Source organism: Phaseolus vulgaris, chromosome 3, assembly GCF_000499845.2.
Source record: "Phaseolus vulgaris cultivar G19833 chromosome 3, P. vulgaris v2.0, whole genome shotgun sequence".
Taxonomy (NCBI): Eukaryota; Viridiplantae; Streptophyta; class Magnoliopsida; order Fabales; family Fabaceae; genus Phaseolus; species Phaseolus vulgaris.
Window position 1 is genome coordinate 52,400,393 of NC_023757.2, and position 144,179 is coordinate 52,544,571.

At 29.0% G+C, this 144,179-nt stretch overlaps 16 protein-coding genes and 1 non-coding gene across 25 annotated transcripts; 10 read left to right on the plus strand and 7 right to left on the minus strand.

Annotated features, from left to right (window-relative positions):
* The first annotated feature begins 3,342 nt into the window (after positions 1-3,342).
* On the plus strand, positions 3,343-4,329 carry LOC137808692 (uncharacterized protein At5g65660-like). Its single transcript, XM_068609943.1, has 2 exons — positions 3,343-3,723; positions 3,810-4,329. Exons 1-2 carry the CDS (start codon positions 3,499-3,501, stop codon positions 3,987-3,989), a joined length of 405 nt encoding a protein of 134 aa, XP_068466044.1. The 5' UTR covers positions 3,343-3,498; the 3' UTR covers positions 3,990-4,329.
* A 12,120-nt stretch (positions 4,330-16,449) lies between these two features.
* On the minus strand, positions 16,450-18,215 carry LOC137808693 (transcription factor bHLH61-like). Of its 2 annotated transcripts, none has more exons than XM_068609945.1 (4): positions 17,558-18,215; positions 17,209-17,364; positions 16,935-17,102; positions 16,450-16,854 (listed from the first exon to the last, which is right to left on the minus strand). In XM_068609945.1, exons 1-4 carry the CDS (start codon positions 18,125-18,127, stop codon positions 16,768-16,770), a joined length of 981 nt encoding a protein of 326 aa, XP_068466046.1. In that variant the 5' UTR covers positions 18,128-18,215; the 3' UTR covers positions 16,450-16,767. The 2 variants fall into 2 exon arrangements, with proteins under 2 accessions (XP_068466046.1, XP_068466045.1); XM_068609944.1 differs by having other exon boundaries at positions 17,191-17,364.
* Positions 18,216-24,382: 6,167 nt separating this feature from the next.
* LOC137808694 (uncharacterized) lies at positions 24,383-31,542 on the minus strand. Of its 5 annotated transcripts, none has more exons than XM_068609946.1 (10): positions 31,338-31,542; positions 30,111-30,198; positions 29,767-29,915; positions 29,555-29,683; positions 29,343-29,458; positions 28,722-28,803; positions 27,899-27,958; positions 27,708-27,815; positions 26,344-26,389; positions 24,383-24,743 (listed from the first exon to the last, which is right to left on the minus strand). In XM_068609946.1, exons 3-10 carry the CDS (start codon positions 29,839-29,841, stop codon positions 24,529-24,531), a joined length of 831 nt encoding a protein of 276 aa, XP_068466047.1. In that variant the 5' UTR covers positions 29,842-29,915; positions 30,111-30,198; positions 31,338-31,542; the 3' UTR covers positions 24,383-24,528. The 5 variants fall into 5 exon arrangements, with proteins under 5 accessions (XP_068466047.1, XP_068466050.1, XP_068466048.1 ...); XM_068609949.1 differs by having other exon boundaries at positions 29,343-29,399; positions 31,338-31,515; XM_068609947.1 differs by lacking the exon at positions 31,338-31,542 and adding an exon at positions 30,892-31,316.
* A 2,380-nt stretch (positions 31,543-33,922) lies between these two features.
* On the minus strand, positions 33,923-39,525 carry LOC137808695 (serine hydroxymethyltransferase, mitochondrial). The gene is made up of 16 exons (XM_068609951.1): positions 39,093-39,525; positions 38,962-39,012; positions 38,787-38,873; positions 38,509-38,630; positions 37,758-37,834; positions 37,272-37,396; positions 36,898-36,990; positions 36,684-36,776; positions 36,354-36,551; positions 36,101-36,205; positions 35,627-35,692; positions 35,421-35,498; positions 35,094-35,205; positions 34,909-35,019; positions 34,594-34,762; positions 33,923-34,179 (listed from the first exon to the last, which is right to left on the minus strand). Exons 1-15 carry the CDS (start codon positions 39,180-39,182, stop codon positions 34,614-34,616), a joined length of 1,557 nt encoding a protein of 518 aa, XP_068466052.1. The 5' UTR covers positions 39,183-39,525; the 3' UTR covers positions 33,923-34,179; positions 34,594-34,613.
* A 361-nt stretch (positions 39,526-39,886) lies between these two features.
* Positions 39,887-39,960, minus strand: TRNAN-GUU (transfer RNA asparagine (anticodon GUU)). The gene has a single exon. It is a non-coding gene; the product is annotated as a tRNA-Asn (tRNA).
* A 1,648-nt stretch (positions 39,961-41,608) lies between these two features.
* LOC137805712 (lectin 7-like) lies at positions 41,609-42,388 on the minus strand. Its single transcript, XM_068605647.1, has one exon. The coding sequence runs from the start codon at positions 42,386-42,388 to the stop codon at positions 41,609-41,611; it is 780 nt and encodes a 259-aa protein (XP_068461748.1).
* Positions 42,389-44,231: 1,843 nt separating this feature from the next.
* LOC137805713 (lectin 10-like) lies at positions 44,232-45,047 on the minus strand. Its single transcript, XM_068605648.1, has one exon. It carries the CDS (start codon positions 45,045-45,047, stop codon positions 44,232-44,234), a length of 816 nt encoding a protein of 271 aa, XP_068461749.1.
* A 4,534-nt stretch (positions 45,048-49,581) lies between these two features.
* Positions 49,582-50,399, minus strand: LOC137805997 (lectin 7-like). Its single transcript, XM_068605870.1, has one exon. The coding sequence runs from the start codon at positions 50,397-50,399 to the stop codon at positions 49,674-49,676; it is 726 nt and encodes a 241-aa protein (XP_068461971.1). The 3' UTR covers positions 49,582-49,673.
* Positions 50,400-51,910: 1,511 nt separating this feature from the next.
* Positions 51,911-52,690, plus strand: LOC137805714 (lectin 7-like). Its single transcript, XM_068605649.1, has one exon. The coding sequence runs from the start codon at positions 51,911-51,913 to the stop codon at positions 52,688-52,690; it is 780 nt and encodes a 259-aa protein (XP_068461750.1).
* Positions 52,691-59,422: 6,732 nt separating this feature from the next.
* Positions 59,423-62,016, plus strand: LOC137808696 (L-type lectin-domain containing receptor kinase IX.1-like). Its single transcript, XM_068609952.1, has one exon. It carries the CDS (start codon positions 59,529-59,531, stop codon positions 61,632-61,634), a length of 2,106 nt encoding a protein of 701 aa, XP_068466053.1. The 5' UTR covers positions 59,423-59,528; the 3' UTR covers positions 61,635-62,016.
* Positions 62,017-70,587: 8,571 nt separating this feature from the next.
* LOC137808697 (uncharacterized) lies at positions 70,588-75,766 on the plus strand. Of its 3 annotated transcripts, none has more exons than XM_068609953.1 (17): positions 70,588-70,748; positions 70,901-71,033; positions 71,789-71,903; positions 72,022-72,143; positions 72,227-72,277; positions 72,362-72,481; positions 72,610-72,729; positions 72,936-73,071; positions 73,533-73,709; positions 73,860-74,015; positions 74,119-74,225; positions 74,319-74,412; positions 74,507-74,648; positions 74,740-74,899; positions 74,988-75,104; positions 75,255-75,381; positions 75,465-75,766. In XM_068609953.1, the coding sequence occupies exons 2-17, from the start codon at positions 70,918-70,920 to the stop codon at positions 75,708-75,710; spliced, it is 2,106 nt and encodes a 701-aa protein (XP_068466054.1). In that variant the 5' UTR covers positions 70,588-70,748; positions 70,901-70,917; the 3' UTR covers positions 75,711-75,766. The 3 variants fall into 3 exon arrangements, with proteins under 3 accessions (XP_068466054.1, XP_068466056.1, XP_068466055.1); XM_068609955.1 differs by having other exon boundaries at positions 70,589-70,748; positions 71,825-71,903; XM_068609954.1 differs by having other exon boundaries at positions 70,592-70,748; positions 71,822-71,903.
* Positions 75,767-77,963: 2,197 nt separating this feature from the next.
* Positions 77,964-83,102, plus strand: LOC137805715 (uncharacterized). Its single transcript, XM_068605650.1, has 16 exons — positions 77,964-78,049; positions 79,127-79,202; positions 79,307-79,428; positions 79,906-79,956; positions 80,072-80,185; positions 80,272-80,391; positions 80,471-80,606; positions 80,724-80,906; positions 81,057-81,215; positions 81,306-81,412; positions 81,492-81,585; positions 81,792-81,933; positions 82,016-82,175; positions 82,271-82,387; positions 82,476-82,599; positions 82,688-83,102. Exons 1-16 carry the CDS (start codon positions 77,964-77,966, stop codon positions 82,922-82,924), a joined length of 2,028 nt encoding a protein of 675 aa, XP_068461751.1. The 3' UTR covers positions 82,925-83,102.
* Positions 83,103-85,653: 2,551 nt separating this feature from the next.
* LOC137808698 (probable mannitol dehydrogenase) lies at positions 85,654-87,653 on the plus strand. The gene is made up of 5 exons (XM_068609956.1): positions 85,654-85,806; positions 85,885-85,998; positions 86,326-86,839; positions 87,024-87,174; positions 87,272-87,653. The coding sequence occupies exons 1-5, from the start codon at positions 85,709-85,711 to the stop codon at positions 87,475-87,477; spliced, it is 1,083 nt and encodes a 360-aa protein (XP_068466057.1). The 5' UTR covers positions 85,654-85,708; the 3' UTR covers positions 87,478-87,653.
* Positions 87,654-93,131: 5,478 nt separating this feature from the next.
* On the plus strand, positions 93,132-95,477 carry LOC137808699 (probable mannitol dehydrogenase). The gene is made up of 5 exons (XM_068609957.1): positions 93,132-93,464; positions 93,543-93,656; positions 93,833-94,346; positions 94,836-94,989; positions 95,092-95,477. The coding sequence occupies exons 1-5, from the start codon at positions 93,367-93,369 to the stop codon at positions 95,283-95,285; spliced, it is 1,074 nt and encodes a 357-aa protein (XP_068466058.1). The 5' UTR covers positions 93,132-93,366; the 3' UTR covers positions 95,286-95,477.
* Positions 95,478-106,536: 11,059 nt separating this feature from the next.
* On the plus strand, positions 106,537-108,177 carry LOC137808700 (dof zinc finger protein DOF5.7-like). Its single transcript, XM_068609958.1, has one exon. It carries the CDS (start codon positions 106,878-106,880, stop codon positions 107,913-107,915), a length of 1,038 nt encoding a protein of 345 aa, XP_068466059.1. The 5' UTR covers positions 106,537-106,877; the 3' UTR covers positions 107,916-108,177.
* A 5,605-nt stretch (positions 108,178-113,782) lies between these two features.
* LOC137808701 (uncharacterized) lies at positions 113,783-118,404 on the plus strand. 2 transcript variants are annotated; one of them, XM_068609959.1, is made up of 4 exons: positions 113,783-114,178; positions 114,888-115,179; positions 115,762-115,812; positions 117,876-118,404. In XM_068609959.1, exons 1-4 carry the CDS (start codon positions 113,937-113,939, stop codon positions 118,266-118,268), a joined length of 978 nt encoding a protein of 325 aa, XP_068466060.1. In that variant the 5' UTR covers positions 113,783-113,936; the 3' UTR covers positions 118,269-118,404. The 2 variants fall into 2 exon arrangements, with proteins under 2 accessions (XP_068466060.1, XP_068466061.1); XM_068609960.1 differs by having other exon boundaries at positions 113,801-114,178; positions 114,900-115,179.
* A 21,935-nt stretch (positions 118,405-140,339) lies between these two features.
* LOC137808703 (probable 1-deoxy-D-xylulose-5-phosphate synthase 2, chloroplastic) lies at positions 140,340-143,945 on the plus strand. Its single transcript, XM_068609961.1, has 10 exons — positions 140,340-140,645; positions 140,776-140,937; positions 141,058-141,222; positions 141,379-141,529; positions 141,628-141,899; positions 142,009-142,282; positions 142,382-142,689; positions 142,806-143,087; positions 143,181-143,468; positions 143,554-143,945. Exons 1-10 carry the CDS (start codon positions 140,559-140,561, stop codon positions 143,698-143,700), a joined length of 2,136 nt encoding a protein of 711 aa, XP_068466062.1. The 5' UTR covers positions 140,340-140,558; the 3' UTR covers positions 143,701-143,945.
* The last annotated feature ends 234 nt before the right edge of the window (positions 143,946-144,179 follow it).

Consider the following 144,179-nt stretch of genomic DNA (forward strand, 5'->3'; position numbering starts at 1 on the left):
AAAGAACAAGAGACATGTCATTGACTTGGAATTTTTACTCATGCACAAAATCACAGGTAAATATATATAACTTTTTTAATAATGGAGTGAATAAATGGGTGGTAACCCATGGTTTTATGTAGCACAATTTATGATTAAATATGTTTTTAGGTTTTATCCTTTATTGTTGTAATATAAAATTATTTTTATTTTAAACTTATAGACAATTTAGGTGTTTGTAACAATATTTTTATTTTAGTCCTCTAACTAGAATATTTAGTTTAGTGTTTTTAATCAAATTGTTTTTTTTCTTGTTTAGTTTTTTTTTCTTAAATAAGTAGTTATTCCTCTTCCTTCATATTTTTAAATTAATTACAATTCCATGTATTCAGTCTCTCTGTAATGAACGTTTTCTTCTTTTTTGTGAGGAGTAGATGAAATATTCTTTTATAATTTATAAAGATCGATATCAGGTATATTTTCACCATATTATTGAGTTTGGTTCATGAACTCACAGTTTAATTCCTCAGACATAAGTTAATGAAGCTGATAAGTTCATAATCATTAACTTTAGATATCGACATTAAAACTATTTCACAACCTGATTAGACTCTGGCCATTATTTCACAATTTCACATATATAAATACTTATTTTAATTATTTTCGTATTATAAATATAAACGTCTAAATGATTTAAAGGTGTTATAGTAAAAACAAAATATATTTAACCTGAAAAATGAATAAAATGAAGTTGAGTAAGTTCATATGTTTGGAAAATGAGATAGCAGGGTTTCAAATGTTGAGTGTATATAAAAATGAAAGGGCATGCAGGTGATAAAATTGGGAAGGGATAGGGCACAGATACAAATGGTGGAAGCCATTTATGGCAATAAGCATGCAGCCTTTCATGCATTCGAATAGCCGCATATTTCTTCTTTCCATTTTATCTTCTACCTTCATCTTCCCTCCATTTTCTTGCCTCCCACTCTCTTTCATCTTTCTTTTTTATTATTTTGGTCAAATTTCCCATTTCAATCTTCCCTCTTCAATTAATAATCTCTTTTTATACTATTTCCCTCCTTGACTTAAGGACCTTTCCATCTTACTCCACGCAAAACATTACTCTTTACTATAATTTCTAATCTATATATTAGTCAAACATTTCAATTCATTATTCTCACTTTTAATATATTCATTCTTTCGAATGTATGTGTTCAATAATTTCAATATTTCCAACTGTCCATAGATACTAATCGAAAACAATATCTTAGATTAGTTTTACTGTCAATATTCAATATTATCTAATCTATGTATTCACTATATTTAATGTATTCAACTGTTCATGCATGGACACTACGCATTAAAGTAAAAAAATGTATAGTTTCCACTGAACAAAACACATTGATGTTTTCTTATCTTACCGTTTTATACTATAAATATATTTTAGTAACTGCGAAATTTTCTGGGAACATATAGTTTTGAAATTATTATAAAGTATTTGTGGTAGTATTGAATCCAAATTACAACTAATTTAATACTTAATTTTTATATATAAATGCATATATCTATAGATAACTATTAATGAGTCACGAGTAAGAGTGTTTTCTACCCTAATTTTCTTGCTAATAAGATGAGGTTAGAATATCACACATATATATTATGAAAGTAGACTTGACATCATACATTCAATGTGATCTTAACACAATATGTTTGAATGATTTTCTTGTTTATATATTATTCATTTCCTATCCATTTGCACTCCAATATTAATATATATATATATATAATTATATTAGGATATAGATGAATGACATGTAGGAACCCTTGAAAAAATAGATGTGTAAGAATGTATTCTTTCTTATATCTTCACTCCCTCACATATTTACTTTCATTTAAATATTTTTTTCTTATAAAGCAGTGGACTTCACTTTCCTAATAAGAATATGTTATACTTTTATTATAATGATGGAAGTAGTCTTGATTTCTCAACTTCATCCTTAAATTCTTTATTTTTGAAGCTTTTTGTTTTAAAAAAAATAGAACTAAAAAACAGTGTTGTTGATAATTAAGTTATTCTGTATCATTTATTCACGTAAATATAATAAATCAAAACAGTTTTAATATTTTTACTTCAAACTTAAATTTCAATATTTGTTAAAATAAATTATTAATATTTACAATAACAATATATCACATTATTACTTATTTATCATAGATATAAATATAGTGAAAATACATATATATTTGATGACAAGATAAATTATTATTTAAAAATATTTATTATTATAAGTTTTAATTATATAAACATGTATTTATAAGTAGGGAATCCGCATTTTGTTTTCTAATAAAGTTGTGGTTTTCATTTGATTAAAATCAACCCTACAAATTGTTGTCAGAAAAAAAAAATGAAAAAAAAAAGATCAAGTGTGTATCTGGAGTATCCATTCAAGTCTAACTCATTCAATACCAATCAAACTCTCTAATTGTTCTGCATTGAAAATATTAAACTTCCATTTAATGCAAATAAAACTCTAATTAAGTCTACAATCAAAACTCTTCTACAATCACTTGAACTAAAAAAATATTTTACTTGCATTCACTTCTACTTAGTTAAACACGATTTCATTAATGTATTTTTAACCAAACGATGAACCCATACTCCTTTATGTAACTTATTATTATTTTTTTCTAAATGAAGAAAATTATTAAATAGAAACCAATTTTTAGAAAGCAAAATAATTAGTTTCTAAATTTGGTAGCAAAAACCTTGGTTGCTAATTAGATAAAACCAACTAATAATAATAGAAACTAATTTAGAAACCAAAAGTTTATTTAGTTTCTAAAATGATCTCTAATTTAGTCACTATAGCAACTAATTATTTTGGTTTCTAAAAATTGGTTTCTATTTGATGATTTTCTTTTAGGTATAATAAAATTCCAATCCATTTGATTTGATGTATGAATTCCAAACAACATTCACAACCACACAAAATATCAAAAACTTAAACTTGAACTCGTTTCTTCTTCGCTTCCACTTTCTGTTGTTTTAATTTTTGACGCTACTTTAAAATTTTAAATGAAAATATACATTGAACATAAAATATTAACATCGATAACTATATGTTAATAGCTTAATATAGAAAATTTAATTTGAAAGCTTATATAGTTTTAATAGAAAATTTGAGAGTGTTTAGGAAAGGAAATTGGAAATTGGAGAGTAAGAAAAAAGAAAGAAAGCACTGTACATTATCGAGGCGTCGCGGCTTGGTAACACCCACCGAACAACAACGTAAATAAAACAGAAAGAGTGGTCCCCACAATTGTTCCGTACTATGGGCAAGACTCAACGTGACTTCACTCCTCAGTTACCAACTTCAATTTGCCTCTCTCCCTTCCATTCTTCATTCTTCTTCCTCTTTATATATCACCCTCTTCACATTCTCCTCACAATACCCTCTTCTTCTCTTCTCTTCCCTTCCTCACACATGAGTGTGACCACCACCACATCACCACCGCATCATGGACACCCCGGATCTTTCGCCGCCGCCACACGTCGACGCTTCTCGACCCTCCCTTGGCTTCCCCTTGGGCACTGCCCTTCTCTTGATCATCATCTTCACCCTCAGTGGCGTCCTCTCTTGCTGCTACCACTGGGATAGGCTCCGCTCCGTTCGTCAATCTCAATCTCAATCTCAGTCCGATCCCCAAATGCATTCCGATCCCACCAAATCTAAACCCCCCACGGTACCTCTCCACCCTTTTAAGCAACACCCAATTCGTTTTCTTTACCAAAGTTTGTTTTTTTCTCTTACCCTTTTTGTTTTCATTAGGAATTGCGGCAGAACAGGGGACAGAGCTTGCCAGTGTTGATGCCGGGGGATGATGTGCCCAAGTTCATAGCCATGCCGTGTCCGTGCCAGCCTTCAAGGCCAGACAACATCGTTGTCACCGTGGAATTGGAGAAGCAGCCTCCCAAACCGCCGCAGCTACCGGTCCCTTTGTATCTGTAATTAGCTTCCTCCGAGGTTGTTACAAGGGGTCAAGATTTCGCAATACTGAAGATACAAACGCAACCTGAGTTCAAAATCTTGGCTCTTTGTGCTTGCTTGTTGCCACCATTTCTTGTGCCAATGTATATTCATTAATGTAAGAAAACATAATGGAAAAAAAGAGAGAATAAGGGGTAGATAGCTTTGCAGGTTTATTCGTAGATTTTGAGGACCATTTCTTTTGATTTAGTCCATCTTTCTGTAGTGTGTAAACTGTTAAGGAGAAACAAAATCCAATTTGGTTGGCTCTTCCTCTTCTTGATTTTGACATGAAAAAGAAAGTAGCAGATGTTGAGCACAATTGTTTTTTTTTGTGTGTGAAAGATATTTAGGTATCAACTATAGTCAATTTCAATTGAAGATTTTATTTGTTAAAGCAATCTCTTTTTATAATGCGGAGGTTTTAGTTCACTTTATCCTCAATAAAACAAGAGAAAACCTGGGATCTATTTTATTTTTTGTTCTGGACTTTCTGTGAACAGCTATAGAAAAAAATGAAAAATATCACAATATAATATATATATTGGTTGGTAAAGTTCTTGAAAAATCAAGCTCTTGATAGGAACGTACAACCTAATTTTCGAAGGCGTTTGTCTGTGTGGTCTAAAGCATAAAGACCATATATTCTTCAAATCAGGCACTAAGATTTGCACCCAATTCGACTATACTCATTTAGCCTTCTATTTATGAAGATCATACATGGTTCTTTTGGTGAGAGGATCTGAAGTAATGATTTATTTTCCTTGCCAATTTGATCTTTTAACATGATCATATACTGATTTGATGCCACTATATTTCTCAGTCCAACGAAGAAAACATGCCCACATGATCATTTTAGTGAATGCGAGTGATCCAAGAAAGCATGCGCCACCACAGAGCCAAATGAGACTTGCTCTGTGGGTAATGCATTCTGCTGTGAATACAGTTGTTTGAAAGCACCCTCAGAAAAATGTGAAAACTGATACATGAGGTGCTTGAAATATGAGTAGTAGAGCAGAAGTGGTATGAAAAGGAGAGCTTTTAAAGGTGTAAAACTAGTGCCTCAATTTGAGAAGTGGAGAATGTTGTCGAGTCCAAAGTCATTAGTTTTGAAGATACGAAAGAAAGCAAAACAAAAGTAATTGGAAAACATGATTGATGACCCACAAAGAATGATGCATATTGGTTGTCATGACCTAACTTCACTGTGACTTCAACATGTAGTTTATAACTCAGTAGTGTGAATTAACCTTTCCTCGTTATGAATTAGCCTTTCCTTGTTAGGAATAGCCAAGAATATGTGACTGGTACCATAGTTGAAAAAGGTGTACCTTTCCGTGATTGTTGCGAGTACAAGGCCTTTTCCTTTAGCTCATGAATGGACCCAACGTGTCCCCATCCTCCATCACTTACCCTCTCATCACAGATAATGCGCCTTAAGAGAAGATCCTTGTTCACACCCAACAACACTTTCCTGGAAAGGAATCAGATTTAATTCCCTCTACCTATTCAGTCTTGTTTCGGATATCTTTCTTCAGACGGAATGAAGTATAAAGGGGATAACAAATAAATGAACAGAGGGAATAAATCTGTGAAGGAGTGGTGTGTAATGTGTGGTCCTCTTCTTTATTATGCAGTGTTAAGAGTCACATGAAAACTTAATTCTTATTGTCATCTTCTTCAGCTACCTTATTATCCTTCCTTACCTTACTATCTTTTTTACGTTTTTTTTGTGTGGTCCATTCAAACTTTCAACTCTTTAATTCCAATCACAAAGCAGGATACAAGGAAATTATAAAATTAAACTCTATCGGTAGAATAGCTGGACGGTGAGGTTAACACGATTAAATTCATTATGTCTAAACAGGATATTAATAAGATTAATCAGTGATTAAATATTAGATAATACATTCCTAATCACGATTCAAAATTCTGAGAGTAAGATATGTCATCATTTAGTACTAATAACACCAAATAACAAAAGGTTCATGATAATAATATAAATATGCATAAATTTTGAGAGTAAGATATGTCATCATTTAGTACTAATAACACCAAATATCAAGATTTCACTCAAGCGTCAGAGTGTCTTTTACAAATACCATCCAAACTTAAAGTTTACATGAACAACAAGCAAAGGAGTAAAAGTAAAGCAAGAAAAGTGATATGAGAAGAGAGGGAGTAGTAGAAGACCAACCAACCGACCGAAAAAGCAAGTAATCGTTCTCTTGGTTTCAGTCTCCTTCAAGAACACAAACTAATTTAACTTCCACCAAATCAATTAAACAAAACATTTTCCTTTATATTTCACTTATTTTTCTCCAACAAACAATTTAATACATAATTTTATTCTTATTTAATTTTCTTTTCTTAATTTATCTATTTTTTTTTCTTTATTTCTCTTCCCGCAATCAAACATAGTGTTAAGAAATTTTGTTTGTAAAAGAGATAAAAAAAGTGACTAATTTTTTTCTTCGTCTCCCTCTATTTATATTCTCTCTTCATTCATCTCAATTTTTATAACATTTTCCCTTTCTTTAGTGGTGATTTTTTTCATGTGGAATCAATGGTTGTAATTTTAGTGATATTTCAAAAAGCACAACTCCATTGCTTTCATTATTTATATATAAACTCTAAGTTTTTTCCCCTTTCCAAACACTTTGTTGTCATATCAGGAACTAAAACTCAACATGTAGAAAATCACATGGAGCGAAATATAATATAGTTTGAAAATGTGTGACACGAGTGGTAGGTGCTTATTTTTAATTCTTCTTAATTCATATTATGTTTTTATGCTTCAATTATCATACACTTTGAGATCATTATTGTTTTGAATCTTCTTAACACAAGTTTGCTGCTAAAACCACCAATGATGTTGTTGGCCCTTTTGCTTGGTCTTCTTCTCAGAAGTTGTTTATTTGTCCATGTGATGGCATTGAGTGAGAGTATATATAATTATAGTTTGTGAAACTCCCAAAGATAATGGATCTCATGTGTGCTTTGTCTTCACCACAAGTACTACAAGAAGAATGGGACACTCAGGTGAAAATGTTTGATTGGGAGCGTACGGATTCATGATTCCAAAATCACTTATGGGAACCATTTTTTGATTTAAGTAGTGGGGTCTTATCTTCAGTGGATTTTCAGGTAACAACTTTGCTTTTCTTCTTTTGCTTATTGCTTATAGCTTAGTGCTACACATTATTCTATTATACATCATATATATTATAAGTCAATTTCTGTTTTCTCCCCACTTTAACCTCATGTTAAGACAAAAAGAGTGGTTAATACTTTTCCTATCATTTAATTATAATATCCAAACAGCGCCTCCGAATCTTTTGCTATCTTCATGCTCATCCCAGTTAATCATTAAGATGACTAATTAGGCAAGTCGTAATTCTACTTCATTGGAATACTATAAGTAAACAGCTATCATGTAATAAAAAAATATTAGCTAACATAACTTATCTTAGTTCTCTAATCAATCTAGGTATTTTTAATTAATCTTTTATTTATTTATTTATTAAGTATTTAAAATTTTATATTTTTTAATTGAATCTTTACTATTCAATTCATTAAGTTAGTAGAGTTATAATAGTTGCTTAATATATAAGTAAAAAGAAAATTTATGACCATGACAAGTATACAACTCAAAGCAAAGCAAGATCATATCATGGCTTAAAGATCCTGTTCAAGGACAACAAAAGCAAAATATTTGTTAAATAGCAAAGATATTAATCTATAATTTATAACTATATATAAATATATACGTTTTTATTTTAATGTAGTTTGTTTCATCTTACACTACAAGAAAATCATGAAATAAAAACCAATTTTTAGATACAAAAAATAATTAGTTACTATAGTAACTAAATTATAGACCATTTTAGAAACTAAAAAAAAATTAGTTTATAAATTAGTTTCTATTATTTTTAAATAGTTTATAAATTGGTATCTAATAATAATCATCTATAATCTATACCTATATACAAAGGAGATTCTCCACCATAACCATTTTTTATGTACATAATTTTTTTTATTCTACCCTTATTTAATATATTTCATTTTTTCATATATGAAATAAAATAACCTCAATTTTCAATTACCCTCTTCACTTCATTTTCAATCAGTCTCTTCTATCCCAAAACTATCAATGGAAAAAGAGAAAAACTTGAAAAAGAAGAAGAAGAGAAACTCAAACCAGAAAAAAAGGTTGTTTAATCAATTCATCATTTTGCTTTTATATATTAATTTTTGTTTTTCAATTTCGACACATTCAAAACTATTTTTTGTATGTATGTTAAATTTCTATCACTGTAAAAATTGAATAAAAAAAAAACCATATGCAAATTGTTGCATATGTCTTTATGTAGTAATATATAAAAGAAAAGTCTACCGTATTCTTATTTTAGCTTAATTATATCTTAAAAATTAAAAATTTAGAACATACATACTAGTTTGATCATTATGCAAATATGAAAAATTTAATAGATTATAAAATATAGGATAGGTTAGGGTTCCAACGCACCAAATTAATGTGAAGAAACAAACGAAGATATCAGCAGAAATAAGACAATTTGATTAAAGAAGGTCATAAAATTTATTTCGTGAACAATAGTCATTTTAGGATAGATACGAACAAGAGTTGTCATATACATATATTTTCTATGACGATGATTAAAAACAATAATTATTATATAGTTCGTTTAAATTAAAAAAATATCATTAATCTTCGACAACTATTTTCTTATAGCTATTACACTTGTGAAGGAGTGAAATTAGCTTTTGTTTAACTCCATTAAAAGGAATATGCGAGTTTTAAATAGTTTTAAATAGATATTATAAAAGCTAATAAATGTATTATATATACTTAAATGATAACGAACTTTACAGCATGAAAATTATTAATGCTACTACATATTTATATAAAAGTAGTCATTCATAACGTTGTCATTGATTTTTCGTCACACCAATGACGTTTATGAAATTATTCCCAATTAAAATTTAAAAAAGTGAGTAATATATATATAATAAAAAGTTTCTTTAATAAAATGAAGCAAAAAGAAGTTGAAATCAAAACTATCATCATCAGAGCAGTATTTCAGAAACTCAGCATATGCCTTTTCCAGAATAAGCGGAATATATTCCTCAGTTTATTCCGATACGACTCCTCTAATAAGTCAACATTATCTGCCTAAACCAAATGTGTTTCTTTCATAATATTAAAAAAAAAAATTAAAAAAAAGAAAATTAAGTGTTCCAACTTATGAACCTCATATACTCTTCTTAAATAGTGTGTCGGTGTCCGATACTCGTATTGAACACTGACACTCGTATAACATGTATCCCTGAAGTGTCTAATTCAAAAAGTATTTGTTAAATTTATGAGAATTCTAATACAGTTCTAACACAATTTTAAAAAGGAAAAATACATTAATTTTCTAAAAATTCAAATTTTATTGTATAAATTGTTATTATGATTATAAAAATAAGAAACAAATCATTGTGAACCAGTCATGAAAAACATCTTTCTACTCCAAAAAATAATCTGAAACATACTTGTGCACATAAATTTTTATTGTCAATTTATATAATTCATAATTATATAATATATAGATCTGTATCCTACATTTTAGAGATTTTACGTATCTCTGTATCGTATCAGTGTTTGTGTCAGTGTCTATGCTACATAGGTTCCAACTTTAAGTTCGAGAGATAGTATTGTTAGAGTCAATTATTAATTTGAGATATTGCCTGTTTTGGAAATCAGTACTTCATCATGATTTTATTCTTAAAAAAACGTTTCAATAATCTATAAGGTTTCAATAATCTAAGAGAGAAATGTGTATTTAAACTATCTTTAATTTCATCTCCTAAATAATATTAAGAATCATAATAATAAAAAATGTTCAAACAAGCTAACAAATGACGAATTTTTTAATAATCATATGCACTTTATAATATATAAGATAAAAAGGTTTATACCTAGTAGATTCCGAATTCGGATATTGGCAAAAATAATATGCGGATACACTAACTACTTAAATCGTCCATATCCTCTTATGAAATTATATTATTTTCACTCTTTAACCTAATCAAATTATTGTAAGAGCATGCATTGTTTGGCGTTTCTATCTGACCATGGAGTGGAATATAATTAAATAGTGTTTGGATAGAAAGATGGAAGAATGAAAATAATATAAGTGGAAAAGAACATAAATGTTTTACAAAACTTACAAGTCGAGGTTCTACTAACATTTTTATTACAAAAGTGTTAAATTTGGATGAATAGTCAAAGAAAGAGTGAAGGCAAAATAAAGATAAGTATATGAGGTGGATTTGTAAAAAAGAAACATAAATATACAAAAAGAAAAAATAGAATGTATAAATTTTTAAAATTATTTGTATTATTATCATAATTATTTGTATTTTTTTTATTATCTTAATTATTATTATAATTATATTTATTTTAATATTATGGAGTTTATTGACGAATTTTATTGATGAATAAAATTGACGTCTAGTTATTGATGAATATTGATTTGCGTTCAATTATCAACGAATTTTACCTACAGATATGAAAAATATTATAATTTTTTATTTATTTTTCATATTTTCAGTTAAATGTCTTCATAATTATCAATAAAAAAAATTCCGTCAATAATTTTATCCATTAATAAAATCAATCGATAAAATCTATTAATAATGAAAAATACAACTGTTGATCATTTTTCATCGATAAATTAATAATTTTTTTAGTAAACAATATTGATCTCAATTACTAAAATTCTCTACCACACATACTATTAACAATTTTTTTAAGAATTAGATGATCCTTTCTGATTGTCCATTTATATAAGTATGAAAAGTTGAGTTATAATGAAGTTTGATTTCTATAACTTTTTGTAATCTTTTCTATAATTTTGAATTAAACCTAGGATCATGCAAACTCACAATTTCTCTTATGTACAATTTAGTCACTTTGTGTAATGTGTTAGAAGTAAGTCATATCTGCTGTACTACTGTCTTAACAGCCTGTAATCATGTAGGATTTCTTGAGAAAGAGGTGGAATGCTTCAACAAAATGACAACAAACTATGGCATGTAGCCTGATATTGATCAATATGCTTCCTTGATTAATCTGTATGCTAGAAACGGAAATTTGAATAAGGCAAAGGGTTTAATGCAAGAAATGCCCTATGATCCTAACTATGTATGAAGCTCTTTCTTGAGTTCTTGTAAGATGTATGGATATGCAGAACTTGGAAGGGAAGCTGCTGATCAACTTATTAAGATGGAACCATATAAACAGTTTCATACATTTGCTGTGATGATGTTACTCATCAACAATCAAATGAAATCTACAGAGAGTTAGGGAAGATTTACACAGGAATCATGGAAACTTCATCTTATGTAGTAGAGGATTGCACAGTTCTAGAATAGATGTTCTTGCTTATATTCTTGGAGTTCATATTCTATTTTATATGAGGAACTCAAATACAGTGGAAAAAGTAACAACGAATTTCATATTTTGCTCCATCATATCAATGCATAACGTCCAAAATTTATATTTGCTTCAAAAGATTAGGAATGTTCAATAATTGAGTCTCTTCAAAGTGCATTTCCCTTTTAGGCATTTTATCTTACTCCTGGTAAGCTCTGTGCTCTTAAGCCATTTTATCTTACTCAAGCATGTACTTTCATAACAGTTATCAGTCATACTTTGGAGTTTAGATTATACTTTATAAGGATATATGTATTCTTGTTTTATTTTGGTCATATCTGATTCCTTTTAATAGAAATAGAATATCATTGAGAATGTGCTTGCCGAAATGTTCTTTTATAGGGATCTCCATGCTGCTTATATAAACTATAAAGTAACGCAGAAAAAATGAGTATTTAACCTATAACTTTGAAATTCCACTTGCTTGCTCTGCTGCTCCGCACTTTGCAATCACTCTGCACTCTGCTTAATCTCTATGTTCTTCCTTTCCTTTCTCTCGTCACTCTCAATCTGCTCTTTTTCTTGCAGAATTTGTGACTCGCAAGTGATTCATATCAAGTTTATTTCTCAAAAATTTTGTAATATAGGTTTTGATATTTTTGTTATTATTCTCGTTGGCAGACTTGGATCGAGTCTTCTGCGTCAACTTTTTGGTGCTGCTACCTTGAGATACTTAAAGTTCAGAGTAAGGAGAGCTTCACCTATTGACAAAACTCCGACTCCAACAATAATTAATGAGAACATATAAATTTGAGTATAATGTGCAATATATGGAATGACACTTACCTTTTTTCAGGGTCTTGAGACCCTTTTATAACACTAGTAAATTCTTCTTTAGCAATTAGTAACTACCAAATAATCTGTTAATACAAGGGTGTTGATAAGCAAAGTATTGTCTCTCGTTGTTTATATTCAAATGACTATAATTAACTGATTCAATTATACGTTTAGTTGTTTTTTTATTTCTTGTTACCTTTTAATGTATTTGACAGACCAACTTCTTTCGCATTCATTAGATCTGTTATTATTTGAGCCGAATTATCCATTTAGATTTTAAATTAAGTGGACAAGATAAACACGTTTAAGAACTTGCAACACGTCGGACCAGTTATAATATATGGTTTCATAATTCTAAGATTTTCTTTATTTTGTGATCCTAGGGAAAGGTGATGTTTGTGTGTTTGAACACTTACCGTGTGGCTACAATAGTGTCTATGGCAGCACAGTAGTGTTTGTGACTTTGCCAAAATATTATCTAGAAATTCTAACAAGAATAGTGATTTGGGAGTAGCTGCTTATCCCATCCCATCATAAACTATCACTTTCAGACTGTGGTGTGGAACTAAAAAATAACCATTAGTAATTTTCAAATTCTGAAACTCCTGCTCGATCTAGCACCATCTCTTGATGATGACATTCGTTGCTGCAGAAAGCTTTCTCTCCTCTACAAAAAAACAACCCACAATCCACATGAAAATAAGAGTAAATTATGTTTGATTATTGTATCACTAGGAAGCATTGGAATTGGAAATGAGCCTAAAATGTCCCTTTTCTGCTCAGGATGCTTCTTGCAAGTGTGACAAAAGCTAAGGAAATTGAGTGAAGGTGATAGAGGGTTATTGGGGAGGGAACAGTAACTTTCAACAATATAAGAAAGCTTCATCCTTGGTTTTGGCAGGAAAAGCAGCAGCAGCACAGGTTTTAGTTGATTCAGACGATGAAGGTGGCAACAGAGGGATTTTCACCCTATGCTTAGTTCCAAAGAGAACACTTCAACTACTTGGTTTAGTTGAATTCAGAGGAAAAGGTTCATCTTTAAGTGCACCAACAAGAGCAAGAGCAATGCGTTTTGAGTCCCATGAACTTCTGTTTATAGTAAGTATTTAACAAGTCTCGTGATATTTTGGATTCATTAATCATCGCTAGAGATTTGAAGTCATTGAGTGTAAAGTGTCAACATGACATGGTCTTCTCGTTTTACTAAAGTTTGGTAAGGAAGAAAACTCTAGCCATAATCAAATTCCTTGAGTTTGACATCTTTCTAATGTGATCACATGTGGTTAAGTTCCATGTTCATTTTGCTACTTTGAGAACCTCTAGCAAGGATGTCGAGAGACCTAGGTGTTATGCGCAATCTGTGAAACCTGAATTCAGAAAAGAATTTACAAAGACACGTGTCAGCTGTTAAGAAGGTTTAACATGGATAAAGAAATGTGAAAATGGATCTTAGAAGTCTAAAACATATTAGCCTATATAGAAAGAAGTTAGATTTTTCTAATATATTAAGAAGGAAACTTTAAGCCTAATTCAATCTCATAAAATCGATTTATAAGGTGAGATTTGCACTCACATATATACTGTGTGGCATGATAATGTCAACAAACTCTTGTTAGAATAGACTCTAAATGACTTTGATAATATATTAAGAAGTAGACTTTAAATCTAACTCAATCTCATAAAACTGGTTTATAAAGTGAGATTTGCACCACATATATACTTTGAAATGAAATGTCTTTATCTCTAGTTGACGTGAGATCTCCAACATATAACAAACAAATAGATATCAAAAGACACCTTAATGTTATTTGGTTGGGTATTTCTGAGAGGTCAAGCTCCGCTCAAAACTTTGTCGCATTGTGGCAAATCTAAGAAGAAGAGGCTCAAGAAGACCAACAAGACAGCTTTTGACCTCAACCTCCCTCTTCTGTTTTCTTCTGTTTGGGATTTATTTGTGTAGGGTTAGCAAGCAACAATCGATCATTCAAAGTACCAACCAAGTCGCATAAGGAATTTATAAAAATAGATCAACATCCATTTTTCATTTCCTTTAATTATGATAGTAAGATTCTCTTCTGTTAATTCAAGGTGAAGTTCAATTAGTCAATATATATTTGTAGTGAGATAATGGGGAAATTTACATATTTGGGGTAGTTTTGATTAGAGTATTAAAGTTTGATTCAAATTTATTGTTCTTCCTTGCATTTTTAGCTAGCTAGCTCACCCTTTGACAGTACGGGTTACTAATTTCATTCCGTATAACCTTGGCGAATTAGTCTGACTCACCCATTTTTAATGGGTTAGATCTAATGTGGCTAGGCTACCCCATTTTTTCAAGCCTAATTTGACTTGAAACCAATCAATCCAAATTTAACTAACCCAACTTGACTTTAGCTTGATCCAACTTAAGGTTGGGCTTGACCTTATCTAGTTTAACTTGGTTATGATTTGGCCCAACCTAATTTGTCTAGTCCAACTTGACTTTGGCACTGGAGTCAAACTTGACTTGAGTCATACTTACATGGAACAAAGAAACAACATGCCTATCTTACTTAGAATAAATCATAAACCCTAAACTGACTTTGATTTAGGATTTTCAAAATGCAAAAAAAAATATTCAATTCAAATTAATTAAATGAATTGGATTTAAAATCCAAAAATGTAGATTTGAATTTAAAATAAATCTATTAAAATAAAAGTTTTACAAAATTCTTAAAACATAGAAGCGTTTATTGACATGTAAAATACATTGACTGAATTTTTCTTCATTTCCAATACTGAAAGAGATATTGATGGTGAATGAGTCCCTCTGGGTTTGTGAAATTTTGAAGAGAGGTTACTTTGTGTGTCTCATTTTATAGTTTTTTAATATCAACTTGGCTGGCTGAAAAGAACTACACCAAAGCTGCAAACAAGTCACGTGAAAGCTTACGTGGCTAGACAAACAGACAAAACCAGAATGGCGCTAAAATTGGACTTTTGTTCATTGCAGCATTGCCAACACCCCATTTCACCATAAATGTTTCTGCACTGCCATTTGCCTTACCTTCTACCCCTTCCTTCTTCATATTTCAATATGAAAACCTTTTCTTTTATACTCAAACAGTTGAAATTAAAAGAATAATTATCTTTCTTCTCAGTTAGTTAGGGTTAAGGTTGTGGACTCCAGATTCAGATGATACCCAAAAAAAGTACTGAAGTACTCTAACTTTCAAGTGAGATTTTGGTACCGATAAAGTAATCTAACTTTCAAGTGAGATTTTAGTATTCAACATTCAGTATATTTAGTATGAACAATGGTAATTTGACTCCTCTTGCTCCAAATTACACCTCTTTAAATGACAAAAATACTCTTTTACATTTCATAACCTCTATCATTTGAAAAGTGTAATTTAGAACTATGCAAAAAGTGAGTGTGAAAATAATATTTTTCTATTTAGTATTAAATGATAACATTCCTGATTTTTAAAATATCTACTTATTTATATTATTACTATGAACCTAGACCCTTTATTATTAGGTAAGATTAAGAATATAGACAGACCCTTTATTATTAGGTACAGTAATTAAAAATGTATTACTAATTATTGATGTTTTCCTTTGAACACTGATTTATGAACAACTCCATGTCTACATACGTTGCAGTTTGAATGCTCGCAAAGTTGTTTTTACGGCAATAACTGTGTACTAATATGCAGGTACGAGACCTTTTATGTTATCTTCCTAACCTCTATGTTACGCAGATTCACATGTTGCAGTAGAAGCTTCAGCTGCGGTTTCAAGCTTTTGGTAGAGGAGAATCTACATGGCAACATGTAGAATGTTCAGCACCTTTCTTTACTTCTTGATTTTACCTATAGAAAAGTATAATTCACTTTATTTCCGTTTATTTTTTATTTCATTAGTACTTATTAAGAGTTAATATATCCAAACAGGAGCTTCGATTGTTGAAACTAATTATTTGACCACAAACCAGTAATGGATGGATTATAATGTAGCCAAAAGAAAAGAAACAAAATAAGTGATCATGGTCATATATGAAAAACAAACCTAAATACTTCACCAGAAATCAAGAGGAAATGAATACTTACCAAAACAGTAACCATAGTATGATTGTTGGTTTGTAATGGGCTTTACTTTATGGTTGACTTAGCATTAGAGTCACAGCAAAAATCACGTTACCATGTTATTGATTCCACTTAATTGTGGGCTTTGCAATGATTCTTCTTCATTATAAAAGAACACACTTTTTTCCAAAAGGTGAAATTGCAGCATGTTGTACTAAAGGATAGCCCCCCAGTATATATGTTAAAACACAGGGTGAGGCTTTAAGAAGGAAATCGTCAATCAAAGCCAACTTATTTTGAATCTCACTAAAACTTCTACTTCCCTAATTCCATGGATTACAAACTAAAGAAAGAAAGTTGCTTCTTTAACACCATCTGCAAATTGTTTTATCAATTTTCCATCTTTCTCCTCCTAGAGACATTTCCCAACAAACCCTGCATTTCTGAATAGTGATTGTTTTATCTCCTCGGGGCCAATGCAATTTCTCTGATCACCTACCTATGACCATGAAAAGAGTAAGTTTCTGGTAGAGTTTCAAGCATGTAATTAAGATTGTAAGGACCAAATAGGATACAAACCTCAGAACAAGATGCTTCCATTGAAAAGTCATTGAAGCTGCTTACAACACATTGCTGAATCTCAAGGCCTAATGCTTCTAATGTATTGACGGTTGATAGTAGCAATCCAGGCTTTGTGGCACAGCAAATGCTGATCCTAGTGTCTTGGTCTCTCCTTTCAACATCAAACTGCAAATACATTTGTTTAGAAACTGGGTCTGTGATTATGCTTTAAGTCATGGGGTTTGGTTTGGTTTGGTTTGGTTTGGTAGAGTACCTTGGGGGAGTTTCTTACCATTGCTTCATTTGGCTTGATTTGTTCCTTTGAAATGCCCAACAGATTAATCTGACTTGTGCCCCCTTCCACCTCTTCCTCTTGCAACTTACCAATCCTTTCCAAAAGCTCTTTCATATAGTCTATAGTATCCCCAAGAATAGAGGTTCTGTCCATCTGTTAAAGTTGATATTGCTCAATTCAGTGTGTTACACAGCAAATCAAGAAGAAAAAAACAAAACAAAAAAACCAAGTACGGGTTATGTTATGGATGTAAGCCAAACATGAGAATTCCAATTTCATTTACACTGATTCAGACAGGGAAAAGTCAGGGTTTAAAAAAAGCAAAAGACTTTCTTTTGGAAATCACCTTGCTGATTTTGGGGACTATTGACCTAAGCATGGAAAGACGGTCATTGAGACGCTTTCTTCTCCTCCTTTCTGCCATGAGATTCTTTGAGGGCTGCCCCTCTAGCTTTTTGGTCTTGGGTTTTCTCTCTCCATCATCAGACATGCCTATGTTGAAGAGTGGAATTTCTGAGCCCTGTTCCTCAACTTTGCAGACACCCTTGGTTTCTTCAAAGTTGTTGCTGTTGTTGTTGTTGTCATGAAAGGCAATCTCTTTATCCTCCATTGTGGGTGGGAGTGGAGGTGGGGGATCATCGTTCCCAGGGTGAAGCTCTGGCAATGGCATTGCAAAGCCATCTGCAAATGGGTATGGTGGTACATCATTGATGAAAGGGCATTCAGATCTGCGGTCTAATGGTGCTGAAAATGCACCAAATAGAGAGTTTGAGGTGGCCAAAGATGGGTTCTCAAGAAAAGTATCAAAAGTCCAACCATTAGACAACAGGTCCAAGAAACCAGTGGAGAAAGCATTCCATGTATCTCTTCTTGGAGCTACCAATTCATCAAGGAAACCAAGCTGAGAAAGCTCCATTTTTTCTTCCCTTCTCTTCTTTCTCTGCTGCAGAGGGAACACAGTCTCAGACTGTGACCTTACCAACCAATATTGTTTTCCCAACTTAAAAACACTTTAAATAATGCCTCAGAGTACCCATAATTTTTTACTATTAGTAATTCAATTTCCTTTCAATTCTAAATTTCAAAATAATAAATATTTCACATCGACCAAAAACCAACATTATTATTCATTTTAAAACAGCTAAAACCAATAATTTCAAATTTTATAAAATGTAAAAAGGAGTGAGAATTAAAACCAAAATCAACTTACTATATATTTTACATAATTAAAAGTATATTTATTAGCCAATGTAAAATATTCAACCCGCACTCTCATAATAATAATATTTTTATATTGTCTTAAATTTTTTTACTATATACTTATTTCATGATGTTGAATACTTGTCGCACCAAACATTTCATTAGCATAACTAAAAAATTATTGTTATAAAAAAAATACACGATTTTGGGAGAGCTACGAGCAAACTAAACATGTTTTTAGTGTATGAAAGTCTTATCAATTATATATATATATATATATATATTATGATTTCTCTTTTTCTCATGTCGTTATTCATTAAGAAGATTTTTATTTTAGATTAAAAGTTATACTGAAATTGTTATCAAACCTCATGATTTTAGTTTAAAAAAATTATGTAAAAAAACTCTTTATTGTCGTCCTTTATTGTCTTTAACTTCTTTTCATTTAAAAAAACTCTTATTTCTTTCTCTCATCACACAATTTTTTATTTTCTCTCTATAATTTAGAGGATCCTACCTAATATTTTTTTTTATCAATGTTAATGAGCCTATTTTACAAACTCAATGTTCACGATTTTTTTAGATGAATTTAATAAAAGTTATTTTTCTATTGACATTATTTACTTTCTTTTTAGCAATGCAGCCCATGATCATCTCTTGATCCATATTCAATATGGTTTTAATAGTTTTTTTTTATTCCTATAGGATTTAATTTTAGATCAAAACCACCACTATTATTTTTTGTCCAAAGTTGATTAAAAAATAAATCAACCAATGTCAAGCAAAGTAGTTGTGAGTAATATTAACTGAAAATAATATCTTTTAATAACAATTGACAAAAATCATTGAAAAGTATTACTGAGTCATATTTTTAATTGATAAATATTATCTAATAATTTTTTATATATTTTATAGTAATTAAATTAATCTATCTAAATAATTCAAATTAAATAAATTTAAATTTCCTTCTTTAGTTTTTTTAATTAATAAATTAATTTAAATTGAAATTAATTTTTATTTAATGTATTTTAGTTTCTTCAAAATTGTGAAGTTTTCAAAGCATAAAAGGTTGATTTAAGAAACATCATAAAAACTAGTAAAAAAATGAGTTTTCTCGGATTTTGAAAATTTCAAAAAATATTAGCTAGAAAAATCTTGTAAAATATAAAAAAATATCTTATAATGAAAAGATATTTACTAGGTCGTGAGGTGTCAGCATATTAAAAATTAAAATAATATAAATAAATAATAGAATAAAATAATATTGTATAAAATTTAATAAATAAGTTAAAAACACTTAAAAGATATATTTAATAAGTGCAATATGTGAAAAGTAAAAGCCCAACAACAAACATTATAAATAGGTGAGTGTTTTTTATTTGATAATTGAACAAACTGATGATGATTTTATTATCGGAACACCTGAGCCTAAAAGTCCAGAGTTGAACTTGACCAAGCAGCTAGGTGATAGCTTACATCCAGTAACCAAAAACCAGTCTAAGTCCACATAACTGAGTCCAATCCAGTAGATCCAGCAGCCGAAAATCCAAGATATCAGAGTCCGAGAGATAGAGAAGAAAAAAAAAAAGATTAATTTTGTATAAGACTATGTAAAAACATTTTTCAAAATGAACTTATTTTATTGTATGCATATATAGTTCTAATGATTAATTTGAATGAGAGAAACTGATATGAGATGAAACTTCTCTTTCTTTAAGCAAATATTGTGGTGGTTTTGAAAAACAAAAGAAAGGTGAAGAATATGGCTTATGAAAGAGGAATATACAAGCGACACGTTAATATTTTACAAATTTATCGAATAAATGACAATATGAATTAAATTATTTATAAATAATAGATTATGTATGACATATTTAACATAATCGTCAATACTTTATTATTATACTAAAATTAATAACCAAAATTATAAATAAAATAAAATAATTTAAATATTAGTTTTTTAAAATAATCTTCAAGTTGTTGTAAAATATAATTTTTTATTAAAATTTTATAATAATTTTTAACGATGATACTTGAATAGAAATAATCCACCTCGTCTATTCAAGCATAATCCATTAAGTCACTATAAGAAAATTATGAAATAAAAAATAATTTTTAAATACCAAAATAATTAGTTGCAATAGTAACTAAATTAGAGACAATTTTAAAAACTAAAAAAAATGTTTCTAAATTAGTTTATATTATTGTTAATTAATTTCTAAATTGGTCAACCAAAGTTTTAACTATCAATTATTTAGTTTTTAAATTTGGTAGCAAACACTTTGATTGTTAATTAGATACCAATTTAAAAATTATTTAACAATAATAGAAACTAATTTAGAACCATTTTTCTTTTAATTTTTAAAATGGTCTTTAATTTAGTTACTATTACAACTAATTATTTTGATTTTTAAAAATTAGTTTTTATTTCATTATTTTTTTATAGTGAGTTGGCTTAGCTTATCTATACCATTTGTATCCTAATAACTAATAATAATATTTTATTTATAATTTATTCGGATGCTCCTTATCAAATTTTTCTTGTCTTCTCTTTAAATCCAATATTCAGAATAACATCATCATTTATTCTTTTATCCTGTTATAATGATCTAATCAAGTCCAGTAGATGTTAATCTTGTTTTGCTATCTCTATAATTAAGGTTAGCATTCTTGTCTCGATATGGCGTGGACGCTGATTTTCGTTGAACTGAAAACAAGACAACAATCTAAGTGGCCGATCATTCGGGATTCCGGTTTTATGGTATAACATAAAATAATCTTAAAAATTCATTTTGATTTTTTTCAACGAAACATTTATTTTTATTTTTACACTATTCTCATATCTTTCACTTGTTTATTTATTCTGTTAGCTAGTAAAACAATGGTGGTGTTGGAAAAATTCAGTCTTTTATGATTGCACCCTAAGGTTCTTTTTTGGTGCAACACTCTAAGCTCATTTGAGCTGGCAACAATGGTACCAGAACCCATCCTCACCTCATCATCTTCCTCTCCAACACAGTTTTTAAGGTTCGGAAAATTTCACATAATTTGCCTCAACCATCTGCAATTTTTACCCATCTCCCGAGGCAGACATGAATTTCGTAAGTACTATATGATACAAAATATATATTATTATTATTACACGGGGAGAAGTTTATAAGATATGATATATAATGTGCATGCATGATGGGTGTAGATTTTGTGCAATAGCTTGAAGGAGAGAAGGTAGGGAACATGTGAATGTGGTGAAATCATGATGACGAGCCTTTTCCAATTATTCACCTGTCGCTGTAACAGTAATAACACTGTTTCCATGGCCCAAACCTTCCTTCAATATCAACCACTCACTCAATGCATGTGACCAAATCATTAACTCATTTCAATCACACGCTAATCATTGTTTACAAAACCAAACATAATGCCAATCAACCTTCTCACTTTCGTTTATCATATCCATATTTCTTACCAAATTACGTGACATCTAACAAAATACAATTTCTTAGAACTACATAGGTTCTAATCTAAAGCAAGAGTCGGTGAAGTGTCCATGTCTGATATCATGCACAAGAATACAGATTATGTTGGAGATCCACATCTATAGTCTCTTCAATATTGTCATATAGACGACGATGTGTTAGGATAGTTTTATTTATGGAATCAGGATAATTTCAAACCTATTTCTGTTGGAGATTTTATATTAATTAGAGATTAGAGTTTTTTATTGTATATAAGTGGATGCAAATCTCAACTCTATGAGCCGGTTTTATGGGATTGAGTTAGGCTTAAAGTTCACTCTGTAATATGGTATCAGAGCTATTTCGAACCTATTCTAACGAGTGTTTATGTTGGACCTATCGTGTCACCTGTTATCGGATCGTTATCGGACCACTCATAATATATAATCCCACGCACGAACTGTCACTTTCGACGTGAATCATCTTATAAATTAGTTTAATAAAGTTAAATTAAACTTTAAATTTTGTTATTAATAAATTTGATTAGTTGATTGGTTGAAGAGGATGTTATAGAAAGAAAAATGTTGTTAATGAAGTGGATGAAAAGGGTTTGCATTTGCAAAGTTAGTGAACGAGTTGATGATTCCCTTTTGAGGGTGATTTGATGAGAGGAGAGGAGATGGTTGATTGGGTGGTGGGAATGACGTGATGTGAAAGGGCATGGTTGTTGTTGGGGGAAGAAAAAAAGCAGAATAATGAGTTGCTAAGGCTTTTCACGTGCTGCTCTCAAAGGAGATTTCAGCTTTGGGGTCATACACCTTCATCATTTCCTTTCCTAAAAATCAAAATTCAAGCTATTTTTAAGTTTCTTACGACTCACGAGAACACTCTTTGGACTATTATTTTAGATTGGTCCCTTGTACTACCCTAAGCTTTTCTTAGAACCTTTCATGTCAATGGATAATTCAAGATAATTGAAGATTAGAAAAGGTCAAAGAAAGGTGTGTTATCTGTTACTACTCACTTTTATATTTTTAATCACCCACCTCAATATCGACTATCATTGCTGTTGGAAAAAGTTCTAACTAGTTTAACTTATTTTTTTTATTTTTTTAAAAAAATATATATATTAAGAAGTAAACTTTTAAATCTAATTCAATTCTATAAAAAAAATACAGTTATATTTAATTAAATTAATGTAAAAATTAGCTAAAAATGAAAAAAACGTTGTTATCTTAAAACTATTAATCCATTAAGGTAGCTTATAAGTATAAAATGACAAATATAGACATTGATTTTAAATTTTTGTATTCTTCTATTTATAAGACATTTTTTTAACTATATATATTGTTTTTATATTACCACATTCACAAGTGCTTACAATAAACTTTAGTAACAGAGATAAACAGAATATAAAAAGGAAGAATGAAATGGATGTCAGAGAGATACAAAGACAAAAAAGAAAGTCACAAAAAAAATTTGAACCGCACTTAAATGATATTTCAATCGGATTTTTTAACGAGTGAAATTTTATACGTCAATTATCAAAATAAATAAAAATTTAAAAAATTTATTAAAATAAATAAATTATGTTAAATAGTATACTGATCAGACCTAAAAATTAAAATAATATAAATAAATAATATAATAAAATAATATTGTATTAAAGTTTAATAAATAGATCCAAAATATAATCAGTCCAATCAAATTAAAGTCCAACAACAATCACTATAAATAAATGATTTCTTTAATCGGTAAGTAGAGTGATTTTATCTGATAATTAATTGACTGATTATGATTTTATCTTCGAACTTCCTTAAGTAGACATCCATGAGATAGAAGCTTAGACATTTTGAGTGATGAGTAAGAATAGAAGCTTAGACATAGGTTCTACCATTTTCTAGTTATGGAGAGGTGATGGTGTGGTACAAATCATTATAATTAAAACAGCAGAAAGCGCCCACAATATCCAAAAACCGCTTTTGGGACATTTCTTTTTCTCCAATTTCTTTCTTTCTTTTCTATTCATACTAGATTTGAGAGTAGAAAAGAAATGAAGGAAACGAAATATATAACATTTCTTTTTAACAGTTACATTAATTAGTAAATATTTTAATATTATTACATACAAACATTATATATATTTATATTTTTTTCCTATAATTTTTTAAAATATTTTTTTTAAGATTCCTAAGATGTAGAGAAAATGTTTTAGAGTGTTGGTGATTTATATATATTTATTATTTTTTCTTAAATTTTTTTAAAATAATTTTATTTATAAAATTCCTAAGATAAACTCCCATGTAAGGTATAGAGAAAATGTTTTAGAGTCTTGGTGATTTCTAAAAAAGCTTAAATAATTAACTTTTTCTATTTATAAATTTTCTATTTAAGTAATAAATATTCATATTTTATATCGATTATATTACTTTTATTCTTAAAAAATTAATTAAGTCTTTAAAAATATATATTAAAATCTGCTGTTTAAATTAAAAAAATTAAATGAAAACTTTGAGTGATTCAATGTAGTAAAATATTTTTTTATAAATTAATAACTATCTCTCAAAATCTGCTTTATTGTTTTTAATCAATAACTAGATACATAATGATATCATTGGTACGAGGTTGTGCTACAAAAAGCACAACACTTCTCAATCTCATGTCAATGTCCTTCAGTGAGTGCTCGTCTCTCTTCCTCCTCTAACCTTGCAAGCCATTTGAATCCAAGCTCACACCCTGCTTTTGCTGCTATTTGAAACTTTTCTCTTGCCATCTCTACAGGCTCAATTGCAAGACTTCCCTTACTCTTCCCTCGTCTATGAGCTGCTGCACCTCTCTTCAAACTGAACTTTATTAACGATTCTGGAACCTCAACACCTGACCCACAATATTTTCTTTTATCAGTACCACTATACAGGATAATGAAAAGTTGTGTGCAACTGAAGAGAAGCTAGCATAAAAAACCAGCTTTTTGCACAACTTCTGTCACTACAAAGAAAGTAATAAGAATATCTAAAATTCCTTGCTTCTATGTGACAGATTAAAATGCAAACAGGTTCATAGGTACTCCATAAATCAATCTCAAATTGGAAATTGTCACTTTATAAAACACATGAAGACATTAATTAACTGGTTTTCAACTTTATCCTTCTCTAATTGTATCCTAAATTTGTGAAAATCTTGAGGGGAGCGAACACATTCAATTTTTAGTTTTTAATTTCTGGGTTTTGTGTGATGTGTTTGTGCGAGCTTCTTCACCACTACCACTATTGTGGTTTTCCGTCTTCAATTATGAGTCATAGCCCTTTCCCCCTATCTTTATTGTTAAAAAAGTAGCATCTATATTACTTAAACTGTGAGAAATTGTTAAAATTTCTCTTCAAAAAGATAGTACATACAAAATAAATTAACATGAACTTGTATTTAAAAAGAAATCTCCCTCCGTCAACACACTGGAAAAAAAAATCACATTGCAGCTTTAATATTATTGATGTTCAGTATGTAAATCCTAAATCTCCTCTTTGCACGGAACAACACGTATTTAAAGGAAATCAGTCAATTATTTCTATAACGTATTTGACACTACTTAATTGTATATCAACAACCTATGTTTTTTACTTACTCGTAAAAACTACTTTTTCGCGAGATACATTTATATGGACATTCTACATGTTCTGCGGCTGCTTTATATTATAGACTCAACACTCATTCCATGTTTGGTGGGGATAATGAACAAATATCACTTAAATTTAGTCTGGAAGAGAAGATAGATAGAGTGGAAGAAGTTGGGCAAAGATTAAAAAATGTAAAAAATTATATTGTATTGTTGTATAAAGTGAAAGGATATAATGGGAATTATATTATCCAAACATACAATTTATTTCTTATTTCAATCAAATTATAAAATTTTCAATTTTTTTTCTAATTTCTATTTCCTATAGAACTGAACATTCAATTTTATTGTTTACTTGTTATCTTTTCTCGTCTATTATTCTTTATTTCTAGGTAAGGGGAATATAATTGGGGTTTGTAGAAAATGTAAAAATAGAAGAAAATTTAAAATTTTTAGTGGAATAAAATTTTGGAAGGATTTAAAAGAATGCAATGAGTGAAAATATAAAGTGTAATTTTATATTATAAAGAAAGAAATTGAAAATATTTAATTAAACATGTTTAGATTAAAATGGAATTGGTTTAAGACAAGGAACAAATAAAAAATAATTTAAGGGTAAAAAAATGTTGGCATTGTAACATTTGTTATTAGAATAGTTTGTAGTATAAGAATTGAACTAAAGATAGAAGAAGAAAAATTGAATGAAGCGGTTTAAATAAAATGAAAATTATTAGTCATGGTGTAAAAAATTAGAAATAAAAATTATGTTCTTACTACGACCATAAGGTCGACTGTAACAATGATATATAAACCACATAATTGGGGGATCGGAAGTGGAGAGTAACATAGAATGATAAAGGTTACCTTTAAGAAGAAGAGATCCATATGCTATAGCTGCTCCAGCATGGCCCTACATGAGTAAAACCAGAAACCTAAGAAAACTCTTGAAAAAAGCAGGTAAACACTTGTTTTCACGTGCAAATGGCACAAAGGCAATAAACCTCTATTTGGGTTGAACTTTTCTAGATTAAGAGGGCCACACAATTTTCAAGGACAATATATTCAGGTGCAATTTTTCTCTTCGAATAATAAAACTTTTAAAGTGCAACATTAAGTGCTAAAATTGACTAAAAGAGGATGTATTATCGTTGTAGATCGTTCTGAAGCAATTAAATACACAGTCATTAGCTAGGTAAAGCCTAATCACGAGAAACATATACTAATATGCTGATAAATGTTGAGTACCACTTAATTAAAAAACAAGTGTTGATAAATGTTGATACAGGCAACTCTCACTCTCATCACTTGTTCGTATAAAACTATAATTTGTATACACGTTAGAGTTTTGAAAGATTAATTTGGATCATATTTAATAATGATTTTCAATTTTAATATGGTTTTAAAAAAATTACAATAGCATTTATTTTATTTTTATAATTATATATATGCATATACATACTATAAACATATTTGAATGTATCATATCCTATATTTTCTAAGATGAAACAAACAAATCACTGTGTTAGATACGTGCATCTGGTACATGTATCGTATCATTGCATTTTAGTCGAGCACTTATCAACCACAACATTGACCGTTCATTTTCTAAGATGGTATCTAAAATTTGTTGGGCCTACATGTTACCCAGTATCGGGTCCCCCACTATTTCATGCTCAAGATGTCCACTTCTCGATGTGTGAGAGTGTGTGTTAGAGATCTCATTATCAACTAGAGATATAGTCAAATAATAATATGTAAACCTCACTTTATAAAGTCGGTTTGTAAGGTTAAAATCTATTTTGTAAGCGAAAGGCATACAATTTATATGCTCAAGCTTGAAGGAGCGTGTTGCAATAACTATTTTGTTGTCCAGGTTTTGTAAAAGGTGTTTTGAGGTGTACCTAGCTTCAGGTTAAGGAACATAGGCTGTGTACCCTTCTTCTTCTTTGATATTTTATATATATACATATACTTCAGCTAAGATGAAGCTCGCTGAGTTTTGGTCATCTCTAAATTCAAGTGTGTGAACCAAATTAACTAACCATAACAGCATATAAGATCAAATGATATCTGAATTCCAATATACGTTGAACTCAAAGTCTAATTGACCAGACAGATGAGAAAAGAGCATAAAGAAAACAACAGTAGTGAAAAGAACCAGATGCAAGCATTTTATCGAAGACCAGTAGCTTAAGTTTGATTTATTGGTATATTTTGTTTCTTATTACCTTCTCAGATGCTCTGTGGAAACACCACAAAGCAGAAGCAATATCTTTCTTGACACAGTCGCCTGTCAAATATACAGCACCCAAAAGGTATAGAGCACCTGGATGCAACTAGAACATAGCATAGTCCAGGTAAGGTTTAGATGAGCATTCTTAAATCATGGTAAGAAGACACCTTCCATAAAGTCACGTACCTGGTCGACAGCTTTCTCCAAATAATAAAATGCTTGTTGATCAGAGTAGACATAATCATTCTGTCTCCCAAATTATATTTTTAAGAAAATATTTTAGTAAAAAAAAAACTAAAGAGTTCTCTGCATCTTCATACTTCGCAATGTATCCAATAATGTAAATATGGAAAAACTCATTCGAGAGTGAAGAAGATTACATGGTAGAAATTTCCTACTGTACTTCGTAGAAATTTAACACAAACACACAAAACAAACTATGCATACATACTACATACAAACAAATGTATATATATATATATATATATGACGAATAAAGACTATATGTATCTGATATGTATTTGATACGGGGCTAATTATTCTACAAATATATAGAATACTATATATATAAGATGAGTAAATATATAAATATGTATAAAAATTCATAAAACATTAATATATAATTCCACTTTTGTAGATCCAATTTGAGAAATACTTCTTGAATATTATTAAAAACAAATAGGAATAGTATCAATCACAGTCCTTTCTAGAAATTATCCAGAAGGAGGACAATTTCTATTTTTGGTTCATTAAGGGTTTTGTCTCATCTTATACATGATTTTGTCTCATATGTATCAATATCAGATCTGTGAAGTAAATTAAAGAAGTGGTGCTTCATAATCAGAAAAGAAAATAAACAAGAAACTAATAGTAAATTAATGGTAGTCGTTCGTTAAGTGATTCAAGGAAGCATCGACAAATGATTATAATCATAAACTCAGTTAGCAAAGCTTGCTATGTATATACTTATTTGATTTCATCACAATATAAAGGTTAAGAGTGCCCTCACCTCAACTCTTAAATGACAGCCCAATGCATACTGTGCATCGGCATCACCCATTTCTGCTGCTTCTACCAATAACGCTGCCCCTCTGTTTGCATGGGGGAAAGGGAAAATCCGATCATGAATTCATGGTAGGTAGAATTGGTAGTATTTTTTACGTGTCTTCAGTAAAACAACCAAGCACAAAACAACTCAAAATAGTCATCATTGGTCAGTGGATAGGTATACTACACAGTCAACAAAACTGTTTAAAAAATGATAAAGAAAATTAAATAATAAAACCTCAAAAGGGGAGGTCATTCATCATTGATGACAAAAAGAAAAAATCATGAGAATTTCTCAAAAACTGTTTCATTATACTATGCAAAATGAGATTTGTAAATGTATTTAGCTGTTCCTTTCCAAATCTAATGTCTACTTAGTCCTTGTGGTTTGCTACTCAGCTAAGTTCACATTGTAAAGTAGCCCGACTTGAACGAACAATTTTCTAGGGAATCATGGGTTCCATGCTTATTAATTTAAAATAAATAATAGAAATAGAATTCTGTGGCATAGGAATTCTGCACTTAATGGAGTATATCAGGAGCAGGAAGAGAAATATAAGATGAGGAGAAAGAATTCACTTACACAGCTTTATTAGCTCCTGGAACATGGTACTTCATATGCAATCTGGACAACCAATACCTAGCATGGGTATTGGTGTTATCAGCTTCCAAAGCAAGCTCAAAATTATCCTTAGCTGTCTAACATTGTACCTCAAATAAGTAACTTATTCGTTTTTCTTGTATGAAATCTCAAATAAGAAGCAAATAGCTATAGGTGGATAAAACATTCATTACCCTGAGAAGAGGAATGAGGCGCTTATCATTGAGCTCGCAATAATCTATTACTCTATCAACCTCCTTCAAAGCATTCCAGCCTTTAGCAATGAGCTCCAATGCTTTCTTATTCCTGCTATGCAATGCTCTCTGCAAAATTTCCAAACCCTTGAGATAAGCATAGATTTTGAAACAGAACAGAACATTAGAGCAGCAAAAATAAAATAGTATGCCTGTTGATTGAATTGGAAAGGAGAAACAGTGGAGGATTTTTGAATGAATCTGGTCAATAATTCCCTTGGAAGCATCTTCTATCTCAAACAATGCAACTGTCAACTGAGCTTTGGATGAAATTGGTTGCTTCTTTCCCACAACTTATAAACTACAAAGGCATAAACATGTTCACATGAGTCATGTTCGTTATAAATAGGGTAACGGATAGAAATGGAGGGCCTTACATTGAAATTATAAAACAGAAATTCATTAGTCAAATAACATGTTACACTCTATTGACAACAGGAAGAGCATTTTACTTCAAATGCATTACTAGGTCTAACACAAGGTGCAAATTTCACACCTTTGATAATTAATACCCTTCTTTGATTTTGTTTGATCAAAGTATCAACACTGCCCATGCTCAAGTCTAAATCACGTCATAATAGCAGCTGTCATTTTTACAAAAAAAAAGAATATTACACAGAAATGTGTATCATGAACCAAGAAAATCAACATTATTTTATTTCGAAAACAGAAAATTTCAAATAACATAATAGCACAAGGAAACATGTAGTTTCACAAACTATCTATCAAAGGAAAAACTCTCGGTCACTAAATCCACAACTATGGCTATCCCACGAGATTATGGGCTATCCTACTGCAATGACTAGCTTCTGTGGTTTGGCTCTCCTAACAGCAAACTTAAAATTCCGAGTTTAAAGTCATCCTATTAGGAGAATGACACCACTATACCTTCAGTCTGAATAAACTATAGAAGCTTTTCCTACAGTTTGGATTGCACATACATATTAATCTTTTCCCCTGGGCTGAACCATGACCCATTCCAAAGCTTTGCTTCTCTTACTACTTTCGATCGAAATAACTATCCCATTTGCAAAATCCATAATAATGAAGAAAGATAATTACACTTCTTATATGTGGAATCAATCCATGTTAATAAAACAAGATCTTATGTTGCAGCCAGAACTATAACAACATTACCAACCAAAAGAAAACTGAAGCTATCAACAGAAAGACAAAGTACACAAATAACCAAAAAAAGAAATTAGTAATCTTATTCACCAAATCAATGCCCTGGAGAAAAAAAATGTCAAACTATAAAGCAACATATTAGGCCCTACCTTTAGTTTTTTTGGGTAAAAAATGAAGGCAGGCTTGGAAACCAAACAACTTTGGAAGGTCAAGTCAGCAACTAAATCAACACAAAATATGATGTCTTTGAAGCTGATAAAGAAGCGTGTAAACTAAAAAAAAATGGTGGTACAGGATTCTAATGGTAATATATGAACAAACAAAATTCTTTTATTCCTAACCCGTTATACAAATTTTACACATATATTATATATATTAAACCGGGAAACTAAAAAACCAGAAACCAAGAACAATGTGGGCACAGTGACAGAGAAATTAGACAACAAGGACGCAAGCGACTCCGGATCAGAAGAAGCACCAATGGCAAGCAATTGACTGATGTGGAGACACCAAAAACAGAAATCGAAGGTATCTTAAAAAGTAAACCCTAATTTGTGTATGAACTGTTTCAATCGAAAGACAGAAGAAGTGTTACCTTGGCTATTCGATGAGGAGTTAGGTTGTGACCATGGATCTGATGAGACCAAGGGGATTGATTCAGTTTGGACCCAAAAGTAACACTATTAAAAATTCTAATGCTCTATCATCATGAATACATGAATATTTACTTTTTCCCAGTCATATTTATTTATCCCTCTGTATTTGATATTTTCACTAACTCTATATTAATGGGAAATTTTATATTATTGATCACCCAAATTTACTAATTATCCGTGAGTGTTCCTTCCAAAAGACTGAGTCTTTTCCATAATTATAAAATTTACCTATAAAAAATATATGTCTATAATATAAACTATCCATTGAAAATTCTGTATTAATTTTTCTCTCTTACAGTATTGTATTGTGAATTATTTTTTAACATTTTTAGTTGTAATTTTTGTAATTTTAACAGATAAATAAAACATGCAATCCTAAAATCCTCCTTTAAACCATTCTTTATAATATTTTATATTTTTTATATTTATAAGAAAGGCACAATTTTAAGTAAAATATAAAAGAAATTAAAATTATACTTAAATACATATTTTTGGCATTAAAAAAATAAAAAATAAATAAACTCGCATTTTTTAACATAATTTCAAAAAAATAATAATTAAAATGGTGCTTATAAGCACAGTTTTTCTCCTAATTAATTAAAAAACTAAAAAAATTGTTGCAAAATATGCTTCAAAGATAAGACTCTTCGGGGACATTTTTGTTTAAGGAAATTCTCTTGTATCTCCATTTCTTCTTTGTGCACCATCATATTTATTTTAAACAGTACCTTTTTTTTTTTTTAATAAGATGGAAAGTGTGGTGCATTCTTTTAATTTTTTAATAATAAGAAAAACTTTTAACTACAAGAGACTCACACCCTCAGGTAAATGCAGATTTATCTTATAAAGTAAATTAAAATAGGCAAATGATGGAACTTATTTATCAAACGTTGCGGTTAGAAAGGAGGTATGAAGGTACATGAGTGTTGAGATTATTTAAAAATGTGAGATTATGTTTCATTTAGAATTATTTAACAATTTTAAAATGGTTAAAACTGACTTTTTATAATTAATATGGAGTTACATGGAAAGAAAAATGTATGGAGGTGGATGAAACTATCTCTCAAAAGGTGCAACTAGAAGGAGTATGAAAGTGCATGAATGCTGAGATTATTTAAAAATGTGAAATTATATTTCATTTAAAATTATATTTAACAATTTTAAAAGGATTAAAATTGACTTTTTATAATTAATATACACGAAAAGAAAAAGGTATGAACCAAAGTATACTTCATTTTATTTATCCAAATAATATCATGTTTTATTGAGACTTTTGCTTCCTTTTCATTTGCAACATGCACTATATCATTGAAGTATAATTACATAAATACCCTCACAAGTTTATTTTAATCTCACAATATTCTAATTATAAGCTTCTCCAAGTTATAATTAGAACATTGGTAAAATTTATATACAAAGTGACGTCTCAATAACATCAATGTTATTGACATCCTTTGGAACCTTTTAGAGAGGTTTAATTTGAAAAGAAAATCACTCAAATATTTACATAAAAACTTTAGCTTATAAATGAATTCTCGGTTACCATCATAACTTTAAACCTAAGAAAAAATGGAAACTAAAAATTAATCTTAAAAATAAAAATAAATAGTTACTGTAGTAAATACTAAAAAAAAACAAGTCCTCCTTAGCATTATCCACAAATAATAAAAAGATTTCCTATCATCTTGCATCTCAACCAGTGTATACTATGTTTTGATATCATTCTTCACATTTTGGGACTTCTGTCAGTTAATAATAGTGAATTCACAGCCATGTTTCCATGTTTTGGCTTTGAAGTATTGTCGGGTGTAGTGTAAGACAAATGATTTGTGTTTGAAGTATTGGTTGGTATAATGTAAGACAAATTATTCTTAAACTCATTTTGGAGATTATTTATTTTGTACCTTCACAAGAAATTATTTGTTTGTTTCTAACTAGGTCACAAGAAACTCTCTACATATATGAAAGCATTTAAAAACAATGATCTGTTCTTTTTAGTTAGTTTCCTTGTTTCACTTCACAAACCAATTTACTTAAAAAAAATTAAAGATTTTTTTTGAAAATACGAATCAATCCCGTTCGGTGTTTTCCTGCACTTCACAAAAAACTGACTTAACACAACCTATGAAACGGGAATACTTGAAATCTCAAATAAAATCATTAAAAAATAAAATAAAATGATGTTTTTTCAAGCCTGTTTTGTGTTTTCCTGTATCCTACAAAATTGCTAATATATTACCTTCGGAATAACTTTAAATCTCAAACAAAAACCTGAAAGAAAATAAATAAAATGATGTTTGGTCAAGCTATACTATTATCATGTGAGGAATAAGATGTTTCCTCCACTTACATGAATGCGTCTCTTTAGGATCTATAAAGTCTACTTTCAAGTTTGTTTATATTTGCGGCTCCTGAAGACAGGTTGCCATAACTGCTTGCATATTTTAATGAATCTAATAAAGGTGATAAAAGAATTAACATCAGCATTCAGAGAGATTCTATGCAAGGGAGGAGGCTAATTGACTTTTTAGAAGATACAATCACTTCTTATGATCGGTAGTAATCCCATTAAAGGGATAGGTTGTTCAGGAAATTTGGTATTTGAAGCCTTTATTACATATGTATCTATACATTTCAATAAGATAGTGATCGAGATTTTCTAGATTCATACATACAAAGGCTTTTGTCGTTTTTTTAAAGCATATGTTGTGGTCCTCTACTACCATGAATCAGGAAAACTGATCATGTTGAATTGCTTTTCCAGTAAGACCATTGAATGACCTGTCACAATGCAAATTAACATCTGTTAGAGAATATCAGACTATGGCAAACTAACATCTGTTAGAGAACATCAGACTATGAATGTCCTAGATGATAAAATTCAATGCTAGAAATGTAAAACAGTAGAAACTTTCCTGTATCACTCATTTAAATCAGTTTTTAAATTTATCAGAGATTAATGACAACTATTGGCATCACTTTGCTTTTCTTTTCCTATAAATTGTAGCTTTGAGTGGACAACTTGAAATGAAATGTAATTACACAAGTTATTTGAATGACAGAAGAACAAAGTCCGTAGTGCACCACCTTTCAGTTGTGTCCAACCACCTCTTGTGTTATAACTTATATGACCTTAACAACAAATAAACGAAAATGAATAAAATAATGAGAAAATGAGTAAAGAAAAACACATACCTGGTGGAATTTTTCTTCTCTCAATTCTTGTACTTCATGGTTGCTTTTTCAAAACCAATGGTTGGAAATTGTTTAGCATACTCCTCAACATCATGGCGGAGTTTTGCTATCTCTGATTGAATGGAAGAAGATGACTGAATTGTGGCCAAGAAGTCCTTCAGTTTCGTTCCTGATTAGAAAAGTTCAACAGCAACCACATATTAGCTTAGTATGCACCTAACAAGCCAACAGAATGAGCTTAAAAAGCTTTATTTCAGCCGTGTCCAGATAAAGAAACAAACGCAAATTAAGGAAGCATAATGAAGATCTACGAACCTTGGCTCTCTGCTTTGACCTTCAAAGCCAACTTTACAGCTGCATCAAAAAACTCTGCTACCTTAACAAAATCCTCCTCAGCAAATCCTCTAGAGGTAAGAGCAGGGGTTCCTGAATTCCACAAAAGAGATCCTTTAAGTGACTGAAGACATGAAATAGTAATACAAACAACAAAGAGCTTGTACCCATCCTGATGCCACCAGGAACCATAGCAGACACATCTCCAGGAACAGTGTTTTTATTAGCTGCAATATGAACTGCTTCCAACACCTTCTCAACTCTGGAGCCATCGATACCCTGCACATTTAAAAAAAAATGGTCTATTTTACTGACCCCTAAGATTCAAATAAATTACTGCTTATTTTACCAAATTTCTCCATAATGAAACCACAAATGTAAGACTGAGGTCAGTTTTTATGACTATTGCACAAGCAAAGAGCAGTATAGAAGTGACGATTTCTCGTTCGGAGTCAATAAAGCTTAGAAGAAATGCCAAAGCAGAATACCATTACCTTATTTTTCAGATTCACTAAAACTAGATGATTGTCAGTTCCACCAGAAACAAGCTCATAGCCCCTCTCACCCAGAGCCTGAAACACATTATTATTTCAGTGTTATGTACAGGTTAATTTATTGGATATGAAAAGGCAATTTGTAACCACTTTGCGGATTAAGATAAAAAATAAGAAAGAAAAGGAGGATCTCTTTCATAAGGTACCTGTGCAAATTTTGAGCTGTTGCTGAGAACTTGCTCTTGATATGCTCTATATTCTGGAGTTGTAGCCTGCATTCACAACCACAAAGAGAAAGAGATATACACGATCATTAGATAAACATATGCAGAATACATACTAACATCCCACAATGTCAATTATTTTACTAAGTTAAAAAGAAGTTATGGCTCCAGAGAATCCGCTTTCCAAGTCGTTGCACGGGGAACCGTTTTTGGTTACTCTTTTAAAGCTACAAACAAATGTCCATTTTATGACTTATTCACCCCACCCATTTGACATATGTTGTAGTTTCTGTGGATTGCATAAAGTAACGAGAAAAATCTTACTATTTTTTTTTTCATTGGTAACTGTAAGTGGATACAAAAATATGAAGAAAAACAGACAGTGACACAGCCCTTCCATCTCAGTCTGTCACTATACTGGTAAGAGTAAAAATGCGACGTTCTCCACTTATTTACCTGCTTCAATGCAACAGCTAAACCAGTAATAGTGTGGTTGTGAGGGCCACCTTGCAGTCCAGGGAAAACAGCTTGGTTGATTTTGTCCTCATAGTCGTAGAGTACCTTCAAATTAAAAGAAGAATTACTGTTATGAATTTACATCAGTTCAAGTTGGAAACAATACAAACTATCCTATGGATGAAACTGAAATTTAAGACTATAGAAATCAAAATGAAAAAAAATGTCAAATTAAATTAGCCTAGGAATGTACCTCTTTTCCTTGTTTGTTAATTTCTTTAACTCCTTTCCTGAAGAATATCATAGCTCCTCTTGGTCCCCGAAGTGACTTGTGAGTTGTGGTAGTAACTACATCTGCATAATCAAAAGGTGATGGGATAACTCCAGCTGCAACCAATCCACTGATGTGAGCCATATCTGCCAATAATATAGCTTTCTGTTTATCGCAAACCTGTAACATGTTTCAAGAATTTAAGGTTGGGACTTCCATGCAATCTTTCCAAGTAAAAGATATAAAACATTATATAACATACAATCTATTTATAAAATCACTCAACACTATATACTTGTGCATGCATGTTACCTTGCGTATACGTGCGTAATCATACAGGCGTGCATAAGCACTGGCTCCAGCAACAATTAATTTTGGCCTGAAGAGTATAGCCGTTTTCTCCAACTGAATTTCAAGATTTTCACAAAACAAAATCCTTGAGATGGCATAAAAGGTGACACGAATATATCTATGAAATGTAACCAACAGTACCCCAACCATGAAGAAATATACCCTGCAACTATACCTGGTCATAGTCGATGTATCCTGTACTTTCGTCCAATCTATATGGCATTGTCTCAAAAAAAATGGAGACTGCAGATATCTTTTTGGTATCAGTCTGCATAGTAGTAGTAGCAATATTAGTTGTAAATGAAGACACTAAATGAATTGAGATTTGAGAGAACTTCCAGCATGAATTTAAAAATAATTAAGAGAGCTTGTCTGGAAAACGTAAACAATATATTTGATTCTTAAACGAAAGGTTGCCACAAGTCAACGGTTTACGCAATGACTCAAATAAAAATAAAAATAGTTAAATATTTAAAAAAAGTATTATATATGTATGGCTAGTTAATAAATTATGATGAAAAGATGGTGGAGGTTCAAACTTCAAAGTACCTGATATCCATGAGAAAGATGGCCTCCATGAGGGAGATCGAGTGCCATGATTCTCTCATGGGGTTTTAGCAATGCAGTGTAAACATGAAAGTTTGAGGGAGACCCAGACAGAGGCTGCACGTTCACTGCAATTTAAATGGGTTGAATCACATATCAGAAGACTTAAGCAAACACCTAATACTTTCAATGAATTCATTGAGCATCAAGAAAGCTCCTGGGTGATCATTTCAAAATTTAACCAGCAAAGCCCATGTTAAACTGCAACCTCTAGAAACCTAGTTTGAATTCAACCTTAGCATGTATAAAACAGTTCAGAGTTCCGTAGAAAAATTATTACCATGGCTCAAAAACAATAACAGGTCGCAACTAATAGACACATTCCCTTGCATGCTAATAACAAGAAAAGAAAAGTAGTGCATTCTGCTAAAGCCCAAAAAATAGAAAACAGGTTGTGCGGCTATCTTTTCGTCGTCTTTGTGAGTTTACCTCCCCATTTAGCGGGATCCAATCTAAACGCTTCAAGGGCACGCTTCTGGCACAGTGTTTCAGCCATGTCAATATACCTGAAGAGGAAAGATCCACAAGTTTTCAAATTTGCATTCGGTGTAGAATGAAATCCCAATTGCCAACAACTATATATACATTATTGTGCTCATGATGAGTTATCAAGTCGGGTTTGATTATTTCAAAACAAGTAAAGATATAATAAGTTATACTCCTGATAAGCAAATTAACTGTTAATCTTCTAAAAAAAATCATAATTTGTATATGAACAAGTCATTTCTCAGGGGCACTGGTCTCATGATAAAAGTTTTAAATTCGAGTAACGTGAATAAAGAAAATATGGTTAGAAACGGAAATCCCACTAAATAAAAAGTCAGTTCATTCAGATTTTTCAATAAAAACTAGTCATTAAGGAAATTAATGATAATATATATATAATAAAATTGTAAGAGAAAAAAACCATGTAAAGAAAAATAAATTTTAAAAGATTGACTATACACAATTAATTGAAATTGATAAAAAATCATAAAAATTATGGACTATACTCAGTTTCACTTACAAATTTTAAAGAGGATGTATAGTTGTTGCTAACACTCTTCTCTATTGTGCATGTGCACTGAATATAAATTATTTTGTCCTGACCTAAAATTTCTTGGTTTACTCTCTAGTTAGTCACTTCAGAGGAGCCTGATTATGAAATTTTGTAGATGCAAAAGTTGAGAGAGAGACATACTCATTTCCACCATAATATCTTGCACCGGGATACCCCTCACTGTATTTGTTGGTCATCACAGACCCAACCGCTTGCATGACAGACAGAGAAGTGAAATTTTCTGAGGGTATCAGTTCCAACCCCTTCAGAGTTCACCCAGAAATAAAAAAATAAAAAAGTCAAAATATACACTATACATCATAATCCATAACTTATAATGATACAAAAAAGTTTCAATCCTAAATTAACGAGGAAACACCACACACTCACACATGACCATAAAATAATTATATTCATACCTTCCATTGCCTAGCTTTCTCAAGCTCAATGATATTAGCAATCTCAGGATCAACAGCCTCCAGTGGAGCATTCAACTGCTTGGGCCACTGCAGAGTCGCATTTTTTTCTTCATGAAATAATGAAAATGGATACTTCTAGAAAGTGAAATCAGTTATATCTTAAAAATGGACTCACTGTAATTCCGGGTCGCTCCTTGTCGTAGACAGCTTCGTCAGGCAAAGAAGACTGCAAAAGCGTAAAAGAAGAAGGGTTGAGATTACGAGAAGCGATTAAGAGCAAGAAGAAGAGAGGGAGAGAGAGTGGACCTTGAAGTAGATGGAACCGGCATTGAAGAGAGAGCGCAGAGGCTTATCAGTTGAAGAGGAAAGCCTGCGAAGCGCCATTGCCATCGCCATTTTGCACACAGAGAGATACAGAGTGTGTGTGTTTGTGAAGATGAACTCGTTCGATGCCTTGTTATCCCAATCCGCTCTCAATCGGTTTTTCGCTTGGCGCCACGGCGAGGGACCCACCTTTCGCTATTTTTTAAAATAATAATAATATCGCATAAATATATTATATAAAAATATTACAAAATTGGAGAAATGAAAGAGGCTGTTGCATTAATGGCTAACATATATGACATTTAACGAGTGTTATTCTATTATAGTATTTAAAAATCATATTTATTTATGAATATTTATAATGAATGGCAATGTTTTAGACCATGACGTTAAACTTAAATTTTATTAATTATATATTTAGAATTAGTGTAGGATGAGGTAATATTCAGAAAAAAAAACATGAAAATTGAGATATTGGAAATAATATAGGCCTTGAAAGGCCAATCCAGAAGTAGGGTTTCTTGGCCACAAATTGATTGTTGGGACATGAATGAAAGGTGATAGGGTTATTCAAATGTTTGAAACAGATTTTGCCACTTGCCATCAATGTATTCAACTAAGATATGAACAAACTCTCATTTTTTATTAATGTAATAATTTTTTGATTAAAAGAGAAGCATTTGATTGTTTTTCATCACTTTCTAATATGACAATTAAAATATAATCACAAGGCAAAAAGTTAAGAAAGAAAAGCAAAAATAAAATAAAATATAAAACGCTAGAAGGAGGGCTTGAACCTCCGACCTTGTGGTTAACAGCCACACGCTCTAACCAACTGAGCTATTCCAGCTTTTGATTTATAAAAGCATTTAATATTTAAAATATGAAGGATTCTTATTTACTACATTTAAAACTTAATTCAGATATGAAAATAGAGACAAAAAAAAAAAAACAAAAAAACAATCAACTTGCCTACATCATTAACATCTACAATTATTCCAGCATATAAAAACATGTTTTCAGATTTTTTACACTTAGTTCCATTTAATGTTTTCTGCTTCTATACACTTGAGTACAAAACATTTGAGCTAGTAAAACGGGTTTATATTTCAAAGATGCAAATTTAGGATTAAGTTAAAGTTTCTTAAAATCTTAGCAAACACATTCTGATTTGTTGCATTTTAGTACTAGAATGCACTGATGTGGTAAATATGCATGGTAATTGAAGAGGGACGTGGCATTAGCAAGTTTAGTCCAAATGAACTTGTAAGGTGGCCACCACTTAATGAATCAATTAATAGTGATAAATAACATATAAGGATACACTAAATTATTAACATTTTTTAAATTATGGGATTATTTTTTGGTTTTGCTAATTTCATGCCAGCTAAAGTTGGTTTAATTCGTAAGAATTGGATTAATATCCTACGAGAGCTAGTTTGAATCTTGCTGCTAATGTGAAAATTTGGTGGTTGATAATGTGTTTAGGGTTTAGAATACTGTTTATTCCCCCATTTATCATAGGGGCACACAACTTTTTTTATTCCCCCATTTGAGTCTATGTTGTATATTTAAACCAATTATCCTCTCTCACTTATAAAATAACATCATCTGTTTTTTTTTATTATAACACAATATTGTTTTTTATTAATATTATTTTTTATTTTTATCTAAACTTCAATCATCCATATCTTTGCGGTATGAAAATGATTGAAATAAGTTTCATGTAAAATTGATTCAATTTGAGTTCTACTTCATTAACCTATTGAAATTGATTCAATTTGCGTTTCACTTCATTAATTCATTAAACAGAGTTATAGTAGATATCTGTATAACAACAACGAAATCTAAAAACAATTAATAATCATTTCACATGACTCATTTCAATCATTTTCGTACTATAAATATTTATAACCTAAAATTTCATACTACATATAGTTATGATATAAAATTTGAAGCACTAAAAACGAAAAATAATTTTGTATAAGAGATGACAAACATATTTAACACTTATTTTTATTTTATTTTACTTAATTGTCTTATTCTTAATATATTGAATGATTCTGGGTCTATGAATCTCTGTACATGTGCATCTTCCTCATCAGCATATAAGCTATGTCAATACTAATAACTAATATGATAATTTAACTTATTTTTTAGATCAACATTAACATAATTGTATAACTGAAACCTCACTATCATTCCTACATCCTTCCAAAATATCTCTTGGAAAGATAATAGTAAATAGATATTTAATTACTTGAGTTCTATATAAATTAAATGTAATTATTAACCATGTGTAACAATATACGTGCAGTAGCAGATCAAATTGTAGACAAGTTTGGCACTCCTTAAAACTGGGCAGAGGCACTTCTGATGAAACTGAATTTCATTCAAAATATGAATGATCTTATTGAGAATAAAGTGGAGAAAGGTAAGTTATTAGGAACTTAACAATAAGCAATAAGAAAAAGAGCATCGAGCATAAGGGAGAAATTCTAATAGAAGGCAGAAGTGAAGGTCCAAGAAAGAATGTTGTGAATTTCAACCAGTTGTCCCGTGGCACCGGAGAATCCAACCCTAACCCATTGTGGAAGAACAGTCCTCAAATCAATCACAAAGGAGAGACTAGTCTCATTCACACTGCTTCCAGGGTATCTTACAACCACGTCTAAACGTTTCTCCAGAGGCTCATAACTCACACTGGCATATGCAACAAGCGCGTTCCCTGCACTGTCAGTTTCCCATTTCTCCGTTGTGACGGAGGCAATGGAGTTAACATCAATGCCTACATGGGCAGAGGGAGGGTCCCAGGGGTTCCCACTGAAGGAGTCAAATTCCACAGCCACTATTTCATTCTGGTATACGTTTAGGGCAGACTCAGGGCTGAAAAGTCCAAGGAATCCACCACTTGAATTGCTTGGGATGTTCGAGTTGAACGGAGCCAGGAAGAAGGCAATGCCGTCTGCCAAGAGCCCAGGAGCGTTTGGCGCAACAACAAAGGAGAAGGTTGTGTTGAAGCCTGCCAGCTTCCCAGTTTTGGCATCCCAAAGGTGGATGGGTGCAGCAAAGGAGGCTCTGCCAGCGTTGTTGGGTGTGACAGGTGTCAGCTTTATCACCCCTTCTGAAACATGGGCATCACCTTCCAGGGTAATGCCATTTGTGTAAGACCCAAAACTGGAGAATGAGAAAGAAGCTGACTTCACGTTTTGGGTGAGTCCAAGGAAGGAAATGATGATAGTGAAAACAGATATTTGAGTTCTCGAGTTCATGGCCATGGCTGTGAAGTACTGTGATGATAGATTCATAAAATGATCCGCTTTATATAGAGGTTGCAGAGAAAGAGTAAGATCAAAAATGAAGAGAGAAAGAAAGGGCAAAAAAATTGATGAAAACGATTGAGGCAGGCCTGCGCCCACCGAATGTTCATTTTCATATTAAGAAGCCAAATGCTATGCATAGGACACATTAGACGGTGTTTGGAAAACTGAAGGTGATTACTACAATGTTATGCTCATATAATTTATATATTAAATCAATTAATTAAAAAAAATAAAATTAGTTCTACTAGTGTAATTTAAAATATGAATTTTACTGTTTACTTTTTGGAATTAAAATTACTAATTTCTTCTTAAAGCGGAAAAAATATTGTGCTGCTTATTGAACTAAATATAAAAATATTTGAAATCGAAATGAGGTCGGACTAATATTCTTTAATTTGTTATGGGATCAAATTACATCCCACAACCACAACCCATTTTAAGATTTATAAATAATAAAATTTTCACTCAACAAAATTCCACTCTATATTAACCTTTATTTGTATTAAATGATGTACTTTATTAACATTAATTTCAGTACTGATAATATAAATTCTGGCATAAAAAAATCTTATATCAGTCAAAGTATGCATTAGTATATACTACATCATATTATAGTAGTAAAGATTCACAATATCCACATTATTATAATTTACGTTAGTTTGACAAATTTTAGAAGAATGAGCAACATATGTCATTTATTGTTAGGAAACAATGTTTTTCCACAAAACATCCTAAGAATTAGCTACTATATATCTTTACAGCCTATTATGGTTTACAAATCGTTTTTAGTATATGTAAAAGGAACCATCAGGCTTAAGTGTGATGTGCTGGATGGAATTCTTTGACCGGGCATAGATTTTTTTTTTTTTTTATAATATAGGTTCTAGTATTTTATTATATTCTTTTATTATTGATAAAAAAAATTAACTTTGTAAAGTGTTGATATGTAATAAAAATTCTACAATTATTTATATAAGTATATATTCTTATTTTATTTTAAAAAGAATAGTTTATTTCAATTTAATATTTTTAGTATTAAAAAGTGTTTTGTTATTTGATTTAGAAAGATATCATTTAACTTTTTTTTTTATGATTACTCATATTTTTCGTAAAAAGAATGTGTGTTTTGATAAATTGACTAATTTATGGTTTATTTATAGATAATCATTTCATTGATATATTAGGTTTTCATCTAGTTTGTTCTTAAAATTATTTATAAATATGTATAATCTATCTATGTATCGTTCTTGTTAACATATGAGATTCCCCATATTTTTTTTCATGTGGTGACAAATGATTGTTGTTATTTGAGGTATCAATGTAACCAAGATATCAAGTTAGATAATGATGTTTAACATGAAAGTTTTTATAAAAAGAAATAACATATGTTCATATATTTTCTTTCTTTGGAGGAATTTCATTGTATATGGAAAACCGATTACAAGTTAAACTTTCATCAATTGAATGTTTATAAATATTTTTAGTATAAGTTAGTTAATTGAGTAAGTTTTAAGGATGTGTTCTGTAGTATTCCAAATAGTGTGAGCGTATGTATGAATTTTTGTTGTGATTTATTACAGAAAATGTAGTACCAAAACATATACGAAAATTAAGAAAGTAAAAACCACGATTATTGATTTATAACACCAAGGTTGGACTTATATAAGAAAAACACGAACACTGAAACAAAATCCATAAAACACTAACAATTCAGAATTCAAGAGAATGTCTTCAGAGGAGGTAGAGTTATAGCCCTCTGATCACAGATGATTATTGTCTTTAGAAGATGTGGGTCTCCCTAGATACGTGAAACGAAGCTCCAAGAGAGAATATCATGGGTCTCAACGCTATCACCAGTGGCAGCAGAGAACCCAATTCTCACCCATTCCGGCAGAACACCCCTGAGATCAATGGTTTTCGAGAACTGAACAACAGTGATGGGTTCAGTAGCATACGTAACACCCACACTCAACTCTTTGCTCTCTGAATTGTAGAGAATGCTAGCTCTTCCAATCGAACCTTGAGGAACTGAGTTAATAGGCCAATCTACGGTCTCAACAGATTCAAGAGAGTTGATGTCAAGACCAAGATGAGGAGCAATGGCAACAGGCTTCGGATCCCATTCGTTTCCGAAGCTGTCAAACTCAACGGCCACAATCTGGTTTTTGTAGGCGTTGAAAGCAGTTTTGGGACTGAAGAGTCCGAGGTATCCCCCAGATGAATTTCTGGGAATGCTGGGGTCAGCATCGAAGGGTAAGATGAAGAAGGAGAAGCCATCGGCGTGGATTTCTGAGCCGGCAGAATCAACGACAAAGGAGAACGTTGTTTCGAAGTCTGCAAGTTTCCCTGTGGTTTTGTCCCAGACACGGATTGGTGGAATGTAAACAGCACGACCAACACTGTGTTTGCGAATGATGGGAGTGCCGTATGGTCCACTGTCTCGTCTAGTCAATTGTATTGCACCGTCTAGGGCACGAGCATCGCCAAGGAAACCAATGTCGTACTCTGTTCCTGTCTCGAAATTCGAGAAGCTGAACGAAACTGAATCTGACTTGGCCAACACAAAACAGAAGCAAATCATGAGAAGGAGAAATGGAGTTTGTCTTTTAGCCATGATTCACACCTCAAATATCACTTGGAAACTTAGTTTATTGGTAGTTCTAGTTAGAGAAGTGTATGATGTGATGATATGGCAATGTTCTGCTTTATATAGAGAGAGAGTAAGATGAAAAATGAAGAGAGAAAGAAAGGGCAAAAAAGTTGATGAAAATGATGGGGGCAGGCCTGCGTCTACCAGATGTTCATAATCATATTAAGAAGCCAAATGACTTGCATAGGATACATTAGACGGTGTTTGGAAAAGTGAAGGTGATAAATACAATGCTATGTTGATATAATTTATATTAAACCATTTAATTAAAAAATTAAAATTAGTTCTACTAGTATAATTTAAATTTTAAAATATGAATTTACCTTTTACTTTTGGAATTAAAATTACTAATTTCTTCTTTTACCAGAGAATATATTGTGTTGCTAATTGAAGTAGATCTAAAAATATTAGAAATCGAAATGAGTCGGAATTTGAAAAATGATACTTTATCTCTTTATGAAATTGTATACAACTCTTGATTGTGACGTGTTTAAAAATAAATATATATAATAAAAAATAAGTTTGAAATTAAATGATATAAAAAATATTAAAATAATAGTATTAAGAGTTATAATATGAATGTATTATTACCTAATATTATTTTTACACTTTAATTTGTTTGTTGTGTGAAATTACATCCCACAACCACAAACCCATTTTAAGATTTATAAATAATAAATTTTTCACTCAACAAAATCCACTCTATATTTATATTAACCTTTATTTATATTAATTTTAATGTACTTTATTAATATTGATTTGAGTACTAGTATAAAGTCTTGCATAAAAAAAAATCTTATATCAGTCAAAATATGCGTTAGTATAATATATCATATTATAGTAGTAAAGATTCACAAGATCTACATTATAATTTACGTTAGTGTAAACATATATTTTTTAAAAATAAAAAAGATTAAATAGAACTTCTCAAAATTTTATGTAATTAAAAATAAAAAATTCAAAGTACTTTTTATATATTAATTCATGTATAAATTAATTTTATTTTATAGTAATGTGTGGTGAAAACATAAAGGTGAAAAATCCTAGGAATGCTTTATACGTATATCTCCAAAGATTTTATTACTTTTGACCCCTAGCGGTTGTCCTAAATATATGGCATTCTTGGATCACTACAAAAGCAAAAAGTCTTACATATTTATTTATTTATCATGAATAAATATTTACCCAAATGAGTAAAAAATTGTCTATAGCTAACGATGATAAAATCAAACTACAAGAAGATTATGTTTTGACAAATTCTTTATATATTTAAAAAAATAAAAGAATTTCTCAAAATTTTATGCACAAATTTAAAGTACTTTTTATATATATTAATTCCTGTATAATTTTTTTTTATTTTATAAAGAAATAATTATTAAAAATTTCATCCTAATATAGACTACATACGAAAGAATATTCATCTGAATGTTAGTTAGATTAACATTTGTGCCGCTCATGGCAACAACTAATAAAGAGGTGACTGATACTTCCAAAGTTGGAATGCAAGACAAGAGGTGAATGTCTCAAGTAAATTTTAGAATTCAAAGTTAACTCTAGAGGTGAAGAAAAACAAATCTTTCAAATTCAATTTATAATTATTTAAATTTATATTATTTTAAATATTTGAATGGATTTATTTAAAATTTAAATTCATATTTTGTTCAAATTCATAATTTTGGATTTTAAATCAATCTAATTAATTTGATTTGGATTTAATATAAATTAGATATAAATCCGGTATAAATTGATATAAATTAGACTAACTCATGTAAAGTCAAACTAGGTTTTCAAGTCATGTAAGGTTGAGCCAAGCTAGGTTATTCTAGGATAAAGTTGAACTAGATGACGATCAAGTCAAGCCGAATTCGGTCAAATCCATATCAAGTTACGCCAATCTAGACTTAAGTCAAATTAGACTAAGTTGGATCTAAGACAAGATAGGTCGGGCTGAGTCAAGCTTAAGTCAAGTTGGGTTAGACAAAACCTAGGTCAATCTAGGTAAGTACAACAAAGCATAATGCAAGTTACGTTAAGTCAAGTTGATCGAGTTCGTTCCAAGTTATAGAGCAAAAGATAAATCACATAAACAAGACAAAAAAAAAACAAATACTACACAAACTCACTAGAATTCATCAAACACAACTTGGACCCTTGATGTCCAATACTTAGTTCTTCACGTTTTGAAAAATTATATTTACTTAGACATTTATTTTATTTTCATCATTTTTGTATTTTTTATTATTTCAATATTTTTAAAAGTTATTTTTTTATTTTCTAATTTTTTATAATCATTATTAATTTTTTTACATATCTATACACCTTATTTCTTAACTTTTTCAATGTTTTGCAAAATTATATTTACTTATTCATTCATAATTTCTTACTAGATAAGTTTTATAAACCTAACTTTACATATTATTAATTTTAATAATTTTCATATATTTTATAAACCTTATATTTTGCATTTAATTTCTTACAAAATAACTTTGGTGATAATTATATATTTTTACAATTAAATAATTTTTTTAAAATTAAAAAATATTTTTTTACTAATTTTTATCATATTTTAATTTTGTATCATTTAAATATTTTTAAAACGTTAGTTTTTTATTCTCTTTTTTCTTATAGCTTTCAAACTTATAAGTATTACTTTTTTACATTCTATTTTAATCTAACTATTATTAATTTTTTAAACTATTTATTTATTGTAAACTATTTTCTCCTTTTTTTTATAAATACTACGTCTACTTTAAAAATTATACCTTTCTTAACTAAATATACTTACTTTTAATATTTTAGCTATTTGTCACTACAAATAACATAACATAAGTGTTATAGGGAAGTGATAAATTTCTTATTAAAGGGTCATGAGTTCAAATTAAAAGTAGTTGAGGTGTCAGTGTAAAACCTAACTGAGATCTTAAGTTGCACAGATGCTTAACATGAAAGCTTTTATTTTAAAAAAATAAAATATTTTAGTTTTTTTTTCTTCATATTTTTAACCTAAACTTTTATTTTTAAACACTATTATATATAACATTAATTTTCTTAAAGTAAACTAACAAGTGTAAAATAGCTTATAAAATAGTTTATAACAAGTGTAAAATAGCTTATAAAGCAGCAATGATTGAAAATTGAGTCTAAATTAATTTCATCATCTAACTAAAATATTTTAATCGGAAGACTTAATCATGACATTTATATTGTTTTTAAAGCTTTCTAACTGAGAAAAAAACCCACAAAAATCTTATATGACTTCATTAAAAAGTCGACCAAACACATACACGTGGATACGACTTCATAAAAAAAACATAAAAACGTGCTTACTTGCACCGCTTCACACACACAATAAAAAGTTACAATAAGTTGAAGTTCGTTGTTCACATTCAAGTATAAGAAAAAAACAGATTTTGAATCGAAATATCATTAGTTTGGGGTTTTCTTACGGACCATTAAGTTGGTTTTTTTTTTTTTATGCTACCTTTTAACCTCCGAACATACGCAACACTTGTATGGTATATGACACTTATCGGAGTGAAGTGTTTAATTCAAAAAATATTTATTAAATTTTTAATAATTTCAGCATAGTTCTAATATGTTCTCAAACGGGTTTGGAACCTAGAGAACGATTACTTCAGCTTTCACCTTCGGTCGTCTATGACGCTCTAAGTTTCCTGTTTACACCTTTCCTCCTCTCGGTCGTCTGGCTTCACAGGCAGGAAGGGTATCAGCAGAAGACACTCCAACGCTCAAGTCAGTCGGGTGTTAACACTCAGGTAGATAATGACGTATCTTTCTCTTTGAAATGCGTACTATTTATATTACCTTAATGGACTTTCATTAGTAGGCCGGATTAGGGAATTGGCTCGTGTTTAAGCAACCCTTAACCACAGGTTAACCTTGCTGATTTGGTCAACCCTTGACTCAACGTTAAGGGTCGATTGACCACGTGTTGTCACGTGACCTTCTCACGATAGCTTGGGCGTTGATTTGGTCCGTGCTGGCCGACTCACTGGGTCGTCCGGTCGTACCAATACATAATACAATTTTAAAAATGAGAAATATATTAATTTTTTAAAAACTCAAATTTATTGTATAAATTTTTATTATAATTATAAAAATAAGGAACAAAATCTTTTGAACCAATGTTTAAAAAAAATTGAAGCATGTACACATAAATATTTATTGTCAATTTTTATAATTCTTAATTATGAAAAATGATTTTTTCACACCCCATTTTTTCTTTGCTCCAAATTACACCTTCTTTTAAGTGTCGGATTATTATGTGATAGAGGTATTTTTGTAAAATAATAGGCATAATATAGATGTAATTTAAAGCATTGAGTGTGAAATTATCACTACTCTAATTATATAATATAGATATGTATCCGTATCCAACATTAGAATTATATATGTATCTTCGTATCCATATTATATTATATGAATTTATTTGTATGTGCTATAGAAATTTTATGTCTCTTTTTGTGGGTATAAGAGTTAGACCAAGTAAATCACATTTATTCTATTTTTTTTTTGTCAATAGAAAAAAAAAAGTATGGGTGATCAGCATCATTAGCAGAGGGCATATTCCTAATCGAAGGTAGAGCTGAAAGTCCAAGATAGAATCTTGTGCAGTTCAATCACCTTTCCCGTGGCACCGGAGAACCCAACGCTGACCCATTCCGGCAGAACGGTCGTCAAGTCAATCACATGCCCAATACTAGGTCCGTCGTTACTCACAACCGCGCTCAAATTTTGTGACACAGGATCATACGCAACAGTAGCAGATATTGTTGCAATCCCAAGTTGTGTATTTTTCCAGGCAACTGTTCTTACAGAAGCAATGGAGTTAACATCAATGCCTATGTGGGGAACAGGAGGGTCCCATTCATTTTTGTGCATGTCGAACTCAACGGCAACTATTGCGTTTCCAATGGTGTTTCTGAGAGCACTGCGGGGACTGAAAAGTCCGAGGTATCCACCAACTGCATCACGGGGCATCTCAGAGTGGAACGGCGCAATGAAGAAAGAGATCCCATCTCCAAAACCTAAATTTGCAGCATTGAGTATCTGAAAAGTGAAGGTGGTGGTGAAGCTTGCCGTCTTGCCGGTTTCTGCATCCCAAAGACGGACGGGTAGAGCATAGGTGGCTCTGCCGGCACTGTGGAGCACGATGGTGCCGTTATTGAGGACTTGTGTTGGTTGTATGACACCCCTTGATGCAAAGGCATCGCCTTGGAAGGTTAAGAGGGTGTGAGCGTATGGCCCTGAAAAATTGGGGAAATTGAAAGAAGTGTCTGAACTGCGATGCCGCATTAGGATGGGGATCAGGAGCAAGAAAACGGACTTTGCGTTGGACAGAGCAGCCATGGCATGGAGAATGGTATAGTGTTTAGGGTTTAGATAAGAGGTTTTGGTGAGATCAGAAAATGCAATTCATTAAATTGTGTACCAGTGGAAGTGGCCAAATGATTTGCATAGTTTGCACCATACAAGGAAGGGTGATTAGAACAAGGAAGAAGTTTTTTGACTTCAATAAGTTATTTCTGAGTAATATTTAACAGTAATGGTATACCATTCCTGTTAGATTATTCTGAAGTATTTTTCTTAGTTTAAGATAATGTTTGATTTTGAATCTCATTCTCTGTTTGATGTGTTAAACCACTTATATATATACTTAATTAATAGTTGTAGAGATATTGATTTTTGAAATTTAAGTAGTTTTTATAATATTTTTAACAGAGTAGATAATTAGACTTTTCTTGATTTATATGTCTCTTTTATTTTTTTATCAGGGTTGAATATTTTTAAAGTTATGTTTTCTTTTCTTGCTGAATAATTTTCTTCTAGTTCGATTTTATCATTAGCTATAGACATTTTTTTTACTCATTTAGGTAAATGTTTATTTATGATAAATGAATAAATATGTAAGACTTTTTGCTTTTGTAGTGATCTAAGAATGACATATATTTAGGACAACTGCTAGGGGTCAAAAGTAATGAAATCTTTGGCGATATACGTATAAAGCATTCCTAGGATTTTTCACCTTTATGTTTTGATCACACATTACTATAAAATAAAATTAATCTATACATGAATTAATATATAAAAAGTACTTTAAAAAAATTATTTTTAATCAGATGAAATTTTGAGAAGTTCTATTTATTCTTTTTTATTTTTAAAAAATATATGTAAATAATACTAACGTAAATATTATAATGTAGATATTGTGAATCTTTACTACTATAATATGATATATTATACAAATGCATATTTTTAACTGATATAAGATTTTTTTTATGCAAAAACTTATATTACCAGTACTCAAATTAATGTTAATATAGAGTGGATTTTGTTGAGTGAAAATTTTATTATTTATAAATCTTAAAATGGGTTGTTGTTAAAGTGTAAAAAATATTAGTCCGACCTCATTTCGATTTCAAATTATTTTAGATTTAGTTCAATAAGCAAGAAGAATTAATAATTTTAATTCTAAAAAGTAAACAGTAAATTAATATTTTAAAATTTAAATTACACTAGTAGAACTAATTTTATTTTTTTAATTAAATGATTTAATATATAAATTATATGAGCATAACATTGTATTAATCACCTTCACTTTTCCAAACACCGTCTAATGTGTACTATGCAAGTCATTTGACTTCTTAATATGAAAATGAACATTTCGTGGGCGCAGGCCTGCCTCCATAATTTTCATCAACTTTTTGCCCTTTCTTTCTCTCTTCATTTTTGATCTTACTCTTTCTCTGCAACCTCTATATAAAGCGGATCATTTCATGAATCTATCATCACAGTACTTCACAGCCATGGCCATGAACTCGAGAACTCAAATATCTGTTTTCACTATCATCATTTCCTTCCTTGGACTCACCCAAAACGTGAAGTCAGCTTCTTTCTCATTCTCCAGTTTTGGGTCTTACACAAATGGCATTACCCTGGAAGGTGATGCCTATGTTTCAGAAGGGGTGATAAAGCTGACACCTGTCACACCCAACAACGCTGGCAGAGCCTCCTTTGCTGCACCCATCCACCTTTGGGATCCCGAAACTGGGAAGCTCGCAGCCTTCACCACAACCTTCTCCTTTGTTGTTGCGCCAAACGCTCCTGGGCTCTTGGCAGACGGCATTGCCTTCTTCCTGGCTCCGTTCAACTCGAACATCCCAAGCAATTCAAGTGGTGGATTCCTTGGACTTTTCAGCCCTGAGTCTGCCCTAAACGTATACCAGAATGAAATAGTGGCTGTGGAATTTGACTCCTTCAGTGGGAACCCCTGGGACCCTCCCTCTGCCCATGTAGGCATTGATGTTAACTCCATTGCCTCCGTCACAACGGAGAAATGGGAAACTGACAGTGCAGGGAACGCGCTTGTTGCATACGCCAGTGTGAGCTATGAGGCTGTGGAGAAACGTTTAGACGTGGTTGTGAGATACCCTGGAAGCAGTGTGAATGAGACTAGTCTCTCTTTTGTGATTGATTTGAGGACTGTTCTTCCACAATGGGTTAGGGTTGGATTCTCCGGTGCCACGGGACGACTGGTTGAAATACACAACATTCTTTCTTGGACCTTCAATTCTGCGTTCTATTAGAATTTCTCCCTTATGCTCGATGCTCTTTTTCTTATTGCTTATTGTTAAGTTCCTAATAACTTACCTTTCTCCACTTTATTCTCAATAAGGTCATTCATATTTTAAATCAAATTCAGTTTCATCAGAAGTGCCTCTGCCCAGTTTTAAGGAGTGCCAAACTTGTCTACAATTTGATTACTACTGCACGTAAATTGTTACACTACATTTAGTTTATAAACAGCTTCAATAATTAAATATCTATTTACTATAATCTATCCAAGAGATATTTTGGAAAGATGTATGAATGGTAGGGCGGTTTCAGTTATACAACTATGGCAATGTTGATTTATAAAAATAAGTTAAATTAGCAATTAACATATTAGTTACTGACATAGCTTATATGCTGATGAGGAGAATCGACATGTATAGTTTAGTTGTGGCACAAAAAATGATATAGAATGTGTCTCGTTAACATTGATTCTCATTCACATTGATTGTGACTGGAACAAATATGTAGAATGAGGTATCATTTTCTTGAAATTTTTCATTAGACAGAAAACCACCCCATCATGGAACCCAATATCCAAATTTGGAAGAATGATAGCAATTTATAGAAAAACACGCAAACACAGAAAACCTAAAAACATGATTAACAACACAATTCTTAAAAAGTCTACGAGTGACAATAAAAAAGAAGATTTTAAAACAAAGGTAAACGTTGTAAGAAACTAGGAACTTCTCTTAGGAACCATAGGAATGTGAAAGAAACTAGGAACTAACCATAGGAATAAAAGGTTAATGATGACAATCCACATTTTTCATATAACTATATTACAACTTTCAACTCTAATCTTATTATTTTAATATTTTTTTATATCATTTAATTTAAAATTTATCCTATATATATATATTTATTTTTAAATCCATTAAATAAAAAATTGTATACAACTTCCATATTCCATAGGTTATCAAAGGATATTTTCCTGAATGAAAATAGTTAGGGGTGAGGAATCTAACTTTATGATGGATGAATAGAGATCAAAGGTTGTGGAGGAGGAGGGCGTCATCATTGGCAGAGAGCGGCGACCGCAATGACGGCGAGCACGAAAACGGCGACTGCAGAAGTGACCACGATAACGAACGGAGAGCGAAACGCGAGCGGCGCGAACTGGAGATACCGGAGACGCGAGCTGCAGAAATTGTTTTTTTAAAAGGTACTTCATGGTTTTTTTCTCGGGGTTTTGTTTTGCCTTTTTACTAAAATGAGGTCCGTTTTAAAAAAATTATAAAAATGGGTAAATTGTGTCAACTTGACACAATTTCATAAGCAGAAGTCGTACCAAATTGACACGATTTTGACACGTCAACTTGAATCTGTCACGTCAACTTGAAGTCGTGCCAATTTGGCACGATTTTGTTCACGTCTTTTTTTTAATATTGAGTAGTGAGTTATGTAATATTTAAAATTAATTTGATACATAATTTTTCAAAGATGTTAGTTTTAAGCAATAAAAAAAATAGATAATCGTGTATGGATCATGATTGACGGTAACGTAATATATTTATTTGAGAAGTGTTATTGTATTTGAAAAATAAATAGAGAATTGTTTTTGTGGATGATTCAATTTCAAATAAGCTAAAAAGATGTGCACATTATAGAATTGAATGTCATGTCCACACAGACAAGTTTAATAATAAAATTCAATTGCAAATTTGATTATTAATTTCCTAATTTTCTTTATCTTTGTATTTATTCCTTCGAAAAAAATTATTCATCAATTTAATTTCAAATATTCCATAACTTATAATTATAATTATAATTAAATAATTATAATATATATTTATTTTAAAATTATATAAAAAATATGAAGTGGACAAAGTCGTGCCAAATTGACACGACTTTCACATATGAAGTCGTGTCAAATTAGCACAAGCACCATTTTTATAATTTTTTTGAAACAGACCGTAAAAAAGAAAAAAATAGAAAAAAATAGCCCAATCATAAAAGAACCGTACTTAATCTCCACACTCAGTATTGGAATGGTATTGATTCAAATAAAATCGCCTTGATTGTGTAAATAGCGTATAACGAATGCATCTATTTTTATATTCAACACCTCGTAACTTCAAAGTAAATCATAAAAAATTGATCACTAATTTCTACTAAAAAATATATTTTATTGAAAAGAAATCCATCATAATTTTTGGGTAGAAATTTAATCATACAAGAACTAATAGATATTTTGTATTAATATAAAATTGTTTCATCTTCACAAGTGATTTCAAATTTTGAAGTGGTCTTATCCTTTCAAATAAGATTATATTTATTGATGATATAACTGGTCTAATAAATATATAAGTAACTGGTCACATGGCTGTATATAAAAATAAGGCTATATTTAAACAAAAAAGGATTTTTTTTCATAAGTTAAAATTAACTTATGAATAAATTTTATAATAAAAAGTTTATAAAAATTAAATTTTAACTCTAAAAATTGTTTGGTTTTTTCTCCTTTACTTTTTTTTTTCAAAAAATACTCATGAAAAAAACTGCTCAAAGATATTCAATTCTGAGTTTTAGAAAAGGTACACAACTTTTGCAAACGTGCTTCTATGAGAAAACAACTTCATTACATTTTATTATTTAAAAATATTCAGAGAAAAAGAGCCGGCACTAGATTTATTTGTTTTGGTTATCGTCATCCTTAACTTTCACAAATTGTTTCTTGTTATTGTCTTAGTGAGTTATTTCTTAATTTGACAATGGATAATCTGTCTTGTTACTCATGTCTCATTCAATTAATAATATATATATATATATATATATATATATATATATATATATATTATTTGGGTTTCCATAAAAACTTTTCAAACATAAAATAAAAATGCAGGCCAGTACTGGAAACTTTTTGATGGATGTCTTGGATTAGGTCAACGGCGTGTGTATTAAAATAATCGAGAAAGTGTTTGTCAAATGAAAGTAGAAGATGTGAAATTATATTTTTTAACAATCATATGATTGCTTGGCCATGTACCACTTTTATTCCAGAAAAGAAAATTCACATATAAAAAGATCAATAAAAAAAGGAGATTTTAGAATTTAAAATCTTAATAACCCAATTAAAAGTCTTCTTGTAAACTTCCATATATTCGTGTATTAGCATTTCAATTGTATATAAGTATTTCAATTTGTGAAATGTAAAATTTGTTTGGAAACAATTTTTTTGGTTAAAACAAATTATTTTTTTATAAGTTATTTTCTACCTATACTCTTAATTTAAATTGATGAGCATAATTTCATTCACACTGTCAGTTAATCTTGTATTTTAGTCATAGTAGACGGTGTAATATTTTTAAAACAGACGGTCTAACTAGATGTTATAAGGGTCTGACTAGAGAGACTAATATAAGCGTCTAACTAGACAAATTGATATTAGCGTCTGACTATACAGGTTGAATGAAGTCCATCACTGCGAGTGGATCGAAACACACAAAAGTTCAAGTTGTTTTCTTAAATCAAAATGGGAAACAAAAATTAAGTTAAAGAATGAGAGAATAAAATCTGCAATATCTCATAAACATAATTGGAATCAAATCTTTTAGAGGGATATTCTCTCAAATTTCTGAAATTAAAATCCCATGTTAAATGCACAACAAATAGAGCAAACCTCTTTCGAAGATATTATTTAAGTAAACCTTTTTCAAATATCTATCACAATAGTGCTAAGTTTAATTATAATTAATGCGCAAATATGAATCGAGTTTGAGAACAAAATATTTGGAAAAGAAGCAAGAACAAGATCTGCAATTGCTTAGGAAAGAATATATATAATTGATAAATTGAAACAAAGAAAGGAATTATTTCATAATTGGTAAACACCATCATGAAACAAATTTTGAATTCGATTTTGTGCAAATAAAAGAGTAATATAAATCAAGTTTCACAGTGGCAGATGAAGAAGAGAGCATTATGGTTTTCTTAGTTTTTTTATTTTTTTCTTCATAATCTTTTCATTTTGCCTCCTCATAGGCTAAAACTCTTTGAGTTGATTCTCTTGTAATTTCACAATGAATTTTAAGATTCCGTTCAATTAAATTTTTGTTATTCAATATCTTATTATATCTTATTGTGCTAAATATTTGGTGTTTTCTGAGTTTTATTGGTGTTTTATAAATTATTTTTTAACGTGTGTTGATAACTCAATTTTGTCTTTAATTAAACTCTTGTTTAGTTTTCTAAACAATCTCTTAGACACATGATTCAAGAGTTAAAAGACTTAAAACCTCATGAGTAGACACATAGAGACGTGTAAGGTATTGAATAAATTAGTGGATACATGTTTCATTAATGAGATCGTTTATCTTTGACTTACGCATGTTTGGTCAATTCAATTTTGTTTAGATGATTGAATGATGATATATTCATTCAATCAACTGATGAAAAAATCATAATGTTTTTCCTTTGACTGTTTTATAATCTCAATCCCCGTCTACTTTCCTATTATTGCTCACTTTTATGGAACTTTAAATATAGAATAAAATTAATTCTAGTAAACATATTCATTGCATTAAAAATATTTGTGTGAAGTAAATTTAATTTTTAAATTTTAATAATTTAATGTAAATGTCAAAGATTAAAAAAAAAAAATCTTAAACATAAAATTACATAAAAAAATATATAAAAAAATTGTTAGCTAATTAAATACCAATTTAGAAACTAGTTTATAAATTTTATTAATAATAAAAATTACTTAGATATCAATAATTTTTTTTTGTCTTTGAAATAATATATAATTTAAATAATATGATAACTAATTGTTTTTTATTTTTAAAATTGTTTTTATTAAATAATTTTATTATAAAAAAATGGATAAGAGAAATCTTTATCTATATCTAATTGATATGACCTAGTTTTTCAATGATTTCTCATTTGAGAGCTTGATGTAGCCATGGTGGCATTCCTTGTGATTTTGATGTAGGTTAGGTGGTATTACATGTGGATATCTTTCATTAACAAATTCTATGGTTTAATTTATTTCTAGACATCAAATTCTTTGCTTTAATAGTAATACTTACATAAGGTTCATCTTGAGGTGACTTGATTTAATGGAGATGTTGTAGTAATAGTCATATGGAACACAATTAGTATTGGCACTTCATGTGCATTTAGCATTTACACTTAGGCTTACACTTGTGGATGACACACTTGGAAAAATACTTATAGTGTTTGCAATCTCATATACAATATAAACACACATTTTAATACATTCAAAATTAGTCAAATTAAGTATTTTACAAAAAATTGTAGAAAACATGGAGTTCTACCAAATGTGTAATTTTGTTTTCAATAAAAAAAAATGATAGTGAGAAATGAAGTAATTCAAACAAAAATAAATTACTTTTTTATGGGGTTCTTTTTGTTTATGCTAACCATCTAGACATATTTTAAAAAACAGTTAATCTTAAAAATAAAACAATAAAGTGTGAGATCAATGAGAATGTTTACAAAGTATGAACATAAAATACTACTTCGCATTGAAGTAATGCAAGAATTATAAAGTGTAAGAAAAATAAATTACTAGGAATAAAAAATAAATTTTAAAAAAATCAATAATATTGGTGAACACAAACATGAACACTTTTACTATTTCTCTTACATGATCGTTTTTGGCACCAGAAACTCAGTACAAATTAAATTATTTTTGTCACCCTAAATTAAAAAAATATTCAATATATAATATATAAACAATTATCCAATTGCTTTTAATAACAACACTGATGTCTATTCTATATTTGTCGAAAATCCATTTGGCGTAGTTTGCAAAAAGACACATGCTAAGATATTTTCCATGTCCCCTTCAAATTTAATTAACCAATTTTAACTATAACCTCCATCTCTATATATTATTTCTTTGACCATTTCATAAACATACCCTCAATCATTTAGTTTAATCTTTATATCTTTTACTTAGTTTCGAACCAATATAATTATTAAGTAATTGACCAAATAACGTTGATTTTTGTTTACTCATAAATTATAATTTTATTTATTGACAATAATGTGAATGTTTGCTTATATAATTATAAATTTGTATAAATAAATAGTTTTAAATATATACATTATAATTATTATAATGAAAAATATAAGCATACAATTTATATTTTAGGTTTAGATTTATAATATGTTTTATATTATAACATAAAATCATTTTTTAATAATTGCTCTTTTTAATAATATTAAAATTCAATTTTAAAAAGTATAAGAAAAATATAATAAAAAAATTCATCAAAGAAAGCCACTTAAAATTATACTTTTATTTTTAAAAGTAATTATTTTTTTAATAAATAAAATAAAATGAGACATTCTCTCCCAACTCTTATAGACACTTCAAGGGTGTTCCAACCCTTATACATATACTTCAGGAGTCTCCCAACCCTTACACCGAAAGAGATCAAGGTCAATCTGCTCAACACCTGAACTACTTACTTACAATTTTCATACTTTACTAATCACTAAATCAATCCTCAATTGAAAAAAAATTAAAAAAAATAAAATAATTCTTAAAACCCTTTTATTTATCATTATTTTAATTTATATGTAAAAGGATGATATAAATGTTTATGGTTGGTTATCCCTAGATCGGGGAAGAGACAAAGAGTGAAATTTCTCACAAGATGTTTTCCAGAACGATTCCTCCAGAAAAAGTCTAAGAGTATGTATGTTCTTGTATTAGTAATTAATTAGTGAAAGCAACGTATTTTTAATCAATCAAATACCTACTTAGGAATAGTTCAAAACATGTTCTTGTCATCGTTATTATTCTACTAACTTAATCAATAAACTTTGAATTCGTTGATGCATATAGCTCGCTATATTCTTGGTTTCAACACCATCAAACTCTTGTTCTTTGCCATGGCTTTCTTCACCTCTTCTTCATGCAGTAATCAAACCCAAAAACAAACACCTTTCTTCATATGTATCTTCATCTTCTTCACTCTGTTCCATAACACTGTTGAGTCCGTTTCCTTCAACTTTTCCAGCTTCCAGCAGTCAAACTTGAACAACCAAATAGACTTCGCGGGTGATGCTTTTCCCTCAAACGGTGTTCTTCAGCTCACGAAGAACCAACTCGATGGCCCCGTCACAGACAGCGTTGGTCGAGCCTCGTATTCACAACCAGTGAGGCTTTGGGATCAAAAAACAAAGAAGCTCACCGATTTCACAACCCATTTCTCTTTTGTCATAAAAGCTGTGAACGAGTCAATTGTTGGTGATGGCTTGGCCTTCTTCCTTGCACCGTTTGATTCTTCCATTCCCAACAACTCTGCTGGTGGGTTCCTTGGCCTGTTCAGCCCGGATTCTGCATTCGACACTAAGAAAAATCAGTTGGTGGCAGTTGAGTTCGACAGTTTCAAGAACGAATGGGATCCGAGCTCAGATCACGTAGGGATCAATGTAAATTCCATTCAATCAGTTGCAAACGTGAGTTGGAGGAGCAGCATTAAGAATGGGTCTGTTGCTAATGCTTGGGTATGGTACAACTCCACATCCAAAAATCTCTCTGTTTTTCTTACATATGCTGAGAATCCAACCTTCAATGGCAGTTCTAGTGTTTCTTACGTTATTGATTTCAGGGACGTATTGCCAGAGTTTGTTAGAATAGGGTTTTCTGCTGCAACGGGTACATGGGTTGAGATACACAACATTTTGCTTTGGTCATTCAGTTCAACCTTGGATGGGGATGGTAGGAAAAAATCCAAGGTTGGCTTAGTGGTTGGTATCAGTGTTGGTTTGGGTTGTTTAGTTGGTCTTGTGGGTCTATTATGGTTTACCTTCTGGAGAAGGAGAAATAGACTAAGGGGTGTAAGCGAGGACATCATTGATGTTGATGCTTCTATAGATGATGAGTTTGAGAGAGGGACTGGTCCAAAGAGGTTCAGCTACCGGGAACTAAGCAACGCAACCAACAACTTTGCTGAAGAAGGGAAACTAGGACAAGGAGGGTTTGGAGGAGTTTACAAAGGTTTGATAGTGAATTCCAACCTTGAAGTGGCAGTGAAGAGGGTTTCCAAAGGGTCAAAGCAAGGGAAAAAGGAGTACATATCAGAAGTGAGAGTTATCAGCCGTCTGAGACACAGAAACCTGGTTCAACTCTTAGGGTGGTGCCATGAACAGAGTGAGCTCCTTCTTGTTTATGAATTCATGCCTAATGGAAGCCTTGATTCTCATCTTTTTGGAAATAGAGTCATGCTTTCTTGGGTGGTGAGATACAAGGTGGCCTTAGGTTTGGCATCTGCCCTTCTTTATCTTCATGAAGAGTGGGAACAGTGTGTGGTCCATAGAGATATTAAGTCAAGTAATATAATGTTGGATGCTAATTTCAATGCCAAACTTGGTGACTTTGGTCTTGCAAGGCTGGTAGACCATGAGGTAGGTTCACAAACCACTGTTTTGGCAGGCACCATGGGGTACCTAGCCCCTGAGTGTGTGACCACAGGGAAATCAAGCAAGGAATCTGATGTGTACAGCTTTGGTGTTGTGGCACTTGAGATCACATGTGGTAGAAAACCAGTTGAGGTGAGAGAAGAGCCTGGTAAAGTTAGGCTTGTGGAGTGGGTGTGGAACCTCTATGGAAAAGGGAAACTACTAGAAGCAGCTGATGAGAAATTGAACTTGGAATTTGAAGAGCAGCAAATGGAATGCTTGATGGTTGTGGGGTTGTGGTGTTGTCACCCTGATCATACCATGAGGCCCTCCATTAGGCAAGTAATAAGTGTGCTTAACTTTGAAGCCCCTTTGCCAAGTCTTCCATCCAAGTTGCCAGTGCCAATGTACTTTGCACCTCCCATTGATATAAGCCAATTCTCCTACACTTCATCTCTCGTCACAGGCACAACCAAAGAATCGTCCACATACTCGTCAATGTCTACAGGGTCTGGAAACTCTCCACTATTGCAATGAAATTATTTAGCTTTTAGGTAGATATCATGTATTTCAATTGTGCAATGGCATAACTTGGTTCCTTTAGTTGTGTTATGAAAATTTCAAACCATGTATATTGCGTCATAAGCAAAACTGAGTCACAGCAGCAGAAGATTAAGCAAGTAGTTGGTGTTTGGTGGCTGACTTTTTCGTTTACTTGCCATAGGGTCATATACCAGTTTGCAGTGTCATTATCTCAAACACATACTCTGCTTCTTATGACTCACAATGGACCACAGTATTTTCTGGGACAAAAGCACCAATCTTTTGGGCCTAACATGAAGCACTAAATCTGTATTAAAGTTGCTCTTGTTCTTGTTAAGTTCACCTCACTTTTCCAAATATAAGTTTTTGATGAAAATTTGTTTCCTCTGTTTTAATATTTATTGCAAACACTTAGCGCGATAGAAATTTGTTATGTTATGTAATTTTTGTGATAAACTTAACTTGTATCATACTTTTTTGTTTATAAAATGTGTATATGTTTTACAGATAACTCATTTTTGTCATACCATATGATTAATCATCTTTAGTAGGTTTCTTTTTGTAATCACGTTTTTTCATTCATAACAAGTAGTTGATTTACCATAATTAATTTGATTTCTATTAAAAGATTATTTTTTAAAAAAATAAACAACTTTTATGTGTTGTTAATCGCATGAGAACGTATATCTTTGTAAGACTTTGTCTAGACACTTAACAAAAAGTTGTTTTTAAAGTGTTTTTGAATAAGCTTTTGATATTTTCGTTGGCTACACTCAACAATGTTTCATTTGGACGCACTACCGTTATGACTTAGTCGCAAATTCCTCTCTTTTTCCTAATTTTTCTCCGTTTGGATCGCTTATTAAGGGCCACATGTTATGTTATGTTGCCTATGCATAACAAATTTGTCACTTTCCCAAACAACTGACATTTTTATTTTTCACATTAAAACAATGTGTGTCTTTTCTCTTAGTATTTTTCTTGTAAGCTTATCCTTTGATACATAAACAGAAACATTAAAACACCCCTAAAAAAGAAGAAACACTCACATCAACAATGCTATGGAGTTGACCTTTGAAGACACTGTAACTCTAATTTCTCATATCCTTTTTTTCTTCTTAATATATTCCTTTTTTTTTTTCTTTCTCCCTTTTTCTTTTCTTCTAATTTATATTATAATTCTTTCTTTTTCATTTCCACTTATATTTGTTGAAGGTGAAAACATGACCAATCGGACTGGATTGACTAGACCTCAGGTAAGTGTGCTTAATTATTGTGTTTATCTATAATCTCTGTTTAAGAGATCTTTGTGTTTGTAATAAAATTGTAACAAATAAAATAAAAACTTAATTAGTTGTCTGTAAGTTGCAAATGGACGATCGAATCACGTTAAATCATGTGTTGTTTATTTTATGAAGTTGATTCGTGATTGTGTGTTATGTATTTTTTTTCCTTCAATATTATGGATATGTGTCTAAATTGTTGTAAAAATCACCTAGTAACATATCATTTACAATTAATTATATTGCAATGAAAAACTATAATTAATAAAATCAAACACATCCTTAACCAATTATCATAACCTTATTTGATATTTATAATTTTATTATGTTGCACTTCTTCCTTCCCAAAAGCAATTTGTCCTTGAATATCAAAACCTAATAATTCATAACGATCATAGCTACCTTTTCTCCATAAGTAATAATAGGTTAGAGAAAATAAATGTATTCCAAGATTTTTCAAACCGATAACATTTTCAACCCAATTATTCTCTTCCCATTAACTATTTCTACAAAATCTCATTTTTTATAGTAATGGTTGTTTAAGATCTTAATCCTGACCAATGAATTGCTAGGTCTTTGTTCTTAAGGCTCTAGATTATCCTAACTTTCCTTTATTTATTAGCTATCCATCTTTCAACAGTTCAAAGTATATTCATGATTTATTCCTTCAACATATCATGATTTTTGACTTCAGCTTCATATTATTTTTACTTGGTGTGTAAAATCTAATAGTATATTTTCTCCTTGATCCATTCAATTAATTAACAAGTAGATCTATCCATTTTAATTTTATTGGATGATAAATGATTCATCCAATATTTTTTTTTAAATTCAACGGATATCTGATTAATACTGTTGGAATCAAAACAAACCCAACCTATTTTTTATATTTAAAAAAAAATGTTCAAAACATTTATTTTCAAAACTTGTTTACATTTTTTAAGAATCAAACCCTTAATTTTTCTGGTTTAAAATGTATCATTTTTTTTGTTTTATTTAATTATAGAATGTATTCACTTTACTTTATTTTCTACTTAAATTAGCTAAAAACAGATTCTTTTCATACAATTAATCAACTCTATTTCAATCCTTCTTTTTGTACAATTTATTCTGAGTTCTATTCTTTGAAATATCATTAGATCACCTTAATACAAGCAGCTAATTATTACGAATCAGGAAAGACCAAATAGTTTATTGTCAAAATGGCTTTTTATGGTCAAAGAATTTGCACTTCATTATTCATCTCATATATCTGGTCAAAGAAAATATACTTAAAAACTTAAAAACGTGTCAATGTTTTATGAAAATTTCCAGTTGATATATTCGGGATATTTTGTAATGGAGAAATATATTTTTAATTTTTTTCCTAGAAATATATTTTGAAATTCAAATAGTATATGTTGAATTTAAATATTTGGGGTACAAATACTATTAGGCCTACATAATTACTCTGTTTTTTAGTATTTTTGAAAGGAATTATAAACAATACTATCTAATAAGAACTTTATAAGATGTAATAAATAATAGATAGATAACATAAGTCTTAAAATCTTACATTATCGTTAATATCTTTTATGAAACACCACCCCCTTAAAGAGAAAGTAATGAAAGCCCAAAACGTAGGTGATGTGATGCATATTTTAATAGTATAGTTTTGGATTTTGTAGTGAGGTAAGTGAAGGTTGGGTTTATAGGAGTTTTTTTGGGTTTGATTTTAAAGGGATGGTTTGAATTTTCTCATATTGTTTGGCAGGTTGTAGTACATCACTATCGGGAGGATAATGTTTTTTATATTGGTTTTTCTCAAATTTTGTAGAATTTCTTTTTTCTTATTGTTATTTATGTTTATAAAAAAACACTAACTTTAGGTTAGATTTTTCATAAGAGTTTCGAGCATCCCTCAAATGTTTTAATTTATTTTTATTTTTTCATTGTTTATAAAATAAATATTACAAAATCACTGTCTTTAATTAATTAAACTTAGATGTCAGAACGAAAGCGCAAAATTTATAGCAAATTCACCATCTTGAAAGAGATTTGTAAAAAGTCTCCAATAATTAATTAAACTTAGTTTTTTTCTGAAAAATCCTTAATTTACACTACAAGAAAAAAAGGTTTTAATAGAGGTTATTTAGTGGAGGTTAATATAACCTTAGGAATTGATTTAATTAATGGAGGTTTTTTCTAAAACCTCAACAAAATAACGGAGGTTTTTTAACCTTAGCTAAATTCCAAAGGTTTATTCTAAAACCTCAGTAAAATAACAGAGGTTATTTTAACCTTTATTAATTTCCAAAGGTTTATTTTAAAACCTCCGCAAAATAACGAAGGTTTTTTTAACTTTCGTTAATTTCCAAAGGTTTATTTTAAAACCTCCACAAAATAACGAAGGTTTTTTTAACCTTTGTTAATTTACAAAGGTTTATTTTAAAACCTCCATAAAATAACAAAGATTTTTTTAACCTTCGTTAATTTCCAAAGGTTTATTTTAAAACCTTCATTAAATTCTAAATATTTATTCTAAAATCTCATCAAAATAATAGAGTTTTTTAATTTTTTTTAAGTGTCAAAAATTTATTGTAAAACATCAATAAAATATATTTTCTCAATTCTTAATAAATAGATATAATTAAATTTTTTAGTGAGTTTAGCCTAAACTGGTATACATATTTAAATATGCTTTGAACTTAGGTCTTAGAGGTTGATTCATTAATTGAAGTTAGAAGGCACTTCATTAATTGAAATTATTATTCAATTCTTAAAGATTGTTTTTATGAATTTCAATAAGTAAAAATAAGTTGTGTGTGAAGTGACATTAACTTATCACATATATACATCATCATAATTTATTTTTTGGTTACATTTGCAGTATCAAATTTTGAAGAATCATACACTGGAAACTATTCATTATAATAATATTAATAATAATATTTATAATAATATTAATAATAATATTTATAATAATATTAATAATAATATTTATAATAATATTAATAATAATATTTATAATAATATTAATAATAATAATAGTAATAATATTAATAATATGAATAATATTAATAAATATTAATAATATGAATAATATTAATAAATATTAATAATATGAATAATATTAATAATATGAATAATATTAATAATATGAATATAATATTAATTATAATAATAATATTAATAATAATGTTAATATAATATTAATAATAATGTTAATATAATATTAATAATAATGTTAATATAATATTAATAATAATGTTAATATAATATTAATAATAATGTTAATATAATATTAATAATAATGTTAATATAATATTAATAATAATGTTAATATAATATTAATAATAATGTTAATATAATATTAATAATAATGTTAATATAATATTAATAATAATGTTAATATAATATTAATAATAATGTTAATATAATATTAATAATGTTAATATATATTAAATTATGTTAATAATAAGTAAAAAAAAATGATAATATGACCAAAGAACTTCTCTGGTTTAGTGGTTAACCCTTCCCTCCTTATTGGAAGGACTTGGGTTCAAATCTTGGTTGATGTGACCTATGTTATTAACCTATGGTATTTAATGAAGCTTATGAAAGCCACCGCAACCCAGGGCAATACTAAGTCTCGTAAATTTTTATTTCTCAAAGTTGAATAAGGTTTCTTAAGTTAAAAATTTTCAGTGTCATTATTCTATTTGCTGTGTTAATTGCTTCCGCAAGTACCTATTTTATATCTACACCAAAGACAAAAAAATTAGTTTATTCCTTAAAATTCTTTGAAAGCATGATTAATTTGATGATCAGGTCGTGTACAACAACGTCGTGAATTTTTTAATTTTTATTTAAAGGCATTCGTCATATATATATATATTATTTTATTTTGAAAGTTATTTTTATTTATTTATTTGCAATTATTTAAAATGTTTTAAATTCTTTTATCATTATTCATTTTTTCTAAGATGACTGGTATCGAGATAGAGTATTCAAATTTGGATGTATTATGATGATGATGATAAAGTAGTAAATATTCATATTACGGGGAGACTACGACAAAGAAGAGAATGTCAAAGTTGTTAGTTGCTAAAATTAACAAAAGTCACAAAAAGGTGGAACAGATTACACTTGATGCCTCAAAACAAAATTGTGACAAAACAAATTGTATAAAACACCGTTGAGAAAGAAAATGTTTTTTTTTAAAAATAATAAATATGCTTAAAATAATTTTTATTATTATAAATTTTGTCTCTCTAAAATCTTAAATTTTTTATATTTTCTACACTTGTGGACTGATGGTGTATTTTTTTTTACAATAAGATCATATCTTTGAGGAGGAGAAGACAGAAAATAAACTAAGATAAGTTTAATAGAATCTTAATTTAGGTGAGTTCCTTGATGGTTAATTGTATTCTATTTTTATTTGAATCAACTAAAATTTTTGGTAATATGAATAAGTGAATGTGTTAATTAGGACTGAAAAAAAATCTGAATTGATCTAAACTATAAATATTTTTCTCAAACTTGAAATATATTTCATTTGAATTGAACTAAACTGTTTTTACAATTTAAAAAAGTTAAATTGAATTTTTTAAAAATTGAACTGATCTAAACTTTTAAAAATTTAATTGCACCAAGTTACAGTTTTGAATTTCTTTTTTAAATAAAAAACTTACCTCTATTTTGGATAATTTGTAAAATTACACTTACCTTCTTTTTTTTATCAGAAAAAAATGTCCTAATAATATATATAAATTATTATTTATCTCAACTATAATTTATGTAAAATTTTCAACTTAACGGAATATTTGTTTTCAAAAAATGTCCTGAACAGCAAAGACTATATAATAAATATAAGTACGAAAGAAATACAAATGATAAACATTTTCGGTCTTTACATTAGCGGCAATTCTTTTTTAAATTTATTAAAATCGATAAATTTTAAAAAGTAGTTAAATCATATTTAAAAATTACGATTTTAAAAATAAGAAGTCTTATTCTCAAAATATAATTTTTACATTAAAATAAAAAATTTATTTTGAAAATACAATTTCGTTTATTTTCTATTTTTTTAAAAAATGTGTTATATATGGCCTTTATATAATTTTTAAAAAATATCACTTTTAAGAATAAAATAAAAATCATATATAATATACTACTTCTTTAATAATAAATAAATAAATAAAAGTTGTTCTTAAAATATAATTTTATTTTAGTTGTAAAAATCGTGTTTTGAAAACGCAATTATTTTATTTTGACTTAAATATAAACTATCTATTTTATAAATTAAAAAATAAATCTATCAATTTTGTTAAATTTGAAAAAAAATTGCCTAATCTATTTTTTTATGTAAGAAGCAAACTTTTTAAACTAATGACTCTTTCATTCATATTTTTTTATAATGATATACTAACTAAACACATTACAATTCTTAATATTATTATTTTAATATTTGTTTATATTATTTAATTATAAAATTACTTTTTATTATATATATTTATATATAAATTAATTATATAAAAAATTATATACAGCTCTCTCGAAGTATGAAACCATCATTTCCTTCCATTATAGGAATGGCTTCGTGCATAGTCCAAAAACTGAACCTTTAATCCACCAAACACAAATCTATCGCTCAATATTAATTTCTTTAGAGACAAAAGTTTCATGTCGTGTGCTAACTGCTAAGTGGCTCAGCATCCTAGAGCACACCAAAAAATGCCATCTGGTCCCTTAATATATTTATTTTGTAGTTGGTGTTCTTGTTAATTACTCCATTCCAACTCTGTTAATTACTCCATTATATATATAAATAAATAAATAAATAAATAAATAAATAAATAACATCTATGTTGATTAGTTTTAAGAAATTTTATATTATAAATGAGTGCAAATCTTATCTCATAAGTTGTTTTATGAAGTTCACTTAAGTTTAAAATTTATTTCTTAATAAGATACATTTGTATATGTGATCTTTATCGGACCATCCATAATATGTTATCTTATGTGGGTGCAAACCTCACCTCATAAACTGGTTTTAAGAGGTTAAGTTAGACTTAAAGTTTACTTCTTAATAAAATACATTTGAGTATTATTCGTTTTGAAGTTTTGTGTTCTATGTTTTGTCTTTAAAAAATGTCTCAGTAGATTGAAGGAGTATATAAATTACTCTTAACCTCAACTCCTAAACGAGATGTGAGACTATATTAAAACATTTTTTATTTATTTCTTCTAAACAATACATGAGTTCTAACAATGTTCAGAAGAGTTTTGAACAATTTATACTAAAGCTTCAAACATTAATACACTTAACTTTCAATTCATGAGCACATATGAATTGATATGGACAATGTTTTGATTTTTTTGAATTATTTGGAAACATTAATCTTTTGAATGGAATTTAGGATGGAATATATGAAAAACTAAATAAAGGTCCACTTTTGAAATGATGTATTTTACTTATAGAACCTGCTAGTCCTAGGAATCCCCCCAGAAAGAAGAAAGATAGTGTTGAGAATTGAACAGTGGCATGAAGAAAAAGGCATCACGGGATGAGCTTTTGTTGGTAAACCGTGCCCAACAGGGAATAGTGGGTGCCATTCACACATGTAAAAGGGCACCATCACTTGAAGGTGGATTTGGTTGCCAACTTTGTTCAGAAGGCCTTCTAAATAACCATTTTTCTCAGCTTCAGAATGACTTTTGCTTACCTTTTTAGCATTTTCTGAAACTTTGAACCCTCTTCCATTATCCTGAAATGAATTTCTGACATTAAGGATTAGGTACACACCAAACACCCCCCATTTACCAGAAGGATTATGATCACAGTAAACGTTCTTCTGGGCATGTCTAATATCAATCAAGTTTCTGTTTTTGTCAACAATTTGGTATAACTGCACAAACAACTTCATTAACCCAAACATATTTTATTTACAATAACTGAACATCTTTGGTCAATTTTGGCTAGTCATTCATCGTCAATGTTTTTGTTTCATGGAACATGATTACATCTCTGCTGGGATTCTTATTGGAAATTATGTTTTTACCTTTAAACAATCACTTCACAACTTGCTTCTAAGGACAATACAGATATCCAAAAATAAATTTTTATAATTATAAAAAAATGAAAAAATAGATATTATTCAGTCTAATGTAGGCATATATACATAATTTCAATGGTATCATGTTAAGTTTATTTGGTAAGCCATTTATATTTATATTTATATGTATATATATTTATATGTATATTGGAGTTTGTTGTGACGATATACTCTGATTGATTCTGTTGTTAATGATAAACTTTTTAATTACTTTTTTAGAGTAAAAATTTATTGATAATTTCTGTTGGAAGGTTAGAATAGAATGTGGAATAACATCTTCTCTTTTTTTTATTCTGGTTCTTCTATTAAGTTATTTATATTTATTTATTATTTTTTTTATAAAAAAAATATTTAAATAATTTAACCTATGATAGGTTTTTGAAAGACTGTTGTACCCCAAAGTGAAGACTTCCTTAATGTGAAATTGTGGAAACTGAGGGGCTGGGGTTTACCAAACCCATTTTAGCAATAAAAACTATAATAAAAAAAAGGATTTTTTTTTAACATGAAAGAGAAGTTAGAGTTGGCCATTGATTATATATATAGATATATATAAGGCCATTCAGTTGTCATTGTGCAAATGATAGCACATTTTTTAAAGCTTCCAAGGAGAATAACAAAACGGAGATAACAGCATTAGAGAAACTATTCCGAGGAAAAAAAACGCTCGGAATATTGCTCTGTTGGCCATCTCCCATTGTTTTAATACATTTCTCATTCTGAAGGTTCGTGCCTCCATTTCTTTCAAATTTCTCTTTCTCATGAGAGCTTAGTTTTTTGCAATTTTAACAAGTTCGTTTTGGCATTGTTTTTCATTTGTTTATACGAGGCCTTGCATGAAGCTGTTTAGAACTGAAGGTAATGTTTGTTTTTGCAGGTTCAAATTGTTAAGAGATGAAGGGGAGGGTGGTGAGAAAGAGGAGCAAACGATTTTTCTTGCTTTGCTGGTTAGGATTGACTCTTCGGTTGGTTTTCTTACTCGGTGCCTCTTCTGAGAAGACATCATTTAGGTTCTGTTCTAATCTACTCTTCTTTTGCTTCTCATTTTGGTCTATGCCAATTCTGCATTTTATCTCCTTCCCTCTTACGTTTGTGTCAGAGAGAAAGCAACCAAACCAGATGAAAGTATTCAAAGGAAAGGAAAAGAAAACATTCTAAGTTTGATGTAGTTGTTTTCATTCTTTCTATGAAAAGTAATTTAAAAAGGGTAACCATATTCAACATCACACTTCTATACATATTTACTCATATTTTCTCACAATAAGGATATTCAGATACCTCATACTTTTTATTGTTAAAAAAATAGCATTACAAGTTAAAATAAACAAATGAGGAGAGAGAATGTGGTATGAGCAGAAAGAGTCACGGTTTCTTTGTCTTGTGTGTCCCCTTTCTTATCACATGCATCCTTTTAGAATTTTATGTCCTCAATAGGTTTTTTAAGTTAAATCTATTTGTTATTCTTATGTTCACTTTTTTTCCCCTTATGAGATCAGTGCATTACTTTAAGGTTTATGGTAATGAAAAGGTAGCCACTTCAATAAAAAAATTGATTCTCTTCAACTCCAATATTTGTACTTTTATTCTGCATCAACAACAGTAATGAAATATTCCGTGTTCTGTTCAAAGCATAGGAATAGATATTAAGGAATTTAACTTAATTGCAGGCATTAATACATTTGTTCCTTGTTTTTTTTAACGTTGCCCTGTTTCAAACCCAAACAATAGTCCATAACAATGGTTTGTTTCGCTTTGTGTTTATAAGATTTTTATTTGCGTGCATGCCCTTCATCTCCAGAAGAACGCTGAGGGAGAGCAACCCCTCGCAATGGACATCTTCTAATTCTACGGTGATTCTGAATACAAAGAAGCGTCAACAGGTGATGCCAGCTGGCTTTTTCCAAGAGTTAATTTAACTCCTTCACAGGTTAATTAGATTTTGTGGGTTTGGTCCGAAACGTGTGCATCGTTTTTGACCTTGGACTTTCACTTTTTCAGTTGGTGGTTGACAATGGTATTGTTTCTGTCAAATTTTCAAGACCGGAGGGTTACATTCTTCAAATGTCATATAAAGGAATTAACAATATACTCGCAGATGAAAACGAAGAACAAGATAGAGGGTATTTACCTACTTCTCAACAAATTCAACTTTATCAAGTTTGGCATAAAGTCAAAGGAACTAATGCATCATACTTGTTTCTAGGTACCTGGACGTGGTTTGGAATACGCCAGGAAAGTCTAGTAATTTTCAAAGGTATAATTCTGCGTCTTCTTCATTATTATCATGTATGAAATTATTGATTCACGAGACTAATTTATAATTGGAACCATTCTGCAGAATCGTCGGGACAAATTTTTCTGTTATAGCAGCTGACGAGAATATGGTTGAGCTTTCATTTTCAAGAACATGGACATCATCCATGAATGGCTCAAGTGTCCCCATGAACATTGACATTAGGTGGATTATAAGTTATAGTCATACATAGTCTCTGGTGGTACCATGTTAGAACAGAACATGTTAATAACAGCTATGTGTATGTTTATATAAGCTAATTAGCGTTACACCGAACAAACTCTTATACGCAGATACATTTTGCGAAGTGGTGATTCTGGATTTTATTCATATGCAATATTTGATCGCCCTGAAGGATGGCCTGCGGTGGAGATTGACCAAATTAGGATCGTTTTCAAACTCAAGAAATCCAGGTAATACACGCACTTTACTTTCTCTTGCTTCTTAAATCTCTCCATTTATTTTAATTTAATCCTCCTGTGGACTCTTTCTGCATGTAAGATGAAAATATGGTTAAAATTAGAGTGGAGTAAAATAGTAAATTTGGGTAACTAAACATTCTGAAAGGGACAGAAGATGCAATGCAACTGGTGTACTAATGGAAAAATGAACGGCACAGGTTCAACTATATGGCAATGGCGGATGATAGGCAAAGAAAGATGCCAACGAAGAGAGATAGAGAAACTGGTCAAATCTTGGCATACCCTGAAGCAGTTCTATTAACCAGACCAGTCAACCCTGAATTCAGAGGAGAGGTATGCAGCACATTTTTTAATGAGGTTTTTTACCAAACTGGTTCCTTGTTACCAAACTAGGTTGTGTTTTTAAAGTTGTAAAAGTCGTACACTTTAAACTAACACGCTGAATATTAATGATATATTAATAATTTACATTTTTTTATATACATTATAAGTTCTAATATTATTATTTAAATATTTTTTATATTATTTAATTTTAAACTTATTCTTTATTATATATATTTATTTATAAATTTATTAGATTAAAATTGTATATAATTCTATGAGTAGTCAAAACATAATTTTCCCTTTAAAAAAGCTATCTCATTTTGCGATAAAGGACAAAATTTGTCTCCCTTTTATCAAAAACTCATTTTTTATGCTTGTATATGCCAATATTTGTTTGGCGTTTTTCCTCTGTTGGTTAAAAGTTAAAATGCCCGTGATTGAAGAAATGCTGGTTTTTGTGTTGGGTTCAGGTGGATGACAAATACCAGTACTCATGTGAAAACAAGGACAACACTGTTCATGGATGGGTGAGTGATGATGGCAATGCACCCGTGGGTTTCTGGATGATAACCCCAAGTAACGAGTTCCGCAATGCTGGGCCCATCAAGCAAGACCTTACTTCACATGTTGGCCCCATTACCCTCCAGGTATGTCCTACTAAAGATTATTTTTAAGATAAATATTAGTTAGTGCTACATGATTTTTCTGTAAAACATTTTTCATATTTAAAATGTAAAAACACAACTAATATATGAGTATCAAACATATGTCTGTAATTAGAATAGAAATGTGTGTAGATGTTTGTGAGCACTCATTATGCTGGGAAGGAGGTAACCATGGCCTTTCAAGAAGGGGAGGCTTATAAAAAGGTTTTCGGCCCTGTGTTCGCCTACGTTAACTCTGCTTCACGCGAGGATGGAACACTATCCCTCTGGTCAGACGCTGTGCAGCAGGTACCAGCTACCCCTAACACCACCCATCTCTGCTTATTTATCAAAGGTTACTAAAGCTCTTGTCTCATGACACATGATTTCATTTTCTTCTGTTGCCAATCAGCAAGCCAAAGAAGTCAGAAATTGGCCTTATGAATTTCCTAAATCAGAAGATTTCGTTCCACCCAGTCAGAGGGGAATAGTTTTGGGAAGATTACTAGTGAAAGATAGGTATTTGCCAATGCTTTGTACCACATTTTATTTCTTTAGTTTCTTACTACCTATAAAAGAGGCTAATGTTCTTTTTATTTCTTGCTTCACCAGTTACTTCAGAGGAGGTAGACTTCTGTATGCTAACAATGCTTACGTTGGTCTAGCTTTGCCTGGAGATACAGGGTCATGGCAAACAGAAAGCAAGGTATATTTGGACCTGGTGTCACTGATGTAGTTTCTTTAATTGTTTTAGTTAGGCTCTAAAAATGGACTTGATTTTAATTTTATGGTGTTGACAGGGCTATCAGTTCTGGACTCAAGCCGATACAAAGGGTTTTTTCCTGATTAATAATATTGTTCCCGGTGACTACAATTTGTATGCATGGGTTCCTGGCTTCATTGGTGATTACAGATACAATGTTACAATCACCGTCTCAAAGGGTAGAATTTTCTTCCCCGATTTTCTTGTGGGGTTCAGACCAAAATTAGTTATGACTTGCCCAACTGAACAATTACTTGTTTGAACCTCTAGGAGGAGTGATCACATTGGATTCACTTGTGTATGTTCCACCAAGAAGTGGACCAACCATATGGGAAATTGGGTTCCCAGATCGCACGGCTGCAGAATTCTATGTACCAGACCCTTACCCTACGCTCATGAACAAATTATACAACGAACAGCACAGTGACAAGTAATCCAAAACTCATTACTTTATTAATTAACAGTTGCTTCTTCTGTCTCCCACTCTTCTAATTTTTCACCTTCTCCACTTTTGACAGGTTTAGGCAATACGGGTTGTGGGAACGTTACACTGATTTATATCCAAATGATGATCTTGTTTACACTGTTGGTGTTAGCAATTATAACAAGGATTGGTTTTATGCTCACGTTACAAGGTAACTTTAGTGTATTATGTCTGTGTAGCGTTGAAAAATGACACTTGATCACTTAGAAATCATCCTTAAATAGTAAATGAAAAACTTGCTCGCACAAAATTATTAGATATCATGAAATTTGACGATCTCACTTACATCAAATTTATGCAGAAACGCAGGAAATAAGACATACCAGCCAACGACATGGCAGATTATATTTGAACATCCAGATCAAATAGTAAGAGGAAACTACACATTGCAACTGGCATTGGCATGTACCAATGATGCTGACCTGCAGGTACATACATAGTGTGCAATTTGACATGATTAAGCAATTTTGTGGTAAGAGCATGGGTTGATAATGATTTTGAATGATATTAGGTTCGTTTCAATGACCCTGGAGCTGATCCTCCAGACTTTGCAAGTGGGAAAATAGGAGGAGATAGTGCCATAGCAAGGCATGGTTTGCATGGATTGCATAGGTTGTTCAGCATTAATGTACCAAGTGATCGAATTTTGAAAGGAACAAACACCATCTATCTGAAGCAATCAAGAGCAAGGAATCCTTTTCAAGGAGTAATGTATGATTATATCCGTCTAGAACGACCTCCATTGACATTGATATGATTATCATGATTATCTCTCACCCACGTACATACATAGACTTTAGCCATTTTCTTGAATTCTTTGATCTTTTACACTGTCTTTGGATTTAAGATTTCCTCCTCCACGTACACCCACAACTATAAAAGATACCAAAACCAAAAATACCAAAAGTAAAATAAGGCTTTAGAGTTAGTAAGAAGAGTGCGTAGCTAAAAAGAAGTAACTAATATAAGAATAAATTGTTCATTTTAATTTAAAACAACCAATAATTAAAAAGGTGTTTTCTTTTATGCAACAAAGAAACTACTATGCAATGCAACACAGAGAATCCTTTAATTGGAGAAAGGAAAGAAAAAGGAGAAAAGGAAGAGGTAGGTGAGAGAGCAAAAGAAAAAAGCAACCATCAATTTGTATGAGAAGAGAGACAATAACAAAATCTATTTCTTAACAATCAATAAATCAATATTTTAATAATTTTTTTTAGATTTTAATTCAAAATACTAGTATATATTATTAAGATAAGTTATAAAATTGGTATTTCTTCTTTTTAAGAATGTAAAAAAGAAAAAAGAAAGGGTCGTGCTAAAAACGCGACCACGTGATAACAACTTTTTAAATATCAAAACTATGTATTTCAAATATAAAAAAGTAACTACTTTTAAGATAATAAATAATAATCTTATAAGTAAATAAAATTTATATATATATAAAGATAAAAAAAATATTTAAAATGATTTACTTTGTTAATAGCTGATCAAATTAAAAAATATATTTGAAAAAAAAAAATTAAATGTCCAATGTCAGACTAGGACCTAACGGAAGTGATAATAACTAAAATATCTGTATTTAGGAAAAACTCTTCATAATATTCTCATGAGAATTCAAATATATAATGCAAGAGAAATTTGATTCATTTTAAAATAAAATAAATTAACCTTTCACTCATATAATTAAATTATTATAGTTTTTTAAAAATATAAGTTAAAAGAGATGTCGAGCGCATGATTGTTAATAATTAATAAATTTTGGAGCGAAAATGAAAAATATAGAATATATTACCTAATCTATGACAATATATATAAAAAAATATCCTTTTTGGTGTACAAATAGTCTTCAAAATTTATTCTTTATATTATTAAAATATAACAAATTTAATGAATTTATTTTAAATTAAAAATGAATTTTAAAAAAATTAGAAAATTTTAAATTTAAAAAAAAAATCACAAAAACCCAATTTCATACCATTTTAAATAAAAAAAATCAAATTCAAATAAGTATTTCTAATAAAAAAAAACCACGTACACAATAAAGAAATTACATACAATTTTTTAAAAAAAATGATTTACTTATATAATTATTTAATAAAAATAATTTTATAATTTAATAATATTTGAATTTTTAAAAATTTATAAAATTTTGATTTTGAAAAAGAAAACAAAAAAACTCAATTTCTTACCAGTTTTAGAAATAACGATAATATATATATAATAATTAATATATAGAATATACTCAGTTATGGTAATAATTTAACAAATAAATTTATATATAGTAAAATTTATAATAATATTTATTAATTTATGTCATACATTAATTTAGTAAAATTAAAATTATTATCTATAACAATATATGTAAAGAAGATTTTTTTTACAGATTTCATTTTTCAATTTTATCCTTTATAATATTAAAATATAATAAATATAATAATTATTTATTTAAAATTGAAATTTTGAATTTTAAAAAAATTGAATTTTAGAAATAACGATTATATATGTAATATTTTTTACCTTTTAATATATATAATTTATACTTTAAAAAAATATACTTTTATTAATTGAATAAATAAATTCATATGAATTCAACACAATTTGAATTCAATTATATGATTATCTAATTTCTATAAAATAAAATAAAAATTACTAACCAACCGTATTAGTTATTATTCGTATCCAGATTGATGCAACACATCTTGAATTCAATTATATGATTATCTAATTATTATGAAACTATATCTTTTTAATAAATTACTAACTAATCTATTAGTTATTATTGATGATAATACATTACTGATAACGATGGTTGTTTAGTTATTATCTTAAAAAGATTGATATATTTAGATATATAAAATAATATCTTTTTTGAGAGAAAGAAAATCTTAACTGATCTCTACTACAGTGTATATATATATATCCAACCCTAGTACAACTTTTTGCAAGGTTCTTTCTTTATTAAATTGGAGCATCTGGTTGGATTTGTAGGTTTGAGATTAAGATAAAAATGATGGTTTTCACAAAGAAAAGTGGTTTTCTCCTATTATGGGGAATAATACATTTCTGCTTCTTACTCAATGCCTGTGCCTCAAGGTTTTTCTCTTACTATAATATTTTATATTTTTTTAACCTAATAGTCTCTATATTTCATTTTGTGTTTTCTTTTGGTGCATACAATTTTTTTTGGGTTACATGTGTTTTTACCATAACACAAATTTTTTTTTTTCAATCTAAAATTTAGACTTTTGATTTATTTTATTTGTAAAAAGAAAACTATTAAATGAATCCTTAGTTCATACTGAAAATTTGTTTATAATGTAAAAAGAAAAGCTAATAATAACACATTTTAATAGTTTCTTAACTACAAATATCAAGGAGGTATAAAATTTGAATTAGAGACGAAAGTCAATTTAGGATAAGAATACAAAAGATAAAAAAAATATTTTATCCATTTTTTTATAAAACTCATGATAGACATTTAAGATAAAATATGACATTTCAGTTAGATTGACACACATATTTCAAGCATCACATAGAAAAATATCCATAAATCTAAGAAAGGAAGAAAAGAAATAAAAATAGGAGATTTCATCAGTCTCATGCAAATAAATATAAAATAAAGATCTAACAAAAAAGAACCTTCCAAAACAATACAATGAGAGTTTATATTTATTATAGAAAAAAATCTAAACAAAAACTAGAAGGCAAACATTGTTATTACCTCTCTAAAAATATATGAAGCTTTAAACTCAATACCTTAAAAAAAACACAAATTAAAACACTAACTATTAACATGTTTTTCAATAAAAACTTGCCATCTCTTCCATAATATTTGTTTTTTTAATACCAATTTTGAGAGAAAAGGGGTCTCAATATATATTAAATAGAATTTTATATATAATTTTATATCAATAAAAAGTTATTTAATTTATATAAGTTTGAAGAACAGACTAAATTATAAAAGAAATTACTTTTAGTTTTTATAATTTTGTTACAAAATTATCAATTATGCAATTGATTCTTCTTTTAAAATAACCTTGGACATACAAAATAATCATAAGTTCTTATTTAATGATTTTATGAGTGCTATAAGTGTTCTCAGATAATGAGATGACATTGATGGTTTTATTTTGCTGATTTGTTCACTCAACTTTATCTTTGCAATTGCAGGAGTTTAAGAGAGTTCAAAAGTTCTGAAGTAAAATTTAATGATCCTGAAGTTAAACTGCATATAGATAACAAGCAGGTATTAAAATTTCCAATTTGAAGTGTTAAAATTCCTTCAATTACTTGAACTGTAACGAAATTCGGCAACTTTAATCAATTTATTTTGGATTGCGTTGTTCTTAGATCACAGTGCAGAATGGCATCGTTCGTGTAACTTTCTCAAATCCTGAGGGCATTATCCTTGGAATTTCATACAATGGAATAAGCAATGTGCTTGAAGGTCGCAACAAATTTAATAACAGAGGGCATGTCTATGGCGTCTTTAACTATATTCAGTTACTAATTACTAAGTTTAGCTATCCGAGATTCTACTTCGATTAGATATTAGAGCATTTTATAGTATATAAATCGGTGTAAATCTCATCTCATAAATCAGTTTTAAGAGGTTGAATTAGACTCAAAGTCCACTTCTTAATATGATATTATAGTCATTTTGAATTTATCTTGGCAATTGTTTGTTGGTCTTATCAACCACTCACAATATGTAATATCGCGCATGAGTTGACAGTCTCAATGAGGTGTGTTGGAGATCTCACATTAACAGATTAGGACATCCACATAGTATATTTGAGGATACAAACCTCACCTGCTAAACCGGTTTTATAAAGTTGAATTAAACTTAAAGTCAATTTTTTAATATGTGTTTTTCAAAATCCAAAGCAAGAATGAAATTAAGCTTTTATTTAACTTACACAAATAATTAAAGTCCTTCATCTTTGCAGGTATTTTGACATTGTGTGGAATGCACCAGGAACCCCTTCAAAACTTTTGGGGTAAGCCTTTCTCTACATTCATATATATAAATTTATGAGTTCATGATGTCATCATAGATTTGATAATAACATAATGAATGATGAGTATTTAAGTATATATGTGTTGGATCTGCAGAATTGAAGGGAGTAGATTTTCAGTTATAGAGGCAAATGGGAATGAAGTAGAACTTTCTTTTTCCAGAACGTGGAACAGGGACAGCTCAACTCTCCCTTTAAACATAGACAAAAGGTAATTTTGTTTAGGTTTTTCTGAACTATTTAAAAATAGTTTAATTTGTGTGAATGTACGAGGTATGAAATGGTCCAATTTTGCAGATATATTTTACGAAGAGGTAGTTCAGGATTATACATATATGGTATATTTGAGCATCCTGAAGATTTTCCTGCAACGGAGATTGATCACATTAGGATTGTTTTCAAGCTGCAAAGGGACAGGTAAGTAGAAAAGCAGTGCCATGAATATACATATGAACATATTCTTTATAATCATAATCTTAAAATCTCACCTGCACAGGTTCCACTACATGGCTATAGCAGATGATAGGCAGCGACTCATGCCAACAGCAGAAGATAGATCTACAGGGCAACCCCTTGCTTATCCTGAAGCTGTTCTAATCACCCATCCCAGTAACCCTGAACTTCAAGGAGAGGTACCCTTTCTACTTTTTTCAAAAACCCTTTTCATATTTTTTATAAAAAAGTTAATTTTGATCTTAAAAGTGATATTTTTTTTATTATTATGTTGTTTTTGATTCGGCTATGATCAGGTTGATGACAAATATCAATACTCTTGTGCTAACAAAGACAATAAAGTTCATGGGTGGATTAACTTGGACTCCAAGACTAATAACTCAGTTGGCTTTTGGATGATCACACCAAGTAATGAGTTTCGTAGTGGTGGTCCAATTAGGCAAGGCCTCACTTCTCATGTTGGCCCTGTCACCCTTAATGTAAGTTCAAAACTCATATCTTGTTTAACTCAAATCCACAACAAAGAATAATAGTTATTCGTATGCATGAACTACTTGATGATTTCTATCATTATCCTTTTGTGCTTATTGCAGCTTCATATATAATTTGATGATTTTATTTATGTCTAGATACTTCATACCACTCACTACGCTGGGAAGGAAGTGACCATGAGATTACACGAAGGGGAACCCTTCAAGAAAGTTTATGGTCCTGTTTTTGCTTATCTCAATTCAGTTTCTGGAGTTCATGGCTCAGAGCAAGTCCTCTGGAGTGATGCTGTACTACAGGTACTACAACTAACAACACTTAAATATCACATTAAAGATGTGCTTATATTAGAGGTTAATGTGATTGATGATTTCTTTTTATTCACGTAGCTATCTGAGGAAGTCAATAGATGGCCTTATGATTTTCCTAAGTCAGAGGATTTTGTCCCAGCCAATAAACGGGGAAGAGTGGAAGGACGATTACTTGTTCAAGACAGGTACATGTTCATGAAATTATATTTCATTTTGTAATCTTTTCTGATATCAAAGATTAATGTTGCTTGCCTTTACCACCAGACACATTAAAGGAGGGAAATTTGTATATGGCCACAATGCTTATATTGGTTTGGCTCTGCCCGGAGATGTGGGATCATGGGAAAGACAAAGCAAGGTATTTCTATTTTCTATCATGTTCCAATATATAACACAGACACTCTGATTCTGATACAGACATAAACATGAATATACGTATAATCTATCCACGAACATATGTATAATCTATCTAAAATGTAAGAAAACAAAATCTATCTAAAATGTAAGAAAACAAAAGCTAACAAATGAGACACTAAAAACATGTGCTCTTCCCACTTCTTACAGGGTTACCAATTCTGGTCTCGAGCTGATAAAGTTGGCAACTTCACAATTGAAAATATTGTACCAGGAGACTACAATTTATATGCATGGATTCCTGGTATTTTTGGAGACTATAAATATAGCACTATCATAACCATAACACCAGGTACATAACTTTTCACCAATTTCACATAAGATTGTTAGGTACCAGATTATTCTCACTAACATATTTGTACTCTGTATCATAGGATGCATTATCCAATTAGGTTCACTCATATACAATCCTCCAAGAAATGGACCAACTGTGTGGGAAATTGGCATCCCAGATCGCTCTGCTGCAGAGTTCCACGTTCCAAATCCTTATCCTAACCTCATAAACCGATTATACATTGGGAAACCATTACACAAGTTAGTCCAAAACTCAATGAACAACTGCTTAAGCTTTTGATTTTGATCTGCATACCATCTTCAGTTTCTCTTAACATTAATTTTCCCACAAACAGTTTCAGACAATATGGATTATGGAACCGCTACAATGAGTTATATCCAAATGAGGACCTCACTTACAATGTTGATGTGAATGATTATAGCAGAGATTGGTTTTATGCTCAGGTTCCCAGGTAACCAATGTAATAATTTTATTGATCAAATAACTATGCATAGCTATTGATTGTTGAGATTTAATTTACACTTTGACTCAAAATGTAGGAAAATAGGAAACAACACATTTCAGCCAACAGCATGGGAGATTAAATTCCATCTCCCATTTGTTATGAGAGGCAGCTACACATTGCGACTGGCCTTGGCCTCAGCTACACGTTCTAAGCTGGTGGTAAGTTGAGATATCATGAGTGTGTGTTCATAGTTGTTGAGTTTGGTATGAAGCTATTTGACTAACATTATGTTATATGTGTTATTAGATTAGGTTCAATAACCCTTTGGATCGTCCTCCACACTTTTCTACTGGATCAATAGGTCAAGATAATGCCGTAGCAAGACATGGCATCCATGGATTGTATTGGCCTTACAGTGTTGAAGTAAGAAGCAATGTATTAGTGGAAGGAGTGAACACCATTTATCTGAGGCAACCAAAAGTTACAAGTCCTTTCCAAGCCATTATGTATGATTACATCCGTTTGGAAAGACCTGAAGCATAGAAGGACTTAATGGAGCAAAAGACCTACTTAGATTCAATTGAATGTTTGATTTACACACACAAAGTGTCTTTTCTTGTACCTTAGATCAACAAGACATTAGACTAGGGAAAATACAGTGTAGTATACTATGAGTTTGTAAAAACTTTAAAAGTGTTAGTTTAATGAATTTTTTTATTTTTTTGTGTGTGTTTGTATAAAGGTAATTTTACATTGACACAGTGTGATGACAGAGGGATCAATAAAGTTAGAGTGACAACAGAGGGAGGGGGAAAATGTTTTCAATAAATAAATAAAGTTTTAAAAAATATAATGAATGTCAAAAGTAATATTTTAAATTTTGAAAACTATAAAAAAAAGAAAAAAAACTAGTGTTTTAAAAATATTGAAATAATAAAAATTACAAAAAGATTAAAATTTGAAAACTAATATTTTTAAATAAAAATAATATTTTATTTAATTGTAAAAGTATATAATTATCTCCGAAGTAATTTTTGTAAAAAATTAAATGCAAAACATAAGATTTATAAATATATGAAAAGTAATAATATGTAAGGTTAGGATTTATCAAGTAAGACACTATATATGCGTAAGTAAATATAATTTTACAGAACATTAAAAACATTAAAAAGTGTTAAAAAGTGAAGAAGTAAGGTGTATATATATGTAAAAAATGTAATAATGATTATAAAACATATATATATACTTAATACATATATATATTGATTAATTTTACATATATTATCCACTGGTATGATATATAATTTTATACTGTTACAGAAACAAGTGGAAGTACTTCCTACGAAGTTGTATTAATAATTTGATATGATTATGTAAAATTTAGAAAGTAATTAAACAAAAAATGAATAATTAATTTGCTGAAAGTAGTTAAAAGTGTAAAAAATATTATCATTGTATTTTGATTAAATTAAAAAGCAAACATCTATTTTTAACCAAGCATTTAATTTTAAATATTAGTTTACGAATAAATGAAAAATATTTCCACCCTTCCACAAAAAGTTATTTTCTGTAATATTTTACAAGAAGTTATTTTGTGATGTAGCAGGTAGAAATTGTAGGTGTTTGGTAAATCAACTTACCGGTCAATGACAAATATGAATGCACCAGTAAGAAGTTATGAGCAATCTTAGTGTACTCACCTCACAACATTCATAATCACATCCCTACCCTCAGGTCAAAGCAACTCATGGAAATCCGGAGAAGGAACTAGAAACAAACACTCTAACACTATTCTTTATATTTTTTTATTCATTTAATTAAAATTATTGTGGATAATACAATGATTTGACTACAAAAGAAGAAAACTTGGGTACGATAGATTATCAATGATAGTATATAGTATATGAATATAAAAATATGTATAATCTCTAAAATTTAAAATATGAAAATACGAATCTATATATATTATATAATTATTAATTATATAAATTAATAATAAAAATTTATGTGTATAAGTATTTTTTAATTTTTTTTATAAAAAGATGTTTTTATTGCTGATTCAAAATGATTTGTTCCTTATTTTTATAATTTTATTAAATATTTATAAAATAAATTTGAGTTTTTAGAAAAATATATATATATATATATATATATATATATTTTTAAAAATTGTGTTAAACAAATATTTTTAGAATTGATAATTCACCGAAACATGTTCTACGAGTATCAGTGTCATATGTTCGACACGGATTCGTCATTTAAGAGGAGTATTCGAGTCTCATCACGAGTACATAAAGATAATTTTCAAGATTATAATAACATATAAATAATAATTTATAAATAATACAATAATAATAAGATATTAATAAAATAAAATTATAATTATTATTTAATTAAAATTAGTTATTATAATAACAATAAGTTTGTTATTTTATAAATAATTTTTTTGTAACTTTTCTATATATTAAACTAATTACAATTTTTTTCTACTTTTCACTCTTTTGCTCTTTTCTCTTTATATGAAGAATAATGTCGTTGTTTTCTTTTCTACTACCTAAAATTTATCATTTTGAACAAGTTTATCATCTTCGCGTCTCAATGAATCACGTGCCTAACTAAAAACACACGAGAATTGTCTATACGAGTTTCTATTTATTGATATTTTTTGTAAATCTTAAAAATATATATTTTTAAATTAAAATTCTATAATTTTAAAGATAAGACCTTTTAATAATGTCTATACCTAACATCACCATCTTTAGAAACTTGTGGAATAAACACAATACTTCTTCACTTCCACACACTTCTCAATGATGATGTAGTTAACAGTAAAGTCCAACTCGTTGGAATTGAGACCAAATTTAATGCTCATAAAAAAAAATCTTTTGATGTTGATGTTCTTCCATCTTTGTATTATTTATTCTAAATTTTAATGCGAAATCTTCTTTTAACACATCTTTTAACAGTTTATAAGTGAGATAACATATTATACGAATTATTTTATAAATTAAATAAATATTCACTAGAATAAGTTTGAAATAACTTTAATATCATATTATAAATAAAGTAAGTCTAATTCAATACTATAAAATGTTCATAAAATTATTGACGAAATTAGATTTGCATTCATTTTTATATAATTTTATAAAAGAGATATATGTAAAATTATAATCTTCACCCTCTCAACAAACACGTAGTAAAAGAGAAAGAAAAGAAAGGTGTGTCCCCCACGCACGTGCTTCATAATTAATGATTGGGTCTCTGGTGCCTTTAAGTTGCACCATGCTGCTTCACTTTCTTCACAATTTTTCAGGGTAACTCATTCAAATGGCTGTTACACCAGGACTCGAGCATTCAAGGAAGGCTTTTGGCTGGGCAGCTAGAGACACATCTGGGGTTCTCTCCCCCTTCAACTTCACCAGAAGGTACTCATTTCAACCTCTTCAATTCCTCAACTTCAAAAATCTTTCATGCTTCTCATCTTCTCTTTTCTAATGGGGTAGGGAAACAGGAGACAAAGATGTAGCAATCAAAGTGTTATTCTGCGGTATATGTCACACAGACCTCCATAATGCAAAGAGTGAATGGGGCCAATCCTTTTATCCACTCGTACCCGGGTATGGTTCCTCAGCTTTTTTACTATTTTTCCACCAACTTCAAGCGCCAAATTTTCTGCCTTCTGAAACAAGAAAGAGTTCTGTAAATTATTTATGTAAACAAATTTTAGTATGATTTCAAAATGTGAAAGAAAATGGCTAAGCTACAACTCAAATGGGTGCAAAGACTGAAAATGAGAGTCATTGGATGGTCCCCAGAAGAAACAAGATTTCTTATAGTCACTTTTTGATAGTCATTAGATAATGTTATTGTTTATGGATGACAAATTATACAAGTCTACTAGTGTTAATGATAAATTGTATTATAATTTGTGCACCAAAACGTAGGCACGAGATTGCAGGTGAGGTGATAGAGGTAGGAAGCAAGGTAGAGAAGTTCAAGGTGGGAGAGAAGGTGGGTGTGGGGTGCATGGTTCAATCCTGTAGGTCATGCGGCAACTGTAGTGATAATCTTGAGAATTTCTGTTCAAAATTGGTTCTGACGTATGGATCGAAGGATATCGATGGAAGCATCACACAAGGAGGGTATTCTGATATGGTGGTTGTAGATGAACACTTTGTGATCAGCATTCCTGATGGCTTACCTCTTGAGGCTGCTGCTCCTCTCTTATGTGCTGGGATCACTGTCTATAGCCCTCTCTTATATTTTGGACTTGCAAAGCCAGATCTGCATGTGGGTGTTGTTGGTCTTGGTGGTGTTGGCCATATGGCTGTGAAGTTTGCCAAAGCTTTTGGGGCTAAGGTCACTGTAATCAGCACATCTCCCAACAAAAAGAAGGAAGCCATTGAGCATCTTGGAGCTGACTCATTTCTCATCAGTCGTAATCAAGATGAGATGGAGGTATTTACCCTTTCGAACCTTTCCATAATTCTTGTATAAAACTGTTATCAAACCCAAATCATAATCATTTATGTTACATAGATTATGTATCAATAAATAGTATGGTTTAAATTCTGTTTTGCATTACTTTAATTTTTGTATCTGTGAGGAACAGTTTCTTTCTAATGGTCATTTTTCTACTTAGGCTGCAAAGGGCACCCTGGATGGTATCATAGACACAGTTTCTGCAGTGCATCCTCTGCTCCCTCTGATTAATTTGCTGAAGAGTCAAGGGAAAATTGTGATAGTTGGTCTACCTGATAAGCCTTTGGAACTACCCATCTTTCCTTTACTAGGTATGCATGCAACTGAATTCAAATTAACTACTAATTTTGATAATGATTGTGAACATTGTTGCAATGAAAAGAAGTAAATATTGCATTTGGGTTGCAGATAGAAAGAGTGTAGCTGGGAGTTGCATTGGAGGAATTAAGGAGACTCAAGAAATGATTAATTATGCTGCCAAATACGATATAAAGCCTGATATTGAGATTATTCCTATTGATTATGTAAACACAGCAATGGAGCGTCTCCTCAAATCAGATGTCAAATATCGATTTGTTATTGACATTGGCAACACACTCAAGTCAAGTTCTTAATATTTTCATCATCCCTTTTGCTTTAAATAAGGATCTTGCCTATGTTGTCCACTCCATATTTAGTTTCATTGGAAGTTTTACTGTGTGCTTTTGGATTTAGCCAGTGAATGGGATTGATGTAGTTGCTATCTTAATATATATTACGTCATTAATAATTATATTTAGGGATGTATTTAGACTTTGTTGCAAATTTAAATATTTAAAGGTTAATGCTTATCGAGATTATGATACAATTCTTATTTCCTGGTTTCTTTTTAATTCTTTCATTTTCTTTACAAATAATTTTGTAAAACCTAGGTTTACATTCAATATATTATAAAAATGTCTTGATATTTAATTAAGTATTATATTATAAAATTTCTTTAGTTTTAATTAAGTATTATATTATGAAATGTTTTTATATTTAGTCAAGTAATGTGTAAAAATAAAATTTAAATTTATACTTAATTTATATATTATGGAATGTTTTTTTATGTTGATTTATTTGCAGTAATTTCTTTGATGCTTTATGGCTTTTATTTGCTTTTCATGTTAATGAAGTATGTTGTCATGCGCAAAAGGTTTGGGATATACATGGTACAGTGTCGTTTGCCATTGATTTGGGAGAATACGTAGGATTTAGAAAGTCATGGTTGTTTGTTTTACAATCAGGCCCATTTTGCTTTGTGGCCCAAATTTCTTATATACGTACCCCTTTTGCTTTTTTCCCAAAGAGCCTGGGCCCATTAGACTAGCCCAGCCTTTCTGCTATTTGCCACTCGAGTTTGTTATGCATTCATCAGTTTCTTAAAATCCGGGCCAACTTATTTTGTCCTGCATTTTTGTTATTCGGCACTTCCTTTTTCATATTTCCACCATCAGCTTTCTTAAACAATATTAGCCCACATGTTTGGTCCAATATTTATACTATTTGCTACCCATTTTTTATATTGACAACTACCAACAGTTTTTTTGTGATAAGTAAATTAAAATTAATTAAAAAATTTATAATTTTGGACACTTATTATATGTCTAATATTTATAAATTTACTATATATTAATTGAAAAAAATATCATTATTATAAACTTATAATATATATTATTATAGATAATATTTAAAAAAGTGGATACACAACGACAATACATGTAAATAATGTCTGTGTTATATTAAATAGGCCAACATTGCAAGATATAAATGAGTATTTTTTTGGTTTGTAGTCATCTTTGTGTAATGCATATGAGTATTCCTATTCCCTTCTAACTAACCCATCAACTATTCTTTAAAACTAGTTTCTCTTACCTCATTAAAAGTATGAGTACTCATAAATATTTTTAACTCCTAAAAAAAATAAGGATAAATGATCTTCATCAATGATCTGAATATATTACTAAAACCCTAAATCAGCACACGCATTCCCTTCACGAAAAAATATGAGTAACCCTAAACCTGATTTTTCCACAGTAATTAAGACAATCATCGATTATGAAGAATCCAAGGTACATTGGTCCTAACAGGAAACACAGCTCAACCCAAAGCAGAATCACATTCCAGCTAGGCATTAGTAAGTTGCATTTTTTTAGCTTCCTCCAAAGCATGTATAATCTCATAAAACTCAGCAACCAGAACAATATGAACTTCAAGAAACGCAGAAAAAGCTCCAATATACTCCCACGAAAAATAACTCCACAAGTAACAAGATCAGGATATCTTCTAGCAGCCCCATCAATGTTAATTTTAACCCAACCTGATGAAGGAAATTCTCGTCTAACGGACCATAAAAGAACTTATTCTAAACAAAATTTTGATAAAAATAACTTTACTCTAATCATTGAAATCCAAAAGTGACCTAAAGACCTGATAAAAAATCTAGAAAAAAAACATAGAAAAGAAGTTCTTTAAAAAATTTGTTCTTTTAAAATAAAACATAAATAACTAATTTTTTGATATTAATAATAAAATATTAAGATACTATTTTAATTATATAATTTAATATAAAACTATTTTTTAATCCTTACACATTAATTATATATATATTATAAATTTTATTTTACTTATTTTTACTCATTACTCTCAATTTAAATAGTCTGTCTTTTTATTAGTTTTTCCTTTCTTTATTTTTTTAATCTTCACCCAATCGAGTAAAATGTTAATTCAAACAAAAACTCATACTTTATTGATAAAAACATCAATAAAAATAAAGGTCATAAGAAGAATAAAATATTTTAGAAAAAAAAGGATGAAGGACAACAAATACAAAATTTTAAAATATAGAAAGTTACTTTTTACTCCTAGGAATTTTTGTTTTTATTATATAAAGTGAAGGATATAATAGTTATAATACAATTCAAATAATTTATCCCCTAAATCAATTAAATTAAAGTTTTAAAATAGTTTTATTAATTTATTAAACAAGTAATAATTTGATTTTTATTTATTTTTTCATTTTTGTCAATTTTCATCTTTTTCTTTTTTTCGTCTGAATCAAATATATCCTTTTACAAAATATTAAGTACTTATGAATCATTGGAAGTCTTACATTATACCATTATACTAATAATTGATATATTGATACGATTATCTAAACTTTAGAAAATACCCTAACAAAAACAAATAATTAATCATCTCTTAAATAGTGAAAAAAAAAATACTATCATTGCATTTTGATTAGATTAAAAAATAAACATATTACTTTTAACAAGAACAATTCTTAAATTATTAATCTATGAATAAGTTCTACGTCCTCATATGGAAGTTTTCTTCATCAGGCTGGGTTAAAGTTAACATTGATGAGACTGCTAGGGATATCCTGGTCTTGTTACTTGTGGAGGTATTTTTCGTGGGAGTATGAGAGAATTTATTGGAACTTTTTGTGCGTTTACTGCTATGACAAATGTTCACTGGATGTTTCGTAATCGATGAAATACTTGTCTTAATTACTGTAAGAAAATTAGGTTTAGGGTTACTCATACTTTTCGTGAAGGAAGTGTGTGTGCTGATAAGTTGACTAATTTAGGATTTATTCATAGAGAATCTTTTCATTGATATTATATGCTTCCATCTTGTTTGTTCTTAAAATTCTTTATGAATAGGTATAGTCTACCTATATATCGTTTTTATTAACATATGATTTTTGGTCTATTCCCGTATTTTTTGTATTTTCTTTCTTTTTTCTTTCTTTAATAATATTTTTTTCATGTGATGACAAATAATTTTTTTGTTACTTGAAGTGTTAGCTTAACCGAGATCTTAAGTTGCATAGTGATGTCTAACACAAAAACTTTTATTTAAAAAAAATAAGTGAAAAGTATTCTCACCCTTAATGCTTTGGATTAGGAAGTAAAAAATTGAGGGTGTGGGGAAGTGAAAATGTGAAGATTTGAGAAGAAAGTGTGAAGAAAGTTGAGGGTGTTTGGATTGAGATATGTTAGAGTAAATGTGTGAAGAAAGTTTATTGAAATATGTGAGTAATTTAATGGTTGTAAAAATATTTTAAATTATTTTTAATTGTGTAAATTATAAGATTATAAATTTAACTTTGTGTATAAAAATAAGAAATAAATGATAATTACTTTTGTTATTATACTAATATTTTTTTATTATAAATATATTTATATTTTAAGGTATATAAGTATTTTTTATTTTCATTATGAATATATTAAATATTTTTTGAATATTTATAGTTTACATGAAATAAAATCAAATAAAATTAAGTAATTTAAATTATTTTTTATTATATATAAAAGATAAAAATGTAAATTTATAAATGCTTATGTAACTTTTTCTTCTTTCATGCAAAGCATCTAAAAACATTCATCTCCCCTTACATGCCTAACTGAGTTTTTGTTTAATATTATACAATAAATAAATTAGATAATAAGATTATTAATTTTGATCCACTCGTTATAGTTGCGTCTTTGAATCAACTGATTATCTAGCCTCGAAAAACACGTGCATGCATTGCAGCAGAGAATAACATTTTTCTGAGCAAGTGTGGACCACGCACCTCACAAAATTCTAACCTACATAAAACTTTTAAATTTTCGAGGATGAACTGTAATACTTTGTTTCTTTCAATAAAGTTATTTTTTAATATCATTGCTCCAGAACTAATTATAATAATATAATACTATAAATATTTAAATTCATAACTTACGTTTTAAATATTATATTATTAGAATAAAATTTCTACCAAGTTAAATATAAAGTAAAAGTTATTAAAATATTATTATTTTATTTATTGGTACTTATTTACTTGTTTTTACTAAAGATGAATAGGCATAGAAACTATTGTTTTGGATACATGATTTAATACCAAGTAAAAGAAATCTACACTTTCTTTTTCTGTCTCACCCTTGTTTATTGTACTTTAAAATTACTTTTTACTTTAATTTATATTTTAAAATTTTGAAATGATTTTATTTAAAATTTCACAAAAATCTTTAACGGAGTATCCACAAGTATCAAACCACATTTTCATATCGAAAATTCCACAATTATTTTTAAAAGATACCAAATTGATAAGAAAATAGGTTTTTTAAATATATATAGTTATATTCAAATTTTAATATAAAATACTTTATTACATTATTTTTATTTTTTGATATAAATCTTCTCATATACACTTTTATTATATTTACACTTTTTTTCCTAATACAAATAATTGATTTTTTTTCCTGTTTTTCTTAGTTACTCTTCCCTTGATATATGTGGGAATGAAAACGTTTTTCTTTTCTTTTTATGAGCTGGGAATGAAAACGTGGAAAGTATGCTTAAGAAAAACCAGAATAATGATTCATATATGTTTTTTCTATGGCCCTTATAAATACATATTTGTATAATTAAAAAAATAGTTTATATAAACAATATTCCTATGAAACAATTATTACCTCCCAACAACTGTTTCATCTACCCAACATCTCTATTATGAGTCACTTAGAAACACCAACAATTAATTCTTCACTTCCAAACATACCAGATTCTCAATTGCTATGAAATAAACACTAAGTGATGCATACCAACACTAAAATAAACTATTAAATAATAAATAAATTTAAAAACAAAAATAATTCATTACTATATTAATTAAATTTAATATTATTTTATTATCAATAAAAAGTTTAAAATATTTTTAATTAGTATTTAAATTAGTTATCTAATTTTTAGTAATTAATATTTTAATTTTAAATTAGTGTTTAAAAATATTAATAAAAATTAATTTAAAATATAAAATAATAAATAACTAATAGTTAAATATCAATTTAAAATTATTTTATAATTTTTATTAAAATATAAACTACTTTAAATATTAATAATTTTTTTTATAAAATAGTTTTTAATTTAATCAAATAATAACTAATTATTTTAACCTTTAAAATTAATTTTCATTTAATAATTTTCTTATAATAGACGACCTTCAATTTGTCAATTTGGTTGTATAATCTTCTTCAATTATGCTCTAATATAGTGTTAGATCACAAAATATGCTAATATGTATAACTTTAAATGTAGAGTCTCTTTCTTTATAGGTTCCACCCTCAACAGTAACAATGAAAACAACACTTCACATTATAATAAATTATTTTATTATTATTTTATTTTATTTTTTAATTTAAAAATATTATTATAATATGTTTTTCGAGTGTCAACAAAACGTCACCCTTCTCTTCTTCTTTATATATTGGAACATGTATAATTTTCACTGGCAACAGTAATATTATATGATATCTCTTTTGAGAGTTTCCAAGAAACATTTTCCAAAAAAGACATGAAAAGCGAAACACAGTGAGCACTTTTCGTATTAATAATTGAATAGGTGAAGCATTGTGAATCACATATCTCATCTTTGAGTGCCTATAAGAGTTACACCCGTGATCATTGTGTTCCTTCAGAATTGAGTAGAACACATTCAAATGGCTGTTACACCAGGACTGGAGCATGCAAGGAAGGCTATTGGATGGGCAGCTAGAGACACATCTGGGGTTCTCTCCCCCTTCAACTTCACCAGAAGGTACTCATTTCAACCTCTTCAATTTTCCAACTTCAAAAATGTTTCATGCTTCTCATGTTCTCTTTTCTAATGGGGTAGGGAAACAGGAGACAAAGATGTAGCAATCAAAGTGTTGTTCTGCGGTGTATGCCACAGTGATCTCCATAATGCAAAGAGTGATTGGGGTCAATCTTTTTATCCACTCGTACCAGGGTATGCTAATGCTTCCTCCACTTTTTTAACTCTGTTTCAACAAGCTTCAAACACAAATTTCTGAAACAAGAAAGAGTTCTGTAACTTTGTTGACATAAATAGTTCATAGTATGATTTGAAAAGATGAAAAGGAAATGTTAATTAGATTGTTTCTAATTTGAGTACCAAAAACGTAGGCACGAGATTGCAGGTGAAGTGATAGAGGTAGGAAGCAAAGTTGGAAAGTTCAAAGTGGGTGAGAAGGTGGGTGTGGGGTGCATGGTTCAATCATGTAGATCATGCAAAAGCTGTGGTGAGAATCTTGAGAATTACTGTCAAGGAATGGTTCTGACGTATGGATCGAAGGATATTGATGGAAGCATCACACAAGGAGGGTACTCTGATATGGTGGTTGTAGATGAACACTTTGTGATCAGCATTCCTGATGGCCTACCTCTTGAGGCTGCTGCTCCTCTTTTATGTGCTGGGATCACTGTCTATAGCCCTCTCTTATATTTTGGACTTGCAAAGCCAGATCTACATGTGGGTGTTGTTGGTCTTGGTGGTGTTGGCCATATGGCTGTGAAGTTTGCCAAATCTTTTGGGGCTAAGGTCACTGTAATCAGCACATCTCCCAACAAAAGGAAGGAAGCCATTGAGCATCTTGGAGCTGACTCATTTGTGGTCAGTCGAGAGCAAGATCAAATGCAGGTACTTACCCTTTTCTAGCCCTTCTATATTATTTTACAAAATCTATTTTCAAACCAAAATCATATATTAACAAGTAGGGTATTTGCTCCAAACTAGTACAACTATTTACTATCATGGGTGAGTTGTGTCTCATAAGCAGTGGTGATGCAGAACACGATTTGGAAGAGGGCTTGAAATTGTGTTGAATATGTTGAACTTTAATTAAGATGAAATCTAGTTTAAACAGAAGTTGTGTGTGGTGTCCGATTTCAGTGTAGAATAAAAACAATTAAACTTGTGTTGGTACTTCACTAAAACTAAATTTCATCTTAATTAAAGTTGTGCATACTCAACAATTTTTTTTATCAGAAGTCTGTGTCTAGTACTACTTATCAGAAGTGAATTGCAAAAGCCTAACAAGTAGTATGGTTTAAAATCTGCTTTGTATTATTTTGAAATTTGAAAGATGGTTTAGTTTGCTAAAGTTCTAATGGGTATTTTTGGATTTAGGCTGCAAAGGGCACCTTGGATGGTATAATAGACACAGTTTCTGCAGTTCATCCTCTGCTCCCTCTGCTTGAATTGTTGAAGACTCATGGGAAGCTTGTCATTGTTGGTTTACCTGATAAGCCTTTGGAGCTATCTGCCTTTCCTTTAGTTGTAGGTATGTATACAAATAACTTTTCCAAACATGCATGTATTAATTTTATAATCATGATTTCATGAATATTGTTACAATGAAAACATGAATTGTATATATTGGCAGCGAGAAAGATGGTAGCTGGGAGTTGCATTGGAGGAATAAAGGAGACGCAAGAAATGATTAATTTTGCTGCCAAACACGATGTAAAGCCTGATATTGAGGTTATTCCTATTGATTATTTGAACAAGGCAATGGAGCGTCTGGTGAAAGCAGATGTGAAATATCGATTTGTTATTGACATTGGCAACACACTATGAAGCTCTTGATATTTTCATCAACCATGTTGCATGCACCAAAGAATAGAGTCATTGCTTAAACATAGTATTTATGTTGTTTCTGTTTGTAATCTGAGGAGGTTGGCATTTGTTGGTGATTAAGAAACATATCTTCTCAACGAATATTATATAATTGATAATTACAAGTCTCAATGGCAAACGAAATAATTTTTTGAACATGTTAACTCATATTAGTCTCACTGCTTAGTCTACTAATTCGTTGGATAATAAGTGGGCATTTTCTCCCTGCACTATATCAATATATCAATTTTAACATGTAAGACAAAAAAAATCTGGAATACAAAATTAAAAATGCATTTTAGATAAAAAAATTCCAGAATTCAAAAATGTGTTATGAAAATAAAAAATCCAAAATATTTTCAGATAAAAGGTTTTAAAAGTAATTTTTATTTACACCCTCTTTTATGTAAGGTTGTTTTCGTCATTTAGAAGGAGTATTTTTGTATTTTTTTTTTATCTTGAATTGATATGGTGCAGGGAGAAATTGCCTCATAAGTGAGGCATTTGGGTCAAGCTGTCGGCCCACTCTCCTTTACTTATGCTGGTTTTGAGGAGAGGACAATTGCTTTTTGCACCTGATGTTATTGAACCTAACTCAATGTTTTATGTGAAATGAAAAAAATATGTTTTTTTAGTTTTTAAATAAGAGGGAAGTGCTTATCAAAATACATTCCATATTTAGTATTCTGAAATGTATTTCTAAATTTTGGATTTCTGGAATTTGGATTATGGAATCCTGTTTTTGGAATTTCTTTTTTAAATTTTTTTGGATTTTGTTTTCTGGAATTTTTTTCTAAACTGTTTTTTGTATTCCACAATTGATTTTCCATAATAGAAATTTAGTTTTCCAACTCTATTCTGAAATTTTATTTTCTGAACACAAAAATCTATTTTAAATTTCCCATTTTCTTTATTGGAATGTACTTTTTAATTTTAGATGTTTTAATTTCGAAATAAAGGGTAATTTTGGAAATTAAAAATTTCTTGGGTGCAGGTCAAAATTCATTGGGTGCAAGAAGCAATTGTCTGAAGAGAGTTGTCATGTTTTAAAAATCCAAATTGGTGATTCTAAATATAAAACTTTAATATTCATTTGATTACTTTATTTTGTTACACATTAAATTTTGTTTTATTAAAATGTTAAAATTTAATTCAATTTTATTATTATTTCTTTTATATTTATTGTTAAAAAGTGATACCAATCACTATAATTAAATAAATAATTCTAAAAAATTATAAAAAAATAAAAAAGTTAAAAAATAATAAACAAATCCAACAATTTCCCAACTCATTCTACAATAAAAAAAATTACTGGATTGTGTAAAAAAGGATAGAGTTGGCCGGTTTTTCACCCAATGTTGAAAGAAAATTTGTTTATAAGCATGCATTACAAATTTTAGAAGAGTTTGTTATGTGGATACTAAAAAGAAAATTTACTTTTAATATCAAAGAATATTGATTATTAGCGTTTGCCCTTTTATTATTTTTATTCTGTGTATCAAATAACCTGTTCACAAATATATTTTTCTTTTTCTTTTTTCAACTCAAATTAACTAAAATTGCAAAAAAATAAAACGTAACTTTTTGTCCTGAATATGGATCTAGTCTTTCTCAGTGGCACCCGCAATATATCTAATAAACTCATTTGGGATGTTCTTGACACGACAGAAATGTGTTTTCATTTGGATTGGGGATGAGATATTAATCCAAAATTAAAATTAATTTCTAATTTCTGTGATGAATTTAGAAGAATTGGTCATAAGATAGCCTATAGACTAATTTAGTTTGAGATCTTAATTGGATTGAATTTAATTTAATTTTAAATCTGATCCATTTAAATTTTATTGGATTAGATTAAGTTGGGTCTGTTGTTTTTTAAACTTGAGTCAACCAAACTACAAGTAAGCTGAGGGGTGACTAATTTTAAAAAATATTTTTATCCAACTCTTAACATAAGATACTTATTTAATCAATATTTCTTAATATCTAAGAAATATTTATAAGATAACAACAATAAATATAATATAAATATAAACAATAATTTTTAGAATATAAAATTAATAATCATTATAAAACAGTATTTATAAAATAATATCTATATGATCAATTATAATTATTTGTTATTTATTAAAATTATAAAACAAATAATATTTTTTTTTAAAAATAAAAGTTTTCATGTTAGGTATCACTATGCAACTTAATATCTCAGCTAGGCTGACACCTCAAGTAACAACAATCATTTACCATCATATGAAAAAATTATTATTAAACAAAAGAAAAAAGAAAGAAAATACAAAAATACGGGGGACTAGACCAAAACTCATATGTTAACAAAAACGATACATAGGTAGACCATACCTATTCATAAAGAATTTTTAAGAACAAATAAGGTGGAAGCCTATTATACCAAAGAAAAGATTCTCTATGAAAAAATCCTAAATTAGCCAACTTATCATCACACGCATTTCCTTCACGAAAAATATGAGTAACCGTAAACCTAATTTTCCTACGCTAATTAAGACAAGTATTCCATTGATTACGAAGCATCCAAGGAACATTTGTCCTAGCAGTAAACGCAGCACAAACCAAAGCAGAATCACATTCCAGTCAGACATTAGTAAGCCTCATCTTTTGAACTTCCTCCATAGCATGTATAACTCCATAAAACTCAGCAAACAAAGCAGTTTGAACTTTAAGAAATAATATTTTTATTATATATTAAATTATTGGTAGTTAAAAATAAATTTAAAATCTAAATAATTGGTAATTAAAACATTGATAGCTAATTAGATATCAATTTAAAAACTATTTAACAATAATAGAAACTAACATTTTTTTAATTTTTAAAATATCTCTAATTTAGCTAATTTTTTTTTTTAAATTGATTTTTATTTTAGAAATTTCTTATATATCTCTTGAGTATTGGATCAATTATTCGAATATACGGATAGAATATACAGATAGATAACTCTTAACACAAAAATAGAGAATATGTCATCTAGAAAGAAAAAAAAAATAAAACGCATAAAAAAAAACATGATAATTTTAGAGAGGCCACTTTTTCTTGGTCTGTGTAAGAATTGGAACTTCCTTTATCAAACACTTACATGAAATAAGCTTAAAAATGAATGATGCATGTTAGAAAATGGTGAAGGTGAATGAATAAAATGAAGAAAAATAGGTGGTAAAAAGGAGGATTTAAACATGGTTGAATTGAGATGTGATGAATAGGTTGAAGAGAAGAGATAATTAAGTAGATGATGAAAAGTGTGGCTCGTGACACAATGTAACGTTAGTTAACCTTGTTCCTATGTAATCTCTGTATGGTATGGGCATGGTTTTTCGTTTCTTCTCACGGGAATCCAACCACCCCTCTCACGTGTTCCTCTCTCTCTCACTCTCTCTCATAGCTGTTTTCTACGGCGCTGCACGTTTCTTCAAACCCACACAACCTTTGGTCGGTGCTTCCATTTCATCTCTACCTAGCTTCTTCTCAGACCAATCTCTTTCTTCCGGTACCATTGAAGTTCAGGTTAATGATAATTTTGAATACACTTTTCTTCTCAAATTCACTAAGGTGTTTTTAAAGACAAATTCGTGATAGAAACCTCTAAAACAAAAAATACTTTAAGATTGACACTGAGAATACTATTTCTCATACTCAAAATGGAAACACTATTAATTGTGTTTTTTTGTGGTCCATAGACAAATATCTTCATTGTTTCTTTTGTTTGTACTTGCGCACTCAATTCTCGTATTTCAAATGTACGCTAAAACCATCTTCAATTGAAAAGGAACAAAATCACAAAACCTATACATACTCAAATAATTTAATTTAATTTAATTTATACCTACAATTAAATGTTTTTGTTCTTTTATAATAACTACTTATTTCATTTATACAATTCTTACGTATATGTAGCATAAATGTTTCATTTATACAATTCTTACGTATATGTAGCATAAATGTTTGGTGAGAGACGATAGTGCTTGTTCGTATGTGATGCTCTTACGTATGCGTGATCCTGTGAGGGTAGGTGTGAGTGATCGTATTCAGTTCATAGTTCAAGATCCTGAATTTTTTACAATGTCAATAATTAAATCCTTATTTGTATTTATAAGTGAAAACAAATATATTTTTTTTATAAAAGTTTTAATGTTAGACATCATTATATAATTTTATTTCTCAATTAGGACTGACACTTTAAGTTTTCTCATATTGAAGTTTCCTTCACCAGGTAGGTGTGAGTGATCGTATTGAGTTCGTAGTTCAAGACCCTCAATTTTTTACAATGTCAATAATTAAATCTCTAATTGTATTTATAAGTAAAAAAAAAATAAAATATAAAAGTTTTTATGTTAGACATTATTATATAACTTCATATTCCAGTTAGGACTGACACTTTAAGTAACAACAATCATTTGTCATCATATAAAAAAAAATATTATTAAAATGGTAAGATTACAACAAAACTGATATGTTAACAAAAACGATACATAAGTATACTATATCTATTCATAAAGAATTTTAAGAACAGACTAGATGAAAACTTATTATAATAATAAAATGATTTTCTATGAATACATTCTAAATTAACTAACTTATCAACACATGTATTCTCTTTCCAAAAAATATGAGTAAACCTAAACCTGATTTTGCCACAGTAATTAAGAAAAATATTTTATCAGTTAAAAAATATTCACGGAACATTAATCCTAGCAGTAAACGCAACACAAATCAAGGTAGAATCACATTCAAATTAGACATTAATAAGCCTCCTCCTTTAAACTTATGTGTATACTTATAAAAATATATTTATATTTTAAATTATTTATACATTGAAGAATTTTAAGTGTGGTAAAACTTTGATAATTAGTCTCGTAATCGGTTCAAATAGAAGTTTCATGAGAGTAAAAAAATATTAATTACAAAAGTTGCAAAGTAATAATTTTTTATTCGCCTATAAAATGTCGACATTAATGAGAATATCAAATAAACAAAACTTAATTATACAATTAAAACTCTCTAAAAAATATTATATATATAATTAAAATATATGGCTACAAGAATACTTATACTCTAATGGTTATAACTATTTATAATTGATCGTGCAACTAAAATAATTTTGTCACGTTGTCGCTAGATTTTTGGTTTGGGTCATGAATATTTTTCGTGAAAAACAATTCTAGGAGTATAGTTGTTAATAGATATGTCTCACAATTTATCCTAAGTTAATTTTTTTTTTCCGTTTCTTCTCTTTTCTTACTTCATCTCCAATGCAAATTATTTTTATGAATCACACTATGTGACATTATTTTTTAAACTTATACACATTCTTACTTCATCATGCAAATAAAAAAAAAACTTATTTTATTTTGTAGTTATGTTATTTTTAAGACTTTCACGAGATAAAAAAAATATATTTTATTTTATGACTTAACTTTATTTAAGATATAATAACCTAATTTTAAAACCCTTTTATATAATATCAACATGACTATTGAAGTTTAGAAAAAAAGATTTCGATGTTAAAACCTAGCTTTAAAGTGAAAGGCATGAAACTCTTGCTACTTTATGCCAATTTTTTTACAAATATGTTAGAATATTACAAAAAAATATTATTAAATATCAATTTATTTTAAAAAATAATAATTAGTCATTTCACTAAGTTAAATACTATTTTATAAATTAAAAAATTATTGGTATCTAAAATAGTTTTTATTATTAATAAATATATTTAATATAGTTTATAAATTGATGTCTAACATTAGCTATTAAGATTTTAACTACTAATTACTTTACATTCTAAATTAATCACTAATTTAATTAAAAACTAATTTAAAATCTAAAATAATTTGTAGCTAATAATTTTTTAGTCTATAAAACCCTATATATAACTTAATCAATATAATGATTAATTATTTTGTCTCTTAATTAGTTGATATTTAATAATTTTTTGGGATAATTTTTTTTTTTGTAAAATTTTTAGATTTCTTTTTAAATTGCTTTATAAATTAAAAAAAACTTATATAGATATTTTTAAAAAAAGATAGACTATAAAAAATAATTAAATAAAATCAATTTTAGAGACTAAATATAATTAATTACTATATTGACTAAATTAAATATTATTTCATAAACTAAAAAATTTATTAATATCTAAAATAATTTATATTATTAATAAATAATTTTTAAATTAGTATCTAATTAGCTATACATATACATGTTTTAGCTATTAGCTTTATAATATAAAAGAGTTAATCACTATAAAATCTTTGTAACTATTTAAAAACTATATAAAATAGTTGGTACATAAAATCTTAATAACTATTTAAAAATTAATTTATAAATTTTATTAATAATAAAAACTAATTTAAATATCAATAATTTTTTTAGTCTATAAAATAATATCTAATTTATTTAATATATAATTATTATTTTTTCTTTCTAAAATTAGTTTCTATTTAATATTTTTTTAAGTAATAAATTTATGTATAAAATAATTTTAAATTTTAAAAAAATTATGTCATTTCTATCTTAAAAAATTTGTTATTTAAAGAAAATGTCCCAGCATAGCCTGATATATTTTACTTATTTGTATTCAGCGAAACATAAATATTTAATTTGGTAACGCATAAACAATAAATTAATTAATGAAATATTTAATGTTATGTAGAGATAAGATATAGGTGGTTGATGTGTTGTGTGCTAGTGAAAGTATGTAACGTGGCATCAGAATGCATGCATGCATGCATCTCAACCTGCTTCTGCTTCACAGAAAGGTACTGTGTTCTATCAACTTAGACACACAGATTAATGCTTCATCACAACCGTTAAACACTTGTTATAGATTTGGCATCTTTCCACTTACACCACCCTTCACATCTGTACTTTCTTCTATTATGTCAGACACAGATATAGAAACAAACATCAACCACACTGGATTTCCAAATCAATTCAACCTTTTTCTTTTTCTCTATATTAATATTTCCACTCAATTATCAATTTACCTTTTTTCTCTTCAATTTCAAAATAAATCACGTTTTAGTTTCTTTAATGTGTTTTCTAGTCATTTAAAACAATTTTTAATTACTTTACTTTCTCCAGTTTAATATTTAGTAATTAAAAGTGTTTTTCCAATTTTAAAAATTTTAAAAATCAAAATTTAAAATAAAAATATTCATTTTAAATTTCAGGAACCAAAAATATGCTACAAGAAAATCATTAAATAAAATCAATTTTAAAGATAAAAAATAATTAGTAGCTATAAATTACTGACCATTCTAGAGATTAAAAAAATTTATGATTTCAAAATTAGTTTCTATTATTGATAAATAATTTAGCTACCAAAGTTTTAACTATCAATTATTTAGATTATAAATTTGGTAGAAAAACTTTGTGCTTAATTAGATATAATTTAGAAACTATTTAGCAATAATAGAAATTAATTTAGAAAACATTTTTTTTTCTAAAATAATCTATAATTTAGTCAATACAGTGACTAATATTTTTTATCTTTACATTATTTTCTATTTAATGATTTTATTTAATAATTTTCATGTAGTAATATTTGACAACTAAATTCCTATTGATAACAAAATACTAGTTTTCCTGATTAATTATGATAAGACTTTAGATGTAATTAATATTTTTAAGTTTAAATATCATGAACAGGGTATGATTAAAAAGTAATTAAGGATTTGTTTTATAAAAATATTGATAAATATCACTCAAGACGTTAAGAAAATGAAACACTTACCATTGATGATGGACTGTATTTTCTTAGTTGTTTTTATTTTATTTTACTACTAGTAGTATTATTGTATTAAAAAGATATTAAATAATAATTAATTTTAAGAAATTTTTTTAGTTATTATAATAATTAAATTATATATTATTTTATAAACTTAAATATTAATATTTGAAATAGTTTTTATTATTATTATTTATATAAAATAATATTTAAATTTGGTATATAATATCAAGATTTTAGATATAAATTATTTTAAATTCTAAATTAGTATTTAATTAAATTAATTTATTTTTTAATAAAATTTTATATTAAGATATCTTTTTGTTACATGAAAAAATATTATTAAAAAAGAAAAAAAACAAGTATGGAGACTAAGTCAATATCCATATATAAAAAAAATTACAAATTTATATTAGTTAAAACATAAATTTTTAATATCTTTTAAGAAAGTATCACATAGAGAAACTAGGAAAGAAACAAAAGAATCAAAACAACAACTATAAGATCCAAAATCAAAGATTCTCATTTTTTTAATCAGAAATAAAAAAATAAAAATAAAAACCAACTTTAGATGATCAAACATGTATCAATACTTTTTAATTTATAAAATAATATATAGTTTAATCAATATAATAAATAATTGTTTTTAATATCTAAATTAATTTTTATTTAATTATGAATATAATAAGTTGTTATTTAATAATTTTTTTTATATGTATTATTATTATGGATGCTGTAAATTGTATCTCAATTAAAAATTAAATGAAATTATACTATATAAATTATAAGTTGGTTTTATAATACCGAATTAGATATAACTGTAGTTATTAAGATAATATAATAAGTGATTCAAAATCTATCATTTATTAGATTTCATGTGATGCAGGTTTTCTCTAATCCTATATTTAAAATAATCAATGAAAGAATATATTAACAAGATGGAATTCACTTTACTAAACTAATTTATGATATTGGATTAATTAAAAGATATATAAATTCAGTTTTTAAATATGATTAAGTGTATCTTTTAGTTCAATCAATCACTTTCTTTTAGCATAACAAAACTTGTATTACTTTGTATGATTGATTGATAAAGAAGCATAATAAGATCACATTGCAACAATTAACTGAAGAGTTAATAATATAGATTAATGGGGTGAGGTAATATATATAACACGTGTAAGCTTTTTTGGGGTTCTTCAAAGTAAGTTAAAAAGTAATCTTCAATTCTAAAAGGGACGTTTCAAGGAAAGAAATAGACAAGGTGCTGGCAGTGTGCAGAGCACCCACTGTTGCTCACTTCTTATTCACATAAAAAAATATTTTCATATTAATTTCATATGTTTAACAAATATTAATAACACTTAAAAAAAATTATTAAATAAATTAATTTTATAAACTAAAATAATTAGTTGTTATATTAACTAAATTAGAAATATTTTAAAAACTAAAAATTTGTTTGATTTCTTGTTAAATAGTTTATAAATTAGTATCTAATTAACTACCAAGATTTTAACTACCAATTATTTAGATCTTAAATTTGGTAGCAAAAACTTTGATTGTTAATTAGATATTAATTTAGAAATTATTTAACAATAATAAAAATTAATTTTAAAACCAATTTTTTTTAATTTCTAAAACAGTTTCTAATTTAGTCAATATAATAATTAATTATTTTTAATTTCTAAAATTATTTTTTATTTAATAATTTTTTCATAGTGACATGGTTAAAGAAGAAAAAAGAAAGTAATAAATAAGATGAATCATGTAGTAACAAATTTAGAAAAGAACAAATATATGAGTTAGATAAATAAATGCTTTAAATATAAAAAAGCAGTACATGGTGGGAAATAAAAGAAAATTATTTTACTACAAGGAATGTATAAGCTTTCTCTGTAAAGAAAAAAAAATACAAAAATAATAAATAGAAAATTTGTGACTTATATAAAAACATCACCAACTATTTCAATCTGTCACTAAATTGGTTCAGACAGAACAAATGTTGAGTTTGAGACTATTTATGAAAGACTGAAACTGATTCCTTAAATTTGACAGTGCCTAAAATCTATTCCTATGTGTTGCTACAAGTTGAGTTGTACACTTCAATTTAATTATAGACATTAATTTTGAACAATATATAAAATGGTTAAGAGTGATATTTTTGGCCCTCAGAAAACATATGAGGCTCAAAAATTGCCAATTATATATATTGAAACAAAAAGGGTCAAAATCAAGGTATAAGTAACTTAAATGAAAAAGTAAGGGCATGTAAGACGACCAGAAAGTTTGTTAGACATAGATTTTGGAGTGAGATCAAAAAGTTTTTTTTTTCTTTAGTTGGGTCCTCAGAAAGAAAGCTGCGTTACTAATTATACAATAAAATATGATTATTAATTTGGAACTTGGAATGATTTATAATATGTATTTGTTTTCAATTTAGAAACGCATGTTTTGATTGATTTTTACGTTATAATTCATAAAAAAAAAACGTAAAAACATGCTGTATTAGATTTAGTTATGATTATTAAAACGTAGACAGCTTTTTTTTACCTACCATCCAAACACGCGTTTTTAATTTCATTTTGTTGTATTTTTAATTATAAATGAATATCCCATTTAGCCATAAAACATGTCTTGCCTTGAGAAATAGAACTTAATTTCTTTTCATGCATAAAAATGGTTAAAAATAATATTTTTTTGCAAGTATTTATTAAATGGTATCTGTGTTAATTAAAAAAAATCAATAGATGGAATATTTTATTAAAGAATAATGATATATTGACAACCCATATTTTTTATACAACCTAATTACAACTCTCAATATTATTATTTTAATTTTTTCCATATAATTTAATTACAAATTTACTCTTTATTATATATATTTATATCTAAATCTATCACATCAAAAGTTGTATACGACTTTTATGGTTTTCAAAGTATCATTTCTCTATATTAAAATATACATTCGAAATTTCATGATTGTCAAGAGTATCATTTCTCTTTAAAGTATATATTCAAAATTGGAAATGACGATGATGTCGAAATGACGATGATGAAAGTGTATTGTCGTATTGTGATCTAAATTAGTAAAATTATTTTTCTTATCTCCTAATTAATGATGTTCTTGTTCATAAAACAGCTGCTATCATATTTTGATTAAGCTCATGAGGATTGTTCTGGTTGACTACAATAATTAGTGTTTGTTAAGTGGTAGTTTTACAGCAAATATTCCCAATAAAGACAAGATAAGAGAAGAGTAGTGAGTGGTAATATAAAAACTGTGGGAGGAAGTAATAGTAGTAATAGTATTATGGGTGTTGATATTATTCAACAAATCCCAATACACATCATTAAAATGAACCTTAACTTGTGCCTAATTTTTGTTTATAGTAGAAATGGTGGATCTCATTATAGTGCCATAACAGTTTGCATCATCTTGCTACGTTTCTCTCGTTTACTACTTTCTCTCTCTCCTCAATATACACGATATCCGGTTTCTAGTGAGATCTGTCTCCTCCGTTGCATATACATTTGTCTAAACCTATGCCTTTCTCTATTGCCTGATACCTTTAAAAAGCCCACTTCACCCACCTCATTCACACACACATCATCTACCAATTCTCAATCACCCTCTTTGATGAGGATCACAAGCACCCATCAACATTCAACCCCTTCTTCTTCTTCTTCTTCTTCCACCCTGCATGAAATCATTCAATTGAAGCTCAACCTTTCCCTCTCCCTCTTCCTCTCTATATAGCTACATACATACCTATCTTTCTTTTTTCTCTCTCTTTCTTCAATGGTGCCACCAGAAGGCATGCCGCCACCAACACCCAAAGACCATGAGGTCACTGAGGGCCGCAAAACGACCAGGCCAGCGCCCGAACAAGGTGTCAAGTGCCCCAGATGTGACTCACCCAACACCAAGTTCTGCTACTACAACAACTACAGCCTAACTCAGCCCAGGCACTTCTGCAAGACGTGCAGGAGGTACTGGACCAACGGTGGCGCCTTGCGGAACGTCCCAATAGGAGGTGGTTGCCGGAAGAACAAAAAGGTGAAACCTTCTTCCTCCTCTTCTTCATCCTCCTCCAAAGACTTCAATTTTCATGGTCTCACAGTTCCACCTTCCGTTGACTTTAACCTCGGAGGGTTGCCCTTTCCCTCCAGGCTCACTACTTTCAACACTCAACAACACCTCCCAGCACCCCCCTTCAACCAGTTCTCTTCCTTTGGGGACGTTGCGTCATCTTCAACCACTTCTCTTTCTGCTTTCTCTGCCTTCCAAGACCCCCCTGCTGCTGTTTCGAACCCTCTCTTGGGTCTTGTTCCGCCCAGCCCTGACCTCTGGGCACCACGTAGGTCCGAAAGGGCCTCGCTGTCTGATCCACTGAACAGTGCAATGCAAACCCTGCAGACCATGGAAGCCATGAACGTTCACAGCAGCCTGGCCTCTTCAATCGAGTCGCTGAGCAACATCAACCAGGATTTGCACCTGAAGCTGCAGCAGCAGCGCATGGCGACAATGATGTTCGGTGGGGACAGCCAGAAAGGCGAGAGAAGCGTTGCGATGAATGGTTTTGGGAATCAGAAGGTTTCGTCTTCGAAGCCAGAGAACTTGCCAGCTGTCAGTTCCATAAATGGAGGCCCAAGTGGGGAGACAGTTACTGCAGCATCCACCGAATGGTTCTTCGGGAATTCCTTTCCCTCAGTGTCTCCTTCAACAAGCAATGGTGCTGCCAATGTTAACCACATTAGCAACGATCCAAACAACAACTGGTCTAGTGCCCTTGCCTGGGGAGATTTGCAGCACCAACCATACACCGCTTTGCCCTAGATTTAACCAAGGAGGACTTAGAAACCTTTTCTTAATCTTGCAAGGAAAAGGAACAAGTTATAATTAGGCCATAGGACAAATCTATAATTCTCTAAAATCTCTTAGTTGCATCTTTTAATTGCTTATTTAGTTAGTTTTCTTCTTCATGTTTCCTTCATATCATATATGTAACAGAAAGAATAGTTAAATTTAAGAACTATAAGAACATAACTATGTGTTCATATATATACATATCAATTGAAATAGTTCTTGTTCAATATAATTGTCTCAGTTTTCAATCCATACATATATTGAATATTAGAGATATCTCGTTCATTAATTGCTTATTACATATATATGCACTCCAACAGAAGAGATACAAATTGGGCTGTAGAGAATCGAGAAATGTGCTCACAATGAAATTAATTGTTTCTAAACTGAAGTAATTTGATGAACTGTAGTTTTGTCTTTACATGGCATTTTCTCAAGAGGTCGGTGATAAGATTACCGTTTCCCTCGATATTTTTTGTGGGATACGTGAAGGGTTTTTGGACGGTTGTTGATTAATATCTGGGAACGTTAATGCTATGATTTTTATTTTTTTTTCCGTTAATAAAAAAGAAGCAACTCATACCAGTGTCTTAGCGTGTCACTGTGTGTCCATTATCAGAGAGCTGAGTCTCAGGTTCCTTCAGTTACTGATCAATGCAAAATACACAAAAAACACAACATAGTGGCAGTGACTGGCATGGCCTTTGCTATAGTTAATTTCTCTGCAATATCAAGGCCCTGTTTGTAGCCTGCACTCTCTTTCTAAATACATACACACATTAATTTTCCTCAATATTTCTATGTTACTTGGCTCTTTTGCAATAATTAGTTACACTGTGGTGTGATTTGGTGTCTGAAAAAGGGTGGTTTGAAAGTATGTTTAATGAAACACTGTCAACGTTTGAACGAGCTAGAGAGAGAAAACTGTGTCATCTAAAGCTTAGGTTCGTTTTTTTTTGTTTAGTAGCTTTATGATTTTTGGAGAGTGAGCCCTCAAATCCGTGCTAAATGCCACTGAGCATCAACGCTCATTGTAATTCTGCATCATGTCATAGAATGGGAAAGAGAAAGCAAATTGAAGAATTGCTTTTCCTTGCTTCCGGTCTGTCATCTTTATTTCTCACTTTCACTATTTGAGCGGAAAAAACAGACCCCACAAATGCTTAAAACACTACATTCACATTGTTTTTTTATCCCTTCATAAATCATATTAATCTAGTTTATATATTATGTGAGCATGCAAATACAACACTTTCAAAACTGTTGCGTAACCTTGTTTAGTCAAAATTGTTTCCACATATAAAGAAAACGAGTCTTTCCTTTCGGTTCTAAACACAAGTCTAAGATTCTCTTACATATCTCTGAATAATTTCTGGGCAAGTCTTGCTATGTTCTTAACGTCATACTATTATTGAGATTTGTGTCCTCATTTTACCAATGTTAAAATAATAAAAAAAACAACTAAAACACGAGAAGCCTTAATAAATCTTATATCTAGCAACATTCCCTTTGCTCATGATTCAGTAGGAAAGGTCACTTTGGTTTCCATCAAAACAAATATATTCCCTCTCTGAATTGAATCTGCATATATAGGTGACTTTTTCTTTTTCCTACTTTTTATAATTTCTTAATTCTCCGTACACTTCCTTTCTGATTATAAAATCCCCTTTTCCCCTATTAATAAATTTTATTTTATTGCTTTTATAATATATCATTATTTGTTAAATATACTCTAATATATATATATATATATATATATATATATATAAGTAATAACATGTCTTATAAATAAATATTTGTGCATGAACGTACGAAGTACTTTTAGAATGAGTGGCTTGAGAAGTATACAAGTTTTGTGTAATTGTTTGTTTCCATATGAGGATTGAATCTGATGGGTCACGGCAAGAAAGATAAATTAAAAACATTGAGACGAAGGTGCGTGATTAACGTGAGAGTTGCAGATAGAAACTCTTCTTTTTGTTGTTGAACTCTGGTGGTGTCATTTTACAACTTAGAAAACTGCAAGAAACTCATGACATACGCATTTATCTACGTCCCAGATAAACTCAGTGTTCTCAACTTCTCATAACTTCTGGCCCACCATCTTTCATCACTTGATTCTTCCCCCCACTACCCAACTGCAAGCAATCATATGTATGACCACAACACATATTCTTCTTTCCTTAATCATTTTACATATATTCTTCTATTTTATGTTGTTTTGGTTTTTATCAAGATTCTACACAAGCATCGTAGAAGCTATGTGTGTGTATGTACTATGAGTGTTGAACGTGAAGGACAAGCATCTGCAGACGTATGAAACATGCTTCAGACATGCAAACATCATCATCATGATGCATCAGGGCACAACAAGCTAAAATAACGCACCCTTATTCTTTTCTTGGATAAGAACCCCATCTATCTCTCTATCTTTCCTTCACCTTCCACAACATAAGAAGAAGGAGAACATCGCTTTCTTTCGTCTCTGTCACAGATTTGTCTTCTTCCACTGGATCTGGGTTTTGGAGCAAGGCATATTCAAACCCGACAAGACAATCTCCACGATCTCGCCAAATTCATCATTTCACTTTGTGACCAATTCACCACCTGCTTCTTTCCATTTTCCGTTCACTTCTCTCTCCTTCTCTCTCTCTTCTCCTTCTCCTGTAATATATAACCCCTTCTAATTATATAGTCCATGAACCATGAAACTTGGGTTTGATTTACGCTCACATGAACCTTGACTTTAATTTACAGCTACAGTACATTAACATAAAATAGTTTTTTTACAAAATACACTAAAAAATCATTAAATAAGAACAATTTTTATTGATAAAAAATTATTAGTTTTCTATAGTGATTAAATTAGATATTATTTTAGAGGCTAAAAAAATATTGATATTTAAATTAGTTTTTATTATTACACTACAAGAAAATTATTGAATAGAAATCAATTTTAAAGATAAAAAATAATTAATTACATAATGACCAAATTAAATACTATTTTAGAAACTAAAAAAATTATTGGTTTTTAAATTAATTTCTATTATTGATAAATAATTTTTAAATTGGTATCTAATTAGCTACCAAGATTTTAACTACCACTTATTTAGATTCTAAATTTTGTAGCAAAAACCTTGGTTGCTAATTAGATAGCAATTTAAAAACCATTTAACAATAATAAAGACTAATTTAGAAATCAAACAAAATTTTAGTCTCTAAAATGGTCTCTGATTTAGTTACTATAACAACTAATTATTTTATTCTCTTAAAATTAGTAATCTAATTAAGGAAATTAGTAAATAAATGTAGTGACCTAACATGTAATTATTTAAATTTATTATCACCTTTACTTCTCAGCTTCATAAAGTTAATAACATGACTAGCCATTTATTTGAAATATATATTATGGATTGAATGAAATATATAATTTTTTAAAAATGTCCAATGATTATTCTCTCAACACCAACACAATTTTATACATTTATGTGAAGTATTACATTTAACACTAAATTTAATATTATTTTATCTATTTTTTTCTAATAAACTTTTGGAAGGAAATGATATTACATGACTTACTATTTGTTTGAAAAAAATTCGTTGAATAATATCCAATTATTATTGTGTTGTCCTTTCATAGTAATCCAATTATATGATGTAACATACGAACTAACTCGAATATGTATTTTATTTTCATAAACTTTCAAAAAATAAATGTTGTATGATTTTTTTTTTTTTGAAAACATATTAAGGAACAAATAATATATGTCAAATTTAATATAATAGTTATGTATTATTCTAAAAAAAACACACAATATTTTGCATTTATGTAACCAACATGAATACCAAATTTATTTTTGTCTCTATCTATTTTATTTTCATAACTTAAAAAAAAATGTTATAAAAAATTATTGTTTGCTTGAAAGGTAACATGAAATGGAACAAATGACATATGTTATTTTTGAAATGTCCAATAAATACTTTGCATTATTCTTTCAAATTGAGACAATTATGCATTTATGTGATCGAATATACGTACAATCGATTTATTCTCATTTATATATGTTTTTGTCATAAACTTTAGGAAGTAATTGTTGCATGACTTGTTTTTTTGTTTGAATCACATACGTCACTTATAACATTTAGTTGTTTAGTTCGAATATAAGTACTTTTTTGTTTGAATCACATAGGTCACTCCTAACATGTAGTTGTTTAGTTCGAATGTATGAACTATATACTCAAGTGTATTGTTACTTCAAAATAATGAAATTTTATTACATAAACATTAAATATGTCTTCTTCCCATAAATTTTAGAAAGTAAATGTCACCTAACTTATTTTTTTCATTTTGAAAACATATAGTTAAATGAATGACATACGTCACTCATGATTTGTACTATAATTATTCTACATTATCCTCTTGAAGCAACACAATTTTTTTATGTATGAATATCAAATTTATTTTTTTGTCTCTACCTGCCTTCTTTCACTTTAGAAAGTTGTTGTTTTACAAATTATTGTTTTGCTTGAAAAGTATTATAAAGCAAATTACATACATTACTTTTGAAATGTCCAATACATGCTTTGTACTAAACTAAATTTATTTCTGTATCTATTGACCTTCCTTTCTTAACTTCAAAAAATTGATGTTACACAGTTTGTTGTTTGCTTTAAAGGTATCATAAAACAATTACATGTGTTACTTTTAAAATGTACAATAGTTGTTTTGTGTTATTCTCTCTCAAAGTAGCACAATATGCATTTATTAATATATGAAAATCAAATTTATTCTTGTTTATCTATATATGTTTCTATTATAAACTTTAAGAACTAAATGTTACCTGACATACTTTTTATTTGTAAAAATATGATTGAGGGAATGATATACGTCATCCTTTAAGTGTTACCTAGTTGTTTAGTTATAATATATTAAAGTGTTTTGTTACTTCAAAGTAATGAAATTTTATTACATACAAACATCAAATATGTCTTCTTCCTAAGAAATTTAGAAAATAAAATTACCTAACTTTTTTTTAAATATATTATTAAATGAATGACACGTGGCTTAATATAATTATGAGCGTGTTGTTCACTCATTATTTATATTATAATTGTTCAGTGTTATTTTCTTAAAAACAACACAATTTTTTTCATTCACATAGCTTAATATAAAAACACCAAATTTATTTTTGTCTCAACTTACCTTCTTTCCATAACTCTCATGATCACAAATGACTTTCTCTTATTGGAACAAATCTTCTCAAATTAAAAGTTGACAAATGACATTTCTTCATTGGAAGAAAATTTTCTCCATTGAGAAGATGACATGTGGACTTTCATGCTTAGGTGGACTCCTCATGATTCCCATGACATGCTTGGACGTTCTATGCTTCCACCTAGTCACTCCATGCTTGTTTTTTTGGAAACCCTAGACAACCTAGGGTTGCATTGGGCTTAAGGATACTCAATTGTAACTCTAACTGAACTCTCTTTTTCTATTTACACCTTACTTTATTGCGTCTAATACATAACCCATAAAAATTAGTCTAAAACAAACGTAAATAAAACTTACACTACCATGTACCATCTTTACAAAGTTAAGAAGAAAAAAAAAAACTCTCAAAGTGCTCATTTCCGATAAAAATCCATCCTCCATTGATTCTAAAGTAATATTATTTTTTAAAATTAAAAAAATCGTAACAAAGTAACAAGATTTTATTAAAAATAAATTTTGATTTAATTAAAAATAATTATTTCATTTCACAATTTTAATTTAAAATAATTATATCGTATACGATTTTCACAACTTTAAAAGGAACAAAAATTGCCCCCAATTTGGTCTAAAACCATGCTCTAGAACTAAACTCAATAGAGAGCATTAGCCAATAAAATCGTTTTACTTTCTCCCCAAAATGTTGGAAGCTTTAGCCAGGAGCATAATAATATCACAAGCATAGCCTTCTGCAGCAGTGGAAGAAGTCACAAACCGAAATGCAATGTGCTTCTATTTTATATCCTCACACACATCAAATATGGTGCTTTAAGCCAACTCTTTCGGCAGCTCCACCGCCGCAACAACCACCACAACAACAAGGAACCTCTCACGACGACAAACCCAAGCTCATAACTAGTCCTTCTAACCCATTTGTGAAGCACTGCCTCAAGCTCCGCAACTCCTCTTCCTATCGCCGCGCTCACGCTTCTGCTCTCGTTGTCGGCGCTACCCCTATCAGGTTTCATCATTTTCTTCTGCGTTTCTCTGAATTCTCTTTTTCTGGGTTTCCTTTTGGTGGGTTGAGGTACTTTGGCAGTGACCCTTTTATGATTTTCCTGAAAAAAAGAAATCTTTATTGGTTGCATATGGTTTTTAAGCTACATGGCCTTCCAAATTCCAATCTTTGAAAAAATTAAATTAGTGAGTTTGGTTGAAACATTCTGCAACTTGCTGAATATTTTATCTCAGATAGTGTTAGTTTGTTCATTAATAAAGATAAGCTAAAGAGAGCTTGTTGTGAAAAGCTTTACATAAAATTTTATGCTTGTGCTTTCACTAGTTATTCAGCTGGTAACAGTTACTAAGCTTCAAGTTACATTGTCCTAACTAATCTTAAACAGTTGTAAATTAATATGATTAGTGGAAACCTATGCGGTTGAGTTCAAATCCTGAAAGTAACATTGATTAGACAATGTACTGAAATTAAATTTTTGCCTGAATCTTCTTGTTTGTGTTCTTGTCTACATTTTAGGATATCACATCAATATGAGCAAAATTACAATTTCAGACAGCATATGACTTGATTCACCCCTTTTAGCTTTATAGATGGTTAGGGTGGACTTAACTTATTTTATATGATTTTTTTCTCCACAATTAAAGTATGGATGACATGTTTTACTAAAATTATGGAATAAAACTACATGGGTGATGATATGTATTGTTTGCAGAGAAATCCGCAGGTTTCAAGAGTCATTACAAGATGAAAGTGTTTCAATGGATTGTTTAATTCTTCCTGACAAAGCTGAGATTCCTGATGGGTTGGATAAATCCACTGCTTCTATTGTGCGTGTGAGCTCCGTAGTGATGAGAAAGCTTTCAGGGCTGCAAACTACTGACTCTCTAGATGCAATTGCCCTTATGAAAATTCCTGCCAGTTTTTTCAATGTTGATAATGATCAAAAGAACTACCAGAAATGGTTTCCATCTGTTCATCGGATTTTAGTCCTTGATGGGATTCAGGTGATACATAATGTCACTTCTTGACTTTACCATTTTGGGTCTCTGAATTATCGCCTGATCATTTTTCTTGTGGAAGGTGACACCAATGTCCTGGTTTGATCTATTTTTTCAATATTGCCACTTATTCTACGCATTCAGTTTTTGCACTTCTGATTAATGTAGGCCCTATATACTTATAGGAAACCCCACATACTTAAATTGAATTACCAAGTTTTCATAAAAAATTCAATTACTTCATTACACTAGGTTGTACAATTTATCAAATATCATGCTCTGGGTAGAATATTAACCACAGCTCTATAGTCTATATTCTAAATAATAAAATTAATTTCAAGTTTATGTTCCTCAAAAGAAGCTCAGAGTCATCTCCAGTTCTCCATAATCATTGCTCCCCTCATCCTGCATATAGGACATAGGAAAGTAGAATATCCATGGACTTCAATTACCGAAAGGGCTTGAATAATCTGTTTGTCATGCGTTCTTGTATGTCAATGTTTCTTCAAAGTGTAAACATTGTGAGAATCTTGTTGGTTTGAAAAACTTCATGTGCTGTAAGTGATATTTTAGAATTGTTCTCTGCAGGATCCTGGCAACCTCGGTACATTGCTCAGATCAGCTGTGGCCTTCAGATGGGTAAGGAATTATCTCCCCTGGGCATATGGTCATGGAACAATGTTTTCATATCATTCTACCGATCCTCTGTGCGTGCTTTTCTAACCCTGTTTTATATCTATGGTATATGTTTCCTATGTTAAACTTTCACTAGTTTCATGGAATGGCAACACATCTTCTCATCTAAGTTCCTGATATATACTTACCTTCCAATCTGTATCATGTGTTGAGGTTTTACTTGTTTTAATTGATGTTTTTCAAACAAACCTGTAGAGTGTTATGCTCATTCATAATTCTTTTAATTGGCATATTCTTTTGTTTGCATTAACAAACATGGAATAAATTTACAACTTAATTTTCTCTTCAATAGGAAATCCTCCCATTGTTGTCAAACTTGAGGACCAGAAGGGTGGGTTCAAGATTATAACTCGAGGACTGTAAAAAGATTGACATGGATCGTAAAATCCTTTTTGGAATGCATAATTTATATTCATATGCATCCATATACATAAATAATAGCATAAAGAAGAAAAATAACTAATAACTCTTAATAAGTCAACAGAAAGTAATACACTCAAACACACAACATACAACAAACAGCAAACCCAAAAACATGGGATAAAGAAGAAAAGGATAATAGGCCTTATTGTAAATAGTTGTCATTAGGATAAAAATATCTGTAGGGAAAAGTTGTATTAATTGCTACATATTTCATTAATAGGTTACCCTCTCGTGTCTTAATGATGTTAATCTTATTAAGTCTCTGTCGTTTGTTCTCTCTTCTCTTCTACCCTAGTGTCAAGTCTACCTTGTCAGGTCTTAAGGTGGGCTATTTTAGTTCATTTTCATAATCTTAACCATATCCTAGAGTTCCTAAAAATGTGTTTAGTTATCCATCCAACAAAAATGGATACGAATGTTATCATCCTTAGAGTTGTCAAGCCTTTATCTCCATGAATGTCACATTTCATGAAATAAAATCTTTTTCTTGCATGCCCTACACTTTGGGGGAAGAGAGCACTTGAAGCAGAGGAGTCTCCCTTCTTGTCAATACCGTTTTTGTCTTTGTGGGACACCCATGATCTATGTGATGAAGTCACATATGATGTATAGTAGAACTAACACCAAGAGAAAGGAAATGAATGCATTAAAAAAGAAACTCAACTTAGGAGATTGTTAACAAACCAAAAGATAAAAGGGTAGTAGGATGCAGATGGATGCTCATAGTAAAACATAAGGCAGAAAGCATTTGGATGTAAAGAAAGTTTTCTTGTAGAAAAGACCCAATGTCAAATATTAGTAGGAAAATTGATTTATCTATCACCCAATCGAATTCCCAAAATTAACAGGTAGGATCAACAAATCGAGAGCAGGCTTCAGCTTGTGGTGAAATGATGTTATGTGATGCACAACTATCAACTAACACTACTAGTGAGATTCCCTTCCAATCTCATAATTCTTGCCTCCTTCAACCTCACTAGATATTTTGACAGACCCATGGCTTTTCATTAAATCATCTCCTCCTCCTTGGTTCCTTCGACTACAAGAGTTGTGTTGTCCCCCAAAATCGAAAGCCTGCACATCTAAAACATAGCCCAGGTCCATCAACTACGAGTATGTCAAATGTTTGATCTCTCTATTTTGCTTAAGGTTTCCTTTCCTGTCTTGTTTAAGTTTAAGCATGTTACATGATATTTTGTTTCATTCAACAAATTAAAAGAGAATGTTTGAAAAAGAGTATTAAAAAGTGTTAATATTTCATTTTTTTAGAAATTGTAATTGTTAGAGATCGTACATCGACTAAAGATTAAGATATTTAATTTTTTATAAGTGGATGTAAACCTCACCTCATAAGCCGGTTTTATGAGGTTAAGTTAGGCTTAAAGTCCACTTATTAATATGGTATCTGAGCCATTTCGAATCTATCCTAGTGAGTGTTTGTTGGACTTATCAGGTACCGTTATTGGACCATCCATAATATGTTATCCTACGCACGAGCTGTTACTATCGACGTGAGGGGAGTGTGTTGGAGTATTAGAACTAGAATTTTTATTTTAATTGATATTCAAAGTTTAATGTGACAGGATGGAGTTTTCCTTCTTCCCGGGTGCTGTGATCCATTGAATGAGAAAGCTCTTCGGGCTAGCCGAGGTGCCTCCTTTCAGATCCCTGTTGTATGTGGCAGTTGGAATGATCTGGAGTCTCTGAAAGAAGAATTTCAAATGAAGTTGCTGGGTGGACATCCAGAGCTTGAAGAGTTGGTGAAGCCAGTGTGCTCACTCTCTCCAACCTTCTGTGATTCCTTATCAGATACACCATTGTGTTTGGTTTTAGGAAGTGAAGGAAGTGGCCTTTCACAAAAATCCCTGCAGCTTTGTGAACTTGTCAGCATTGCAATGGCTGGAGAATATGAGTCACTCAATGTTTCAGTTGCCGGTGGAATTTTCTTGTACATGCTACAACCGAAGAATCCATGATTCTCTATTTCTACGCTCTCATTCAAGTTCATCATAAGCTTCATCTCTCACGCTTATTACAAATTTCTCCTTTTTCCCATCTCTTTTTAAAATTAGAACTTAAATATCATGTAAGTTCTTCAATTTTTCTGCTTTTTATGACTTTTATTCTAACATCTAAAATTTGACTGTTTCTTCCTGAACCTCCATATGTTCTTCTGACATCCCATACAAAACATGAAAAATATTTTTTTATTCTTTTTGTGTCACCCCATATTTCAGATTATATATTTCGGATTATATACTCCATAATGGTATTCCGGATTATATAATCTGGAAATCTAAATTTGAGAGTAGCTTCCGGATTATGTAATCCAGATACGCATTTGAAAAATAGTTTTTGGATAATTTGGAAGCTAAAGACTTCTGGATTATGTAATCCATAAGTTAATTATGAATTTGAAAAATGACTTCTGAATTATGTAATTTGAAATATTACATAAGAATATTTTTGGAAATACAAAACTTTATGGAGGTGCGAGAAGAACATATGGATGTGCAGGAAGAAACAATGCTAAAATTGGTGGTGTTGCCCATGAACCCTTGATAAATATGATTCATTTTATAAATGTATTTTTCATGAAAGAAAAATAAAATTGAAACTTGTTTATTTTAAAGAAATTAAATATATATATATATATATATATATATATTTGAGTCTAATATTAGTAATTTCGTTTTGATTATGTGTTTTAATTCTCATAAATATATTTTTAATTTTTAATTTTAAAATAAAATTAGTTTTCATTTTCTTAAGATTTGAAATATATGTATGCAGTCTATATAAAAGAGGTGAATTTTTATGTTGGTCTTTATTAATTTCATTTTTTTGGTTTTATTTCATTTTAAAATTATTTTTAGTATTATATTTACAGTAAATAAATAATATGTATTTTTAAAAATTGTTACCTGGTATTACAATTCTAGTGAGTGATATGTAATATGGGCTCTTTACTGTTTATTAAACATATTAGTTAATGGTGTCATAATCATCAAATCAGAATCACTGAATTCATATTATCTACATAAAAAAAAATTAAAACCAAATTTTAGGACCAAAAAGAAAAAAAAAAATAGTTCGTTTTATTTCCCCCTAGACAATATCTAACATTTCATAATTTTTATTTTTTTTAACATTTGATGATGTCACAACGCATAACAATAAAAGTTTTTAATTTTCTGAAATTCCTTCTGAATCAATCCTTTTGATGAGGTAGAGATTGGGAGGGAATAAAATCTTCAAATATTTCTCTGTCGTTTATTTTTTTGGAAGGCAATTACTTACAACACCCAATTAAATTTAAACCAAATTTGAACTTGCGCCACAAAAATGTTTTCAAATAAAGTTAAAAATGGATACAAACCTTTTTTTTGGAATATGTTTTCAGATTTACTTATTTGAAATGTATTTTTTTCTTAATTCAGATTGTCATCTCTGGAATGAAGGATTTTTTAAAAATATATAGGGTGTACGTTTAAAAAATTGGGTGTAGAAAGAATTTCGCTTGCTGAAAAGCGTTGTATAAACAAAAAAGGCAGTTTCTTCCTGCACCGCCACATTTTTCTTCCTGCACCCCCACAATTTTGTAAATTCCGAAACTGACCCCCACAATTTTGGGATCTGGTATTGTGCTACGGATTCATCAATCCGGAAGTGAATCATGTTGCATTTTGGATGAGGGGGTGTTCCAAAAATAAAGTTTGCATAAATTATTGATTTTCGGATTGCTGAATCTGGAAGCCTAATTTCTATTATGGATTGGTGGATCCAGAATGATTTTTTTTCAATTATAGATTTCTGAATCCAGAATGCATATTTTGAATTACGGATTGGCGGATCCGGAATGGTTTTTTCATTTTTGGATGTTTTGCATTTTTTTAATTTTGGATTAACACTATCATTCATGTACTACCGGAAGCATAAATCCAGGAGATTACCGGATGCGCCAATCCGAAAATTTACTGGAAGTGCCAATCCGAAAATTTACCAGATTTCATAATCTGGAATACAAAAGAAAATGTACAATTTATATAGGAACACTTTTGTCTTTGCACAACCTTGTGGGGGTGCAGGAAGAAAAATGTAGAGGTGCAGGAAGAAACTGCCAACAAAAAATATCATTTTAGTATCTTGGGCCTAAATACTTAAGCCCTTATTGTTGCTTGGTTGAAATTCTTTCCTTTGCATAGTAAAATATTAGATTTGGTCATAGATCTTGTGAAAGATGCTTTCGATATGATTCATATGATCACTTTTCCTTTCTCTTTTGATATATTATTATACATGACGTAATCAAGTATTAAGAATGAAGGTATTTTTAAATCTATTTTTTTTCATAAAATTGGTATACTAAAGTGAGGATTACTCGATATCGAGTGACTCACTCAAATACAATATATTCTTAATAATATCATATTTAAAAATATATTTTAAATTAAATTTATTTTCATAAAACCAATTTTATGAGATAAAAATTGTCTTTTATTTATATAGTACAAACTAATTTTATCCTTAATATATGAAAGATCACTACAAGAAAATTATCAAATAGAAACCAATTTTTAGAAACCAAAATAATTAGTTGCAATAGTAACTAAATTAGAGATCATTTTAGAAACTAAAACAAAAATTGGTTTCTAAATTAGTTTATATTATTTTCTATTATTGTTAAATAATTTTTAAATTGGTATCTAATTAGCAACCAAGGTTTTATCTACCAATTATTTAGTTTCTAAATTTAGTCTCTAAAATCTTGGTTGCTAATTAGAGACCAATTTAGAAACTATTTAACAATAATAGAAAATAATATAAACTAATTTAGAAACCAATTTTTATTTTAGTTTTCAAAATGGTCTCTAATTTAGTTACTATTGCAACTAATTATTTTAGTCTAAACAATTGGTTTCTATTTCATGATTTTCTTGTAGTGGATCTACAACATTAAATTTTAGAAATCAATTGTTAATTTGTTCTAACCTCACCCCAGTCTACAGGTTCAAACAAATTCTTCTAGTTTTATTTTTGAATTATTATTTTTTTTAACGTGTAATTATAAACTAATAAGCAGCCATTGGATTTTGAACTGCACCATCTGAAGTTTACGTAAACATCACTAGTATCCATCATATTCTGACTTTGCCCCTTGAGTTGAAAGTTGTATAAAATTTAAATTGATTGGTATACTATGACCAACAATTCTTCTTATAATAATCTCAGAATAAGACAAAATATTTATATTAATTATTTGGGCAGTTTTCTTTGCCTTGAGTTACTTTTTTGGCTTAGTTATATTCATATAAGGTCACTTCTCAATGTTAATAACAGAATATATAGTTTAACAACTGAGAATACAAGTTTCTTTTGGAATCCATCATATTCTGATATTGGCCCTTAAATTCAAAGAACTCGTATAAAATTTTAATTTAAATAATCTCAATATAGTATGAACAAAACATTTTCCATGATAATTTGAAAGTGACAAATATTCATATATTTGGTGAGTTTTCTTTGCCCATGAGTTACTTTGTGTTCAAGTTGTATTCATATTAGGCCAGTTCTAAGTTTTAATAACAGAGGTTTCGAAATCCAAATGATTGGTTTTTTTTATCATTTACTTCAAGATATAGTATTATGGTTTCAAGAATTACATTTTTAGAAATATTATAACTAAAAATGATTTTTTTTTTTTTACATTGAAAGGTGTTTAGTTAAATTTTCATATTTCTATCAATTTTTTTAAATTCTAAATTATCAGAACAATAGTAGAAATGAAAATTATAATTAATATTATAAAATAGCTTCTTAAGGTGTGTTTGGTAAAAGATGAAAAAGATTATGTCGTTCTCATGATTCTTGAATTTTAACAATCTATGAAGAATTAAAATATGGTATTGTAATTTGACGGTTTTCTCGTGGTTAATGTTTCTTCTAAGAAGATTTAATCATCATTAAATAAAAAATAATTTTAGAGATAGAAAAATATTAATTATTATACTATAAACAGTAGTATGAGTCACCCTATGCATCATATCATAAGCCAGATTTTAAACAACATCAACAATCATGACAATCACATTTTGAACTATTATTATACTCAGTTCTATATGGATCAATTTAACCATGTTCAAATATGAAAAATATAAATTCAATAAATTTAAATAAAATTATTTATCTCGATAACAATATATATTTTTGCCTATATATAAATTCAAAGATAGTATTATATTGAAAATTTCTAATGCTACTAAAAGGCCTCATCGAAGAAAATGTTATTCTATTTAAAAAATGTCATTATATGAGGATTGATTATTAGATAAAAAAAATAACAGATGTATTGATAATGTAAAGCTTTAAAATCTTTATTGACTTTAATTATCCTAAAAACCATATCAATTGTAATTTTTTATTTTACACCGATAAAAATGTACAATTATTAAATTCCTAAATAAAATGTGAATTTTCAGTGTATGTTATTAGCTAATGAAATGTGTAGTTTTTATATGTTGTGTATTTTGACGACTAATTTCTGTGTATATAAATTTTAAAATGAATACCATATGTTATTCTTTCACAATCGTATGTTAAATTAAATTAAAATACATTTTAGTCTTTATCTTTTTACTAAAGTCCATTGTTGTGCTATTCAATATTAAATAACTTAGTCAATCACTATTATTAAATTTATCTACATGGTTGGCCATTAGACACTTATCTTGTGTAATTCGACGCTGAAACTTATCTAATTAAATTTATCCAAATGAAAATTAAATAACTCAATCATGATTACTATTAAATTTTATCTACATGAAAATTTATATTATTAAATTAATCTCTCGATCTTGGGTCTACATTGATGGTTTTATTTTTAACACAATTTTTGCTAATTCAAAACACAAAACTTATCTCCATGAAAGCTAAGAAACTCAATTAAGTGGTCTGAAAATTGACTCTTTTTTGTTGGAGATCCTACATCGACTAGAGATTAGAGTCTTTCATAGTATATAAGTGAGTGCAAACCTCATTCCATGAGCCTGTATTATAGGGTTGAGTTAAACTTAAAGTCAATTTCATAATATAGTATCAGAGTCCTTTCGAGCCTATCTTAATGAGTGTTTGTGTTGGGCCTATCGGGCCGCTATCGGACCACCCATAATATATAGTCTCACGCACGAGTTGACAGTCTCGGTGTGAAGGAGATTAGAGTCTTTCATAGTATATAAATGGATGCAAACCTCACTTCATGAACTGGTTTTATGAGATTGAATTAAGCTTAAAGTCAACTTCGTAATACTTTTCTTTTAAGTTTTGACATTAATGAGGATCACATCAGTTACAGGCTATTCTTTTTCAATCAGCAAAATATTAAATTAAGTCTCTGATTGCATAAATTTCAACTGATATAAAACAATTTCAGCAATATTAAAATATTTTTTTGATATGAAAAAAGCTTCTCTCCGTAGAAATTCACCTTCCTGGTACATATTCTAGAGGCCACGCATGAGACATGTTTGATCCAAGTGGCTGCTGAAGTTTGAAGTGATAACAATGTCTATGTTTTCAGTACATAATTGAATTGGACTAATTGTCAAAACCAAAATATATTAGATTATATATCTGTCAATTGCTAAAGGTTGAAGGTCAAGGAAGAACATATATATAAGATATTGCTAAAGGTTGAAGAAGAAGGAAGAACATATACATATATATAATATTGAAAGAATATTGTTGTGGAAAAATGTAAGATATTGCTGAAGGTTGAAGATGAAGGAAGAAAATATTTGATGAAAAATTATAAAACAGTTGTGGACTAAGTGTAGATATATGCATGCAATAAGTCTGGTCAAAGAAGGAACAGACGCTTAAATTCTTTTGGTCTAATGATGAATAAATTGGACCAATGTATAGTTTACTTTTAGGTTAGATTAGACATGTTATTAATTATCAAACTCTTCTTAAATCGGATTAAACGAATATAAGTCCGTAATGGATGAAGCCAAACCAGACAAGAACTTTTGCAGATTCAAGACAAAATCTTGCTGTTCTGTAATAAGCTGATGCAGTCAGCAATGTCTGTGTTGTTATCACGTAGGAGGCTAAAAGCGCAAGAAAACAAAAGTTATATAGTATCTAAAACATGAACAAATTGGTCTTAAGAATGCGTTTAGCCCTAAAAATTAATAAAATTATAAAAGTTCTCATATAAAAATATAAGATGTCACTTGTTTTAATCAAACATCATAATAGTTGATTGAAGATTTCACGTCGACTAGAGATTATGACACATTTCATAATATATAAGTGGGTGCAAACTTTATCTTTATAAGTTAGTTTTATAAGGTTGATTTAGATTTAAAGTCTATGTCTTAATATAGCAGAATCATTTAGAGTCTATCTTAACAAAAGTTTGTTGAACTTATTATACCAATCGCTATGGGATCACTTATGATATGTGATCTCACGCATGAGTTCACAGGTTTCTACACGACAGGGATGCCAACTAGAAATAAAAACATTTTGTAATATATTAATGAGTATAAACTTTATTTTATAAGCTGATTTTGATCCTAAAAATGCGTTTAGCCCTAAAAATTAATAAAATTTAAAAAGTTCTCATAAAAATATAACATGTCACGTGTTTTTATCCAACATGATAATAGTTGATTGGAGATTTCACGTCGACCGAAAATTATGACATTTCATAATATATGAGTAGCTGTAAATCTCATCTTATAAGTCAATTTTATAAGATTAAGTTAGATTTAAAATTCACTTCTTAAGATGGTATCAGAGTCTATTATAACAAAAGTTTATTAGACTTACTAAACCAGTGGCTATCAAACCACTTATAATATATAATCTCACGTACGAGTTGACAGAGGTTTCGGTGTCAGAAGAAAATTCAACGTCAACTAGAAATTAAAAAATTTCATAATATATTAATGAATATAAATTTTATTTTAGAAACTAATTTTATAAAGTTTAGTTATAATTAATTTAAATTATTAATATATTTCGATATCTGATTAAGTTTAGGAGCTAAAATAATGATATAAAGATTTTTTTTTTATAGATTAAGTTGAATACTTTACATGGTCTGAAATTAAAATAGTAATTTAGTTGAAGAAAGAAAGATAGAGATGAATTAGTAGTTTTATTTATATGTAGATTTCATGAATGTCTGATATATTTTTGTGTAGCAGACTCTTTTGAAGTAGAGAGCGGTTCTATTCAGCAATTGACCACTACAGTTATTCAGACACAATATTGGAAACACCATTTAATAAACTAATGGAATTTTAGACTCGCTTCACTTCTTTTTACGTGTTCGTTATTCTAGTTTGAATATAAACGTTTTATAATATAAAGCATCAAACAAAACCATTGAATGCATGCTGCTAAGTCAAATAAGAAGACTCCTCAAATGTCTTCCAACAAAATTTTAAGATAATAAATTTGTAATTTTTTTATTTATTCTGACCTTCTGAAGATGAGAATAGAAGTAACGTATTCACTATTAAGAATTGCAGTTTAAACTTTTCATTACTTCAAAAAATCGACTTATAAAATAAGATTTGTACTCACTTATAAAAATAATTTTTAATCGACGTAGGATTTCCAACACATCCACTTACACTGAGATTGCCAACTCGTATGTGAAAAATATATGTTATAGATGATTCGATAATAAGTGACACGATAAGTCTAACAAACTTTTATTAAAATAGACTTTAAATGAATTTAATACTATGTTTGAAAGAAAAATAAACCAAGATTTGAAACTTCTATAATATATCTAAAAATTATAATTACTCACTATAATATAACAATTAGAATTCTCAAAAAAAAATATTAAAGGAAGTCCAATTATTTTTCTGTACCAACACTTCTTAACATTAACATTGCACCTTTGACTATTATAACCTGATATATTAGTCTATGCGTGATAGTCAAACGCACAATTTTACGTTTTTTTCTTTCTTTCTGAGTTCAAGACTTCGTGTGAGAAATAAAAGTACAAAACAAGTGTTAATATGTATTTCATTTTAAGATTTATTTAAATATTGTTTTTAAAAGTATTCTAATCATTTATGTCATTTTAATGTGTATATATTTTTTTTTATTGTAGATGACGATGTGAGGGTTAAAATGAAATGTCAAAAATATAATAGATATTAGATTTTTTTAATCAGCAATAGATATTAGAAATGAATATAATTAATTTTATTATTTATAAAAATATAATAATAGCTATTTGTATGTACTTTGTTATTATACTATTGTAAAAATTAATGAAAAATATTTATTTCTATAGTTATTTTTTAGTAATAATTTAATTTTACTAATTTTTATATAATCACATTTCCATATTGTTTTTATCTGTGACATTAAAATTTCATTGAAATGAGTTTTGTTTATAGTATGCGTTTTTACATGTATTATTGTTATCAAAGAAATGTAAAGAAGAAAAGTCAGTACATGTGTTAGACGACGGTCCTTAACGCATCTTACAAGTACTTGAAGACCCGTTACAAAGTCTTATAATACCAAAACTAAAAAAATTATTAAATAAAAGTTAATTTTAAAAATAAAAATTATTTATTTATTTTATTAATTAAATTAAATATTATTTTAGAGATTAAAAAATTATTAATATCTAAATTAGTTTTTATTATTAATAAATAGTTTTTAAATTTATATCTATTTAGTTACAAATATTTTAACTATCAATTTAAAATTTAAATAATTAATAACTAAAATCTTGATAATTAATTAAATATTAATTTAAAAATTAATTATCAATGATAAAAACTAATTTAGAAAATAATTTGTTAGTTTCTAAAATAATATTTAATTTAATTTATTATTATTATTATTTTATTTTTAAATTAATTTTTATTTAATAATTTTTTAGTAGTCATTTATAATATTTAATTGGTGCAATAATTTTTCAAATAAAAAAATTGAGATCTCTATTAATTTCCGATAACGTAGGATTGTACCAACTATTATCACTACTTCAGTCCATCTATTTATACAAGGTGTATCTTTTTTAGAATTATACAAACTGATTTTCACTTTATTTTAAAATTGATTAAAAGTATAGTAAAAGATTAACAGTAGTTGAAACTAAAATATATATTTGAAACATTTTATTTATGAATAAAAAAATTAAAAACTAAAACTATAAATACCCTAAAACTATGTTATCAATAAAATAAAAATAATATATATAAATATATATATATATATGTACTTTTATATAGATACCTAAACAAATAGTTTTACTAAGTTCCTATATTTCAGTAAATTAGCATAATTTTAACTAATAATTGAAACGTTGTGCTTAAAACTATCACACTACCTATAAAATCAAATACAATACTATTAACAAATACAAAATCTCTATACACACAAAAAAATCACTAAATATAAATCAATTCTAAAGAAAAATAATAATTAGTCACAAATTAGATACTATTTTATATATTAATAATTTTTTAATCTTTAAATAATATATAATTTAATTAATATAATAGTTAATTATTTTTTTATTGATTTTTATTCAATAAATTTATTGTGACTGTTAAAAAAACGTATATCCTTGTACTTAGAAGGTTCTCAAAACATAATATATGATAAAAGTTTTAAAGTAAAGATTGATATTTTGACACTTGGAATAAAATATAGTCACTTACCACATGATCCATGCACTGTCACACAATAAATATATAAAATTGAATTAATTACACAAAACATATCATCATAACATGCATATATACAGAGATAATGCATATAAATGTTAATAAATTCATATTTAATCACACTTAGTCTAAATCATAATAAAGAAATCACATCATAGACTTGTAATTTATTGTAAATTTTTTAGGTCATGTGTTTTTAGGTTTGGTTGATGATGACTAAATCTATGTTTACAGCTATACACGATCTATTAGATTAGTTTTCTTAACAAAACACCTCCCATCTTATGGTTTTATACAATTTTTTTTATTAGAAAGCAAGAAAAATAAATAAATAAATAAATTATTTATACAAAACGACAAACTTCCACTTCGTGCATGCTGCATTTTTCATTTCTTTTATCTGCTATTTCTCTTCCATCTATTATATATTAATCCAACTAATTTTAAAAGGATTCAATAATAGTTGATCATGAGTTGGAATTCACGTGGACTAACTAAACATATCTGTGATATCTTTCTCAAATTTTTCTATCTCAAGTTTTCCAAAATTTTTATCTCAAAATTTTCAATTTTTCCATCTCAATTTTTTCAAATGGATTTTTGTTTTCTTTAAGAATTAACACACACGGACGGAGATCTCACATCGACTAGAGATTAGAGCCTTTCATGATATATAATTGGGTGCAAACCTCACCTTCTTGAACTGATTTTATGGGGTTGAGTCCACTTTGTAATACGGTATCAGATCATATATAATTTTTTTTGTTTTCAAATGAACTAGTTTTATATATAATTTTTTTACAGCAATTGATTTTATTTAGCATACATAAACTAGAGAAAAATATTTAAAAAAACATAGAAATGGAAGTAAGATAGATTTTTTAGCAAAAAGGACTCTCCACTGTTAAGAGGGGTGAATTGATATTTTTAAAATTTTGTTTTCTATTTACACATTTTGAAAAATATTTCTTACAGCAATTAAATTTCGAGACAAGATTCTTATCAAACGATGATCAAGAATATTTAAAAATGAAATAAGAAGATAGAAAAATTGTATAAGATTCCTTCAAATCAAATTATTAGATCCAATATCAATCAACTAGATCTTAGAGTGATTGTGTATACTATTTTATAATGTTTACATTATAACCGTAAAGCACGTGTGAAACATGCAATCATATTTAATTATGAATCTAAACTCTCTTGAGCATCCTAAAAAAATTATAAAAAAAACATAGTACAATTAAATTAAATATATGAACAAGATGCATTATACACAACATAAAATAATTGGAAAGTTATCATTATCACTAAAAAAAATCATTAAATAAAAATCAATTTTAGAGACAAAAAATAATTAGTTACTATAGTGACTAAATTAAATATTGTTTTAGAGATTAAAAAAATTATTAATTTCTAAATTAGTTTATATTGTTGACAAATATTTTCTAAATTGGTATCTAATTAGCTACCATTTATTTAGATTCTAAATTTGATAGCAAAAACTTTGGTAGCTAATTAGATATCATTTAGAAACTATTTATCAATAATAGAAACTAATAATTGTTTTAATCTTTAAAATGGTCTCTAATTTAGTCACTATACTAATTAATTTTTTTTTTAACTAAAATTTGTTTCTATTTAATAATTTTCTGGTAGTGTATGTCTAATTGAATTTATAAGAGATTTTGAACAAAGAGAAAACACTACCAGAAACCTTATAATCACCTTATAATCTTGAGCTTTTAGCAAGCAATATGGTTTTATAATGTTTATAACACTTATCGGAGAGTTTCATGTTAGTTTGTAAGTAGTAGTTATGCAAACAATTAATATCTTTTCAAGACAACCTCTAAAACAATTTTGTAGATTTTTTTTTTTTAAATGACCTAATAGATTATATTAAGTATTAATCGATTATTTTGTTCTAATTTATTTATAGAAACATAACTAGAAAAATATGATACAATATAATTGATTAGTTACGCAATGAGTAATGAGGACTAATCAATTATGCTAGGACCTAATTATTATCAGCTCAAACAAGTATAAATAATGTTAAACTATTAAACCAATATTCAATTATAGTAAAATCTAATCAATTATTAAAAAATGGTTTGATGTTTAAAAAAATCAGATAAGTGGTTGACTATTTAAATTGATTGTGATATGTGTTTTAAAGTTAAATATTGGTTTTTACCTATCAAATTGTGATTTTAAATGAGATATTTTTTAACTATTTTAAAAGTATAAATTTATGATGATTGAATGGTATCTTAATCGTTGGGTTTATGGGTTTATCCATCTTCAACATTAATAAGTAAGATGAACTATGAATCATGTGGGATGTAATCGAAACATAGTATTTTCAAGAAAGAAATTATGATGTGGAGATGGTTAAGATGTGCGTTCATTAGAAATTTATCTAAAATGAGACATTCCGACTCTATTGATATATTGAAATCATATAATTAAAATATTTCATAATATATTAATGAATATAAACCTTATCTTATAAACTATTTTAAAAAGATTGAGTTAGATTTAGGGTTTAGAGTTTAGGGTTTAGGGTTTAGGATTTAGAAGCTAAGATTTTTTAGATTTTTGTTTAGATTAACCCCGATACTTTACCTGGTCTGAAATTAAAATAGTAATTTAGTTGAAGAAAGAAAGATACACATGAATTAGTAGTTTTTATATATATATATGTGTAGATTTCATGAATGTCTTCTCCCATTATTATTCCGTGGGTTAAGGTTGGTATATATTTTTGTCTAGCAGACTTTTTACAGCTATACACGACCTACTAGAATAGTTTTTTCTTAACAAAACACCTCACATCTTATGGTTTTGTACATAACAACAAGATAGACAATAAAAAAATCTCATATATTAACACCTCACACTTCACACTTTAATAAATTAATATTTTATTTTTTAATTTAAAAATATTATTATATTATTATAAACAGTGTCAGATGTAAGTTATTTATTATTTATAGTGTAAAAAAAATAAAAAAATAGTAAATTGAAAGGAAAAGATGTGAGTAAAACTGAACAAGTATATATCATTGTAGTGACTGCAATGGATGTTTCGGATTCAGAATCAATTATGGTGGAAACAAGATTTAATTATAATTTCTGAGAAAGTAAAAGACAAAAGAAAGAGCATTGCTAAAGTTTATATAGAATCTCAGCGATATGTGCCGATTTCTTGATGCTCCTTGAAGGAGACAAACCTGCATTTTCATTTCTTTTATCTGCTATTTCTCTTCCATCTATTATATATTAATCCAACTATTTTTAAAACGATTCAATAATCGTTCATCATGAGTTGGAATTCACGTGGACTAACTAAACATTGTGTGATATCATTCTCAATTTTTTCTATCTCAACTTTTCCAAATTTTTTATCACAAAATTTTCAATTTTTTTGGATTTTTGTTTTCTTTAAAAATTATATTACAAAGTGGACTTTAAGCTTAACTCAATCTCATAAAATCGGCTCATGAGGTGAGGTTTGCACCCACTTAGGATCTCCAACACACCCCCTCATACCGAGAGTGACAGCTCGTGCGTGGGATAACATATTATGGGTGGTCCGATAGCAGGTGACCTGATAAGCCAAACAAACATTCACTAAGATAAGCTCAAAAATGGCTCTGATACCATATTACAAAGTGAACTTTAAGTCTAACTCAACCCCATAAAATCGGCTCATGAGGTGAGGTTTGCACCCACTTAGAATCTCCAACACATAGGGGGTGTTGAAGTAAGATATATTTTTAGAAAAAGGACTCTCCACTGTTAAGAGGGGTGAATTGATATTTTTAAAATTTTGTTTTCTATTTACACATTTTGAAAAATATTTCTTACAACAGTTAAATTTCGAGACAAGATACTTATCAAACAATGATAAAGAATATTTAAAAATGTAATAAGAAGATAAAAAAAATTGTATAAGATTCCTTCGAATCAAATTATTCTAGATCCAATATCAATGAACTAAATCATAGAGTGATTGTGTGTAGTATTTTATAATGTTTAGATTATAACCATAAAGCACGTGTGAAGCATGCAATTTAATATATGAATCTAAACTCTCTCAAGCATCCTCAAAAGAATTTATAAAAAGCATAGTACAATTACAGTAAATATATCATGTGTTTCTGATTGAATTCCTAAGAGATTTTTAACAAAGAGAAAACAAGCACCAACACAAACCTTGATCTTGATCTTGAGCTTTTTTAAATAACCTAATTGATTATATTAAGTATTAATAGATTATTTTGTTATGAGTTATTTATGAAAACACAATTTGAAGAATATGATACAATATAATTGATTCTTTACAGAAGGAGTAATAAGGACTGATTAATTGATTATGTTAAGACCTAATTGATCATCAGCTCAAACCAGTATAAACAATTTAAAACTATTAAACCAATCATCTATTAAACCAGTGGTATTTGTGTTTTTTTATTTTGGTAATTCAAGACTTTCATTAAGTATCTATGAAGCTCAGACACTTCTCTTAAATGGTGTGTCAGTGTCAAATACTCGTATCGGACACCGACACTCATATGACACTTGTAGAACACGTATCCGTAAAGTGTCCAATTCAAAAAGTATTTGTTGGATTTTTGACAATTCTAGTACGGTTCTAACACTATTAAAAAGGAAAAATACATTGATTTTCTAAAAACTCAAACTTATTGTATAAATTTTTATTATAATTATAAAAATAAGAAACAAATCATTTTGAACCAGTTATGAAAAACATCTTTATGCTCCAGAAAATAATATGGAACATACTTGTGTACATAAATCTTTATTGTCAATTTATATAATTCATAATTATATAATATATAGATTCGTGTCCCCGTGTCATACATTTTAGAGATTATACGTATCTTCGTCCGTGTCCGTGTCGTATCAGTGTATGTGTCTGTGTCGGTGTCTGTGCTACATTGTTAAACATTGATTTTGAATACTTCGTATATGGAAGATTCAAACATTTTGTGTGAATTTGTATAAATATGCTTATACAATAATAATTTTTTTCAAAAATTAAAATTAATTTTTAAAAATGTTAATATTTTATCTCGTAATATAAATAAAATATCTCCATTTATAAAATTTGTCGTAATTATTTTTCATAAATGAAAAACTATGAGCAGAAAATTTATTATAAAAAAATCATTAAATATAGACTTATTTTAGAAACTAAAATAGTATATTAATTAAATTAGATATTATTTTAAAAACTAAAAAATTATTAATATTTAAATTATATTATATTATTAATAAATAATTTCAAAATTGGTATCTAATTAATTATTAAAGTTGTAGCTACTAACTAATTAATTATAAAGTTGGTAAAAAAATTGATAATTAATTAAATATTTATTTAAAAATTATTTATTTATTATAGAAATTATTTAAATATTAATAATTTTTTTAATATCTAAAATAGTATTTAATTTATGATTAATTATTTTTAATTTTTAAGATAAATTTTTTTAATGATTCTTATTTATGAAAAAAATCAAACCTTTGTATCTGATAGAAAATTATATATTTTGAATTTGTTAAAAATGAACAAGAGTGGAAGATGTGGTGACAGTGGCATTGCTGTCTATTCTTGATAATGAAACAAAGCCAAACCTATCAGTTTCATATGACTTTCACAAAAATCTAACATTATAATTGGGTTTAATCTTCATTTAGAATACTCCAACAATAAAGCCATTGGTGTGACACAAAATTATACCTATTCAATACAATACAAAATGTAGGGTATTTGTTCACTTCTGTTCTTTAGTTTTCACCAACACAGCAATCAGATTCTTCTTTGCAGAACCTCGAAAAACAGCATTTCAACTCTTGTCTCTTCTTGGTTTACATGATTACATCAACATCCATTTTATCATTTAATTATTCCTTTTATTTCCAAAGAAGCCAATGAAGCTAGCAAATAAAAATAGAAATGAAGTACTCTTATATAAATTAATAATAAATAAAAATGTACATTACATGAAATTCTAAATTTATTCATGAATTTCTAGATATCGATCCAGACTTTGAAAAATTTTGTTGGTTTTTGTTCAAACACAAATTGAGACAACAATAAAAATAATAAAATATGATAACGGGACCGAATTTTTCATGACTAATTTATTTGTTAACAAAGAGATAGTGCATCAAACATTATGAGTCAATATTTCACATCAAAATAGTATAGTTGAAAAGAAACATGATCTATATTAAATGTAGCAATAGCTCTCATGATACAATTTCATATACCCAAAATTTATTGGTAACATTTTGTGATATGTTGCGCATATTATAAACATGTTTTCAACATCTGTTTTAAATTATTCTTCTCCTCATGAGATGATTTACAAAACTGCATCAAATTTTAATGGATTAAAGGTGTTTGGATCTTTGTGATATGCTAGCACTTTGTCAACAAACAGAAGAAAATTTGATTCAAGAACATCAAAATGTATTTTTATTGGTTTTTAAAGAGAGACAAAAATGATGTGTTTTGTTGAATATTTAATCTAGAAAATTTTATTTTGTATTTAAGAATGTTGTCTAGTATAAAAATGTTTTCCATATCAAAGGGTTCAAGATACTAATAAATATATATTTATCAATAAATTACTACTCTTTAGAATTTATCTTATTATTCATTTTATATTGAAATGTTAAATTATCAATAAATTATTACTATTTAGAGTTTATCTTATTATTCATTTTACATAGAAATGTTAAAATAGCACATATTTTCTAATTTTTTTTAGATATAACATTAATTAATTTATTATGTGAAAGGGAAAGTATGTTATTACATCGAAGTTGAATTGCTTGACTAACCTCGATTTAAATTCATTCCAATAGTTTAATCAAGTTCTTCCGGTTAATAATTAATTAAAAAACTCATAATTTTCATATTTATGTATGGATCTAAATTATAAAAGGTCAAAATTATTTGATACTGTATATCAATTTAAAATATCAACATAAAATTTACCAGTGATTTATTATTGATATATTAGATTTAGAGAAACAAAAGAGAAATTTAAATCAATAATCAATAGGTTTGATATAAACAATAACACAATTTAGAAATTTATTTAGATACAGAAAATCTCAGCCATTAGGTACTTTTAGGTAACAATTTATTAAAATATTATTTTTTTATAATGTTTTAATATATTCATTATTCATATTATGCAATTACTATCTTATAGGATCATCTCAGTTTTCTGTACAAACATTTATTATGTTCATATATATAAATGGTGTCAGTTACCTAGATAGTAATGTTTTTCCTGTAAAAATATTTATGATTTCTGCATATCTAGATGGTGCTAGTTACTCAGATCCTAATGTTTTAACTCTTATAAATTAATTTACATTTATTCAATAAAATTATTAAATAAAAACTAATTACATAGAAAAAATAATTAATTATTATAATAATTAAATTAAAAATATTTTAAAAATTAAAAAAAAAATTTGGATTTTAAATTAATTTTTATTATTGATAAATAATTTCTAAATTAGTATCTAGTTATAAGTTTTTTTTTATCAAATTTAAGATTTAAATAATTGATAGTTAAAATATATACCAATTTAAAATTTATTTATCAATAATAGAAACTAATTTAAATTTTATTTTTTAAAATTTTTAAAATTATTTCTAATTTAATCATTATAATTTTTTTTTTAAATTGAATTTTATTTTGTTATTTTCATTTTCTTGTAGTAATATAAGCATGATAAAGTATTAATAGGACTATTTGAACAAGTTAATCTATATTGAGTCATAAGATTAACAGTGAAAAATCTATCTTAAAAGATCATCTCTGTTCTGATAAGAACATTTATGATTTTCACATATATAGATAATATCAGAACCTAGATGTTAATGTTTAAACTCTTACAAAGTAAGTTGCATTATCTAACCATAATATTAGTTTAACACAAAAAGGTATAAAACGTCTACTTTGACAACCTATTATAATAATATTTTTAATTAAAAAATAAATTAAATATAATTAAAATATTAATTTATTTGGTTTTTAAATGAATTTTACTGTGTAGAAACACAATAAATATTAATAAAGTTACTTCGACAAGTGAACCTAGTTCCATTACCATAAAAATTCATTACAAATAGATGAAGATTTCAAGTTATACCCTACTAATTTATTACATATTTATTACACAAACATATCAACCAATAGTTAAGACTCACTAGCATAGAAAATCTACATGACTTATAAAAACATTTATAATTTTCAGTTTTAAAAATTATTGATTATAGACATGTGATTGGTTGGATAAATTTATTTTTCAAATCTTATTTTATAATAATAATAACGATAATAATAATATATAAATAATTAAAATATGTTTTTAATTTATTTTAAACTAAACAGCTCTCATTTTCTTTCTTTTTTTCATATTTTATCTTTTCCATTTTTTTTCCTTATTTCTTCACTTTCTACCAAATGAGGGCTAAATATTTAATGTAACTAGATATCTGTGCAATTGATCTTTTCTTTTAATTTTCTCCAACCAAATAATTTTAATTTTTACTATATTTTTCAGTAATAATTTTTAAACTTGTGGTAAAAAGTTATGGCCTAATTTTCACAAAAATTACTATAAGAAAACATATTTTGAAATATAAACTTACTATTGAAATATAAGAAAAGTTATGGCCAAACTTTTATAATATAAACTTACTATTATCTCATCACAAAAATATTGTTCTTCTGAAATATTTTGAACTGTTCTTAAACATCAGTGAGAGATTCTTTAATTCAAAAAATAAAACCACTATAAGAAAACATGGGATAATCTTTTATGTTTTTTTTTTGTAAATGTAATGTAACAAACTCTTAATGATCATATTAATACCTAAATGATAACTAATTAAATATTAATTTAAAAATAGTTTATAAATTTATATTAATAATAAAAATCACTTTAAATATTATCAAATAACATCAAATTTTAAATTTTTTTAAAAAAGTTAGATAACTAAAAAGATAAAAATCTATAATAAAATAAACAAAAATAAAGTTTATAACTTATTTAAAAAAAAATCATTCTTTATCCATTCACTACACTAATACTAACTTATAATAGAATTAAATATACTTTCAATCTCTATTGTATATATAATAAAGTTAATTTTTTTCTCTAGAAAAAATATTTTGTTTTGATTTCTCACGTATAAAATATAGCAGCTCGTGCGTGGATAACATATTATGGATGATAGTCTGATAAATTCAATAAATATTCGCTATGATAGGATCGAAAATGACTCTGATACCATATTACGAAGTGAACTTTAAGTCTAACTCAACCTCGTAAAACCGGCTCAATGAGGTGAAGTTTGCACCCACTTATATACTATGGAAGACTCTAATCTCTAGTCGATGTGAGATCTCCAACCATACATTAAATTGTCTTTTATGTGAAAAATTATAAAGATCATAATTTGAAAAAATCAACCGGTTTAATCATTAAACCGGTCCGATTCGGTCCACTGAAAGAGGAAAATAAAAGCAGGCATGGAAAAGGTTGAACCAGTAAAAATAGGCAATTGTGAATGGTCAATTGAATAGGATGTGCCAAACAAGACACTGATGAAGAATAAAAATATTTATTTAATAACTTAATAAATTAATATTTTAATTATGTTTATTTTACTTTTTTAATTTAAAACAATGTTATATTAATTGATTTTAAAATGGTGTGCTGCAATGCAATGCAATGCTAGGTCACAGTCAAATGTGCAAACTATTGACCTGAGACGGTCCTCCTTTTTCCCGTAAATTTCGCTATGCCTTACAAATGGGAAAATATTATCATGCTTAATCTTGTCAAAAGTAGTGATATTAATCAAAATAAAATCAAAAAAATTAATATCACGAGCTTATTATGCCATACAGATACGGACACTGACACGATACGCGGAGATACGTATAATCTCTAAAATGTAGGACATGGAGACACGGATCTATATATTATATAATTTTAAATTATACAAAATTAAAAAAAAAAATTATATGCAAAAGTATGTTTTTTGGAAGGAGAAAGATATTTTTCATGACTGGTTCAAAAGAATTTGTTCCTTATTTTTATAATCATAATAAAAATTTATACAATAAATTTGAGTTTTTAGAAAATTATTGTATTTATACCTTTTAAAATTGTGTTAAAACCGTGTTAAAATTTTCAAAAATCCAATAAATATTTTTTTGAATTGAACACTTCACCGATAAGTGTCGTACGAGTGTCGTGTCACGGATAAACCCATTTAAAAGAAGTGTCCGAGTCTCATATTACAATAGTAAAAGCTAAAAGTAAAATATAGTTTTATAAATTTTTTTAATTCAAATAAATATATTTTGAAGTTTTTTTATATCCAAATCTCCAAAATAAAACTATACTTCTATATCATTTGGAAGATATGTCACGTTAATTAAAATCAATACTTATGGGTTGCTAGAAATGCTTGCATCATATTATTTGGGACCATATTTAAAAAAATAAATTTGTGGTAAATACATTGAAAGTTTCTCCTCTTATCTTGTATTAATATATCTTTCAATAAATTTTTGTTAGTTTTTGACTTTTTTCTTTTTAATAACTAATATTTGTTCAAATTTTTGACCGATTCTTTTAAACTATTTTTACAGTTTATTTCAACTAAGTTATTTAATCCATTTATTGGTCTTTTAGTCCTATGGGCTGATTCAATTTAATTTTGAAAATACAAATAGATATTTATTTTATTATTATTTCTAAACAAGCATAAATGAGTTATTTATCGAAATTTCATGAACATTGCAATATCACATAAATTAACATAATGGTATAGTTGTTATAACAATTGATTCTACATATCATTTCCTTTTTTTTATTAATTTATCTCATTTAAAAATATTTTTAAAATAATGTTATTTTTACTAATAATGTCATATAATTTCTTTTTCATAAATTTGAGTAAGTTGGACTTAACTTTAATTTATATATAATCAATTATATTAGAGGTCGTCTTTTTATAATCAATTAGATGAGGGACAAATTTTTTTCTCTAAATATTTAATACAAGTTATATACCTAATATTTGATCTCAAAATCACTAATTAAATTATAATAATTTGAGTAGTAGGATGTTTTGGTTGATACAATTTTTAAGAGGCAAATAGTTTTCATTATTACATGAAGACCAGATTTCAATTCCAATAAAAAAAAATGAGTGATGATAAAAATTCAATTAATTAATATTTTAATTATATTTATTTTATTTTTAATTAAAATATTATTATAATAGGTGTTCAAAAATGGACGTGGTTTAGGTTTTCGATGTTAAAGTAATCTTTTACCCAGGTAACGGTTGACATATCGTGAATAAAAAACAACTTTGTACATGCCACGTGTTAGTATATAGTTTAAGAGCAAGATAAATACTTTATTTTATTTCTTTCAATAAATTTGTTTTATTGGAACTATAAATTATGCCAACTAGGCTATTGACCGTTTATATAAATTATTTGAAAAAATAACTAAAAATGACGTGATGTTTGATATATATTTTTTTTCATATTATAAGTTTTTCCATTTCTATTTTTAGTATATTTTTTTTAGATTTTTTTATTTTAGTACATTATTTAAATTTGGCATCATGTGCCGAGTCCATTTATATATCTAATGCATTTTTTTCATTTTATTTGTATTTATGTGATCTGAAATTTAATAATATTTTATTTTGTTTAATTAAAAATAAAAGATTTTATTTTAAAGAAATTACTTGGTAAAAATATTTATTAAAATAAAATAAAATTCAGTCAACTAAAAACCACAAAAAAATATGAGTTGTAAAAAAATTAATTCATTATTTATTAATCTTTCTTTATTCAAATTTTAAAAATAATAGAAATAAGTGAGGAAAGCTAATATTATATAATCTAATTTTCAAATTTAAATTATGAATAACTTTTTTTAATAATTTTTATTTAAAGTATCATTACTTTTTTTTATTACAAATATAACTATTTCAATCTTGAATTAATATCTTGATAATTTAAAAACTAATCTGTATTATTGTAATGAAGGGAAGAACTATAACTGAATCTGAGAAACAAAAGACAGAATATTTGTTAAAATATTTTCCTCAATTAATAACCAATCGATTATTAATTTTCTGAAAAGGTTTATTTAAAATTAATTGAGGTGTTAAAAAGAATAATTGATATTAATGAAAGTTGAATATATATTTTCCCCTGTTTTGTTTCTGCTGAAAACAAGAAAGTTGTAATAAAGAAATGTGGAAAAGCAGAATCTGTAGACCAAGAAAAACAAGGAAATAAAATGAATTGTTGAGGGTAGGTTTTGTTTGTTTATGCATTGTTCTCTCTATAAAGGATAGTTCAAGAATTCAGTTTAAATGCAATACCACCGCGAAGGTAGCTTTTGTTCATAATCTGTGTTTCACAGTTCCCATCTCTTTCAATAGCCATGGCTTTCTCTGCTGCTGCTACCTTTCTTAAACCAAACTATTCTTTCTCCCCATCCCACAAACCCAACTATCACTGCAGAAACAAGGTTGGTGAATCAATCATACTGTCTTTTTATTCCTTAAGGGATCACTCATCTTCCATTTCTTAACAACAAATTCACAACTTTTTTTTCACTCATGCTGCAAACATGGCTCATGTATTATTGTGTTTCTCAGTTCTGCGTCAGAGTTTCAGCAAGTGACTCGGGTGACGTGGAGAAGACTATCATCAAGAAAGACAAAGACGGGTGGAAGATCAATTACTCAGGAGAGAAGCCACAGACACCACTGTTGGACACAGTCAACCACCCAATTCACATGAAGAATCTCTCCACACAGGTTTCAAACTAGGAATCATTTGTTAAGGCCTAAAGGCCATGCCACAACATATTTCTTACAGTTTTGTTTTCTTTGAGTTTTGTTGGGTTGTTGGTGAAAAGCATTGCATGTATTTTTCAGGATCTCGAGCAACTTGCAGCAGAGCTGAGGGCAGATATTGTACACAGTGTTTCAAACACTGGTGGGCATCTTAGCTCAAGCTTGGGAGTGGTGGAGTTATCAGTGGCTTTGCATCATGTTTTCGACACCCCTGAAGACAAAATTATATGGGATGTTGGTCATCAGGTAATCTTTCGTCTTCTTTATTTGTTCTTGCTTTCTAATTGAAATTAAAAAGGAAAAAATATATATATTCTTCATTTAGAGAATTTTGCAACAAATTACATCATGTGTGATGTGTTTGATATGTGTAAGTGAGTCTAAAAATTAAGAAAATTGCAGGCATACCCACACAAGATTCTCACAGGTAGAAGATCCAGAATGCACACCATTAGGAAGACTTCGGGGCTAGCAGGTTTTCCTAAAAGGGATGAGAGTGTTCATGATGCTTTTGGGGTTGGACACAGTTCTACAAGCATATCTGCTGGTCTTGGTGAGATTCTTATATTTTAAGATCAATTCATGTTCATCAAATATATGTGCAGAAGCACTTCTCTCAGTGATTGAGCAGCAATTCTCAATATTTAATAGGCATGGCCGTTGCACGTGATCTACTGGGGAAGAAGAACAGCATCATATCAGTGATAGGAGATGGGGCATTGACAGCAGGCCAAGCTTATGAGGCCATGAACAATGCAGGGTTCCTTGATTCTAACATGATAGTAATACTGAATGACAACAAGCAAGTCTCTTTACCAACTGCCACACTTGATGGCCCTGCAACTCCTGTTGGAGCCCTCAGCAGTACTTTGAGCAAAATTCAAGCGAGTACAGAATTCCGCCAACTTAGAGAAGCTGCAAAAGTAAGCCTCTTAGACTTATCATATTCTTAGTCAACGCCATGATCTCGGTGATCATGTCAAATTTTCAATAAGCTGTGGCATTTATCTGACTCCAATTTTATTGTTGAAGAGCATCACGAAACAAATAGGAGGACAAACACACCAGGTTGCAGCCAAAGTGGATGAGTATGCAAGAGGCATGATCAGCGGTTCTGGATCTACATTATTTGAAGAACTTGGCTTGTACTACATAGGTCCTGTGGATGGTCATAACATTGAAGATCTAGTCACAATCTTTCAAAAAGTCAAAACAATACCTGCTCCAGGTCCAGTTTTGATTCATATTGTGACAGAAAAAGGGAAGGGATACCCCCCAGCAGAAAAAGCAGCTGATAGAATGCACGGTGAGAAAGGGATATTTCATAATGAATCATTATGAGAAATTGGAAATTGTAAAATCAATTCTTAGATCTAATACAAAAGTTACCCTGTCATACTTTCAGGGGTTGTAAAGTTTGATCCAAAAACAGGCCAGCAATTCAAGACAAAATCCCCAACACTTTCATACACACAGTACTTTGCCGAGTCTCTGATAAAGGAAGCTGAAATAGACAACAAGATAGTGGGCATTCACGCAGCAATGGGTGGTGGTACCGGCTTAAATTATTTCCAGAAAAGGTTTCCCGATCGCTGTTTCGATGTGGGCATAGCCGAACAACATGCTGTTACATTTGCTGCTGGTTTAGCTGCCGAAGGCCTCAAGCCCTTTTGTGCCATTTATTCATCATTCCTCCAACGTGGATATGATCAGGTGAGCCAATATGGTTCAATGAAAAATAGTCCAAAATAGTTCAAATTTAAGTTTATTTGTAAGTTATTAACTGTGATAAGAAAATCTGATGACTGTGATTTAATTTGTGCATGTAGGTAGTCCATGATGTTGATCTTCAAAAGCTACCTGTCCGATTTGCTCTGGATAGAGCTGGTTTGGTTGGAGCAGATGGACCAACCCACTGTGGAGCATTTGACATCACTTACATGGCTTGCCTCCCCAACATGGTGGTCATGGCTCCTTCTGATGAAGCTGAACTGATGCACATGGTTGCAACAGCAGCAACTATAGATGACAGACCAAGCTGCTTCAGATTTCCAAGGGGAAATGGAATTGGAGCCACTTTGCCACTGAATAACAAAGGAACCCCACTTGAGGTGAGAATCAGAGACTAACATGTATATCCTAAACTGAATCTTATGGTGGTGTAGAAATTGTTTAAATGCTGAGAAATTGTTTTGGTGGTGTAGATAGGAAAAGGCAGAATTCTGACGGAGGGAAGCAGAGTTGCTATTTTGGGATATGGTTCTGTAGTCCAACAATGCATGCATGCTTCAGAATTGCTTAAAGAAGAAGTAGGCGTTAATGTGACAGTTGCTGATGCCAGGTTTTGCAAACCTTTGGATATTGATCTCATCAGGCTACTCGCCAAAGAGCATGAAATACTCATCACAGTGGAAGAGGGCTCTATTGGTGGTTTTGGATCACATGTTTCTCAATTCTTGAGTTTATCTGGTATCCTAGATGGACCACTAAAGGTAAGTGACTCTCTATGATGTCATTTTCAGATTAATATTCTTTCATGTGCAGTTCTGACTATCACCCCTTTTGGTTTGGCTGCAGTGGAGAGCAATGATGCTTCCTGATAGGTACATTGATCATGGAGCACCTCAGGATCAGGTTGAAGAAGCAGGGCTTTCATCAAAACACATTGCGGCAACAGTTATGTCCCTTCTTAAAAGGCCAAAAGAAGCTCTTCTGTTCAAATAGAAGCAGGAAATGGAATGAGGATCTTGACCTGAGACATGGAAGATGCATGCAGTTCTGTTGGCATTGCGGTTTATAGGAAGCTGTAAATAACTCTAAACTGAATTGTTGTTTTGGATTCTCAGGTCAGACCAAGAATCATGAGTGAATAACGAGATTAATTTATTCTTGCAACTGGAGGAAACAATCAAGGCATTGTAATCTATCTATATATTAATGTTATATGTAATTAACATCCTAATTTTCCATCAAGCATAAGCAATCTTTTTCTTACGTTGATGGATTTGGCAGTCAATTTTTCTGATAACGAAGGGTCAGGTCTTACCCCACTTGAACACCATCTACTACTCTTTCTTATCAATATAAAATCAATTCCCTCCAGATATTTACTAAATAATGTTACCTTCAATAACATCACACAAATAGGATTTGTCAAAACCATAAAGTTAAATTATTGTTTGAGCTATGACTTACACACCTTG

Coding starts and splice junctions, on each gene's coding strand:
- LOC137808692 (XM_068609943.1), top strand. CDS start 3,499: ATGGACACCCCGGATCTTTCGCCGCCGCCACACGTCGACGCTTCTCGA. Junction 3,724..3,809: donor CCAAATCTAAACCCCCCACG/GTACCTCTCCAC, acceptor TGTTTTCATTAG/GAATTGCGGCAGAACAGGGG.
- LOC137808693 (XM_068609944.1), bottom strand. CDS start 18,127: ATGGAGCTTTCTCAGCTTGGTTTCCTTGATGAATTGGTAGCTCCAAGA. Junction 17,103..17,190: donor TGGTAAGAAACTCCCCCAAG/GTACTCTACCAA, acceptor ATGTATTTGCAG/TTTGATGTTGAAAGGAGAGA. Junction 16,855..16,934: donor TGGAAGCATCTTGTTCTGAG/GTTTGTATCCTA, acceptor TCATGGTCATAG/GTAGGTGATCAGAGAAATTG.
- LOC137808694 (XM_068609946.1), bottom strand. CDS start 29,841: ATGCTTCCAAGGGAATTATTGACCAGATTCATTCAAAAATCCTCCACT. Junction 29,459..29,554: donor GCCTCATTCCTCTTCTCAGG/GTAATGAATGTT, acceptor GTACAATGTTAG/ACAGCTAAGGATAATTTTGA. Junction 28,804..29,342: donor CCAGGAGCTAATAAAGCTGT/GTAAGTGAATTC, acceptor CCATGCAAACAG/AGGGGCAGCGTTATTGGTAG.
- LOC137808695 (XM_068609951.1), bottom strand. CDS start 39,182: ATGGCGATGGCAATGGCGCTTCGCAGGCTTTCCTCTTCAACTGATAAG. Junction 36,991..37,271: donor ATCTTTCTCATGGATATCAG/GTACTTTGAAGT, acceptor ACTACTATGCAG/ACTGATACCAAAAAGATATC. Junction 36,552..36,683: donor ATTACGCACGTATACGCAAG/GTAACATGCATG, acceptor AACATGTTACAG/GTTTGCGATAAACAGAAAGC.
- LOC137805712 (XM_068605647.1), bottom strand. CDS start 42,388: ATGGCCATGAACTCGAGAACTCAAATATCTGTTTTCACTATCATCATT.
- LOC137805713 (XM_068605648.1), bottom strand. CDS start 45,047: ATGGCTAAAAGACAAACTCCATTTCTCCTTCTCATGATTTGCTTCTGT.
- LOC137805997 (XM_068605870.1), bottom strand. CDS start 50,399: ATGCGGCATCGCAGTTCAGACACTTCTTTCAATTTCCCCAATTTTTCA.
- LOC137805714 (XM_068605649.1), top strand. CDS start 51,911: ATGGCCATGAACTCGAGAACTCAAATATCTGTTTTCACTATCATCATT.
- LOC137808696 (XM_068609952.1), top strand. CDS start 59,529: ATGCATATAGCTCGCTATATTCTTGGTTTCAACACCATCAAACTCTTG.
- LOC137808697 (XM_068609953.1), top strand. CDS start 70,918: ATGAAGGGGAGGGTGGTGAGAAAGAGGAGCAAACGATTTTTCTTGCTT. Junction 71,034..71,788: donor TCTGAGAAGACATCATTTAG/GTTCTGTTCTAA, acceptor TGTGTTTATAAG/ATTTTTATTTGCGTGCATGC. Junction 74,413..74,506: donor CATGGCAAACAGAAAGCAAG/GTATATTTGGAC, acceptor TGGTGTTGACAG/GGCTATCAGTTCTGGACTCA.
- LOC137805715 (XM_068605650.1), top strand. CDS start 77,964: ATGATGGTTTTCACAAAGAAAAGTGGTTTTCTCCTATTATGGGGAATA. Junction 78,050..79,126: donor CTCAATGCCTGTGCCTCAAG/GTTTTTCTCTTA, acceptor TTGCAATTGCAG/GAGTTTAAGAGAGTTCAAAA. Junction 79,957..80,071: donor ACCCCTTCAAAACTTTTGGG/GTAAGCCTTTCT, acceptor TTGGATCTGCAG/AATTGAAGGGAGTAGATTTT.
- LOC137808698 (XM_068609956.1), top strand. CDS start 85,709: ATGGCTGTTACACCAGGACTCGAGCATTCAAGGAAGGCTTTTGGCTGG. Junction 85,807..85,884: donor CCCTTCAACTTCACCAGAAG/GTACTCATTTCA, acceptor CTAATGGGGTAG/GGAAACAGGAGACAAAGATG. Junction 85,999..86,325: donor TTTTATCCACTCGTACCCGG/GTATGGTTCCTC, acceptor ACCAAAACGTAG/GCACGAGATTGCAGGTGAGG.
- LOC137808699 (XM_068609957.1), top strand. CDS start 93,367: ATGGCTGTTACACCAGGACTGGAGCATGCAAGGAAGGCTATTGGATGG. Junction 93,465..93,542: donor CCCTTCAACTTCACCAGAAG/GTACTCATTTCA, acceptor CTAATGGGGTAG/GGAAACAGGAGACAAAGATG. Junction 93,657..93,832: donor TTTTATCCACTCGTACCAGG/GTATGCTAATGC, acceptor CCAAAAACGTAG/GCACGAGATTGCAGGTGAAG.
- LOC137808700 (XM_068609958.1), top strand. CDS start 106,878: ATGGTGCCACCAGAAGGCATGCCGCCACCAACACCCAAAGACCATGAG.
- LOC137808701 (XM_068609959.1), top strand. CDS start 113,937: ATGCAATGTGCTTCTATTTTATATCCTCACACACATCAAATATGGTGC. Junction 114,179..114,887: donor GTCGGCGCTACCCCTATCAG/GTTTCATCATTT, acceptor TATTGTTTGCAG/AGAAATCCGCAGGTTTCAAG. Junction 115,813..117,875: donor CAGCTGTGGCCTTCAGATGG/GTAAGGAATTAT, acceptor TTAATGTGACAG/GATGGAGTTTTCCTTCTTCC.
- LOC137808703 (XM_068609961.1), top strand. CDS start 140,559: ATGGCTTTCTCTGCTGCTGCTACCTTTCTTAAACCAAACTATTCTTTC. Junction 140,646..140,775: donor ACTATCACTGCAGAAACAAG/GTTGGTGAATCA, acceptor TGTGTTTCTCAG/TTCTGCGTCAGAGTTTCAGC. Junction 143,469..143,553: donor TCCTAGATGGACCACTAAAG/GTAAGTGACTCT, acceptor GTTTGGCTGCAG/TGGAGAGCAATGATGCTTCC.